The 144,179-nt window shown below is 41.3% G+C and overlaps 2 protein-coding genes across 3 annotated transcripts; one reads left to right on the forward strand and one right to left on the reverse strand.

The window, feature by feature from the left end:
- Positions 1-46,542: 46,542 nt before the first annotated feature.
- On the reverse strand, positions 46,543-112,904 carry CA8 (carbonic anhydrase 8; the record flags this gene model as incomplete). 2 transcript variants are annotated; one of them, XM_079722798.1, is made up of 8 exons in its annotated part: positions 46,543-46,677; positions 55,104-55,216; positions 56,841-56,889; positions 58,896-58,958; positions 65,461-65,556; positions 98,351-98,475; positions 111,340-111,531; positions 112,805-112,904. In XM_079722798.1, the coding sequence occupies 8 exons, from the start codon at positions 112,902-112,904 to the stop codon at positions 46,543-46,545; spliced, it is 873 nt and encodes a 290-aa protein (XP_079578924.1). The 2 variants fall into 2 exon arrangements, with proteins under 2 accessions (XP_079578924.1, XP_079578925.1); XM_079722799.1 differs by lacking the exon at positions 65,461-65,556.
- Positions 68,252-69,187, forward strand: LOC307065722 (developmental pluripotency-associated protein 2-like; the record flags this gene model as incomplete). The annotated part of the gene is made up of 1 exon (XM_079722631.1): positions 68,252-69,187. The coding sequence occupies one exon, from the start codon at positions 68,252-68,254 to the stop codon at positions 69,185-69,187; it is 936 nt and encodes a 311-aa protein (XP_079578757.1).
- Positions 112,905-144,179: the final 31,275 nt, after the last annotated feature.

Consider the following 144,179-nt stretch of genomic DNA (forward strand, 5'->3'; position numbering starts at 1 on the left):
TCTTTTATCTACCGCATTCTGTAATATCAGGCATGTAGCTATTGGATATAGTCTCCAGGGGACCATATCACTGTGATCAAAATCTCATAGATTCTGTAAGAAGCCATCAATATAATCAGGACAAATTACAGTGTAATATTGGTATGGCTGTTCTTGTGCAAAAGTAATGTGACCATTATTTGAATCTCATATTTTAAGGTAGTAGGAACAAAAAGATATCATGTATAGAAATTTATTTTTTTTAAAACATGATTTTTAAATTTAGGCAATATAAATACATTTATTAATCAATTAAAAGTCTAAAAGTCATGTGACTCAGAATGTTATATCTGGAATAATTTTTTTAATGTTCACAGTATACAACAAAAAGCTTAAAAGGGAAACAAGAACATCAATCAAATCAGTTCTAATGAAATATGCAAAAATCAGGAATACAAATGCCTGGTCCAGAGTTAGCTATTAGATCAAGTTAGATTCCTCAAATTAAAGCATTTAATGACATAAATAGATAGATTAAGGTAGAGATACACATACATTTTTAACAACACAATGGAATCTCATTCATTTGAAGCTCACAAATTTTGTAGATAGATACCACAATATTTTACAATTTATAGATACCCTAAAGATATTCAAAAGAAGTTTATATCATCTGGGACCTCAGATTATTCTTAAAATTTCAGGTGTCCAAAAAGGTCAGAGATGACTAAACATCTAGAAAAAATAAGACCCTAGGAATAAGAATCAGCAGAAATAACAGAAAACTGAAATAGACCCACAGGAACTCTAGACAGTGGAATTATCAGACAACAGACTACAAAACAACTATATTGTTATAAGCCAAGCTTAAAATTATCAGCAGTAAAGTGGAAACTATTACACAGTGACATAGATGATTTGGAGAAAAACCAAGTACAAAGTTCAAAACTAAAAAATACAGTAACTGAATGGAAGAGTTTATCAGATTACCCAGCTGAACAGTTAATGAAACAGAAGATAAGTTAGAAGAAATTAGCTGAATGAAACCTGAAGTAACAAAAAGATTTAAAACATTTTTTAAGTGTAGGAGATATAGCAGATACAGTAAGAAGAAGGTCTACCACATCCCTAATTGGAGACCCAGACAGAAGAAACAAAAAGAATGAAGTAGAAGGAATATTTGAAGAAACAGTGACTAAATATTCTCCAGAAATGATGAAGAAATGATAAATTTCCAGAAATGAAACAATCCACATATTCGTGAAACCTGATGAATACCAAAGAGAAAAATGAAGAAAAACACACAGGTACTTGTCATTGTGAAACTGCAAAAAATCCAAAAACAAATATACAATTTTAAAAGAAACCAGTGAATAAAGAGTGGGTGTCTTTAAATGACACATACAAAGAAACAAAGAATTACTCTCAGCTTTTGTTGGTCTGAAAAAGTCTTTATTTTGCCTCCATTTTTGAAAAATATTTTGCTGGGTATAGAATTCTGGCAATGATTCTCAAGGGGAAGATGAACCCATCAGGGACACAACAGTGGTGTCACTAAAACGTCTACCTGCCATTTGGGGCTCCTTACACCATTGAACCAATAGGTTAGAAAGGTCTTAGTTTCCTGACTGGAGTGACTGTTCCCAATCACCAAAGGGAAATTGGATTGCTACTGTACAGAGGGGGCAAGGAGGACTGCCTAGAGAGCCCAGGGCATCCTCAGGGATGCTTCTTGCCACTTCCATGCCCAATAGTAGAAGTAATTTAAAAACCACAACAAGTAGAATGATTGAGGACTCAGATCTTTCGGGAAAGAATGTTTGGGTCGCTCCACCCAAAGAACCTAGAGCAGCTGAGATTGTGCCTAGTTCTGGTTTGGCAGTATCCTGCAGCACGTGTGGCCAGGAGCACGTCATGGCTAGCAACTCCCCTTAGGACCCCCTCAGGTGGTTTTGTAGCACTATCTTCAGTGAAACACCTCCCAAAAAACAGCTTTCCCCAGCACGCTAGAGTGTGGGATTTTAGCAAGTACCAGAGGGTATATTTACAGCAAGGTCCAGGCATGACACCACGGTGATTTCTCTGCCATCAGTGTGCCCTCTTCAATGGGCTCTGGATCTCAGCCCTGAAGGGTGTCATCCTTGAGGGCTCTTCCTCAGCCCTAGGGGTACTGACTGTACATTACAGCTGCCATTCCTGTGTTCTTTAGAGTTCTCTTTACTTCTTACTAGCCAGCCTCTTATTACTCCAACCCCCTGCTACAGTTAATAAACCTTCATATTAAACTTTCCCCATCCAAATGACTGTGTCGTGTTTCTCTTCTAATTGGAACTTGACACACTGTGGTTTTGTTTTGGTTTTTTGTTTGTTTGTTTGTTTTTGTTTTCAGGGGTTGTGGATATTCTTAGATCCTAAAATATTCTTTCTGTACCACCCATTCTTTCTCCTCTTATCTGGGACTCTAATTAAATATGTTAGACTGCTTGATATTGTAGCATAGGTCACAGAGATGGTGTTCATTTTTTTTCAGTCTTTTTCTCTCTCTCACTTTGTTTTAGATCATTTCTGTTGCTTTGTCAAGTTCACTGATCTTCTGCCGTGTCTAATCTGATGTTAATCTCATTCAGTCTATTTGTATGTGTATATATATTGTATTTTTCACCCCTCAAAATTTCCTTTGGTTCTTTATCATGTCTATCCTTTCTTTCCTGATCTTTTTCATGTTTTCTTTACATCCTTGAGCATATTTAAGATTTATAAATGTTGTCTTAAGATTCTTGTCTCCTAATGTCTTTATCTCTATCATTTTTGGTTTTCATACTGTTGATTTTCCCTTGGGTATTGGTCTTCATTACCTGCTTATTTGCAAGCAGAGTGATTTCTTTATCATTTACTAATGACTGTGAGTTTTACGTCATTGAGTGTTGGATTTTGTTGTTTTCTTTTCATGAGTATTTGGCTTCTCTGGCACCTTTACTTGCATATCATTTTGACCCCTTCAAGGCTTGGTGCTAAGCTTTATCAGGGTAATCCCAGAGCAGATGACTCCAGGGCTAATTTAGCCCCAAGACGATGGTGTGACTCCTTGGAGAATTTTGCCGATACACCACGTCATACCAGATTTCTTCATGCAGACTGGGGAGAATGTAAACTCTACTTAGTCCTGTGTGAGCTCTGGAAATCCTTTGGTGTACATACTGCTTTCTGGTGGCTCTTTTCTTGGCTTATGAAGATTCACACACTGTACGTGCAGATCAGCATTTAGCCAAAGACTCAGAAGGTAATCTCTGCAGGTCTCCAAGCTCTCTCCCTCTCCCTGGTGCTCTGCCCATGAAGTGTGACTGCTTCAGCCTCCCCAGACTAGAATTTCTGTCTCCTCAAGTCAGCAAGCTGCCTGCTCCATGTGTGTCTTCTGTTCTATGCCACAGTCTGGAAACTGCCTCTAAGCAGTAAACTGGCCAACTGTAGGGCTCAGTCCATTGTTTTCCTTCCCTTGGGATCACAATCCAGTTTTCTAGGTTTTATAGGAGAAGAGAAGGTTCCAAAGTATTTAATTCTTCCCGGGCAGAAGTGGAAGTCCTGCAGTAGCTAATATTTTATACTTTCTTAGTAATTAATAGTGCTAATGCAGCCTACATCTAAACCTAGTTAAACAGTATACACCAACAGGTATTTATTTCCAGGATTATCATAATAATCACAAATTAATTTTCCATCTAGCAAAGCATCTCTAAAAGAGATATTAGAAGTACCCTGTTATTTGTATGAATGTATACTTTGTAATGATTACATCTGAATTTCTTTTGAACTATCTTATAAGGCTTTTCATTCATTCACCCAACCATTGTTTTTCTAAGTAGCACTAATTTTTATGTCTGAAACTTCCATGAGCACATTTGCTACTTGTTGGAGGTCCAAAGGGAAAAAAGCCAGAAGAAAGGAAACTGATATTTGACAATGGTGAGATCTGAGGATTTCATATGTGTATAATATACTAGCTCCCTTTACTGACAGGGATAGAGGGACACTTGACCAGCCCACAGTCACAAAGCTAATAAGAGGCCACTGTGATTCTGACTGCAAGTTCAAACTCCTTCCAAACCATTACACTGTCTACACTGAGTGCCCCTGTTCATTGCAACGTTTGCAATAACATTGAGCACTTACCCAGAAGTGAAGCATTAATTTTCTGAGACAACTGTGTCATTGTCTGAACTATGATACCCATAATCATACAATGGGGAAGCACTGAACTCAGCTACCATGCATTCAAATACCATCTTGCCACTGGTAAGATCTATGTGGACTTCACCCAAGCCTGTTTCCTCTTCACAAAGCACATATAAACAGAGTAGTGAAATTTAAATATTCTTCATATGTAAAAACTACAATATGTTGTCTATTTGCGTCTGAGAGTTTTTAATCCGATCAAATTCTAGGACAAAAACTGTTGGCATCTAAGGTTTTCTTCCTCCTCCTTACCCTGTCACTTGACACTATTATCCCCTTTTGCTCCTTCAAATATTTGCTTAGATACCTGGCTCCCATTATAAAATATTCTGTAATGAGACCTGACATATAAAGGAATGGATATGCATTGTTTTGGGTAGGCTGCCTGCTGTCCTCACTTAGGCAGTACCAAGAAAATCTTATCTGCGATGATCTGGCTGGTCATGGGTTAAAGATTAGCAATTTCTGTTTCCAAAATGACAACACATTACTTGTCACTTCCTGAATCTGAGTCATTCATATCAGCCTGATAGCTGGCATTATAAAGAATAGGTCTTTCTCTGTGATTTTTTTCCATCAGATTTATTTGTGCTATTTCTGAAGCAAGTGTCACAGGAAAGCAATATGTATGTACATCCTCTGAGCAACTACACCGGGTAAAACATTAATAGGATGGGAGGCTGGCTTATGAGTACATCTACGAAGAGGGGCAGGGGACATGTGGAAGGGTGGGGGGAATCAAGGGGAAAGATGGAGAAAGGAATTTTGAACACTTGGCAAAACAAAACACTACTACGGATGCTGAAAACTTGAAGAGAATTTTAGCATCGTGACTCTACCACCAGAAGGATTCTAAGGTCTTAACACTATATCATAGCCTTTCCTACAGTACCAAGGGTTTAAATGTTATATGTTAGGAAAGTTCTCCCACTGATACAAAGATGGATATTGATGACATCTTTGGATGGCAGCAATGACCACTGAATCAGGAACAAATAAACAAAATAAAGCCATAAAGTAGGATATTCTACATTGAGAGACAGTAAAAACAAAAGGTTGGGTGAGAAAAAGCAAGATAAAAAAGATACTTATATAATAATAAACGAATGAATAAAAACATGCAAAAGCAATACTACGTAGTCAATATATGTGCATTTAGATGAACTGGGAAGCTACTCACTAATTAATTATACTGATTGCCTCTGAAAAATGGGTAGCAGGGTAGGACAAGTGATGGTGGTTAAAGGGGGTTTCTGCTTCGTGTTGTTTTGCATTTTTGACAAACAGGCTGAGCTAATATGACAAATTTTCTTTATAGTTAATTCTTGGTGGTGAGAAAATACATTCTTAATTTTATTACCATTATTTTAACTTTCTCTAAAATTTAAACTTACAAATTTATTGTTCAAAATTGAAGAAAAGTAAAAAGATACTCAAAGTCTGCGAATTTAGCAACGATTTTGGTAGTTTGGCTTGGTGTTGGAGAGAAGATACTGGGACCATGAGTGGATGAGAGCTGAGGAAGTGTGACTTTATGTGATCTCTTTCTCAAGCTGCGGCCAGAGTGTTGTGGCCAGTGTGTCGTGTGCCCTGGAATCCATGGAGGTGAAGCGGGTGTACACCTAGATGTATACATAACAAAACTGGTATACTGAGACATGCACTGTAAACCCCTAAGGAGAACCTTGGTTGACAGGATAAAAAGCCATTAAAAAATGTATTTCGGTAGCATGGGATGAAAAATGCTTGCACAATTTGTATACTTCGGCAAGGCTCTTTGAAAGCAACTCCAAGAGAAAAAGCAACAGCCAACTGTGGGGAGAGGGGGCTAGTTTTAACGTGTTAACCCACAGTGGGTTTGGACATAGAGATTAGAGAACCGTAGCTGGAGAGAAAGAAGGGCGGGGAAGAAGGGAGATAAGGATGGAACTGGAAGGAGGTCAAAATAGAACAAAACAAACAGGGACAAATATTTTTTAAATATTGATAACTTTTGAGAGATCTTCTTTTGAAGGTAAAAAAAATCCAGTGTGTCATATCTGATGTTATTTACACATTTATAATCCACTGATTGAAAAAATAAATCATTGCAAAAAGTCATTTTGAATTAGGTAGTATTTCTAAATAAGGTTTATTTAGTTACTAATTCAAGATTATCTTTGCATACTTGGAAAATAGGTAAGTGCAAATGCTAAGTGGCAGAGCCAGGACTCACATTAATCCATTTGATTCCAAAGCTGGCACTCCTTTCACTGGACACCCCACATTGCTTTTTGCACACTGCAATTTGTTCACAAGGCTAGAATGACGAAAACACAGTGAAAGCCTAGCTCAACACAAGCCCCAGAGTGAAAATTTAAACTTTAGATGCATTTAAAACAGTTGATGCCTTATATGGGTCAAGTGTTATTTTCCATTATTCTAAGCAAGATCACTCCTCATAGTATGAGGCTGAGCAAATACTCCTCGTACTTGTGATGAGGCAGTGGGGTGAGCATCACCAAATGAGCAAACTTCAGAGCTGTCTTACTGTCTCGGCATCACTGGTGCCTCGTTCACGGACCCTGAGACCATCTGCAAATCTGTCTTCCCATTTTGCCAATTTTCATGAAAAGAAAATCAGGGCAGATCTGGATCAGAAGTACATGTAAGTAACTGAAGAAAGGAAAGGAATCAAATAACCTGGGGCTTAACCTCCTCATGCCCCAAGAGGAGGTTAGGAACCTGAGAGCTGAGCGATAGAACTGGAATTCTTAGTCATATTTCCAGGACCCAAGGGCTGACCCGAATCCCATTTGGAGTACATTTCTGTGCACAGTCCTGCATCTATACTGAAATGAAGCACCACAGGAGCAGAAGCTGATTCACCTCATCCCTACCGCTTTAACTCCAGCATCCAGAAGAGTGCCTGATACACAGAGGCACCCACAGATATTTGTTGAATGAATGGATACTAGTGGTTGTGGAGGTTTTATTCCTTTCCTGTTAGTCAAAACATAATTTGCTTGGAATAATGATACCTTAGGACAGAAGACAAAGAATCCCTTATTTGTGGAATCTAAAATAATGATATGAATGAACTTATTTGCAAAATAGAATAGACTCACAGATATAGAAAACAAACTTACTGTTACCAAAGGGGATAGCTGGGGCAGGGGGAAGGGATAAACTAGGAGATTGGGATTAATATATGCACACTACTATATATAAAATAGATAATCAACAAGCTGTATAGCACAGAGAACTCTCCTCAGTATTCTGTAATAATCTCTATGGGAAAAGAATCTGAAAAAGAATGGATATATGTATATGTATAACTGAATCACTTTGCTGTACATCTGAAACTAACACAACATTGTAAATCAACTATATTTCAACCAAAAAATATTTTTTAAAAAAAGGTTACTGGGGTCCTAACCTTCCAAGTGCTTCCCCGTGGTGAGTGCATCCTGCAGGTAATCTGTGTATTTCCCTTTCACTCACATTATCTCATTCAGACATCACAACAAACCTTTTAGGAAAAAGCATTACTATTCCAGTTTCACCAATGAAGAACTAAAATGTCCTTGTCAGGACTCGAACTGGTCTAAACAAAATGCAACAAAAAAAGGTAAAAGGAAAAAAAAATCTTGAAAAATTTTCCTCTACCCTTCCAGGTTCTTTTGGCTGATCTAATAATTAAATTGAACTGAAACAGATTAACAGGAGAAAAATAAATGTAATTCCCTGTGTATGGGAGGCTCACATAGACATGAAAGGGTCAAAGACAGTCAGGCTATTGAGGCTTATCTGCCATCCTGAGCTAAGGAGGCCGGGGTGGTGGTCTGGAACTTCAAAGGGGAGGAAGACAATTCACAGGACAGTGGAAAGAGCACATGTTTGGTAAACAAATGTCTGCTGAGCCAGGCAGAGACAATGGGACACAGAGACACACAATGGGACCCATATGCCATATACACACAATGGGACACAGGCCCTGCTGGCCCCTCCCAGCTCACCACACCTCACCCACACTCTTTGTAGTTATCTCTGGTGATAGTTCTCTTCTTAGACCAGGCCCTCTATCTAAATTCTTTTAGGCAGTTAAGGGGGAGGTAAAAAGCTCTTTCTGAGTCTTTTGGGCCTTGATTGTCTTCAGCTCAGAATAATCCACAAGCCAGAGTGGCACCCTGTGGGGATGCCCATTTGGAACCCCTTTAATTCCATGCAACTGAAATGTCCAGAACTGGATCCAGGTGAGTTTAGATGCAGTGGCTCAAAACACGTTATCAGAGCTCTCCTGTGCAGACTCTTTACAGCTCCGTAGGCCTCCTCCTCTGTGGGTTAAAATCCATTCACAGATAAGCTCTTATCTGGAAACAAAGTTAACACCGTCCTTATAACTTGTGATCCTAGAGCTCACTCACTCCTCTGTCCAGGAAGCTCCAGTAAAATTCTCAGATTGGCTCAGTTCGGGCCATGGGTCCACCCCAAGCTAATCATGGTGGCCATTAGGGTTGAGTGTTTCAGACTGTCCCATCTGAGTCACTTTACAGAGGAGGTAAGATCTTGGCAACCTTGTTAGGTAGAAAGGTGGTAGTTCCTGAAAGAAAACTGCTGAGCAGACAAGATGCGATAGATTTCTACAAGCCCAGAAAAACTAAGTCCCGTACACAAAATTCCATAGCCCTACGAGGATGAGCACTGGAGTGCACAGCACGTAAGTATTTACTAAGTAAACCTGAGTCTGTGTTCTGAGTGCCAAACCCATGCCCTTTCCACGAAATGGGCAGCCTCTTATTTTTTGAGCAAGATACTGAACTACTCCTAAATTCTCAAAGTGGACAGGATTCACCATGTGGATTGACATAGAAACCTGAAACATAAAATGGTAATTCTTAGAACAGTGCTACACGATACTGCTCTACTGCTGAATGCTTTTTACTCCTCTTGGTTGTGAGGATTTGCTAATTGATCTTGCTAATACTTTGAAAATGAGGCATATTCAGTGCCCTCAGCCCTCCAATATCAGAGGTGGTTTAGCTTAAGAAGAATGATAGTATATGCTCCCTTAAGAGCTGAAGAACAGGACCATTATGCTGCCACTATTTTTATCGGTGTCTTTCATCTATTGTGTTTTATCTCCTCTCTTTTTCTCAGATTCTATCAATAAGAAGGCTTGATTTGAATTAATGGGGAAATGAGTAGCTAGTGTCTGTTAAATGTTTTTAAAAATCTGTTTGATCTTTTAAAAACCAAAATGATTTTTCTTTTCCCTTCAAAGTGAAAAAGAGAGTGAGAAACCTGAAAAGTATGAAACACGGAGGGAGACATTTGCATTTATGCTCCAACACTGAGGTATTTTTCTAGTGTCAACAGAGAGCTTGATTTTAAATGTTGCCAGCTTCTGCCTAAGCTCTATTATTCCATTCTGCTCCACGACAAAAAAAAAAAAAAAAAAAAATGCAGTTACAGATACTCTTCCTTTATAATCTAGGATTCCTGGGGAAAGACTGAGGCATCCTTTCTGTCTTTGAGAGAAAATGTGTGACTTTCATTAACATTACTGAGAGTGCTTTGCACTGGAAGAACAGACTCCGTGTTTTAAATGCTTGAGCGATGATTCACACAAAGCTGGAAAAAGCCTTTTTGTCTTAGGCAGCTATGCCTACTGTTGCAGTACCAGGATTACAAATCACAGCAGGCTGTCCTTTTAAGACAGGTTATCTATCCATCCACAGTGATTTCAGAACGCTTGTGCAGAAAAAGATGTCACTGCAAGCAATGCCATGTGCCAGGCATGCTTCATCATTCCGGCACTACGGGAGAAGGCTTCCGGGCAGCACACTTGTTACCAGTGGAGAAAGAAAGACTAAACTAATTGAAAAACTACTGAGAGCTGACAGCTCTCCTTTTCTCTGGTAGGTTTCAAGTAAAGTAACTGTATTGCTTTTGTAGTTGCAAAGGCTGAAGAAAACCCACTGAAATATGCGGACACAAAAAACAAATCCTGGTATTTTTTATCCTGTACTTACTACGTAAACAGAAGGACACTTTTTTTTTGTTACATTCATGTCTGAATAAAGCAACTATACTCCAATAAAAAATAAATAAATATAGAGAGAGGAAATAATAAAAAAAGAAAAAAGTATAACTTTATAAACCTTTAAGTAAAATAATTATGGAAGAGAAGAGATAGTAATGGTTTTCTAAAGATCCAATAAATCATATAAACTGGTCTTTCCAAGAAATGTTTGTGAGTTGATAAAGATACAAAGAGAAGAAGAAAAGACTGAAATTAATTTTGAAGACAAATCCCCATCGAAAGGAGAAAGAGCACCAGCTTACACCAAATGAAAAAGCACTCGTGTGGCATAAAGTAGATAGAATAAATCAACTTCTAAAGGAATACGAATATTCAAAAGGAAGGCTGTTTGAAAACAAACAAAAAAGAGGTTAGAAGATGGTGACACTGACAAGGTGAAGAATGGGCCGGGCCAGAGCCCTGGGTGGGTTTACCAGTTCTCCCAGGGCTGCTCTGAGTCTACTGAGCTGGAATCCTGCTCAGCCTGGGGACCTGCCCAATCAACCAGCTGGTACCCCCAACTCTCTATGCACTGGCAGAGGACCATCCAGCTCCTCAACTTTGCCTGGTAGATGCCCAGCTCCAAAGTCCTTGTAGATTTGTCTTATGCCTCATGGACCTGGAGAAAATGGAGACTGGCAGGGGTCCAGGATGCTGAGAAAGAGCTGAAAGCCCTGGGTGTGTCAGAGCTGACCCAGGCATCCTCTTAGAGAACACATAGAAAATAGACACAAGGTCAGAAGCTGCTAGGACAACCACGTGTCCATTATTTTTTATCAAGAAGCACCCATCCTGAGTGTCTGACCCCCAACAACTGTGTTGTCAGCAAGTTGGAAAGAAAAAGATGCTCTGCCTTTAGGAGAATATTAAAAACCAAGAAGTTTCTAGTTGTTTTCCAGGTTACAGCTATTTTTACCATGAAATCCTGGATCTAGCAATGACAGCTGAGAAAAGATGGTGGAAAATACACACACACACAGAGGTATATTTTACATTTCCCAAAAGATAAGAAAATTTGTATGTAGTTGTTACTGATGTTTGTTTGTGTCTGGTAATAAGTTCAGAATCTTTTGTCTCACTGGGAAATCTGTCAGGCGACAAGGGTGTAGGGGAGAAAGATAAGCTGTGGGAACCTGTCAAAGAGTCCTTACCTTCAAGGTGCTTCAATGCTACCTGCAAGGATCAGACATGAGCACAATAGTTTTTTAGGGACCATTTACAAGCAAGACATTTAAAAAGAGAGTGAGCTAGTTTATACTTCTTGGAGCTGGGGAGTCACGTAAAAAACTTGCAAATGACTCTCCTCAAAGAGTCAACTGAGGGGCAGCTGCTCACTCACATCTGGACTCGTCTATTCATTGGATGAAGAGGAGAAGAGCTTGTGACGTGGGAAAGGATGCAGCCTCGGACACAAGCTCTCAAGCCAGCAGGTAGAGCAGGTACCTGTCCTGCCTCGTCTGCTTCTCCGTTTTGCTTCTTGGCCCCGATCTTCTCCCCCACCTGCCTGCACCTCTGGGTGACAGGCTTGCCAACCCCCCGTTTTACCTCATTCCAGTCCACCATGAATAACACATGGGGCTAATCTCCAGAAGACATCAATCTCGTGTTCAAAACTCTTCTGGGCCTTGTTGCTGCCTCTAGTGGAGGGATGTGGTTGTGCATCACTTATTCTCCAACCTTCTCGGGATCTATTCCAGCGCCTGCTACTCAAGCGCTCCATAATTAACTTGCATGATGGATCCGTTATCTCCTATAAATAAAGGTCTGATTTCATCATCTAGCTCTCAAAGTCTTCAGTCTGGTTCCTTCATCCTGCCTTTTATCATAACATCTCTCCACTCTCGTGTATATATTTTAATTCAGCTAAAATGCTTCAGGCACCAACTCTGTCTAAGGCCTCCTGCTTCACTCTCCTCACACCTTTTCTCCTGCTGGTCTGCATACGTGGACCCCTTCTTCTCACCTGCTTCTCCAACTTTTAAGTCCTCTGACACCTTCTCCATGAATATGCCCTGTTCACCTCAGGATACTTTTTTTTCTTTTTTGAACATATAATTTATGCCACTCATAAGGCTTTTAGAAGATGCTCTGAATTATAATTAGGTGCGTTCTGGGTAAGGATTGAGTTTTCTTTGCACCAGCACAGTAACTGACACACGGGAAGAAATCAATAAGCACCTGCTGAATAAACAAATGACAGATTTGTATCCTGTCCCCCTCGCCGTCAAGGGAGAAACGTCAGACGTTAGCAACCAAGTTTAATTTACAGCAATAGAAGAGGAAGAAAAGAAGCAAGTCAGAGGGAGGAGCTTAATTACTGCCCTTGACTTTGCCCAGTTTCCCACATCATCCACAGCCATCTTCCATGTACCCTTCCTACTGTCCAGCAGCCCCTGTATTTGTGGATATGGATACCCACTCCCCAAAACAAAAAATCTGCATCAGGACAGGCATTGTATTACAGACAACTACAGACTAGATGACAAGCATTAAGCAAAATCATCGTAATGGGCTTTTCTGACCCCAACAGCACATAAACCTCATTTTATTCTATTTTCTGCTTCAAAGTGAGCCAGGCCATCATTCCAGGAGGCATCTCAGTGAGTTACAACACTCCCCTCCATCACTTAGAGACCCCTGTCAGTGGACTGCTTTCTAGAAACCTGTACATCTCCAAAAAAAGACAATACATCAATTAGATGCATCTCTGAAAGGACTTTGCTTCAGGAATAGTTTTATAGTAATGGGTGGGGACATTTGTTAAATATTTCTGATGGATGGAAGTTGGAAGGCAATTAATAATATGTTGCTACATACATTTCACTGGTCCTAAGTGGGCGTGAAAATAAATGGACTGTGTATATTGAAAAAACTTATCAATGGTGATACCATAAATCGAGGTTTTGTGATCTAAATTTATAAAGGAACAAAATAAAGCAGTGATCCAATAGGGTGGGATTAATGAGGAATGTGGGGAATAGAATTAAAGGGACTTCTATTAACTCACACTTATACACAGATCACCTCCCGCAAACCAACATCCTGTCTAAGAAGGGACTTGTCCAATGTAAGGAATGAGAGTTTTAGTCCCAGGGGTCCTCAAGCCTCCTGGTCACTTCATTTCCGTAGTCAGCGTGCTGCTGAGAAAAGCCCTGCCCATTGCCTACCTTTGCGATTCAGCAATTCAGTAACTGCTGACTTTTTTAGAGTCTCAACTAAAAGCCAGTTAAGACAAAACTATTACGATTTTAATGTACCAGAACTAGATCAAATTCTGCAGCTTATGATTCATATGAATCAAATGACCATCTATTTCATCTGCTTCAGATTCTCTTGCTAGAGTGTTTTCAGGCAGAAACTTTGGAAAGTTCTGCTAGTGTCATCCATTTGGTTGGTGGCTGAGGGGCAACTGAAAATCTACCTCTGTGCGGGTTTAAGCGGTCTTTGCACACACCAGGATGAAGCGAAGTGTCCACGCATTGCATTTGTTTGCTTTGGATGCTCTGTCATTATGACAAAGTCGGATTTATCAGTGGAGACGGGAAATTGAGGAGCTTACTTTCACTCACCCATCTGGCCCTCAGAGACGCCTCCTTAATGTGGGCAATAAACAGACCACAGGCAAGGTCCAAATGCCGACTCTCCATAGGAAGCAGAAGCAACGAGTGTCCATAGTTAGTGAACACAGGAAGTCCTCCAGTTTCCAGCAATTCCACTTACCTTCACGGTGTTTTCAACTTTTTCTTATCTAAGTGGCTCCTGGAAACTAAATATTGTCTTTCTACTCAAGATAAGAAAAACTGGGAATTCTTAGCCTAATCATAATCTAGCACACACAAAGCTGGGAGTTAACTGATTAAAAAATAAAGCCCCATGAAACTCAGATTTCACATTAGTGCATAAGAAGTCTGGTGTGTTATGAGGGAATGTGGAAGATTTTTCCACTCAGATCCCAAGCAGAAAGTGACTTTTTCCAACCAGATTGGGTATGAGTGTGTTAGCAAACTGAGCTTGGGTCTGCTCACCCACCGCACAGCAACGCCAATCCACTGACACAGGGTCGCAGTGAAGGAAACTACAGCATTTATTGCAGGGCCCCAAGCAAGGAGAACAGGCAGCTCAGAACTCCCTGATGTCTTTCAGGGAAAGGTTTTTAAAGGCAACATTTGGGATAAGGGTTGCAGCTCGTGGACTTTCTTCTGATTGGTTGGTGGTGAGGTAACAGGGTGATGTTTCAGGAAACTTAATCCTTTACCTTCTGGTTCCAACTAGTCTGGGGTCTAAGTGCTTGTGGCCAGCATGTAGTCACTGCCCTCCAAGGGGTTGGGGTCGGGGGGAGAATCTTAGTTTCTGCAGGACAGCTCAAAGATATGCATCAGATTATTATGTATGCCCCTTGAGGAGGAACTAGGTCTCTGTTTTATCACTGAACTGTAATCTAAGCTGTTATTACTTTTCTTGCTTAACCGCTTTTCCTTTGTTTCTGCATGCCCTCACTTCCCTAATTAGTAACTGCTTGAGTCTGCTCTTTGGAACTCAGAAGGCCTAGGAGACCAAAGCCTTTTTTTCCTACAAACAAGAAACAGGGGTCACAGAGGGGCTTCTGTACCTGGGAAGGCCTCACAGGGTCCTGCTCAGTTTCAAGCGTGACATCTACCATTACACAGTGGGGGACGCTGTTATCACCAGAGAGAAGGAAGCTGCTCTAGAGGACACGGACTCACCTGATGGGACAAAAGCAGAGTTGTGGCCTCAGGTGAGCCATCACCTCACAGAACGTCACAGAGGAAAGGAAAGCTTCTGAAGGAAGCTGCCGAAGAAAACTCAGGACTTCAAGAGTGCACTTGGAGCAAGTCCATAAGCAAAAAACTAAGAATTATCAGTGCTGAGGAAAAATAATAATAATGAGGGAAAAGGTAGCTGGCTTGGAAGAGAACAATCTGCAACACGAGGAAAAGATCCAGAGAGAACCACATTCGTTCCACTTTGCTTAAAGGCTCATAATGCTTCTTAGTGAGGGGGAGCTATAGATTTGTATCAAATCCAGCAGATGTTCTTTAGAGTGTGTTGTGTGTAAATAATGGATATGACTTCCCTTACCAGCTTGGGTATCAAAAATGGCCATACAGCTCTTATTTTTTTCGATGGGGCTTGTTTCTCCACACGTCCTTATCAGTAGGAAGTCTAAGCCCCGTCGAGGGCGGGGGGGTTCTCTCTCTCTGGAGCTCTCCAAGCATCCAGTGTTGTCTTTCAAAGGAAGCCAGTCCAGTGGTCCCAGCGTTATTGCTCCCATGGCCCTGAGGGGCATTCACGTTCAGCAGTGTTATCCAAAGCTGTGAGGGTCAAGTGTGAGGCTGACAAGATTCCACAATGCTAGAACCAGTACGAACCCGCAACCCTTAGGCTCAGCACTGGTCAGATGGCACCAGGTCGGCCTGCCCATCCCCGTGTGGTGCCTCGCTTTTCTGCCCTTCCCAAGCAGTGAACTCCCATGAGTTTCCCTAATTTTAAAACTCGCTTAAGACCCTCAGCTCCCTCACTCCCGGAAGGACTCTAACTCCTTATGCAAATAGCTTCACCTCCACCCCAGAGGTCTCCTTTTCCAGAGGACCTTTGTCAAGGTCAAAATGTCCCTCTGTGCCCTTCCCCCAAGCAATGGGTGTCTAGTTGCCTACCTTCGCATCTCTCAGAGGGGGTCCCTCAGCCACTCTGAAGCCCTAGGAAGTTGCACCCTTGGAAGACTGTCTCTACCTATTGAAGAGGCAGGCAGAGTTAACTTCTTCAATTATTTGTCTGCATCAACAGACAGAGCCTGCAAAATTACACATGGCGACCACATATTTGCTCCTTATTTCAGAGTATGGCTTCACTCACCCTTCACAAATTATTTCATCATCTTCCTTCAAATATTTCAGCATTCAGGTGCCTATTTGAGGTTGATCCTTCCTAAGGAATACAGCTACTCTGGGGGTCTAGTATGGGGGAAGAAAAAATGGCTGTGAAGCATCTCGGGAGATTCTGCCTCAGAAAGAGATGTTCCCCTCTTGGTACCTTAGCACATACTAATACAGGCATGTGCTGCAGAGAGAAGTCCATGGCTGTACAGAGGGCCCTTGGTGGAGCCAATGGGCACAGGAATGACTGTCCTTGAAAAAGGGGGAAAGTGAGGGAGAAAAAAGAGAAGCAAGATGACCATATGGGGCAGCCCTGCTCCAACAGCCCGGGCCTCTTGGCCACTGTGGTGCAAAGAGCCTATAAGGGATAGAGGAATAATAGCAAACCCTTATCCAGATAATCCGATGAGTGCTAAAATAATATAAACAGACATCTCAAGATTTAAGTAGTAAATCTTAAATAAAGACAAAGAAACTGAGGCCAATGAGGTTAAGTATACGGACCAAGGTCACGCATCTCCAGCAGGACTCAGATCCAACATTTAAGTCAAGGAGTTTGGTTTCTGTATGTGTCTTGAACCGCTATTACCTCTACCCATCTGATCGCATGACAGGATGTGACCACATAACCTGCAGTCACAGAAATTTGCCCAGAGAACAGCGTTACGAACACCACTTTGAATCATCCAAGGTATTGACCTGTATCAGCTACAGCTATTACTCTACAGCGGGTCTGGCTTCATTGAAATTCTCTGCTCCTTTTGGGAAGTCTTCACAGCTTCTTTCATGTCTGCACCCACCCCAGGTACATTCTCTCCTCACATACCGCATTCTGCTGGGAAGCACCGTTTGTCTCCACTGGCTGAGTTGTTCTCTGGCCACAGTTCACCTGGAGGGGCTACTGCTACTCATCTTCCTGCTTCCCAGGGTGATGGTGGAAATGAATACTGTTGGGGAAAGTTGGAAGTATTCTAAAACAGTTCAAAATAAAAATAATTCTTCAGAAGATGCATAGGTTTGACCACACATATACTTGACACATTTTTCTTTCTGGTCAAAAAAAAGGAAGTTTACCCTCAGCTAAATCAGAGGACAGAATTAAGAAACCCCAGAAATCAATTACATCATCCTATGTGACCAGTTTTTAAAAGGTGATTGATTGAGAAAGAAAGAAAGAAAAAAAAGCTTCTTCTGGCTTAAATGTTGTCTGCCTCCTTTGAGCCAATTCCCACAATAGAGTGATTATGATGATTCAAATATATTTAATACAAATGCATGAGATGATAAAAAACAATACAGACCAATTGTCAGTAATCCAGAAATAAGAAAAGGCCTCCAAGGATAGTAGTGAAAATATGTGTTCTCTTGCCAAAGATGTAGAAGTTAGCAACAATGGACCCTCTAGTCTTTGTGGGGGGGGAGGGATTGGGGTGTTGAGAACAGAGAAATGCAAGGCTGGAGCCCAAGGGTCGGAACTTCATTGAGAAATAATAGGTGTAATCAATGTCCACAAAGTGTTTTCAAATACATAGTTTCGTGCAAGGACTAGCAGTAATAATGGCCCTGGCCTCTGTGAGATGCACAGTTCCTTGGAGTTAACTGCTCACCTGTACTTCTCTCGCATAAGAGAGAACCACTTAGGACATTTCTCACACTTACATAAATGAGAAAATCACCTCCTTGGTGCTCTAGAAGCATTAATTCCTCTTCCTGGGAAAACCAATTTCTGTACCAGAAGAACTGTATTCACATTTCTTTTCTGTGGACTTAGAAAATAAAGATCTGTGGAATTGTAGGTTTTTCTTAGCTGGTCCCAGTTCTTCCTAAACTGCTTCAAGTTTCTGGTTAGGTATGAAGGCTGAGCTCGACCATTGTAACTACTGAGACTAAGAGCAAAGGCAAAATCCTCATAAACGACTTCATTAGATGTGCATCTGAATTTTTTAATAGGGCCCCAAACATATTTCTTGAATATTTGGAACTATGTCATTTGAAGATAATTTCTGAGCAGAAAAAAAAAGAGGGAAAGAAGTCATGTTAATTATAAAGATTTTTTTAAGGTTATTTTATTCAAATGAGATTTCCTGAAAACAGCATTTATTAGGAAATTTATTTAATATGACTGAAATTTCAAGGAGTTAATTTTCATCCCAGTCTTGTGCTGTAAGAACACTGTAGATTTCTTTCATGCCATAAAGATGCATCTTTATGTTATAAAAGATAAAATGTTTTTCATGCAATGTATAGACTTTATTATGCTTTTTTTAAAAATCCCTTTGGGCCAGATTCTAATATAATTTCACAGGAAAATTCCTATTGAGTTTGACTAAATTCCAATGTAATTTGAAAGCAATTAAAGTTTATCAAAGGAAGTGTGCAGTAGAGTTATTCTGGAAATGAATCAGGACCAAAAGGGAGTAAAACAAGCATATCTAGGTCTCTGGAGCAGCTCTAAGAAATTTCTTAAATTTTATTGATTCACTAAACTACAGTGTCCCATTGGGTGGTGGAGGTGTAGAAGCGTTACAAGTCAGTCGTTTATGCAGATTCACTGAAGTTTCAGAAATTGAAAAGTTTCTCAAAACTCAATAGTGTCATTTCCAAGCAGGGATTCCTGTACAACCTGAAGTATAAAACTTCTAGTATACTTTATTAAATGTAATCTAAGTCTGACACAACACAATTTCCAATAAAAGCCTTTCTTCTATGTTGTTTTTATCTTTCTTAAAAAAAAAAAACTCGTCTGAAGGGTCACGTGTCACCACCTCACTACCTGAGTGTCAGTTAAGAGCTTCACACAGAAGCAGCACAAGAAATACCTCTAAACAAAGGAAGGGAACATAGAAAAAAAGGAACAAAGGTTTCTGTGAGCTTATCTTTAGGAACTGCATTACATCATCGGTGTATAAAGCCTCATCTTTTACATAATACTCTATACTATGACCCAAATAATATTCTGTATTAAATAAAATATAGGTTGCTTTTTATCATATCAATATTTGCTATACGAGTATATTCTAATAGAAGTGAATAGATTCTAAGGAAAATGAGGTTTATTGGGTGTCTATTCACACACATGCCATCTTGAGTCTCAGTTTGTAGAGGTCAGACTTGAAAATCATTAATCAGCATACACTAATTGTTTTTAATTAATTAAATAGAAAAATAAAATGGAGAAGTTTCAGAGCAATTAACTCAATAAGTTAACTACTATCATTGTTATGTCAACTTAATTTTCATTTTAAGAAACTTTAAGTTATCCAAAAGCATGAGTTTACCCTTAATCACAATGATGATATTTGACACACAATTTTGAAAAATATGCTTACTCAAGTGAAAATTCCAAAAGGAATCTGATAGCCTGACATTTTGAGTAATGTGCCATCTTAGATGACAGAGCATTACACCCAGAATGGACATGTGAGAAGCTCCACAGACCTGCTTCCCAGTGCAACTACCATACCTGATAGAATAAAAAGAAGAAGAAGAAGAAATTTAAAGTGTCTGGAAATTTTCCCAAGGACATACAGCAAATGGAGAAAAAATATATTCAAGAAAAATCTCCTAAATCTCAATAAGATTATTTAGAATTTGAGCCATAAACACACTCACTCCAGTTTAGCATGATTAACTATCCATTCTAAGTGGGTAAGGCCAGGAAGATGGGGCTCCCTCTTCCCTCAAATATCAACCAAGGGATACATAAAAGGTTTACAGAGGCTAAATTCCAAGAGCTCATAAGCTCCCTTCTTCCACCCAGCCCCCACTCACAGAGCAGAGGTTCTACACCAGGTGCAGCAGGTTGAGAATACTGGGACCTTGATCATCTTCACCCTGGCTTATTCATAGAGTGGAAGTTTCAGTCTGGGAGAGGCAAGCCACAAAAACCAGAGGCTTCTGCCCCTACCCAGAACCCTGTCTGCAAAGCAGGAGTGTCACTCCACAAAGAGCAAACCACTGTCCCTACCCATAGCTCCTGAGCTGTGACTCAAAGATTTTGCCTAGGGCAAGAGGCAGTTGACAAGAACAAAGAACACCAACTGTAATCACATTAACATAAATCTGAAGAAGATTCTAATAAATTAACATGTATCAATATATGGTAAGCCCTAGAGCAACCACTAAGAAAATAAACTCCAAAGAAAATTTTTAAAAAATCATTAAAGCAATTGAAATAGTACACTGGAGAATAATAAAAGAAAAAAAAAGAAATAGTACACTGGAAAATAGTCACTTAATGCAAAAGAGAGCAATGAAGGAGGGACAGAGAAACAAACAAAAAAAGACATGAGACAGGTAGAAAACAAAAAGTAGAATGGCAGACATAAACCTAAATATATCGACAATAACATTAAATATAAATGGGTTAAACAATCCAATCAAAAGGCAGAGATTGTCAGGCTAGATGGAAAAACAAGATCCAACTTTAAGCTGTCTACAGGAGACACACTTTAGATTTAAAGATCAAATAGGTTGAAAGTAAAATGATGGAAAAACACATATCATGCAAACAGCAGCCATAAGAAAGCTGGAGTGCTATACTAATGTCTTAGAAAGTCTATTATAAAACAAAAATGTTGCTGGAGATAAAGAGAGACAATTTATAATGATAAAAGGATAACTCCATCAGAAAGATATAAAAATGATAAATGTATATATACCTAATAACAGAGTCCCAAGGTACATGAAAAAAAAAAAAACCTGACAGAATTGAAGCAAGAAATAGGTAATTCAACAATAATCGCTGGAGACTTCAATATTCTGTTGTCAATGATAGACAGAAATATGCAGAAGATCAACTAGACCTAATAGACATAGAACATAACACCAACAACAGCAGAATACACATTCTTCTTAAATACACATGGAACATTCTCCAGAATAAACCATATCTAGGCCATAAAACATGCCTCAGTAAGTTTAAAGGAATTCAAACCACACAAAGTGTGTTACAATGAAAATTATAACTCAATAACAGAAATTTGGGAATTCATAAATATGTAGAAATTAAGCAACACACTCCTAAAAAGCCATTGGGTCAAAGAAGAAATCACAAGGCAAATTAGAAAATACTTTGAGATGAAAGAAAACATAGCAAACAAAATTTATAGGATGCAGCTAAAGCAATGCTTAGAGGAAATTTTATACCTATAAATGCCTTTATTAAAAAGATCTCAAACCAATACCCTAAACTTCCACCTTAAGATAATGGAAAAAGCACAAAATAAACCCAAAGCAAGTAGAAGGAAGGAAATAATAAACATTATATAAAAACACAGTACAGAAAACCGATAGAATCAAATGTTGGTTCTTTGAAAGGATCAAGAATCAACAAAATCAGCAAGTCTTTCAGCTAGACTGACCAACAAAATGACTCAAATTACCTGAACTGACAAACTTTCTGAGATCATATTACATTACATACCATCAGCTACATTAATTACCTTGAATAAGAGGTGCTTATGTATGTATAAACCATATGAGAAGAAAACCCTCAGTTTGCCATTTTTTCAGGTAAACAAAATCCACCCTAAATTAAATTTCAACATCTGTGAAATTTGTCCCTTTTCCCTACTTAACTACCCCATACAAACACTTCTGCTTTGGGAGGCTTCTTCCCCAATTTCCAGGTCCATCCCATACTTTTCTTTCCCATGCCACCATCAAAACTAGATGGATTTCTGACCAGTCATTTACACTTTTGTTATTGACCAATTACTCTTTCAACTTCATTCCCACAAAAGCATCACTACAACCAGCATTCCTAATCTGAGTCTGAGGTACCTAATGGTGGAATGAAGGGGTTTCCAACATTAAAGAATATAAGCTTCCACACAGTCTCACCAATGAACACCACAAGTTGAACCAAATAGTTCATTTCAGTCTTTTGAATCAGAAAATATCCAGTAAATAAATTTGATTCTTTCAATTAAAAAAGATATTTTGGAGGGGAAATATGGGAAACAAGATATTACCCTGAAAGTCATTTGAATTAGTTTTTGTTGTTATGCTTATTTTGTATTTTTCAGGGACAAGTGATTGGAGACTGCAGGAAGCATCAGAAGTTAAGTCCAAGAACGGTCCCCAGCTGCTCAGTACCGAACACATCAGGATCAGTGACACTGGGTGCCCATGTACTGTTTAGCCCCAGGGCCTGAACGCAGGGTCTACCAGAGGAGTGCCAGCAGCCCTGTTGGCCTCTCACTCACGAGAGGGTTTTGATTTTGTCTTTTGATGTTAACTGCAAATGAGGCCACACCTGCAGCCAATGTCTGGCAAGTACGTGGTATCTACAAGATACGTATTTAAATATGCCAAGTTTTTGTAGCCATGATTTGCCATTCCTTCATTTTTGTATACAAGAAACTAAAGAAGGGAAAATCCTGGGACTGCCTTTGCCTCTCAGAGGCTCTGCCTGATGCCGCCCTCATGTGGTCCAGGGCTTTGTTAGATGCTGACCCTTCATCCGCCTCCGCTTCCTCTCTCTGGGGCAGCTCTGGTCCTTTCTCTCCCTGCCCAAAGTCTCCACCGTGAACCTTCTTGGCTTCTGTTTTCAGGGATACTTGGTATGACTTTTTTATTTGCATTTAATGCTTTTCATTATTACAACCTTTACCCAACACATCTAAAATCTCTCAACACATAATTATTCCATCTGTATTATTTTCTAACTTAGATATTCTGCATCACAAAATCCCTCAAAATTGAGTGTATGTTATTGAAGTCATTAGTTTTACAACAATAATTATAACAACAACTAATAACATTTATTAAGTACTTGCTTTGTGCCAGGCACTCTACTGCTTTACATAAATTATCTCATTCTATCACATCTAACTGCATCTAAGCATATGCTTAAATTTGCCAGTAACACTTAAAATTAATTAAAATAAGGATATGATTCATCTTCAAAACAAAGATCTCAATATGCCAAAGTGAAACCTATAAAATAAAATATTTTAAAGTCTTACAAAATGTACAACACTAAATTATTATAGGATACTATTAAATTTATGTTTCTATCATGGAAAATAAAGCTATAAAATAAAGTATCCACTTTCCCTTTAGCCTATTTATTTCTTATACCTTTCTCAAATTCCTAGAAACCTCAGCTTCTAATATGTCAAATAAGTATGATTAGATTCGTATATTCAATTAAATCCTTTAACTAAGAAAGTAATATATAAAGTGAGTATTATATTCTTACATTAACTCCCAAATCGTGTTTTATAACAAATCACCCTGACATTAACCGTGGTATGAGGGTTGCAAAGTAACATGAGATATGTTTTTTACTAATCCTTCACATTCCATTTTGGAGCTGTATGCTGTTCTTGATCAAAACTCTCATTTTATTATCAAGAATTACGTTATTTTCTGAATGAGTGAATTTTCTGTTCGAGACAGGAAATGAAGGACTGCGAACGCTGGAAATGTATTTTTCCTGTCTCAGTATTAATACATGATATATATTCATAATAACTCTGAAAACTAGTTTCATTTCTTCTACACATAAGCAATAAACAGTATGTGCAAAAATATGAATACTAGCAGCAGTGATGCAGATACATAATATGGGGTTTCTTTTGAATTTACAGCCATTTCTAATATTTCATTTAGAGCATGTGTACAGGCAGCTGTCACAGATGTCCATCAAAGCTCGATTAGATGAAGACAAACAATGCAGGCTTTGAGGATAAACCGAAGCTGCAGCTCAAAGTTTCCGTTTCTCACCCATGGGCACTATAGGACCATTGTCTTCCTCCTTTAAGGCAAAAAGAAGGAATCGATTATGTTACTGACATTCCTCCAAGGCAGACTGGAAAGTCTTTCTACAGTCCAAGGAGACAGCAAAAACGAGAAGTTTCATAAGAAAATGTGGAAATTTCAAAAATATCTTCGTGCTCAAGTTTGTCATCTCTGCAATTTTTCCACAAAGTCTACCATAATTTTATTTCTCTGGCTGAATCTATTAATGCAAAATTTCATAGAGACATGTATTTTCAGCCAAAATAAATAAACAAACGCTTGAACTGTTTTCTAAACAAAAAATTTACACGTCATGCATAATAATAAATAAAACTAAAGCTTTTAGTTATTGCCATTAATTTCCTGTGTAATAACTGCAGATGGTAACTGTTTGAGCACAAAGACCACTGTTTCCTAGTCCCCAAATAATGTGACATTTCTATTAAATAAATCAGGAAATAATATAGAACAACACATGAAACATACATTTTGAGAGAACTAATAGTCTTCCCATTTAGAAAACAACATCAGCTAAGATTTCAGTTCAATACATCTACTCGTGTTGCCAGAGATGGGACTGGGGGAACACACTTTAATACAGTTGCTAAAAATAAACAAGTCCAATCTTTTGGACAACAAATATCTATTAAAATTTAGAGTGCATATACTTTTCACCCAGAATTCTACTTCTTGGAACTTATCATAGAGATATAACCACCTAATCATACAAAGATTTTATGTATAAGGATATTCACTGAAGCAAAAAAAAACTAGAAAAAGCTAAATAATTTCCTTCCTTAATAAATTATGATACATAGCACAGGGAGATCAGCTCAGTGCTTTGTGACGACCTAGAGGGATGGGATAGGGAGGGAGGCTCAAAAGGGAGGGGATGCAGGGATATATATGTACATATAGCTGATTCTGTTGTACAGTAGAAATGAACACAACACTGTAAAGCATTTATATTCCAATAAAGATGTGAAAAAAAATAAAAAGTAAATTATGATACAATGGAATACTTTAAAATTGTTCATACATGGTATGTGGGTGGATATGCTTGTACATATGTACATATACATGTCCACACATGTATGCATATGTTCATATACATATAATTTCTGGAACAATTTATTAGAAAACATTAATAATGCTGGGGTATATATTTCCAAACTAAAATTTCAAATAAGATAGTGAGTCATGACCAAATCTTTAAGATTATGCCTCACAGAAGTGATTTCAAAGGTAAAGTAGGACATTGTTTGTGTATACATTTGACAACTATAATCCAACACATTTATAAATCAAAGTGACTGACATAAAACAGACAGACGATCCAAATTGTAAAGCCTCAGCACTTTAGAGCTTTTTAAAAGGAGCCTAAAAGTCAGCATGGATGAATTTTTTGCAAAAGGAAAATAACTGGAGTCCCCCATTTCCTTAGATGTGTTCCACATAACTCTAGAAGTTGGGTGGAAAAAGTGAATCTGTATTCAAAAAATACTGTGGAAACTCTGATTACATAGAGTAAAATATGATTCTTTCAAACAAAACCATGTCAGTCTCTAATATGCTAATGTGCACTGTAAATCTGCAAAAGAAAAATATTATATTCAGGATTCTCCAAATGTATGGGACAGTCACGTCTTGATTTAACAAACATCTTGATGGACCAAATGCTCTGCAGAACACATTTGGGAAAGGTTGGTCTAGAGGCAGAGATGCCAAGTTTATGAAAGTAATTCAATTACGCTTTACCCAACTACTCTAAAAATTAAGCTACCATGGTCTAAAACGTCAATTAGACAAAAGACAGGTAAGTAAATATGCAGTCACTCTAATGACATGAGGTCAGGTCTTACCCAAAGCATTATAGCATTGAACATACAACCAGAGTGCAACAGGTGCACAAGCTCTCAGGTGTCTTGTTCATTTTAAAGCTCTAATGGCTTGATTTACAGGGTTCTCAATACATGTAGAATGAATTCTAATTCACCTGAGTGTGGACTCTGCTGGTGAATTTAGGTGCTCACTCTGTTAAAATCTCCCTCACAGGAAAACTAAAGTTAATGCCCTATGCTTATTGAATTTTTCTCCTTTACATTGTTCAAACAAAGAAAATGTCACCTCCCAAAGCCAAGGCACTCTGAGGATGATCTATTAGCTTCCCCACAGAGATGGATGCTTGATCTCATTCACTGCATGATACCAGATTAGCTGGAAAAATTACCAAAAAAATTTATGTCCCTGAGTTCAATTGATCACACTCTGGGGTGTGGATGTGGAATCGGAAAGACTCAAGTTCAAATCCCAGCTCTGCCACCAACTGTCTGGAAGATTTTAGGCAATCTACTTGCCCCTTCTGAGCCCCAGATAGCAATACCTACTTTGTAGGGTTTGTGTGAGAATGGAATACGACAACAGATATAATGTGACAACAGTGCCTCCTGGGCACATAACTGAGTGACTGGTGACTATTTCGTTGATTTAACAGACATCTCACTAAATGAAAACTGAACTACAGTATGGCCTATTATTTTCTATAGCATGTGTTTGACATTTACTTTTCAGCATTTCAGAGAAATTTTTCATGGGATAGAATCATACTTGATCTCATCTGCACTGTGTTCCCAAGGCCCAACACAACATCTGGCTCAAAGCAAACACTCCAAGAAAATGCACGTATGTATGTCTGTGTACGTGCGTGTGTGTCCAGGCATGTGTGCGTACATACATTAAAAAGTATAACAAAATGACAGTAGCAATTGCTCCTGTCATTTACTTAACGTTTTTATTTAACATTTTTACTTGTATAAAAAGTTAAATTTTTAACATTTTTATTAACGTTTTTATTTGTATCAATATTATACATGCACATAGTTGAAAAAGTTAAGTAGTTCTAAAGGGTGTGTTACAAAAACTATCAGTTTCCTGTCCCATATGCCACCACTTTGCTCCTCCTCAACTCTTTGAGCTGATTATTTTATTAATATTGTAGAGCTAATCGATATGACTGCATTACTCCTTTTCAGTTTTCTGTTTTAGCATTGTCTGTCAACTTTCCCTACGGAGAATGTCATTTAACCCTCTTTCCTCCTATCAGCCCCTACCTCTCTACACACACACACACACACACACACACACACACACACACACACCACTCACACACTGTAAACCCTTCCCTTCACTCCACCCTCCCAATACAGTTATATAATAATTTGGGTTGGATCAATATTTGATTTCTATCATTGTGATGATGTAAATATTATTCAGAACTGAAGTACATGTATTAATATATCATTAATTTTCCTTTCTTGCACAACTTGTTTTCTCTGGAGTGAATCATTATCTTGAGTTTTTTCCACCTACATCCTCAATCCAAAACTACCTACAGTTGTCTGACTCTCCTCTCAAGAAGTTAAGACACATCATGCAGTCTATCAACTTCGTCTTCCTGAAGCTCTTCTAGAACCTTCTCAACTGCTCACATCTGGACTCACACCCTCTATGCTGGCTACCTCACTTCACCATCATTCTGGGAATCTCCTTTGCCTTTCTTCTTTGTCGGCTCTCCTGTTTCCTGGATTCCACATCTGTTTTCTTGGTTTATGCCATTTTGGTGAAGCACATCTTCCAGTAGCTTCCTGGGAAATAAATTCTTAATGACCTTGATATCTGAACATGACTATTGAAAGTTTGCGTGAGGAATTGTAGGTGGGCTGCAACTTTCTCTCAGAATTCTGAAGGTCATTCTTCCCTGGCTTTTAGCTTCCAGTATTGCTGTTGAGAAGACTGATATTTAAACTCCAGGTTCTTTGAGTCTGACTTGTTTTTTCCTCCCTGTAACTTCTCCCTCCATGTTCAGAAACTTCACGATGGTAGTGCCTTGGTGTGGATGCATTTTGATCTACTGCCCTGGAAATTCAGTGGGTCTTTCCAATTTGTAGATTTATGTCCCTGAGTTCTGAAAAAGTGTTTTGAATGATTTTGTTGCTGGTCCTCTCCTAAAATTTCTCTGCTCTCTCTCCAGAATTCCTATTATTTGGATAAAGAAATGACACTCGGAATACACAAAGGTAATCAGGCTGACTTTCTCCCCTTTGGGACCTCCTCCCAAATACCCATTTATCTATATATAAATAATAAGAAAGCTTAACTATAAAAGGAAATGTTCTATTATCCAGTGATCATTGTTCATAATGAGACCTTGAAGTAAGGCCATAATCCTAAGAAGTCTTCTAAATCAAAAGCTATTTCAAATATAATTATAACAGATGCCATCTTTCATGTGACTATTTCTGAACCTTAAATGATCTTCTGTGAAGAGACCCCTGGGGATGAGCACAAATCAAATCACTATTGGAGAATTTCCTACAAAGCTATCAAAAATTTAAAAAAGAACATGTGCCCACGTGTCCTTCACAAAGGCTGCTGCAGGTCACAGGGCTGACCTCAGTTCCAGTGACTTTGGCTCAGCTAATTGATAACCCACTGCCACGTCACTCTTTAAATAATTCAGTGTAAAATCTCCAGAAGAAGAGTCTTTTAAGAAATAGCGAGATGGTAGACGTGAGAACTCTTTTCGAATGCTCTCGGGGCAGTTTTTTCTCATGCTGCTTGGATTTGGAGTTAGCTGGGTTACCTGATTTGCTCCCAACACCAGGCTATAAGCTCCTCAGGGGAGTCTATGCTGATAATGTGTATATTTGCACACAGTCCCTAGAATACTGCCATACACTGAACAGAAGGTTAAAAATAAATGTCCTTCCATTACAAGCAAGGGCAAGATAGGAACCTTCTTTTTCAACACACCCACTAATACCAGTATCAGGTCAGGAGGAAGGAAAATAAACAGAAAAAGGAGAAAGAGAAAGGAGAAGGTCAAGAGTGTCAACTGCTTTTGAAGATTTAAAGGACACAGGGTGGGAAAGATAACACAGGATTTGGAAATAGAAATCCAGGCATATCCAAAATATGAAAGGGAAACCAGGTATCACTGTTAATTATTTAACATTATTCTGGGAGTTCTAGAGGGTGCAATAAAATAAGAACTAGTAAAATTAGAAAGGAGAAGATGAAATTGTCATTATTTACAGATATGACCAGGGTCTATTTAGAAAATACAAACAATCAACTAAAATGTCATTGGAAACTATATGAAAGGTCAATAAGAAAGCCAAGGACAAAGCCAAGCAATTATTTTTTCAGTGAATAAATATTAACCAATATAAAAACGTAGTGAAAATGACACTAATCAAAATTGATAATGAATACAAAAACAATAATAATAGTAATGCTCACATTTATTGAATGCTAGCCCCCTGCTAAGCACCATGCTATGCACTTTACCATATTTTGTTTAATCCTCACAACACCTCTAGGAGGTATGACTCTTAGTATTCCTATTTCAGATGAGGAAACTGAGGCTGAAAGAATATCAAAAATTTGCCCAAACCATGGAGCAGGAGATGAAAGTGCTATATTCCCAATCAAGCCACACCCCAGGCTGACTCCAGACTCCAAATGCACATCCTGTAGCAAATTCAGTCAGAGGAGAGAACTATACAACACCTAAAGAAAATTTTAAAAATTTTTAATAAGCATAGACCTATGCATTGTTCCTTGATAGAAAGATTCAACATTGTAAAGATATCAATTCTCCTTAAATTACTCTAAGTACTCAATGCAATCCAAATCAAAAACTCTAGCAAGATTCTTTTTCTTCCTTTTTCTCTTTCTTTCATTCTCTATTTCTCACCCTCTCTTTTATTCTTTACTTCAATCCTTCTGGTAAAATGATCCTATCGCTTATCTGGAAGAACTAAACACACGGAAATAAGAAAATTCTGCAGAAGAGATTAGTAAAGGATCTTGTCCTACCAAACACTGAAATACACACCAATGTCACAAACACAATGGTTGGTGCTCATGAACAGATAGATTAATGGAACAGAACAGAAAATTCAAGGATAAAACCGAGTATTCAAAGAAAGACTTAATATAATGTAACAGAATCATTTTTAATCAGATTGGCAAGGATAAGAAATTTGAAAATACTTAATGTCAGTGAAGGTGAAGAAAAATGTGTAGTTGGACACATGGTCAGTGGAAACATAAAGGGATACAACTCTTAGAGCAATTTGCACATATACAGTATTACAATTAAAACTCTCTGACCCAGTAATCTCACTACTAAGAAGTTTTTAAGGAAATAAATGCATATGTTAACCACAGTACTATTGATTATAGCGAAGCCTGAAAATGACCTAAAATGTACAATAGAGGAACACTCGATAAATTTTGGTACATAATTAAAGGCAACTTATGTACAATCATTAAAATGTACACATGTATCTATTGAATAACGTGAAAAGATATATCAAACAAGCAGATAGAAAAATATCCGGCATAATATAATCCCATGAGGAACATTATATGTCTAGATGTGCTTATGAGAGATATGCAAAAAGAGAGATCAAAAGAACAAAAATAATGATAAAGTAACATTTATTAAATACTTAACACTGTGGACCAAAAACATGGTAAGCACTTTAATTGCATTACTTCACTGTATCTTCACAACCACCCTGTGAGGTAGGTACTACTATGGCCTTCTTTTAAGTGATGAAAAAAGAGACTTAGAGATATTAGGAACTTGGTCAAGGTCACACAACTACCTACCAGTGGAGTCAGAATGGAACCCAAGCCATCCCCCACTGAGCTATGGGGGGAACCTCCACGTTCACCGCAGTGCTCATGGTGACTGTCACCGAGAGGAGTGTCTGAGAGATCCTTGTTGCTTCATTTTGTTCTGTACTGTTTGAATTTTCCGCCATGAATATGTATCATATTCAGAGAAATCCAAGGGGTTACTCTTGCCACAGAAATTTCAATAGGTAAACGGAGATGAACACATTTCGAGAAAGTGAGGAGTAAAAAGGAGATGAGAAAGAGGTGGAAAGCATACAGAGTGATTGATTTTAAAAAGGGCAAAAGCACCTTCAATCCATGGTGCAAGCATAGATTAGCGTTAACCCTTAGGGAGACTATTAGCAATGTGATACCAAAAATGAAAACACGGGAGTCCTTTTTCCCTAGAAATCTCATTCCCAGGAACTTACCTAAAGAGATAAGGAGGCAAAGATATACAAGGACTTCATAATTACCTGCCCTTTGTTATTTGAAAGGCGTAGTGAAAAGAGCTCAGGGTTTGCAGTGAAACCTACCTGGGTGTGAACCCTGGCTTTGCCCTGTACTGGCTGTGACCCTGAGCAAGTTACTCAGCCTCAGGGTCTCCATCTCTAAAATGGAAATAAAAGCACATGCCTCACAAGATCGTTGTGAGGATTAAATGAGATAAAATATAGCAGAGGGTCGGAAACATAAAAAAGCAGCTGCTGTTTCCCCTTCATCACTCACTAGTATGTGTCACTTAGAATGAATGTGTAAACTTTAACTGAAACTCAAGGACACATCAGATTGTTTGGTATATTCTATACAACTCTGCATCAAAGTATCATAAAACACTAAACTTAGCTTTTAAAGTTCTTCACAAGCAAACCTATGTTATACTATTCTGACACTTTCTCAATCTCAATTAGCACTACACTAATTAACAAAACTGTGTTATACACTACAGCGCATCACATTTTTCTTCCTCCTTCCCTAATCCCTAGGGTGCTGTAAGGGTGATTGAATATCTAATTACTTCTTAATTGAATGCACATATTATACATTTTTCACTAGGTTCAAGCTTAATGCTTTCAGTCCAGAAATCAAAGTCAATGAAATTAAGTTGAAGTGGGATTTGGGCAACTATTATAATGAGAGAAGGTTTGTATTATGTCTAATTATAAGTAAATGTGGATTTTAGTATTATTTCCTATGGAAATATTTCAGGTCCAGGAATGTGCCATAAGTGACTAATTTAGATGATTAATAACATTGTTATTCTTATTTACAATCTTTTATTTCTCATTATAGTGATTTAATTGCTGGGACCCACTAAATATAATCATTCTTGAAAGAAATGGTACCATTAGAGAACCACTGGTTGTACTCATACTAAAATCAGAATGAACACTCATATTTGTGAAAAATTACATGAGTTTCTCTGCACTGTAAAGGTTATAGGAACCCTCACATGCTGCAAACACAAGAAAAACATAAATCTTGGAATACTTGGAATATAACTGGTTACATTCATCAAAAATATTCATTTATGGCAAACCATAAAAAATATTACTATCAAAATGGTGTTCCAATTCAGTTCATACTTTACCAGGAGAGTATTTCATGAGGTTCTTTTTTTTCCCCTTTTGCATTATGCAGGAGTAGGAGAACCTCTGAAGTGGGTATCTCATACAATGAAGGTTTGTTTGCTTGTTTGTTTCTAGATGTGGGGACTAATCATCTATAATAATTTAGCTGAAGACCTTTTCAGGCAGAAGACTAGATTAAATAACTTTTTGAGATCCAGTTCGACTCCATGCTTCTAAGATGTGTCTGAAAATATTTTCTGCAGACGAGCCCTAAAGACCTTTATATATAAAGTATAAGAATTCAGAAATTTTGCAGGCATTTAAAGAAGTACTGTGATAGAAAATAGACCCATCTAAAACCAATGTGGTTTTATTGTTTTAACAATTAATTTACTTTGAGAATGGTGTTACATAGTGGCAAATTTCTTGACTGGAGAAACCTCCATATTATCCAACAAATATTTCAGATTCTGTCCAAGATATTGGGCATTGTCTAGACTATTTTAACTTTGTATGCTACCAAAACAAGTTTTCACTGGCATGTTTGTTTACTTAAAACTGAAGTATCGGGCCTCCCTGGTGGCGCAGTGGTTGAGAGTCCGCCTGCCGATGCCAGGGGATACGGGTTCGTGCCCCGGTCCGGGAGGGTCCCATGTGCCGCAGAGCGGCTGGGCCCGTGGGCCATGGCCGCTGAGCCTGCGCGTCCGGAGCCTGTGCTCCGCAACGGGAGAGGCCACAACAGTGAGAGGCCCGCGTACCGCAAAAAAAAAAAAAAACTGAAGTATCACACCAGTCAAAATGGCCATCATCAAAAAGTCTACAAATAACAAATGCTGGAGAGGGTGTGGAGAAAAAGGAACCCTCCTACGCTGTTGGTGGGAATGTAAACTGGTATAGCCACTACGAACAACAGTATGGAGGTTCCTTAAAAGAATAAAAATAGAGTTACCATACGATTCAGGGATCCCACTCCTAGGCATATATCCAGAGAAAACTATAATTCGAAAAGATACATGCACCCGAATGTTCTTTGCAGCACTCTTTACAATAGGCAGGACATGGAGGCAACCTAAATGTCCATCATCAGAGGAATGCATAAAGAAGATGTGGTCTATGTATACAATGGAATATTACTCAGCCATAAAAAGGGAGGAAATAATGCCATTTACAGCAATATGGATGGACAGAGATTATCATACTAAGTAAAGTCAGTCAGAAAGAGAAAGACAAATATCATATGATATCACTTATATGTAGAATCTAAAAAAATGATACAAATAACTTATTTACAAAACAGACGTAGACCCACAGACATAGAAAACAAATTTATGGTTACCGAAGGGGAAAGGGGGGGAATAAATTAGAAGTTTGGGATTAAGATATACACACTATTATATATAAAATACATAACCAACAGGACCTGCTGTATAGCACAGGGAACTATACTCAAAGTTTTGTAATGACCTATAAGTGAAAAGAATCTGAAAAAGAACAGATATACGTATAACTGAATCACTTTGCTGTACACCTGAAACTAACACAACATTGTAAATCAACTATACTTCAATTTTTAAAAAATGAAGTAGTCGAAAGAATAAGGCAGATCTATTTGTACTAACATATAAATATCTCTAAGACCTATATAGTTAAATTGACAATTTTTTGGTATGGCTTTTTTTTTTTAATACTTTAAAATACATTGTTTCTCACCCTTGTGGGTGGCATGTCAGTATCTACTTTTCCCTTACCTGGTTTCTTCTTTAACAAAACCCTTTTCCCTTCTTCAGGAGATGGCTTCCATCCCTAACAAAGGGCCTGGAGCAGGTAAGTTCCTCCACTCTCAGGGCATGATCCTTCCATCACCCCATGCCATTTCATTTCTATGCTGAGATTTCAGATCTCCTAGGTTTTGCTATATGTAAGCTATTTTCTATGTTTAGTAACTAATACAAAAGAAAATGAAAATATTAAAAAGAAGGTTGATCAGGGGACTTCAGTCTTTTCATCATGTTTCTGTATTTCCTCAATAACTGCTAACATCCAGCTACGTATCAGTAGATGTAACGCAGGTCAATTTTCCAAAACCCATTCAAGACTCTGCAACTTCACAACTGAGACATTTAAGTCAGATGCCAATCACCCAACCTTCCACTGCGGATGGGAATAACAAACTACAATACCGCCACCAGCCCCCAGCGACAGATGTCGCGAGTCCTGTCACCTTTTCGCACTGCGCTCAGCCGTGGATGCAGAATCCTTCTCAACACTCTAGACAGCTTATATCAGTCAATCAGAGTTGACGCACAAGTTTGAGGGCTGTCACCCGTGTCTTTTATTTTTACAAATCTTTCTTCAACAATCCTATGTCGAAGAGAGGGGGGTGTTCCTGCAACAGCCCAGGTGAGAGCTGATGCGAACTTTATGGGTTGTGATGATCACAGAGGTGGATTTGGGAGCTATTCAAAGGCGAATCTGTGAACTGGACGATAAATTGGAAATGTGTGAGGTGAGGTGAGGTGAGAAGTGTCAAGTGTGACTTGAATTCCTAAGAAAACTAGAAGAAGGCCAAGTCTGCGAAGGACTTCAATCTTTTATATATTGAGTGTGAGATGCCTTTGATGCATCCAAAAGAAAAGTGAGGTAAACGGTTGGGCATCCAATTCTAGAACTTAACAGAGAGACCTGGTGTCGGCAGATAAATGAGAGGGTCATCTGCATTTGGTGGTAACAGAGGCTGTGGGTGTAGATGATCCACCTACAAAGAGAGGAAGCGCCACAGGCTGAGCCATGGGGACTCCAACAGCAAGTGGCCTCCAAGAAGGTCCCTTTGTGTGCTGGGCTTTCACAGTTCCCTGAGTCTATGATGAATCCGCTTTCCTAAGTCTCTATGAACTTCATCACGGAAAAGAGGAACTGGAAAGGACAGACAGTAAATGAGGAAGAAACTGAAATGAACGCTTCTTTGTGAACAATGTTTTCTTAATAAGTCTCAAACTGGAAAAATAAAATTTAAAAATTGGTTTGAGGAAATTACCAAAAATGAGCATCCATGAGGAAAAAGACATAATACAACATGTTTAGAGGAGATAACCTGGTCTCGGTGATTTTCTTATGGAAAATATATGAAGTTTAAAATCATGAAATCTACTATATTTAGGGTATCATAATATATTAATGTTCAACATAAAAGCTGACCCATGACTGCAAGATGTTCTCTTTCCTTCCTCCCAAACACAATTTTGTTTACATTCATGGGTGGGGAGGGGAATAAATAATTCAGGAATTTTTACCCACAGTAAATTAACCTTTCTAATACTGAAAAAGGAAAAAAAGGACAGATATGGAAGCAGGGATTATTTTCCTTCTTTACTAATCTTGAAGAAATGTCTATACCACTTTGATACTTTTCATTCTTGGGTTAAGAACAATTTTTGTATCACAGAATCAAAACATAATAGATGGGTTGACCACCCTTGGTATTTTGGCCTTTGCCTGAAATCATATTGAGATTCTTTAGGAAATCCACTCATTTTTGGGCAATTCTATAGGATACAGTAAACAGAAAATAGCTCTACCATCAAGCTTTCATTTCTCACCCTAATACTGTGCATCATATTAAATTATTGGAGTGAAGTCAGTCCAAGTTCTATTGACTGAAAATATGGCTCTGAGCTTTCCATTTATCCTGAAAGGATAATAGCTTTTACCTACTTGGTCATTCAGAGTTGACATTATGCCTTTCCCACAAATCCTCTCCTTTTCCATAATGGCTTAGTCTTTTCTAACCTCCAACTCTGTCAGATTATAAAAGAAAGCTGCTATGAAATTGATGCTAGCTATAGCATTTATTAAAGCTAAGAAGACATTATTAATTGCAAAAATATACATGGGGAAGAGCTCAGTACAGTCTGAATGTGACTTCAAAGACCCAAAATGGGTCTTTGCCCAAATATGAGGGTAAGTTTGACACATGGATCAGAGATACTTGTTTAATAACCCTCTTTTTTCTTCTTCCTTTTTTCTGTTTTCCTTTTTCCTCATCTATTTGGAGCACACATATTTTCCCCTTTTAAGGGGGGTAAGGGAGGTTACTTTCTTTTCTGGAGAAAACATTTTTTATTCATAATTATATTAATTCTATGGCTAAAATATATGTTGTTTAATCATATTGTTTTGTTCTAAAGCTAAATCAACTCAAGAAACATGGTTTTATGTAAATAACAGATCTCACAAATAGATAAACTGTTAATGTAATTGGAAATAATGTTGCCAAGAAATGTAGGATATTTATTTACCTGTTTACAGGGAGGTATTTAAAGAGCTCTGTGGCATTGGTTTTTATAGAAAATAATTATAATTAACTATAGCCACTGCAAACGTGTGCAGTTTAACAATATTTGAGTCACAGGGGAAGCAGGCAAATCTTCGAACAGTCAGAATAGCTTTCTAAAAATTGGTTAATATTTAATGAAACAAACAAGCAAATAATCATTTCACTGGAAGGGTAGTACCAATATCATCATGCCAAGGGCAGCAAGGAAACTGGACATAAAGGTTGGTCTTATTTTGGTTTGTTATTAAGATTTGGTTCTCCTGCATCGTAAAGAAAGTTCAGTGGGTAAATTGGCTCCTAGAAATCTGAACAGGCCCTGCACCTGGGTGACTTATATGCTAACTCTTTAAAGAAGTACAAAACCATAGTTCATGCTTCCTAAATGGTAATACAAAAAGTCACAGATAATTCATGGGAGTAATAAGTCTTGGTTATCAAAACCCTCCAGATGTCTAGACATGTCATGCAAAAATAAATGTCATTTTAAGTCCAAAAACTAAAGTTATTTTAGTAAAGCACATAGCTAAAATAAATCTGAATTATTTTTCACATTTTTTAGAGAACTATCAGAAAAAAAGTTTTTTTTTCCTTTTCAGTTCCAAGAGCTTAAATGAAACATTCATGCATTAAATTCAAAGTCTGACTGTCAAGTCATTTCACTTTAATAAAAATTTGAATTACCTGCCTTAGGGCATTATTAAATATCAAATAAAAAGCACACATCCATAAGTCTGATTTCCCAATATAATTTTTATGTAGCAGTATGACTAGATTTGTATTACACATTTCAAGATAAAAGGATCAAAAATGTATTCATAAAAGGATACGGTCAGAAGTGAAGTCGCCTTTGAAAGAATTTCTGCACCATTCTTAGGAATTTGGGGGAAAATGACCTCCTTTAAGTAATCTCAGCCACCAAGACAAGGACATAAATCCATCCTCTCTCTTAAAATATCTAAACTGCAATTAATCGAAGACTGAAAATTACACACTGTCCTCCTATCATACCATGAATATGAAGTATCTGAAATATATGTAATCTTCTCATAAACATTTAAAATTGTGTGTGTGTGTGTGTGTGCAAGAGAGAGATAAAGTAGTGATGGTTATTTAGATATTTAGAGACAGGCAATTCTGGTGTAGGACCAGATATGGATCAAAAATTAAAGCCAATAATCTTATTTCATAAAAAGCGTCATTTATAGTTACCAACATTCACAGAGTGTATACCAAACCTACACTGGGGAAATTCATAAATTCACGTTCACCAACCTCACCGCCCCTCTCTGCCTGCCCCTCCAACCGGGTCGTGCCCGTAAGCCCTCCGGACCCTCACTCTGCACCCATCTCCCAGCTGTCTGGCAGCGCTCACCTCTTCTAGCTTCTACCCAACCATCCTTAAACAGTAAAGCAAGTCGTGAAACGCTGTCTATAAACCGCCAGCTCCTTCCTTCCTGTGATAGCACACAAAGTGTCCGTTCCCATAACAAAAGTCGGTCTCCATGTGTGCCGAGGGCCCCATCCCCTGGCAACTTTTCAGGGACTTCACTGCTAGGACCAGCCCCTCGAGAAACAGCACCTTCAGCCCTGCCCGTCCACTGGCTCATCCCTCACACACACACACACATACAGAAAAGTATTACTACTTCTTTTGTTTTAAAAAAAAAAGTCTCATTCCCACCACAAAAAGGAAATGATATATATGGGACATGACAGAGGTGTTAGCCAACGCTAAGGTGGGCATCATATTGTAATATAAAAATGGATCAAATCGAAGCACACATCGTACACCTTAAACTCACACACGCTTGTCTGAAGCTGCCACCACAAGGTATCTCCACCCCCTCCCTTCACGCTGCCCACTGCAACCGCCTCCCTCGTCCTCCTGCCACCCTGAGCACCAGCGTGGGGACGCTCCCTGACCTCTGTCCTGCAGTGCTTACAACAAGAGGCTCTGCCAGGCAGGTTGCTTGGGTCCAACTTCCAGGCCCCCTGCCCAGTGGCTTTGAGCAGATGACCTAACTTCTCTGAGCTTTGGTTAACTGGCCATAAAGCATCCCGTAAGATTTTATGAACATCCGAGGTCATCCCCATGTAGCATGAGAACATTATACGTACACACTTGTATGTATAAAACCTCTATGCCCACGACTCCCGCATTCTGTTCAAACCTCTTTTCTGATCTCCGCTCTCGAAATTCCAGCTTCCTTCATGCCAGGCCCACTGTTGTGACTGACAAGCCTCTCTCAGTCCCCTCCCGCTCTCCATCTCAGACAGAGCCTCTTCCGGCTTCCCTCTTGTCACTCAATGGCACTCTAGCCACACAGTTTCTAAAGCCCCAAACCCCGGGTGTTATCTTTGATATTTCCATCTCCCCCCACCCTCGTCCAATTTATCCCTAGATATCACTTTCCAAGACCCTTTCACATATGTCAGCTTCTCTCCATATGCACTGCTCCTAGGATGGTACCCATGCCTGCATGCCTTTCACCTTGGCTACCCAGTGGACCTCTAAAATATCCTTCCACCACCACAGCTTGGCCCACAATAATCTGATCCATTCGTCCTCCAGCCACTGTGATCTCCTGAGAAGGCCACTCCCCTGAGAATGCCTAGATCTCAGCACACTGACAATGAAATAAAGATGTCTTAACACGGCTGCCGAGGCCCTCTAAGTCATGGGCCCTGCCTGACCTTCCCTTTTCATTTCCATACCCCAGACTCTCAAGGCTTCTTTCAGGTGCATCAATGCATCAAATTCTTATCACTTCTACAGAGACTGGGCCCTCGGGGTCTCTGCAAAAGATATTCCCTCTATCTGAAATCTCCTTCACTCCATTTCTTGGTTCTTTTCATTCATGGAATTTATTAACTGTGTATTTGTTTTAACATCTTTATTGGCACATAATTGCTTTACAGTGTTGTGTTACTTTCTGCTGTATAACAAAGTGAATCAGCTATATGCATACATATATCCCCATATCCCCTCCCTCTTGCATCTCCCTCCCACCCTCCTTATCCCACCCCTCTACGTGGTCGCAAAGCACGGAGCTGATCTCCCTGTGCCAGAAGTGTTTGTTTCTCCATTGTCAGGTTCCCCATCTCAGACTCTAGCTTTTATGAGGGCAGAGACCACATCTGTTCTTCTCATCTCTGTATACACAGAAGCAATCACATAGTAGGTTCTCAATAATGACCTCTGACTGAATATTATTTTAATTCTTTAGCTCATCCATTATAAGGCTCAGCTTAAAGCCCTCTGGGATGTTCTCCATTGTTATCATATATGAATTACTGAAAGCTCCTTCTCATTCCTACCACAGGTGACTTTGCCTGGCCTCATCATCAAGCTACAGTGCTGGTCACCCTATGCCAAGCAACTAGCAAGACAGCCCCCGAATCAGTGGCTCCTTTAAACCCGTCCTGTCTGAGCGAAGAACAGATGCCCTCCGGCGACCCACACGCAGAGGCGGGGCCAAATCCAAAGTTGAGACCCGGGAGCTGTGAGAACAAAGAAGAGAAAGGGAAATCTCTCTGTGCAGCCTCAGAAGCAGCGGATTAAAGCTCCACAATCAATTTGACGTACCCTGCATCTGTGGAATACATGAATAGACAACGAATCATCCCAAATTGAGGAGGTGGACTTTGAGGACAAGATTTAAGATTTTTTCCCCTTTTCCTCTTTTTACAACGATTTATCCCAAATTGAGGAGGTGGACTTTGAGAGCAAGATTTAAGACTTTTTCCCCTTTTCCTCTTTTTACAACGAATTATCCCAAATTGAGGAGGTGGCCTTTGAGAGCAAGATTTGCGACTTCTTCCCCCTGTTTTTTTTTTGTGAATGTGTGTGTGTATGCTTCTGTGTGACATTTTCTCTGTATAGCTTTGCTTCCACCATTTGTCCCAGGGTTCTATCCGTCCGTTTTTTTTAAATTACTTTTTTATTTTAATAACGTTACTATATTTTATCATACTTTATTCTATTTTACTTTATCTTCTCTCTTTTTTCCAACCTCCCCTTCCTCCTTCCCTCCCTCCTTTCTTTCTTTCTTTCCTTCCTCCCTCCTGTCTTTCTTTTTCTTTCCTTCCTCCCTCCCTCCCTCCCTTTTCTTTCCTTCCTTCCTCCCTCCCTCCTTTCTTTCTTTCTTCCTTCCTTCCTTCCTTTCTTTCCTTCTTCCTTTCTTTCTTTCTCTTTTTCTTTCTTCTACTAATTCTTTCTTTCTACTTTTTCCCCCTTTTATTCTGAGCCGGGTAGATGAAAGGCTCCTGGTGCTGCAGCCAGGAGTCAGTGCTGTGCCTCTGAAGTGGGAGAGCCAACTTCAGGACACGGGTCCACAAGAGACCTCCCAGCTCCACATAATATCAAGCAGCGAAAATCTCCCAGAGATCTCCATCTCAACACCAGCACTCAGCTTCAGTCAACAACCAGCAAGCTACAGTGCTGGTCACCCTATGCCAAGCAACTAGCAAGACAGGAACACAACCCCACCCATTAGCAGAGAGGCTGCCTAAAAACATAATAAGGCCACAGGCACCCCAAAACACACCACCAGACGTGGACCTGTCCACCAGAAAGACAAGATCGAGCCTCAACCACCAGAACACAGGCACTAGTCCCCCCCACCAGGAAGCCTACACAACCTACTGAAACAACCTTAGCCACTGGGGACAGACACCAAAAACAACGGGAACTACGAATCTGCAGCCTGCAAAAAGGAGACCCCAAACACAGTAAGATAAGCAAAATGAGAAGACAGAAAAACACACAGCAGGTGAAGGAGCAAGATAAAAACCTACCAGACCTAACAAATGAAGAGGTAATAGGCAGTCTACCTGAAAAAGAATTCAGAATAATGATGGTAAAAATGATCCAAGATTCTATTTCCCAGATCCAAAATCTTGGAAATAGAATAGACAAAATGCAAGAAACAGTTAACAAGGACCTAGAAGAACTAAAGATGAATCAAGCATCGGTTATAAACACAATAGATGAAATGAAAAATACTCTAGATGGGATCAATAGCAGAATAACAGAGGCAGAAGAACGGATAAGTGACGTGGAAGGTAAAATAGAGGAAATAACTGCTGCAGAGCAGAATAAAGAAAAAAGAATTAAAAGAACAGAGGACAGTCTCAGAGACCTCTGGGACAACATTAAACGCACCAACATTCGAATTATAGGGGTTCCAGAAGAAGAAGAGAAAAAGAAAGGGACTGAGAAAATATTTGAAGAGATTATAGTTGAAAACTTCCCTAATATGTGAAAGGAAATAGTTAATCAAGTCCAGGAGGCACAGAGAGTCCCATACAGCATAAATCCAAGGAGAAATATGCCAAGACACATATTAATCAAACTGTCAAAAATTAAACACAAAGAACTCATATTAAAAGCAGCAAAAGAAAAACAATAACACAGAAGGGAATCCCCATCAGGATAACAGCTGATCTCTCAGCAGAAGCTCTACAAGCCAGAAGGGAGTGGCAGGACATATTTAAAGTGATGAAGGAGAAAAACCTGCAACCAAGATTACTCTACCCAGCAAGGATCTCATTCAGATTTCATGGAGAAATTAAAACCTTTACAGACAAGCAAAAGCTGAGAGAGTTCAGCACCACCAAATCAGCTTTACAACAAATGCTAAAGGGACTTCTCTAGGCAAGAAACACAACAGAAGGAAAATACCTACAAAAACGAACCCAAAACAATTAAGGAAATGGGAATAGGAACATACATATCAATAATTACCTTAAATGTAAATGGACTAAATGCTCCCACCAAAAGACACAGATTGGCTGAATGGATACAAAAACAAGACCCATATATATGCTATCTACAAGAGACCCACTTCAGACCTAGAGACACATACAGATTTAAAGTAAGGGGATGGAAAAAGATATGCCATGAAAATGGAAATCAAAAGAAAGCTGGAGTAGCAATTCTTATATCAGACAAAATAGACTTTAAAATAAAGACTATTAGAAGAGACAAAGAAGGACACTACATAATGATAAAGGGATCGATCCAAGAAGATATAACAATCATAAATATGTATGCACCCAACATAGGAGCACCTCAATACATAAGGCAAATACTAACAGCCATAAAAGGGGAAATCGACAGTAACACACTCATAGTAGGGGACTTCAACACCCCACTTTCACCAATGGACAGATCATCCAAAATGAAAATAAATAAGGAAACACAAGCTTTAAATGATACATTAAACAAGATGGACTTAATTGATATTTATAGGACATTCCATCCAAAAACAACAGAATACACATTTTTCTCAAGTGCTCATGGAACATTCTCCAGGATAGATCATATCTTGGGTCACAAATCAAGCCTTGGTAAATTTAAGAAAATTGAAATTGTATCAAGTATCTTTTCCCACCACAATGCTATGAGACTAGACATCAATTACAGGAAAAGAGCTGTAAAAAATACAAACACATGGAGGCTAAACAATACACTACTTAATAACGAAGTGATCACTGAAGAAATCAAAGAGGAAATTAAAAAATACCTAGAAACAAATGACAATGGAGACACGATGACCCAAAACCTATGGGACGCAGCAAAAGCAGTTCTAAGGGGGAAGTTTATAGCAATACAATCCCACCTTAAGAAACAGGAAACATCTGGAGTAAACAACCTGACCCTGCACCTAAAGCAATTAGAGAAAGAAGAACAAAAAACCCCCAAAGTTAACAGAAGGAAAGAAATCATAAAGATCAGATCAGAAATAAATTAAAAAGAAATGAAGGAAACGATAGCAAAGATCAATAAAACTAAAAGCTGGTTCTTTGAGAAAATAAACAAAATTGATAAACCATTAGCCAGACTCATCAAGAAAAAGGGAGAAGACTCAAATCAATAGAATTAAAAATGAAAAAGGAGAAGTAACAACTGACACTGCAGAAATACAAAGGATCATGAGAGGTTACTACAAGCAACTCTATGCCAATAAAATGGACAACCCGGAAGAAATGGACAAATTCTTAGAAATGCACAACCTGCCAAGACTGACTCAGGAAGAAATAGAAAATATGAATAGACCAATCACAAGCACTGAAATTGAAACTGTGATTAAAAATCTTCCAACAAACAAAAGCCCAGGACCAGATGGCTTCACAGGCGAATTCTATCAAACATTTAGAGAAGAGCTAACACCTATCCTTCTCAAACTCCTCCAAAATATAGCAGAGGGAGGAGCACTCCCAAACTCATTCTACGAGGCCACCATCACCTTGATACCAAAACTAGGCAAGGATGTCACAAAGAAAGAAAACTACAGGCCAATATCACTGATGAACATAGATGCAAAAATCCTCAACAAAATACTAGCAAACAGAATCCAACAGCACATTAAAAGGATCATACACCATAATCAAGTGGGGTTTATTCCAGGAATGCAAGGATTCTTCAATACGCAAATCAATCAATGTGATACACCATATTAAGAAATTGAAGGAGAAAAACCATATGATCATCTCAATAGATGCAGAGAAAGCTTTAGACAAAATTCAACACCCATTTGTGATAAAAACCCTGCAGAAAGTAGGCATAGAGGGAACTTTCCTCAATATAATAAAGGCCATATATGACAAACCCACAGCAAACATCGTCATCAATGGTGAAAATCTGAAACCATTTCCACTAAGATCAGGAAAAAGACAAGGCTGCCCACTCTCACCACTCTTATTCAACTTAGTTTTGGAAGTTTTAGCCACAGCAATCAGAGAAGAAAAGGAAATAAAAGGAATCCAAATTGGAAAAGAAGAAGTAAAGCTGTCACTATTTGCAGATGACACGATACTATACATAGAGAATCCTAAAGATGCTACCAGAAAACTACTAGAGCTAATCAATGAATTCGGTAAAGTAGCAGGATACAAAATTAATGCACAGAAATCTGTGGCATTCCTGTACACTAATGATGAAAAATCTGAAAGTGAAATCAAGAAAACACTCCCATTTACCATTGCAACAAAAAGAATAAAATATCTAGGAATAAACCTACCTAAGGAGACAAAAGACCTGTATGCAGAAAATTATAAGACACTGATGAAAAAAATTAAAGATGATACAAATAGATGGAGAGACATACCATGTTCCTGGATTGGAAGAATCAATATTGTGAAAATGACTCTACTACCCAAAGCAATCTACAGATTCAATGCAATCCCTATCAAACTACCAATGGCATTTTTCACAGAACTAGAACAAAAGATTTCAAAATTCGTTTGGAAAAACAAAAGACCCTGAATAGCCAAAGCAATCTTGAGAACGAAAAACGGAGCTGGAGGAATCAGGCTCCCTGACTTCAGACTATACTACAAAGCTATAGTAATCAAGACAGTGTGGTACTGGCACAAAAACAGAAAGATAGATCAATGGAACAGGATAGAAAGCCCAGAGATAAACCCACGCACATATGGTCACCTTATCTTTGATAAAGGAGGCAGGAATGTACAGTGGAGAAAGGACAGCCTCTTCAATAAGTGGTGCTGGGAAAGCTGGACAGGGACATGTAAAAGTATGAGATTAGATCATTCTCTAACACCATACACAAAAATAAGCTCAAAATGGATTAAAGACCTAAATGTAAGGCCAGAAACTATCAAACTCTTAGAGGAAAACATAGGCAGAACACTCTATGACATAAATCACAGCAAGATCCTTTTTGACCCACCTCCTAGAGAAATGGAAATAAAAACAAAGATAAACAAATGGGACCTAATGAAACTCCAAAGCTTTTGCACAGCAAAGGAAACCATAAACAAGACCAAAAGACAACCCTCAGAATGGGAGAAAATATTTGCAAATGAAGCAACTGACAAAGGATTAATCTCCAAAATTTATAAGCAGCTCATGCAGTTCAATAGCAAAAAAACAAACAACCCAATCCAAAAATGGGCAGAAGACTTAAATAGGCATTTCTCCAAAGAAGATATACAGATTGCCAACAAACATGAAAGAATGCTCAACATCATTAATCATTAGAGAAATACAAATCAAAACTACAATGAGATATCATCTCACACCAGTCAGAATGGCCATCATCAAAAAATCTAGAAACAATAAATGCTGGAGAGGGTGTGGATAAAAGGGAACACTCTTGCACTGCTGGTGGGAATGTGAATTGGGACAGCCACTATGGAGAACAGTACGGAGGTTCCTTAAAAAACTACAAATAGAACTACCATATGACCCAGGAATCCCACTACTGGGCATATACCCTGAGAAAACCATAATTCAAAAAGAGTCATGTACCAAAATGTTCATTGCAGGTCTATTTACAAGAGCCAGGACATGGAATCAACCTAAGTGTCCATCATCAGATGAATGGATAAAGAAGATGTGGCACATATATACAATGGAATATATTACTCAGCCATAAAAAGAAACGAAATTGAGCTATTTGTAATGAGGTGGATAGACCTAGAGTCTGTCATACAGAGTGAAGTAAGTCAGAAAGAGAAAGACAAATACCGTATGCTAACACATATATATGGAATCTAAGAAAAAAAAATGTCATGAAGAACCTAGGGGTAAAACAGGAATAAAGACACAGACCTACTTGAGAATGGACTTGAGGATATGGGGAGGGGGAAGGGTAAGCTGTGACAAAGCGAGAGAGAGGCATGGACATATATACAGTACCAAACGTAAGGTAGATAGACAGTGGGAAGCAGCCGCATAGCACAGGGAGATCAGCTCGGTGCTTGGTGACCGCCTGGAGGGGTGGGATAGGGAGGGTGGGAGGGAGGGAGACGCAAGAGGGAAGGCATGTGGGAACAGATGTATATGTATGACTGATTCACTTTGTTATAAAGCAGAAACTAATAAAAATAAATAAATAAATAAAATTAATTGCAAAAAAAAAATGAAGTGCGCTGACATTGCAAAATTATGAGGATCATCATGAGAGTGGCTTTGGTGTGACAGGCTCAGCTGTGTGTGCCTCGCTTTCCTTGCTTAATCCAAACGTACCCAGATGAAGACGCACCGGCTTCTGCTCTCTTCAGCTACTGAAACGCGGCTCTAATGACTCTGTCACTGAGTGGCTGAGTGGGTCTAAAATTGTCTCCCAAAATCCCATCACAGCCTTCCACAAGCTCTGCCCCTTTTGCGTGTGTCCTCAGCCTTCGAAATTCTTCAATCTGAAAATAAAGGCAGGACAAAACAGATTAATCACTTACCGGCCATGAACAAGACTGCAGTTTCATCAATGGCTTAAAATATGCATAAATTATAAGAATTTAGAAAGAGACAAATTAAACTTCAAAGAGAGAAAAAGAACTTCATCCTTCCAGACCTAAGACATTAGACGCAACCCCTGCAAGAAGAATGAAGACCGCAGAAGTAGGGATATGAAGGTCTGCAGACAACCCAAACTGCCATGGAAACCTGCTGGCTCTGTTTGTACAAAAATGATACACCCTTCTCTCAAGAAGCTCTTATGGCCACCTGTGACATAATGAGAAAAAGTGAACAAATGAAGCAGTGTTCTGAAATGCTTCCCAAGTATCTCTTTAAGTAACGAATTCTGGTGTTACTGTATGCTAACACTGACCAGATGTTAAATGTATCAGATGGAGGTTTTTTCATCAAAAGACTCTCTTTGATATTCGTCTAGCCCTCTGGAAAGCACAGGTCCAAAGAGTGCCTCTGATTTTCCAAAAGTTTAAGCCCATCTTCCTCCCCTGGCAAGAGCGATTTTCAACTTCATCTCCCTTTTCAGGAGGCCTCCCGAGATACCGTGGTGTCCTGTTACACACAAAGAGGTTCCCATAGTCCCACGGGACCGTTCCCATCAAGTGCACTGCAGTTTCCCTGACTTGCCGGGTCTGCACCTCCTAAGAATCCATAGTGTGCCAGACACAACCCTCTGGGAAGTGTCTGAACACCAAGTAAGCACGTGATAAGTGTTCGCCAGCCTCACTGCCATCTAGCAGTTGACTTACCTCTGTTAAGTCACGGTCTGTTATTTCATTTAAATGCCCCATGAAATCACATGCCACAGATATTCTTCATTCCTTACACAAAAGGAGAAACTGAGGCCACATGGGTTAAGGAAGTTTCCAGATTAGCCGGGTCTGACAATGCCAAGTCCAGCTGCTCCTTTCCCAGCTTCACAGCCACCTCTTCAGAAATTCTAGTCATCAGTAGACCCTACATCTGGCACTTACCCCAGAATGTTGAGCAAGTGTGATCTGAACAGCATCAATCCACCAAAAGTTCACCATCTGTGAACCAGAGGCTTCTGCCTACAAAGGTTCATACAGCACACCCACAGACTTCTCCCAATCATAAGGTGAAAAAAATGCGAGAGATTAACTAATTCAGGGTTCGAATAAAAGTCTAAAAACACCTAGGCTTTAGAGGATCCATGAAACTCCTGAATGACTTGTAAAAATTTCCCTGTGTAGTAGTTTCTTAAGAAGAGGTTCCTGACTCCAAAAGAGTTGAACCTCACAAGATTCAAACCATTCATATATGTGTTGGAAAACAAGAGTTGGGGAAAATTAAATGGCTTGTTAGATCAGAACCCAGGTTAGAAATTTGACTTCTAACGTTCCATTTTTCCATGTCTTCAAATACTGTTTGATTTCACTAAATGGGATAAGCCTGATCCAACTAGAATTGTCCTGTTTTTTAAAATAACTTCCACATGCTGTATTTATATAGAAGTGCCAGTCAGCTAAGCCATTAGCTGTTTAATCTACATAATGGTCTTCCACTAGACCGTCACACGGTCTTAGAGGGGGGACTATGGCAGCACCCATATTGCTTGCTGCATCTGAAAAATGTCTAGAGCCACAGCGGCACGAGAATCCCCTGTAAAACACATCTCTCTGAAATGCCAATTTTTTGGAAGTAACCACCACTCGGAACCTTTTAGTCACTTCAAGTGGTTTCAAGTACACACTGCATTATCTCACGTTGAAATGAGACAGAGTGAGAAGGGAACAGAATAATAGTCCAGGATAAAAGTCTTCAGCAAAACTCAGATGTCATGGCTGTACAGAGACTATCGTCATCACATATATCAGGATGTACGATTTCATCGATTTTTAATGCTACTCTACTTAAACACGGTATTTGTTTTTAGCCAATTTGAAGGAGACAGATGGAGAGGACAGAGCTCCGACACTTCAGAGACAAGTCCTCACCTGCTGAAGGTAGCAGAGCTGAGTGGCTGCTCTCCTCTGAGCCCGGGTGGCACGCCAGTGGGTCTAAGGCATTTACTGCGACCTCCTTATTGCAGGACCCCAATGATTCACTCAAAGTTCAGCTTTCAAACTCCTTTCTTCATGAGTGCATTTAAAGGGCTAATGTCTAGGGTCTGAGGTTTGGCACTCATTAATTTTAGTAGTTTCCGAGGTCCTGTGCACATCCTATAATAGACTTATTTTGACTTACAGTTCATATGTCATCATGTTAAAAGAGAAAAATAACACATAAAAGTCGGTGTTCTCATCTTATTCTCTTTCATCACCAGGCGATGATGATCCATGAATTAGAGGAAAAGAATTCCTTGTGGTAGTCAAATAGAGGGAACAAAGCAAATTGTACTTAAATAGTCCGTATATGTGTATATATAATGAGATTTCATATATATATATATATATATATATATATATATATATACATATCTCTCCACCTTTCACGTCCTGAACCTTGTTGTTTTGGTTTCATTTTCTTCTAGCCCATTATCTAACTTTCTTTCTAGAATCATTGCTCTCTCTTCCTGAACTTTCATCCCTAAAACAACCCTCATTCTGTCATTAATCAGTCCTTAATCTGATCTTTTGGGGGGTTTTTTTGTTTGTTTTTTTGTGGTTTTTTTTGAGGAAGAGCTTAGAGAAAAGAACTTTCTTGCCCCAGGAACACTGATGTAAACTTTCCTATCATCCCAATCCCTGGCTCTGGGCTCGGCCACTGTCGTCCCATCATTAGGACAGTTACTAATGAGCCACACAGATGGAAACTTACTCCAGACGTAGAGATTACAGAGCTCGTGACTCCACGGGAAGCGCTCTGTATCATGGAAGATGCTGAATAAATACAAACTTTCTCACAAGTCCCTAAAAATAACGCATATTAAGAAAGGAAAGAGGGAGTCTCCCAGGAGCAAGTGAAAGTCCTAGAGTTACACTGCTTAAGGACAGTAGCCACCAGCCAGCCCCACGGGGCCACCAAGCATTCGAAATGTTGTTAGTCTGAACTGAGATGTACTGGAAATGGAGGATTCATACACACAAAGTCAGACTTCGTATGAAAATAAGGATGTGAAAAATCTCATCAATGGTCTGTTATACGGATTACACGTTAAAATGATCTTTTTGATTCACTGGATTGAAACAGACTACCTGAATTAACTTCACCTGTTTATTTTGACTTTTTTTACTGTGGCTACTAGACAATTTTCTCTCACATAGGCGGCTCACATGGTGTTTCCATTGGATAGGACTGGTCTAGTGCCGCCCAGCACACCGGCCTTCAGGCACTCAGCATCCTGGTGGTAAGACTGCTGACCTCAATTAGCTGAGGACATAAATGCGGGTAGATGAGAAACAGTGGTTCTCAAAGTGTGCTTCCTGGAATAAGTGCCCCAGTCCCACCAAATCAGCAACTCTGGGGTGCGGCCCAGCAGTCTGTGTTTTAAGATGCCCTCCCGGGGGGGATTCTGTTGCACACTCAAATTAGAGGAACACGGACACAGAAGAAAATGCACAACAAATGTTCCAAATCACTTGGAATCATTTTCAAACACAACCGTGCTGGGGTCCTGCAGCATCCTGGTCTTCAGGGTTCATGGCCACTCAGATCCCACATGGAGCATAGAAAAAGCCTGCCCCTCAGAGGTCCAAGACCAGACGGGCTCCCAGACCCCCCAGGCCACAAGCATCTGTGCCAGAAATCGGGCTAGGAAGAGTCCCACTTTTCAATCCACAGGAAGTCTGAAATGGGGAAGGAGGAAGAAGAGGCAAGATTGGGAGGAAACAAAATTTAAGATGGTTTTCCGAGTTCTAACAGGCGTATAGCCACACGGTGAAAACCAATAACAACATCCATATTCTTTTGTTTCACTGGTGTTACTTGAAGTTGAAAGAGAAAGGAATAAACAAAGACAGACACATCTAATTTGGGAAAAGTAGGTAAGTTAAGACATAGAAACAGATGAGTAAGAGGACCATGGAGAAAAAAGACAGGAAAATGAGAGTAAAACGGAAGAATCAATTATTTGTGTGTGTGTATGCGCATGCTCACATATCTGCACATGTGCCATTATATCAAAATACCACGTGTGATCAATTCTGAATATTGTTCACATTTTAATGTCACTGTGAAATCAGAATGTCTTACAATTTCCGTTGTCAGATCTGATTAAATTTGGTATTTTTATTCTGCCCTCAGAGTCCCATTTCCAAACATAACAATCCAGCTGAGGGAATTCCCTGGTGGGCCAGTGGTTAGGACTCTGTGCTTTCACTGCCATGGCCTGGGTTCAATCCCTGGTCGGGGAACTAAGCCTCACAGTGCAGCCAAAAAAAACCAAAAACAAACAAAAACAAAAAACAATCCAGCTGAAAAAAAATATTTTTTTTTCACTTCGGCTTCCTAATGTTTTACACCACTGTTTATCTTACAGTAATTTAATGGTTACAGATCACTTTTTTAAATGTTTTAAATTACACTCATCCAAATCCATCCAATTGTGTGGGTTTCTTCCCCTAGCATAGGGTGTGCTAACCAGGAATAACATGAAAAAGTCAACCAATCAGGAGCTTCCAGTCCCAGATGCTAGAATTCTTAGTGCCCAGGAAGATGCAAATGGTCCACGACAGGCTTAGCTGTCAACACCACACTTCAGCCGCTGACTCCTTCTCCCCGCCACCCGCACCTCCAGCAGCTGTGCATTTCCTAGGAAAGCATTATGATCTAGAGCTTCTCCCTTAATTACGTTGCAAGTGCAGACACTATTATCCTGTGACAGATGACGCATTTCAAGATACAATTGTTTCTACAATATCCAGCTGCTTAATTACATGTTACGCCTATAAGAGGACACATTATTTTTTCAATACAAAGTTTTCTATTTCTCGATATAATCAACTTATTGGCCACTTCACCTGCCATTTGCTATTTCTTTTGTTATTTTCTATATCAATCCTCTGTCTCTCTCTTTCTGCCTCCATCTCTATATCTCTCTGCTCCTCTTTAAGCACATAGGGTGAGGCTTCTCAATGTTTCTTGGTTTTGATTCTAGAATCACATCCTCTCTCTTGGGTTCTTCTTGTTTGTACTGACCTCTCTGGACCTTCTCTATTTGGGGCTCTGCTTTCTATGAAATTATATGAGCAGCAACAGTGAAACATTCAAGCCAAGGACAGACTGATTTATATTCTCCTAAAATTATAATTTTTTCCTAAATCACTCTAAATTCCATTTTAATTTACACGCGAGTGTGTGTGTGTGTGTGTTTGTGTGTGTGTGTGTGTGTGTCCATTTCAACATTCCTGCCCTCTGAACAGATGCTATAATGGAGCTCTGTGCTAACAGAACCTACATCTTTTTTCTTGAAAAGCCACAGCTAACTGGAAAGTCATCTATTTCCAAGAGCAGTTGGGATTATTCCTTCCAATGTACATTCCTTTGGCTCTGGCTCCCTTTGAGGAAGATACAGCTTATTTCCCAATAATTGAGGAGCATCACTTAGTGAGTTAGGGCTAGACTTTGTCACTGGCCTCACTCAAAGGGACAATACAAAGCAAGGCTCCCTTTGAAGACAGAGAGACTGGAAGGCATGATGATTTGTCTCTGGATTTTCGCATAGCATACCGGTCGACGTGGAAGTAAAACATCCGCGTTCACATTTACAGACTGTCCGTTAACATTCCCCATACCGTGCTAGCAAGGGATCCTTAATGGAATTCTAAATGGAACTGAGAATTTTCTTTTCTGTGGCTCAGCAAGGTTAATTCGAACTGACTTGCAATAAATAGACATTTATTGTGGTTATGGAGGAAAATTTTATTTTTCACTAAACGATTTGACCTATTTTTAGAAAATTACCTTTAAACTGCTGAACAAATGTGACTGTAGACCCCGCGCTGCTTCTACTACTTCTGCCAGTCTCCCCTCCTCGTGACTAATGCCAGTTAAAACTTTTACCCTTGGTCCCCTTCTCCTTTCAGCTCAACACTCCATGGAAACATCTCACTTCCGTTAACAATTCAGTTAATTGGCAATGATGGTCCTTGTTCATGAATCTTGTTTGCATGATGGCAACTCTGAAAAGAAATGAAGGCTTTCTCCATGGTAGAGGCTCAAGGCAAACTGGTTGGATGGGCTGGGGTGTTGACCTGGAACACTGACTGAGCATAACGGAAGGGATGGTGGAGGAATAATACTGGAGGAGAGAAGCCAAAGCTCAGCAACAGAGAAGTGTCAATACCAGGATCCACCAGTGAACACACAAGACCAAGGAACAGGAGTCAAGGGTGAGAACCCAGCAGTGGCATCTGGGCACATGTTTATACAGTGTAGTTATTTTCTACCTGGGTGGGCAGCATGCATCCTATTTAAATTCTCTGTAGCATTTGTCACTATGAACCTTTCTTCTCCACATCTTGCAGATACTCTCTCCTGTCCTGGACTCACGCCCTGCTGGCTGTTCCCAAGGCCCTTGGGCAAGTCCGTAGTTCCCTATGTGGTGCCATCTCCTCTACCTACACTGGGGTTTTGCACTCAGCTGGGCTATCTTGTCTCTTCCTCAACTTGAGCTAATCTGATCATCAAATCCATTTCTTCTTCTTGGACGTGAAGCTAGAATTCACTTCTCAGCCTCCCCTGCAATCAGGTATGTCCATGTGGTTGAGTTCCAGCCAACAGAATGTAAGCATAAATGGTGTTCGCCATTTCTAGGTCTGGCCCTTTAAAAGCAATCCCCCTTTGAGAGCCTCCATGCTCTTTCCCTTCCTGCTGGCTACATGACCACACCTAAGGACCTAGAAGTGAGGTATTAAAGATGGCAGAGTGTCTTTCAACCCGGTTCCCTGAATGCACAAAGAAAAGCCTTCACTGTGAATCAAAAACACATTTGTTGTATTTGTAAAATGTAAAAACACATTTTACGTGTGTAAAAAATAAATTCTTACTGTGATAAGTCACTGAAGTTTTGAGTTATATCTGTTACAGCAGTTACCACCTTTGCTATTAAATTCCAAATCTATATGTCATTAGTCCAAACCTCTACTCTTAACATTAGACTCAAACTCCTAATTTCTTCCCTCTCCTTTACTAGACTAACTCCTAATATTTTTCAGGAGTTATTCCCTGGACCTCCCAGTCCAGGTTGGGTTTCTGTCCTATGTGTTTCCAGAGCACCTTACTTATGACACAACATAGCTGTCTAATAATCATCTGCCTCCACAACTCCATGGTGAACTTTTTCAGAGTAAACACTGTGTCTGAATCTCTGCATCCTCTGTACCTGGTTGGCAGTCAGGAACAGTTTCTTGTAAGAAAAAAACAGATGAATGAATAAATAAAGGAATTGGGGTTTGTCATATTAAAAATACAAAGGCCCAAAGGTGGTGTGATCAAAGTTTCTAAAATAATGAAACAATGAAGATGCTGAATAGGGCACTTTTAAAATTAATCCTTAGAAAAAAAGAGAAATCAGAAATTGTTAAAGGTTGAAAGAAGGATTTTAAAGATTTAAGGACAAACAAAAGAAGGCTTTCCTGAGTAGTGAGTCAACTTGAACTTCTTATAAAATGATACGGGATATAATAAAAGTTTGTAAAAAGTTTCTAAAGGAATCTTGGTTTATTGAGAGGACGGCCCAAGTCTTTTGAGACCGATCATGAAGAACAAGTATAGCCTTCCAGAACACATCCTTAGACAGATAGGAGACATTTAAAGCTTTTTTTGTAATAATATCAAAACCATTGTTTAAACACCTTGTAGTGATGTTGCCTCCTGCTCTGCCAGCTAACATCCTAGTGACAGCTCACCTTGGAGCCACACACATTGTGCATTAGCATTTAGAGCACCTATGCTGTACCCAAGGTGGGAGGCAGGTGAACAAAAATGAGGCTAGAGAACAATCCAGAACTTTCCGGGGTGTTCTTTTTAGCGCCCTCACCCTCTGCATACAGGATTTTCCTGTGCAAGCCAAGAAAGAGCTATTACAAAGCCTGCATGTGACTTACAGAAATAACTGGCATTCTCACTTTACTTCCAAGACCTTTTTTCTCTCCAATGCCTGGGAAAACCCACTTGAAGGAATAACTATAATAATCAAAAGTTTGGCTATTTCACTGACTTCTATTTACTCTATAAAAACTGACTTTTAAAATACAGATCATAAAAGAGAGCTGGGTTTTCTTCATCCTTGACCTTTCCATTGCTTTCACTGGTTCAAGACATTTAACTTTATCTGAAAAGATGTGACTGATCTAACTGATCCAAAGGGAGCCAAAACGTAAAACAGACATGTTTCCCTTTTGTAGAGACAACATTTAACCTTTAACTCAGAACTTCATTCTGGAAGATTTAAAAGCACTGCACTCACCTGTAGCTGGGATATTGTTAGAGGGTATCGGAATAATATCCAGGTAACGCCTTCACTGCAGGGCGGAATAGTGAGAGAGCCTTCGTAGACCCAGTAATCGCGCAGCAGAGGGTCTGTGCCATCACGTGGACGTATCACAGAAAGGCAAGTTAATGAAAAATAATTTGGAAGATTCCAACAATAATTTTCAAAATTACAAACTGTCCAAATAACACTTCTCAGACTGATGTCATTTTTAAACTAGAGCCTCACGTCTGTGTTTTTAATCTAATCATCATGGAGAAAACAATCAATAAAAAACATGATGAATCCTCTTTCTATTATTTATAGCAGTTTCTCTCAATGGGTTACTATACATATTTAAATATGGCTATATAAACTGGATGTATATAAACTTGATATACTATATTATATATATACATACTTGATATATATACTATCTATATACTATATATCAAGTTTACTCACTTGAGGAGAAGTGTATCCATTTTTTTTTCTTTTTACTTTATTGGATGATTTACCTGACTGATTATACCCAATATCTATTGAATGTTTACTACATGTGAAGTGCTCTTCTAAGCGTTTTACATTAACTTATTTAACTCTTACAACAAACCAGTGAGATAGGTCCCATTATTACCCACACGTTGCAGATGGGGAAACTGAATCACAGAGGGTATGTAATATGCCCACAGTCACTGGGCTAACAACTGCCAGAGCCAGGATGAGAACGAAAGCAGTCTGGTTTCAAAGTCTGTGTGTTTAAATTATCTTTTTAAAAATTCAGTTAAAATAAATTTTTGTAAAATACAAAAAAAAAGTCAACAATTTGTAGCTATTGGGATTTAAAGGGAGAGACTGCTTAAGTTGTTCCCAGGTGTGATTATTTAGAGCTTTTGATTCTTTTAAGAATGTTAAATCATATATCTGATTTTTTTTAATAAAAATGAGAGACAAGAAAACAGTCTGTGCATTTAACCATGCTGTTCTAGCTACCTCTATATTGCTTCTTCAATAGCAAAATACTGAAATCATATTATGATAGAATAAAAAAAAAATTCTTATAAAATCTTGTAGCCTGCATTAGAAGAATTTGTGATTAAATGTGATGGGTGAGTATTCAACATATGGAAAAAACTGGTTTGTAGCAGTGCAATTAAACGTAGAAAGTAGAAGATACAATGCATTTGGTTTTGTTTGGAATACCAAAAAATTTCACATAATTTAGGCAGAGAAATGTGAAGACCAAAATTTTGTACAAAACAACCTTTATCTACAAATGATATTTTGAGTATTTTATATACAATTCTTACCTGTTCAGGCATACCTAGATATTTAGAAATAATAGCTAAATAATAATATCATTGCAAAGAGGTTATCTTTTAAAATTAGATATAAAGTTTATTTCACACCAGAGATTAATAAGAACTGCACTGACCAATCTTACATGTATATCAAGGTTATGTTATTACAGTCGTGCTTTACACAGAGGTAGCAATTTGTATGAATGAAAATCCAAAAAAAAACCTCTTCATGGATTAATGGAACTAGTGGTAAAGTGTTTATTTCAAAAGGTTTACTCCCAGGTTTAGAGCAATCTGAAACGGGTACCAACTACAGAGAATATAAATTGTAAAGAAACTTTATTAACTAATAAGATATAGTTGTGTATGTTCTGAGGAAAACAATGCAGTCATATCCACAGTTAAAATTCATCTTATGCAGATGAATGCTTACCTGGTAATAAAGTGTTAGGATTAAAGCAAGGTATTGTTTTGGACTTCCCCTGAAACAGAAAACAATGTACCCCATGTTAACATAAAATTTCTAAATTTTAGAATAAGAACATTTATTAGCACTAAAAATCCAGGTTGAAGTCTTTTCTGAATGGCATTATCAGACCCCACAGATTTGTGTCAATCTGTCTTCTCATTGGAGCGACAGGGGTTGATTCCAACAAGATACTCTGGCTCTGAGTCTGTAGCTATTTTCTCTGCTGCTGCAGCTCAATTTTCCCTATAATTCCAGGTATGAAATTTAAAATCGTCCAGTGTCCATCTGCCCCATGTCAGCTACCTTTCCGGCTCCTGGCACATCCAGACCAGAGACTTAGGCCTTGGCTCAGGGAATTCTTTAGAAATGACTTTCTTCCTGGTACTATGATCTCAATTCCTAACCTTCTTGGCAGGACGGGCTGCCTCCAAATTCTCGTTTTGCCCCCTTTGGATTTGGTAGCTCAGCTCTAGGACCTATTCTGGATGCTCTCCTCCTCCAGAGACGCAGAACTGACACTCAGATGAAAATATTAAATTTCAATACACGTTTATCAAAACTAGATTTAAATTTCGATAAACTATTTGTACCATCACCAATTCACATTTCTAATCACTATTTTAAATAGTCCCATTTAAAATGTCGGTCCTTAGACAGACACACCTGTCACTCCAGTTGGATGTCTCTTATAAGATTACTCCACTAATGCAGACATTAACAGGGAATGTTAGTGCATGACCTCTTGGTCTCTTCCTTACTTCTGGGGACTGCTGGACACATTAAAGAATCCAGCTTACTTACCTCCCACCAATCTCCTGTATTCCATAACGACTGATGTCACATTAGCTGAAGCAATAAAGGAAAATTTCTCAACCCATTTCTATTCAACACATGCCAATGAAAATGTGTCCTTGTCCCCTTTTCATCAGCTTCTGTGACCAGTCTGTGCTTTCCCTTGGCAGCTGGATTCACTCTGAGCCTGCGCTCAGGAGACCTTCTGTAGAGGTTCTTGCCTGGTTCCAGATGCTCTGGGCTTGAGCTAGTGAGTCTAGAGCTAGCGAGACTTTGTTTCCAGACAGATTTTAGGGTTGGCCTTGGGTCTTTGGACCCCTGTGCAGTATCTCCAGCACCCACATGGGACTGAACTTCTCCCCCACAAGGCCACTCAGATTCTACTGACTCAACGTGAGCATAGAAGGTACTGTTTATAAGAGAACTGGGCTTCCCGGTAATGCTAGGCCGAATCGCTACAGGCTGAAATCAACCTAAATCACCTTCTATGGGATATATCATCTTATGGCTTATATGTACTTGTCTCTTTTTGCCTTTTTACTTAAATACTTTGAAGTGTGGTTGCCACAACTTTTATTTGTTTCATTTACACTACCTTCCTGTAACCAGCGGGCAGAAAGGGGTAACTCAGCTGGCCTGGGTTGCTCGAATCCTACACAATCCAAAAAAAATTTAAAAGGCCTGTCTTCAAGACTGGCCCCTGGCTGGCTCCTGGGAGATCATCTCTGAGCCCTTGGAATATGCTGCCTGAGAAGAGTGGCTCTGTGTGCCTGAGGCCTTGGGTCAGGCTGCACCAGTTGGACCAGATAAGTATATCCCAACACTGTGATTTATGGTGAAAGCCCGGTTTTGCTCAGGGTGGGGGAGGGCTAGAGTCAGAGTAGCTGAGGTCAGTCCCTCAGGCATTGCCGGCTGGCATGCCTGACCCCCAATAAAATCCCTGGACACCAAGGCCCAGGAAAGCTTCCCTGGTTGGCAATGCTTCACACCTGTTGTGACATCACCGCTAGGAGAATCAGGTGTGTCCCTGTGCAACTCCATGGGGCGGGGCTGTCTGGAAGCTTGTGGCTCACTTCTCTGGGACTGTAGCCTTCCGCTGGAAGAAACCACAACCAGGAGGATAAGAACTTGGCTGTGAGTCCTTTTAGGGAATGTCCCAGCCTGAAGGTGGGCTTGGAAGCCTCTGACACAGCCAGTAGTTTTATTTTCCTTTAAAGAATGACTTACCTTATACTGAATATCCTGGAGGATTTCAGTTACAGCCTTCAGGCCTACGTGTTCTTTTCCGATCTGCAATGTGTAAAGCATAAACCATAACCATAAAGCTTTTAAATATGTAGTTTCTACTTAAGATAACCAACAGACGTGAAGTTCAAGTTCACCTGAATGTCCTTCCCGGGGAACAAATGACCTTTTTAATAATAGCCAGGTCAACATCTACTGAAGGCAATTAAAGGTGTAACAGAAGCCAGTACAAGAAAGTATTAGATATGTTCCTAGACATTTCCAAGAATCCATTCTAAATTCACCTTGCTAAGTACAGGTTTACCCAGTGTGCCATATATATATATATATATATATATATATAAAGTAATAATACTGCAATATAGAAATTTCAAGGATATTTCTGAATTAAAATTATTCATCACATGCCCAAAGCCTTCCGTTTTCACCCTGGGCATTTCTAGGTCATTACTATAAAGATTTTATCCGTGTTGAAAAAATTTTATTAACTCAGAAAAATGAGTACATGATTTCATACGTAATCATTGTCCTGTCACTGAAATCAGGACAACATTTTTGATTACCACAGAACATAGTTATATAATCCCCTTTTTATTCTTAAATAAATAAGAATATGCTGTTCATAGCTTTCTATGTTTTTTTTCCGGGCCCCGTTGAGTGGCTTGCGCAGTCTTAGTTCTCTGACCAGGGACTGAACTCAGGCCATGTCAGTGAAAGCTCTGAGTCCTAACCATTGGACCACCATGGAATTCCCAGTAGCTTTCTCTTTTAAAGCATTATGTATCATTACATTTTTTCAGTGTATAAAATGTTCCAAAGAATTTGAGACTTTAAAAAGAATATGATGTTAACTATTCTTGACTCTAACTTTAAAAATTATAAGTGCAATCTGATTTCCATTTTTCAGCCAAGTTTCAACAGTCCATGATAATGGAGGGCAGTGACAGCAGAGACAATTTATAACCTCAGACAAACAATCCTTGTTATGGTTCGCTTTTTCTCTTCCACATAAATTTTGGACATATATGCACTACCAAACGTAAAATAGATAGCTAGTGGGAAGCAGCCGCATGGCACAGGGAGATCAGCTCGGTGCTTTGTGTCCACCTAGAGGGGTGGGATAGGGAGGGTGGGAGGGAGGGAGACACAAGAGGGAAGAGATATGAGAACATATGTATATGTATAACTGAGTTACTTTGTTATAAAGCAGAAACTAACACACCATTGTAAAGCAATTATACTCCAATAAAGATGTTAAAAAAAAATTTTTGGAGAATGACCTACAAGGAGCTAGAAGAGCTGTCACCATGTTTATATTCCCTGTTTCTCTCCATGTGATCCAACTGGGAAACAGGCTAGGTGAAAGGGCATCAGAGGAAAGAGGTGAGACAAGAAACTTACATAACCTAAGATAGGCCAATCAGTTCAAAATAATTGGGACATCATTTTCCAGGTGTTTGCAATTCCTGAGATAGGCACTAAAAACAGAAAATGAATTCTCTTAAGTTAAAAAAATGTATATATATATATATATATATATAATATGTGCATATGTGTATATATATATATATATACACACACACATATACACACACACACACACACATATATATCTTAGGAAAATTTACTCCTGGATGCAAAAGCCTGGACCTGTAGGCAGACGTCTTCACCCCATCTTCAGGGGAAACAGACCCCTCTGTTGTACTGGTTTAACCACAATGTAGCATTAGGATGATTACACCCACAGGTCGGCTCTGTCTTTACTTCATGCATCTCTTGTCAGAGCTTAACTCTTCGAAGAGTCCACATCTGAACGTTGTAAGGCCACACAATGTAGTGGTCCAGGAGCAAGGTCACTTGCGTTGGATACTGGGCTCTGAGCCTGACTCCCTTTTTAGTCTTGAGCAAGTTTACCTAACCTCTGTGTCCTTCAGCTTCCTCCTCTATACAGTGAGGCGGACAAAAGTGATGGGATTGAAGATAAGACTCAATCAAACAAAAACCTTAGAACAGGGACTTCCCTGGTGGTCCAGTGGCTAAGACTCTGCACTCCCAATGCAGGGGGCTGGGCCGGGGTTCAATCCCTGGTCAGGGAACTAGATCCCACGGGCCGCCACCAAGAGTCCATATGCCGCAACTAAAATTCCCACGTGCCACAACTAAGACCCAACGTAGTCAAATCAATCAATCAATCAATAAATATTAAATTTAAAAAAACCTTAGAACAGGGCCGGGGAATTGTAATTCAGTGACTATCACTCAGACTACTCTTAATCAGAATACTACACAGCATCGAATACAGTTCTTACATAAAGTAGCACTTAATAACTCTTACTGGCTCCTTCTGTCTATAAAGGTTCTTTACCTTATGGGCAAAACTTTGTATTTTGCAACCAACTTCAGCTATTGCTCGATCTCTTTCCTTCTTTGTCAAAGTTTTCTCTGAAGGGGTTACAGCCACCAAAAAGAAAATATAGATGGATCCCCTGCACACCTCAGCCCCTAAAATCCTACAGCAGTCCAGGTGGCAACGCAACATGGGACCAAGAGTCTTCCAGGAACCCAGTAACTCCTGACCCTCCCCTTGGCCGTCTTTCACCGCCGCCCCAAATGCCAGCCCTCTGGTGAGTTTCCTCTCGACAACCTCAGCCCTGCACAGCCCTGTGCTTTTCTGCTTCTAACGCTAATCCCCCCTCATTTTCCACCGCAGCCTCTGAAACTGGATGACTCCACAGCTTTGACAAGCTCTCCCACCACCTCCTCCAGGGGGTCTCTGTGAACCCCTCGGGTCTGCTCAAGGCCACCACCCTCCCAAGACTTTGGCGTGGACACTGCGCAGTCTCCCTCAAGACAGGAGTGAGAGCTGTGGCCAGCTGTTACTTTCAGATGGGTCTTCTACCCCACAAGCCCAAAGCCATCCTCCTCCTCTGAGCGGACTGCCCTCCTCCGATGCTATCCTGCTCTACTTGTCACGTACTGACCCACCGGTCGTTCCCAGTGCTCATCCCCTCCTGCCGTCACTCCGGAGGACTTCAGCATCCCTGTGCGCGACCTGTACCCTCCCTGGCCTGTCTCTTTACCCCTCAGTCCATGCCCATCAGCTCCCTCCCTCCTCAGCAAACCAATCCTGAGAACACACCCTGGATTTGTCTTCACTCTGAAAACTGCAACTCCAAACGAAGACCATTGCCTCTGACCGTAAGTGCCCATCTGTCCAGCTCTCTCTTCTTTTCTCTCTCTTCCTATTCACTGATCACAAGGCATCACGCCCCGCAGGTCTCTCTTGGCTTCATCTCTTTGCCTTCCTGCGTATGCTCAATGACACCTCTTCAACCATTCCCCGTTCTCTAATCCCTTTGTCCTCCTAAACCTTATGCTCTGTAACGGATCAATACAACAATTAATTTGTTAGAGGGACTTTCCTGGCGGTCCAGTGGTTAAGACTCCATGCTTCCACTGCAGGGGGCATGGGTTCGATCCCTGCTCGGGGAACTAAGATCCCACATGCCGCGGGGCACGGCCAGAAAAAAAGAAAATTGCTAGAATTCTCCGCTCCTCTCCCTGGATGGAGAACAGCCCACGGTCCGTTGTCCTGTACCACCTGTGATGTCCAATCTCAAGTGGGTCTCCCACAAGGACTGTCAAGTCTATTGTCCTTCCCCTCCTGAGCTATCTCAAAACCCAATCCCACACCCATATTTCCTCTGCTCTATAAATAATTTTGCTTTGCATGTCTCAGAGATAATACAGGTCATCAGGCATAAACTCCCCCTAAATTCCTGGCTTTTTTCACCTAAACATGTGGGCCGTTTGTGCCCACCCTTTCCTCCTGGCCCTCTATTTCGGAGAAGGGGTGGGACCCGTCCTGTCCAGGGTCAGTCCATCCCATGCCTAAGCTCTCATCCCATGCCTTTCCACCTCCTCTGAGGCTTTTCTACATCAATTATCCCCTTTCTTGCTGGTAGTTTTAAACAACATCTGCACTAGCCCTTTTTGCTCAGAATGAAAACACAGGCCCATCTCGGGTCTCAATGTGAAACAATCTGAACCTTGCTGAGCACGTGACCACCAGTTATCACGCCGTCTGTCTTTGAGTCAAGCTTCCTGAAGGGAAGTCTATCCTCACCGCCTGGACTTCCTCCCTCCGCTTCTCCCAGCCTCTGACCTAAGCACAAGACCCCCGCATGCGGTCCTTTCCTCTCTGCCTCGGCTGACACTCCCATCAGCGCTTCTTTCCTCCGTGAATGTTTGCTCTATAGTTTCTGGGACTCTGTTCTCTCCCGAGAAAGGCATTTTCACGTAGATAACCTGGATTTTCCCTCCTACGGAAAGTTAGGGCCAGAGTACAAGCTCCCAAGCTTTGCCTGCCTCCAGTAACGAGCTGGTTCCAGGGAATGGCGATGTTTGGTCCCAAGAGACTCGGCTTCCAATCTAGTGCACTATTACTGCATGTCAGGTGTTCTACACTGAGAAGCAGTAAGTGAAAACATCAGCGATCATACTGAATTCCATTCACAAGTATGTATTGAGTACCGTCTCCAAAGATGAAACTAACATGTTCCCTCCGCTCCTACAGATGACTATTTGGTTATCTGTGTTCTTATTTTTATTTTATTCTTATTTTTTTTAATAATGAGACATTGCCTTCTACTTCTACTGCCTCATGCTGCCAAATCTGGATGCTCTGTTAACTTTCTCAGCTTACAAAAGATGGACTTTAACAGTTATTATTTTCAATATACTAAAGAATATCAAAATATATTTGTAGTATAATTTAAAACACTTTTCCATCAACATTTTGTGATTCCATTCTCCTTATACAATGCAGATATAAAACAGAAGGAATATAGGGCCCTGCCTGTGAAAAAGGCATGAAATAAATAGTGAGAAGAAGATTTATTTTAAAATGTAAGGATTTGTTTTAAATTCCATGACATGCGTTATACTTTAAAAACATGGATTTCGGGCTTCCCTGGTGGCGCCGTGGTTCAGAGTCTGCCTGCCGCTGCAGGGGACGTGGGTTTGTGCCCCGGTCCAGGAGGATCCCACGTGCCGCGGAGCAGCTGGGCCCGTGAGCCATGGCCGCTGAGCCTGCGCGTCCGGAGCCTGTGCTCCGCAACGGGAAAGGCCACAACAGTGAGAGGCCCGCATGCCACCAAAAAAAAAAAAAAAAAAAACGCAAAACATGGATTTCAAAAGGCTAAATAAAACTGGAAGGCTACTTGTAAACATCAATAAAGAAATATCTTAGAGGTATTTATAACAGGAAATTGTTGGAATTAATACTATTGAAATATATGCCACCCCCAAAAAAAAGAGGTTTCAAAAGGCCCCTTCCTCAGCTCTCTTTGGAAAATTAAGTTATTAAGGACCACTAGGTTATCCAAAGGCAGCCTGGAACCACACAGAGTGGACAATGGTTTCTGGTCCTGACTGGTGACATCAAATCCCTGTGTGACTATAAACAATGACTTGGCCTCTTTTGCCCTTGGTTTCTCTTCTATAAGAGGTGGAAGGGGGAAGCCTCCAATTTCCAGGGTCTCCTTCACCTCTAAATCTTTTATTACATCAAGTAATGACATCAAGACAAAGTTTAAAAGATTCACCTTAGGAACTAAATTAAAATTTTACCTTTGAAAGCATATGGTCTGCTTCTGTACATTTCATTAAATGTATATAATATTCTTTCCCCACCAAAGAGCTCAAATCTAAACTTTACATTGACTATATCCACCAAGGTCTTTGCCGCTCTCATTTTATCAGTGTTTTCTACAAGGCACTTCAAATCATCCTAGAGTGAAAATTATTAATAACAAATAGCTAAAGGAATCTACTACATGATTATAGTATTGATTTCTCTTAGATTTTGCAGGAAGGCGAGGTCCAAACATATTTTCTGAAATTCTTTTTCAATAATAAAATGAACTCTGCCTTCAGGAGACATTTTCTAACTCCTTTCTCCAAAGACCCTGAATGACACTCTGAAGAAACTTTCTAATAAGCCAATGAACTGAACCATTTTCTACCAGTGAACATGGCTGCTCATCCTTGACCCAGAGAGATCAAGTTTTCTATTTTTTTTTTAAGAAGATGTTGGGGGTAGGAGTTTATTAATTAATTTATTTATTTTTACTGTGTTGGGTCTTCATTTCTGTGCAAGGGCTTTCTCTAGTTGTGGCAAGCGGGGGCCAGTCTTCAACGCGGTGCACGGGCCTCTCACTTTCGTGGCTTCTCTTGCTGCGGAGCACAAGCTCCAGACGCACAGGCTCAGTAGTTGTGGCTCACGGGCCTAATTGCTCCGTGGCATGTGGGATCTTCCCGGACCAGGGCTCAAACCTGTGTACCCTGCATCGGCAGGCGGACTCAACCACTGCGCCACCAGGGAAGCCCCCAAGTTTTCCATTTTTAAAGTATCAGTGCTCTCTGTATAGGTGTTTAATGTCACCTCTAAGTAGTAAAAATGAGAGAGAACAAAAAACCTTTTGCAAAATGAATTAGAAATAAGCATCTCTGAACAATATAGCAATCATAGCAGGAGACCATTTACCTGAACAAACAAGGCAATGATGGCGATTCCATGGGGCTTCCCCACAGCCTCATCAATACTGCCAAACAAGGTGGAGTTCCAGTGTATCAGGTGGAGCTGGGTGAGCAACAACAGACAGGTAACCTCGTTACTAAGTGTACTTCCACTCAGGAAAACAAAGACGTATCAACTGCTCCTTGACCGTATCTGTATGGTGTCATACGCAACGAAAGTATCACAAATAGATGACTGGTTTAATACTGGTTCTCTGTGTGAATTCCTCCCTTCTCATTTCTGAACAGAAGCAGTGCTGAATGCCATTCAGGTTCTGCTTTTGTCCTAATCAGGAGCACATCTAAGAAGACTTGCAGATTTCACACTGATTTAGCTGCCTTTCCTTAGACGCCATCCCCTCTGGCTCTCAATAAAACAGCACTCCAGTCTGGGCACAAACACCAGAACTCATTCAAAGGATTACCACCTACATACTCAAGTATTGTGTCACCCAGTATTTCCATCAAGGATAATACAAAACCAGTCTCCAATTCTGTAAATTCTTTCCACTCTCTAAGAATACGCAGACAGATAGCATCCTATAAAAAGCACTGCATCTTTTTAAAGCATGGTAAAATAATGGATGCTGATGTAGAACTCTAAACAAAAGCCATTTCCTGTCCTGGAGATAAAATTTTACCTGTGAAGGAATGACGAACAATACTGCAGAGGATTCTCTCGCTACTAGCCCCATAAAGCTCTGTAGTCTTCAGGTTTATCTAGAAGGTGCACTTGCCCCTACAGTGCTGATAAAACACTTGCAAGAAGCCAGATTCAATTCCCTGGTTAAAATCAAATGGCCGCTGAGGTTCTCAGTAGAACAGTAGCAAGGTAAACCTTCCGCCTAGAATACTAATCTTCATCACTTTAGCTTTTAATCAAGTTACCATTACTTGCTGCCTGAAAACACTGACCCATCTAAAAATTAGTTTTAATCCAAAAAGACATACTAAAATTCAATCACCATGTCATTTTAGCATCCATATTAAAATATTAAGGAAAATTATCATGAGGATTGCCATTAACTTTGAAGTTTCTCCTGCTAAATTTGTCCAACTAGAATTCAAGATTATAAAGCTGACCACTAGGGGGAAGTAATGAGGTCCTCTGCCTATAATAGAAACGGTCACCCAGGACAGGTCAGGCTATGAAAAGCCCACATGAACTTGGATTGTCCAGTAAATGTAACTGTCAAGGCACTGCCTTTAAGAAAGCGATGTTCTATATAACCTTTCAGTTAGCAATGAAAGACAGACCAATTTAATCTTTCCTTTTCTGGCTGCAACAATAGCTTTGGAGCCCCAGTGGTACAGATAAGTGTACAGTGGTACAGATAAGAATTGATTGCCTTAATTAAATCAACAAAAAAAGCCCAAGGTTGAAATCTATTTTTATTCCACAAATTTCAAAGTTCAAATCGACATTTTTCTTCCTTCTCATAGCGACAGTATGGAGCTTTTTTTTTTTTTCTGAAACAAAACAAACCAAAAAAAGTACGTTTTGGGGTTTTGTTTTGTTTTGTTTTTTTTGCCACTCCTCCATAATTCAGCAACATCATCACTCACACCTGTTCCTCAAAAACTACTTCACATGTTTTTGTGTTTAAAAAATTGAGGGTCTCCACTCCTTAAGTGTGTGCTGTACATGACAATCTCATTTTAAAGAGTATAGTATGGGGGAATTCCCTGGCAGTCCAGTGGTTAGGACTCAGTGCTTTCACTGCTGGGGCCCGGGTTCAATCCCTGGTCAGGAAACTAAGATCCACAAGCCTCGCAGCACACCACCGCACCCCCCCAAAAAAAAGAGTACAGTATGGAATACCTGATGGTGGAGAAATATGGCCAACACCACCTGAGCCAGGTGACCAAGGCCAACATCAGCAGTCATCAGACATGTTGATATAGGCACCCTGGACATGATGTGATGAAAATGACATTTTTCCTCCCAATAACCCATAACCCCAGTATAACCCAGAGGGAAACATCAGACAAATCTCAAGAGAGGGACATTCTACAAAATACCTGACCACTATTTCTCAAAACTGTCAAGGTCGTCAAAGAACAAAGAAAGCCTGAGACAAGGTCACAGCCAAGAGGAGTCTAGGGAAACATGAGAACTAAATGTAAAGTGGTGTCCGAGGTGAGATCTTGGAACAGAAAAAGGACATTAGGTGAAAATGAAGGAAACTGAGAAAAATACTTAGTGTATTGAGATTGGTCCACTAATTATAACCAATGTACCATACTAATGTAAGATGTTAATAACAGGGGAAACGGGGTGTAGGTCAGGTGGGAATTTTCTGTACTATATTCATAATTTTCCTGTAAATCTAAAACTGTTCTTAAAATATACAGTCTATTAAAGAAAAAAAAGAAAGAAAGAAAAGAAAAATTAAGGGACATCCTGGCACTTCCACTAACTCAAGCTAAAAAGGATAACAGAAGATCGCTATGACCTTTGTGTGACCAGTACAATAACACAGAACAAAAATAGCAGGAGAATCTCTACCACCGTTGTCTGCTCTACCATCTGGGTCTTATAGTCAGTTGATACTCCATTAAGGAGCAAAAGAGATTCTTCCCTCACAGTCCACAAGGAACCCAAACTTCAGAAACAAAGCTCCAGCCTGGTATTTACTGAGAAACGCCCCACTCTTGGAGGTGCTTTCTCTCATTAAGACCAAACAAGAGGTTAAGAGGATTAAATTGCAGATGTCCTTAACATTGCCGGCTCTGCCTTTCTCTGAGAGTTTCTTGGAATGGCACACCCGAATTATGAGAAGAATTTCTTTGAAGAGGCCTTAGGTGAAGAAAATATGGTTCTTACATTGCTTCCAGTTAATGAGGAAATTGTTGAAGACCATCAAACCAAACCAAGTGTTTCTTCAACTTCAGAAGTCAAAGTGGAGTCACTGAGTCCAGATGATCAAGTTCATCCTCCTCAGACAGATGCACAGGTCAAAGCTTGCCCAAAATCTAGTCGTAGTAAACCAATTTATCCCTTGCCAACCATACTGCCTCCAATTAACAACGTGAGTCGGGACACTTTGCGGAAATGGTGCCAACAACTTAATTTGAGTACCGATGGTCAGAAAATAGAGGTTTATCTGAGACTCCAGAAACATGCTTATCCTGAAAAAGATCAGTATATTCCTGAATCATCATGGGAGGCCAGATTGCAGTCATGTCCAGGGAAACACAAGACGGTGACCAAGAGAGCAGGTGTTCAGAAAAGGAAGATGAGTGAGAATGAGGAAAGGACTAACATGGTTGAAGTGATAACTTCAGCTCAGGCAGCCATGTTGGCAGCATGGTCAAGAATTGCTGCAAGAGCTGTTCAACCTAAGGCTATAAATTCACGTCCCCTGCCTACCTCTGTTGAGTCCTTTCTGCCGCAAGCTTCCGCTGTCCGGTGGTGTGTGGTCCATGGCAGACCACTCTCGGCAGACACAGAAGGTTGGGTTCGCCTGCAGTTCCATGCAGGTCAGACCTGGGTGCCTAACACTCCCAGGAGGATGATCTCTCTCTTCAAGTTACCTGCCTGCACTTTCCCATCCCCAGACCTAGAAGATAATATGTTATGTCCTGAATGTGCTAAGAGGAATAAGAAAATTATGAAAAGATTAATTGCAATGGGGAAGAGGAAGAAACCTGGTTTGGACATACCAACATCATTGCTTTTAGATGGGCCATGACTTAATACAAAATAAATGGTTAGCAGAGGGGAAGGGGTGGGGTGTGGGTGAAATGTGTGAAGGGGGATAAATGTATGGTAATGATGGTAACTAGACTTATATCAGTTTTGTAGTGTACACAAATATCAAATTACTATGTTGTACACCCGTAACATAACATTATATACCAATTTTACCTCAATATAAAAAATGTTTGTTAGAATACACCAGTGGAAAAAAAAAAAAAAAAAGACCAAACAAAACATCATCAGAAATCCCCTTTCCAAGCCACTAGAGGATGGTTAATTCAAGGACCAGGCAAATTTCCAACACATTCTGGAAACCAGCTGTAACCGGTAGTAGTCACATAGGTGAGCAGTCCACACCCATCGCACACTCTACATTTTTGCTGCCTCTCGGCTTTAGCTCACTCTGTGCTCCCTGAGCCCTGCCTCACTCCACCCATATTAGTTGGCTGCCATAACAAAGTGCCACAGACTAGGTGGCTTAAACCACAGAAGTGTATTTTCTGAAAGTTCTGGAGGCGTGAAGTCCGAGATCAAGGTGTGGGCAGGGTTGGTTTCTCCCGAAGCCTCTCTCCTTGGCTTGCGGACGCCCACCGTCTCCCTTGACCTCACATGGTCTTTCCTCTGTGCATGTCTATGTCCAAATTTCCTCTTCTTATAAGGACACCAGTCATACTGGACAAGGCCCCCCCCTAATGACCTCATTTTCACCTAATAACCTCTGTAAAGATCCTGTCCCCAAACACAGTCACATTCTGCTGTATTAGGAGCTAAGACTTCAAGATATGAATTGGTTGGTGGGGGGGAGGGGCAGGGGGGAAAAATTCAGCCCCTAACACCGTCTATCTCCCCCTTTCCTTTCTCCCCAGCTTAATGAAGTTTTTTCAGGTCTGAGAAGCCTGAATTATTCACATCACCTCCCCATCTCCCTCAGCCCCATCTTTATTCCTATCATCTTATATTTTGCCTTATATTAGTGTTGGTTCTGTTTCATAGAGCAAAGCCATAGAGACAGGAAAATCATCAGTGCCTGTGAAGAACTGAGTACTTTGGGGGTAACCAGAGGGCACCTAAGACCAGCAGTGACAGGAGAGATGGGGCTGGAAAGTTAGAGGGGTTCGGATGGCACAGAGGTTTAAATTTTATCATAACTGTGCTTTGGGAAACACTAAAGCAATATATTATTGCAGTGAATATTATTATTACTTATGCTGCTTAGAATCAATCAGAATCCCCCTTCAAAGGTTCTTCTGGGGCTTCCCTGGTGGCGCAGTGGTTGAGAATCTGCCTGCCAATGCAGGGGACACGGGTTCGAGCCCTGGTCTGGGAAGATCCCACATGCCGCGGAGCAACTAGCCCCATGAACCACAATTACTGAGCCTGCGCATCTGGAGCCTGTGCTCTGCAACAAGAGAGGCTGTGATAGTGAGAGGCCCGCGCACCGCGATGAGGAGTGGCCCCCGCTTGCCGCAACTAGAGAAAGCCCTCGCGCAGAAACGAAGAGCCAACACAGCCATAAATAAATAAATAAATAACTTTAAAAAAAAAAAAGGTTCTTCTGACAGAACGGGGATGGATGGAAGTATTTGGCATGGGAGGTGGGAAGGTAAGCTAGGTGGCTACCACGAAAGTTCCAACAGAAGATTATGATACGGGTGTGTGATGATTAACTTTGTGTGTCAACATGTCTAGGCTATGGTGCCCAGTTGTTTGGTCAAACATCAGTCTAGATGTTGCTTTGAAGGTATTTTTTAGCTGTGATAACATTTAAATCAGTCGACTGAGCAAAGCAGATTACCCTCCATTATGTGGGTGGGCCTCATCCAACCAGCTGAAGGAGAAGGAATTCTACCTCTGGAGTGAAAAAAATCCTACCTGCATTTCCAGCCTCTGGCCTGCCCTGCATACTTCAGATTTGCCAGTTCCTTAAAATAAATCTTAACTCTCCTCTCTCTGTCTCAGAATATACATATACCGTTTCTCCTGAGAACTCTAATACAGGTTGTACAAACAAACAAAAACTGTGTGACGAGAAAAAAAATGTGGAGATGAATGGAGGCTTAAATCTGAACAAGATTAGAAGCAACAGGAATAAAGACAAAGGGCTGTAACAATTAATGTGACAGTGTTTGCAATTTGTTCTACTAAGACTAGACATGGCTCCTCTGGCAAAGGGTCGGGGACAAAATGATCTACTGACGCTCAAAAAGAACATATTAGAACGTCTGCTTACATTTATTTTTATCCAATGTCTTTTCATTTCAATTTTCCTATGCTACACAAAATAGATTATATATTATATATATAATATACAAAATAGATTATATATTATATATATAATATACATATCAGTACATCTATAATACATATTAGTGCATGAACTAATTTAGTAATAAATATGCACATACTGAGGACATGTGCTCTGAAATTTGTCTGGGGACAAGTGGATCTGAACGGAAAGGCATTTGATACTAAGGATATGGTTTAGATAATGATGACGCAGCCCATGGAGTCCAAGGGAGGCTTAGCAGAGGTCCAAGCAGACAGTTATCTGCTGAGGGCACCTGGAAGACTCATTTCCAAGTCTAACAGTGCAGACACGCTCCGGGGCGGGGCAGGTCTACGGCAGAGGGCAGAACGGCACAGGGCAACCCTGCACTTGTGCGACTCTAGTGCTAACTTCTTAGAGGCAGCAGCTCTCATAAAAGACTTCTGAGCTGGGAGTCACCAGCCTTAGATGCTTGTTTCAGCTCTGTGAACTTCACAAGCCACCACCTCTTGGAGCATGTCTCCCTATGCCGTAAGGAGAGCTACGTCTTAGAGCTCGGCTTCTTCACACCTCCTCTGTCCTCCCGTTGGGCTCTCTTTACCCCCATATTCCTATCACATGTCGCCCTCCTTAGCTTTAGTTATACGTAACCCACAAAGGCAGAGAAGCGGGGTGATGCCGTGGAGGACGGCAAGCAGCTTTCCAGCTTGCAGTGCAGCCCAAGGTCATCAACACTGCTCGTTTCTAAGGAGGACAAGGGTTGGAGGATGTGCTGACGCCGTCCGCTGCCTCGACGCAGAGGGCCCCCCCTGCTCTGCCAGCTCACTCCTCCGATGACACAGGCAGGACTTGGCCTCACGAAGGTCTCTGTAGCCTAGACCTTCTTTGCCTGTAAACACACGGGACAGCAGGTGGCAGAGGGGTTGCCTCTTGCAGTTTGAACCCAAACTCCTGCCAAGCTTGCCAACAACAGCAGCCGAACAACAGATGATTCTTCCTCAGCGGAAACGAGGGGCAGTTCCCCACCCCCCTCAGGGACTCTTCCTCGAGAAGCAAAATGTTCTGTCTTTCTCCCAAACTGGGATATCAGAGCAGGAAGCCCACAGTTAAAGCTGAGTCTTTCCTCACCTCTTACCGTTCCTCCTCCACCCCGCCCACCAAGGCCTCCGTGCATGTGGCCTTGTGTGTCAACAATGTACGTTACTACAAAGCCATAAAAGAGCAAAGACCCATTATTACTCTGTCAGCCATCATGACCCTCATTCCTCTCTATTAAAAAAAATCTGACCCTAGGATAACAACGGTAAAGCACCCTTTTACAGTTTTAGAGAAAATCTTTGCTCTTTGGCTGAAGGGCTCACAAATTCCAATTTCCGGCCATTGATTACGCCGCTATGCCATTAGTACCTGCGAAACGTTCATCTTAATGTACTTAACTCACAGCGATAGATAAATGTGTCCAAAGTTATGAAACTGTGACAAGCCGTAGCCTTATAATCATTTATTTGTCACCGAGAAAAAATAAGTTTGAATGGTTTGTAGCAGCCTAACAGAAAGCTATCGTCAAGATAAATGAGGTTTATTATTAACATAAATAACACAACAGCATTAGAGTACAAAAGAATGAATCATGAGGAATGGAAAAAGCAGTAAAAACTGAAAAGGTAATTATGACTCACACGTTTCTCTCCCCAGCCCTGTACTCACACAGGTTCTGTGTCTTCTATCTTCAAATGCTTAATGGACATTTCCTTTCAAGTGGCTTCGAGCCACTTCAAGCTGAGTATTTCCAGAACTGACATCCATTCCCTTCAAAGGCACCGTCTCACTGTTTTCTTCCTGGAGCCCCCAACCCCCCGGAGACCCCCACCCCTTTATCTCCAACTCACCAAGGCTTTGCTGACCCCTAATCATTTGCATTTCAAAGCTCAACCAATCTCCCTCTAACACTGCTCTCACCTTATTTCTCTGTTCAAAATCTCTAACTTCTTTTATTGCCTGCCCATACAGGGCTTAAGTTTCTCCAACCCCATCCTTCCCCATCCTAACTATCCCCAAATACTCAAATCAGGTGGGACCCCTGACTCCTCACAACACCCTTCCCATTCTGTTTCTGTTCCACTCACTTGGAATGCTGTTCCCCCCGTCTTGCCACTTACCCAAATTCTACCCATCCTCCGAGGCCTCGACAGGCATCTGATAGACAGATAGATTGGAGCTGGAGATAGAGATAACATGAAATGACAGATACGAAGGGAAAGGGATAACAGGTCTCCGTCCTAAATCACTAACCAAAAGTAGGATGAGTCCAGTTTTAGGTGTTGAAAGTTACATCAATACAGTCAAACTGGGTCCCATCAGTCAGAGATGCAGAACCAGAACTGCCTGGAGAAGCAGGGGCTCGAGGTGCAGACTGCAGACATCCCTAGACACCCAGAGAGACGGCCTTATAAGGTCAGGTCACCCAGGGATCAAGTCACAGAAGAGACCAACGGAAGGGTAAGAACTGAGCTTTGGGTAAGGGTGAGGTGAAGGAAAGGGGACTATCAAATACGCAGGAGGAAACCCAGACAATTCCAAAGTCCTGTTAGGACCAACGAGAAAAGACTTTCTGGAAGAAAGTGTGGTTAGCAGGGTCAAGGCTCTGCCACAACAAAGAGACAATAGCTACAAAAAAAAAAGAAAAGAAAGAAAACGAGGACAGAAAGAGACTTTGGATTGATGTCTTTAAGTTTATGGAGAAGACGGCTGCAATACAATGAAAGGATCAGAGGCAGAGTGTAAAGACCTCAGGATGAACAAGTGAAGCAGGGCCAGCTCAGCCTAGAGGTGGGCAGTGAGGATCAGAAAACCAATCGGAAGGCAGCTGTAGGGAGGGCTAAGGGATTTGTTTTTTAAATAAGAAGAATCAGTTTGCCTGAGTTTAAGAAAAATTCACCTTTCACTTGAAGTATTCTTTTTTTTTAATTGAAGTATAGTTGATTTACAACGTTAATTTCTACTGTACAGCAAAACTGATTCAGTTATACACATATATATACATTCTTTTTCATATTCTTTTCCATTATGGTTTATCACAGGATATTGAATACAGTTCCCTGTGCTCTACAGTAGGACCGTGTTGTTTATCCATCCTATATACAATAGTTTGCATCCGCTAATCCCAAACTCCCACTGGATCCCTCTCCACCTCCCCTTTGGCAACCACAGGTCTGTTCTCTCTGTGAGTCTGTTTCTGTTTCGTGAATAAGTTCATTTGTGTCATCTTTTAGATTCCACATGTGTCACCTTTAACTTGTAACATTCTTTTAATCTACCCTTTTAATGGGCAAAAGTAAAACCTGAAAGAATCACAGGCTGCTATAAACGTTGAAAAATCAGAAGTATTCGATGCACCTATGACAACAGATGTAACTGAACCTGAAAACCATTTTTCTGAAAACTACAGTCATCAAGACCCTTCCTCTGAGCTAGGCCACAATTCAACACAGAGTCACAGAAGAAAAGGAGTCGCCAAGAGCACGTCCTGGTTTTTGTGCCGACTTGACTTAACTGCTTTCCTTGGTCCCAAAGAGTCAACCGTGAGAGTTGTAGCAGATCTCCCGCTAGATTTTGAGTTTCCGGAGCCGAGTTTCTCACCCGTGCCCTATCACACCCAAAATATCCATTCTCAGCGCACTGGGAAAGAGCTACAAAATTAGAAAAGGAAAAAGAAAGGTTCATGTCTCGACTACACTTATGATACTGAGGGTTGAAAGAAGATGTTAAGTATTGGCATTTTTAAAAAGACAAGAAGACTGGAAGTGAAATGTCTGAGTAACAAAATGGGAGCTTTGAAAAACTGAAAAACAGCAGAGAAAGCACCCCTCTCTCCATATCCACTCCTAATTGTACGGAGCAGCCATCCATCTGCAGATAAATTGAGATTTAGTGTATATTATTTTCAGGTGCTGTGGCATTTAAGATGTCATCGTCAATATATTATGCCGCTATTATTCAGAAAAGGACATTCAACGTGTAGACATAGAATAGTGACAAAGCGCTGTAAAGCAAGGAATGGAAAATAAATTATTTGAAACTCTACCTCTAACTGTCGCCTACTTGTTACATTTGCCTAAACTTAATTATGTACTTTCTGGTATCGGAAAAAGAGAAATAGGAGGCTGTGTTGGAGCATTTCAGGGCAACTTCATCTATTAACAGATTAATATCAAAAGCTACTTATATGTTCTTAGGGTTCAGAATCCTCAATTTGAAAAGGCACTAGTAAATCAACTATACTTCAATTTTTTTATTTTAAAAAAAGAAAAGGTACTAGTTTCATGTAATTTATGAAAACACTTTTTCCAAAGCAGAATGATTTCCTCTTTGAATGCTAATTTCCTTTTGTTTACTTCGATTTTGCTGCCTTCTTAGAAGCAGGACATCACAGTGTGGTTAGGGTTCTTTTCCCAAAAAACAAAGCTGCCTTTAGGAAGTTCACTATGGAAGGTTGGAAGAGGCTCATTGGAGCGAATCGAAGAAAAAATACATCATTTTGAAATATTTAATATTTAATGAAAGATCAGAAGCAGTTAAAACTGATTCATTGACATTGGTTTCTTGGTTTGCCAAGAAATATCCTCTGTCTTATTTGTGGGTTATGGCTGCAATTAAGTCACTATAACTTAAATCCTCTATATTTCATGTGTCATTCTATAAAATAAAGAAGGTAAAGAGACTGTCAAAGGGTCTTGGTGTTATAGAGTGTAAGTCATCTAGAGACTGCATCTGTTATTCGATCCCCCTCTGCCCCCCAAATGAGAACCACATTTGACAACAGAGCTCTAAAATAATCAAGGCATTCATCAAAACATTTACTGAGCACCGATAACATCTAGGGTTTTAGTGTGCACTGCTTTCAACACTGGAAATACAAAGACCTCCAATAGTTTTATAAAAGAATCCAGGGCGTGCATAAATAAAAACATGAAATTGATAGTTCAACAGAAGAAAAAGATGAGCACAAAGGGTCTGCGTGCCCTGTAAATGACAGAGGATGCTCTGAGTATGTGTATTTATTTAACGAGCACTGGTACTACCTGCTCTGCCAGGCGCTGTGCCTAAAAAACATCACCTCGCTCAGCCCTCACTATCATCTTTACGATGGTAGATGCCATGACTGCCGCCAACCCTGCATCTTTTTTTTAATATATAAATTTATTTTATTTTTATTTATTTTTGGCTGCATTGGGTCTTTGTTGCTGCATGCAGGCTTTCTCTAGTTGTGGCGAGCAGGGGCTACTCTTCGTTGTGGTGCACAGGCTTCTCATTGCGGTGGCTTCTCTTGTTGCGGAGCACGGGCTCTAGACACACAGGCTTCAGTAGTTGTGGCACGCGGGCTCAGTCGTTGTGGCTCGCGGGTTTAGTTGCTCCGCAGCATGTGGGATCTTCCCAGACCAGGGCTCGAACCTGTGTCCCCTGCACTGGCTGGTGGATGCTTAACCACTGCGCCACCAGGGAAACCCCAGTCCCGCATCTTAATGAGAAGGGAACGGAGGCACAGAGGGGGAAGTAGCCAGCCCAGGGTTGCACAGCTGACAAGGGATAGAGCCAGACCTGGTCCCAGGTGGCTTGGCTCCATCGCCTCTAGGCCGGTTCTCTCCTCCAAAGAGGGAGGGTAGAAGACTGATCAGGTTAGAACCCTCAGCGTGATTGTTCACAGAACACGTGGAGGGACGACAAACAACGTCCTCTGTAGAGACAAGAAAAACCAGGGAAGAGGAACGGAGAATGTACGACCCAAGAAACGGCTAGAATCCAGCCAGGCTGTGCCCAAGGCCAAGAGCACACGCAGTGTGAATGAATGCTCTTTTCTCACTACAAGCTCCTGGGAAAATTATCTGAGCCCCCGGGGTCTCAGCTGTAAAAGGGAGATCAGACCACCTAACGTGTAAAAAGTTCCTGGTAAATAGCAAGTAAGCGCTGGCTAGAGCCAATTACGGTCAAGAGAAGCAGGAGGTGCCATGGGAAGGTGGGCAGGGTTGTATTTAAACAGCTCGATCTCTGAAAACGAAGGTGTGCTCATCTACCTTCTGTCTGGTTATTTTCTCATTATGATGCCTGAACTCGCTGTTTATTTTCTTTCTTTTTTTTTTAACATCTTTATTGGAGTATAATTGCTTTACAATGGTGTGTTCATTGCTGCTGTATAACAAAGTGAATCAGCTATACATGTACATATATCCCCACATCCCCTCCCCCTTGCGTCTCCCTCCCACCCTCCCTATCCTACCCTTCTAGGTTTATTTTCTTAAGGTTTAACGATAATTAATAATGTTTCCGTTATAGAAAGCCAGATCACGAAAGTCAGTCAGCCGTTCAAAGGCCTCCAGGAAGTAGGCTGATAAATGGGGGAAATGTGGGATGGGGCGGGAGGGAGGGGCTGTGAAACAGGGGAATCGGTGCCCTGCCCGCGGTGCTTAAACTCCCAAATTTAAAGAGCACAGTACCGGGCTTCCCTGGTGGCGCAGTGGTTGAGAGTCCGCCTGCCGATGCAGGGGACGCGGGTTCGTGCCCTGGTCCGGGAAGATCCCACATGCCGGGGAGCGGCTGGGCCCGTGAGCCATGGCCGCTGAGCCTGCGCGTCTGGAGCCTGTGCTCCGCAACAGGAGAGGACACAACACTGAGAGGCCCGCGTACCGCAAAAAAATAAATAAATAAAAGCACAGTGCCAACGGGATCCAGCCGTAAATCCAGCCCCAAAGGCGACCGGTTTGCAGCCCCTCGGGAACATCGTTAATATCCCAACAGCAAGGTCTCCTGCCTGGAAGTGAAAATAAAACCATCGGAAAGGGAACTGTCTCTGCTTCCTGCCAGGACATCCTGCCATCCTCCCCTCCTTCCTCCCAAGGCAACGCTTGAGTCAACACCTGCCTCTGCTCTGTTCTTCCCTGTCCCCGCCAGGGGCCTTGCTCCATCAGGTCTGCGGCCAGACGCCTCCCTCTCTAATTAGCTCCTTGTCATCATCATTTAAATATGTGCAGATTTTTCTCATCTTTAAAAAACACTTCCCTGACCTCAAACCCTTCCTACTACCCTTCACAGCAGACTTCTTCAAACACTTCTCTATGCTCCCCATGGACCCTTCCTCCCTGCCCATTTCCTCCACGATCCACTGAAATCCATCTATCATCCTATCACTGTAGTGAAACTGCTCTCGCCAAGTTCACCAGAACCTTCTTCTAACTCACATCTCTGGCTTGGGCTGACTTGACGGCTCTACAGCATCTGAGACCCGCCTGTTCTCGAACCGCCCCTCCCCGTGCGTGCCTTGCACCACACTCTGTGGGTTTCCACCTCCTCGATACCAGTTTCATCTCAGGCTTCTCTACTGGTTTCCTTCCCCTGACACCCCCCGAGGGGTGGTGCCATTGGGGCTCCATCCTCTCACCTCTTCTCTTCTCATTAAGCATATTCTTGCTGGGTGACCCCATGTCTTCAGTTGTCACCTAGATGCCCATGATTCCAAAGTCAACATCTTTAACCAAATCTCTGTCCCGAGTCTAGATCCCTCTACTAAACTGCCTTCTGAAATATTTTATAGTTAGCATTTCAAAATTGAAGTCCCTCCACCATCCCCCAGACCTCTGTCTCCCTCTTTGTCCCCAGCTCTGTTAATGGACCCAAGCCAAAAACCTCTTCTGTTCTCTTCTTCCCTTACAAAGAGCCAAGAACTATGTCCTGCAACTTCTACAACTAAGAAATATAGCCACGTGAATGTGATGAAAAAATTTTTTAATATTTCTTTATTAGAGAACTTTGAGAGCTTGTTCTAATATCACTGCTCAAAGTGCTTGACCCTCGCTAGAGCATTAATTTAGAGGTGTGTTCAGAACAGAACCAGACCAAGGAGTTGAAAAGGCATTAGTGAAAGCTAGTGTTCACACTAAAATATAAGAGCGACAACCAGGCAAAGAACATTCTACTAATTCTCAGAAATCTACAAAATTGAAGAAATGATAGGCAACTTTAACAGAAAAGAAATTTTGTAAGTGTATTTATAGAAATTCATATGTAAAGTGGATTCATACAAAGAGTTTTACAAAATCAAAAAGAAAGAAGAAAGAACTATGTGCTGACATTTTCTACCTCCTTACCATCTCCCAAATCCATGCACTCGGCTTCCTCCCACGAGCAATTCCTTACTTTAGATATCCACAATCTATTGCTAGAATTATGGCCCAGGTCTCTTAACTAGCCTCCATGCCTCCAGGATTGGCTTTTCAAATTCATTGAAGACTCCACCTTGCAGTTATTCCACCTGGGAAAGTTCATCAGAGGCTTCTCCCTGTCCATAGGGCACAGTCCTCGCAATGCACTAAAAGAATACGTCTTTCTATAACCTTTGAAAGTGTGGCAAATTTGGCTTATTATGTATTAACTGTTTCAGGTGAGTTGGTGATAAAAATTATAGTAATAACCTCTTTTTAGTAGTAAGAACACATAGAAAGCAATCTTAATTGTATTTAAAATTCAGAACTATTTCATTTCTCTGTGAAATACCACTGTCGATTTTCACCCTCCAACTTTATTATATACCTAGTACATTGGCTAACAACTTAATTTTCAGAAACAATACTTTTTTAATCCAATTACAATATTCAAAAGATTACGATTTATAATAAAAATGCGTTGATCTGAAAATGTTGAAGAAAATCCATTTTAATCCTCACTGTACCTGGAAAGGTACTTGTCTGTGAACAAAGCATACTCAGAGGCTTTCACTTTTTGAATGGCAATTATCTAGAGCAAAAATGAGGACCATTTTATTAGAAATATGAGAAGGCACATATTGTAGAGGGAAAACAATGGTAGTTGGTCTGGGTCTCAGCCATTTCCAGTGTAACCTTGGGCAACTTATTTAATGCCTCTTGACCTGATTATTCACCTGAAAAACAGATATAACATCTATCTCTTAGGGATGTTGTAATGATTAAATAAGATATGGCATGTGCCTGGCACACGGATGGCCTTCAAAAGTGTTAACACTGTCCCCACAACTCCCTGAGAACTGCAGTAAAATGAATCTTGCATTAACTCCGTGGCTATGAGAAAATGCAAGGGACAGAAAACTTTCCAACAGTATAAACATCTTGCATCTTCGAATTATTGTGAGAAGAGTGAACTTTGACAGGCTACACAACTAGATGAGAACACAGGAAGGCTGCCCTAATCTTATGGACAAAAAGTTCTGTAAAGATTGACATCTATGCTTCTTCCCACAAAGTGCTTCCTTATTTATATAAGTTTTGTTATTAACTTTAAAATCATAATGAATTAATCCAACTCACTTGTTGCTCAAGACGGTTGCACAAAGAACCATTCTTTAGCAAACTCACCATAAACCACGTCACTTCTCAGTGCTAATTAAAGGGGATCGTGCTTCCCAGAGCTTTGTGTAAAACTTTCCTGCCAACACATGAGCAGGGCTCTAGGGAACCAAGTATGAATCAAATTATTTTAAAGGACATTCTAGAAAATTGGATTTTGACTTATTACTGACCTAAAACACAGAGTCCAAGTTTCTTTTCAATGCTGTGATAAGGTTAAGTATCAATTTCCTTGACTGATGTAGAACTTGTACCAAAACAGCTCAGGTCAAAAAAGGTCAGCTAGGAACAGGAAAGACATCAGTGGGTGTGCACCAGAAAAGCACAATTCAGATAGGAAACTTCACCTACATTTACATGGCAATACACTGTGATTCTGTACAGCTCATTCTGACATAGGGGGAAAAGCATTTCTAAAACAAGATGATTACGTATTGCACATAATCCAAAATGTATAATCAGCAATGCTGAAGTGCTTCAGATGCTCAGAGGGCAGATATGGGAACACCAATTAGGAAATGAGGACTTCGCTTATGCTCGATCTTGCCTACCCCTGGGCCTGCCTCTCCAGGACTTGGGGGAGTCTCTGTTTTACAACACTCCTGATTCCCCTGGTCCATGTAGTCACTGTTGTCTAACCAGTACATACGCTCCACTGCTCAAAGCCTTTATCATCCTGGCCATCCAAAACTGTCCTCCAAAACCCTATGCAAATTCAAATAATAGAAACAAAATCATTGTTTTCTAGAAGTTTTAATTACTGATAGCATACGTGTTTTAGAGAAATGAAGTATATTAAAGAACAAAACTCTATTTTCATGAGTATATACTCATTGAGATGGGTCCCTTAGAAAAGCAAGAGCCTTTCTTGATCTAAAGCAACATAGCTGGACTCCCCTGGTGGTGCAGTGGTTAAGAATCTGCCTGCCAATGCAGGGGACACGGGTTTGAGCCCTGGTCCAGGAAGACTCCACAGGCCATGAAGCAACTAAGCCCGTGCGCCACAACTACTGAGCCTGCGCTCTAGAGCCCACGAGCCACAACTACTGAAGCCCGCGTGTCACAACTACTGAAGCCTGTGCACCTAGAACCAAGAGAAGCCACCACAGTGAGAAGCCCGCGCACCACAATGAAGAGTAGCCCCCGTTCACCGCAACTAGAGAAAGCCCACGCACAGCAACAAAGACCCAACACAGCCAAAAATAAATACAATTAAATCTTAAAATAAATAAATAAACAAATAAAGCAACATAACTCGGAAGATAATTTTGCATCTAAAATTATTACAGAGGTATACAGTTGTTTTATTATCTTTGCTTTTATATAACATAGTACTAGATATTTTTTAATGAATTTGCTATTAAGCCTTTAAGAGGAATAAAAGTTCAATAAAAATGTGTTTCTCTGGGAAAATGGGAAAGCTTTATAAATGAACACTTCATAGCCCATTTTCAATAAGGCATTGTGATGGAGATACATGTAAGCACATAAGGACTAGCGACATTGTATCAACGCGGACATTCAATTCATAATGTCAGCCCTACTGAAAACATATGGGTATAAAAATGTAAATTAAAACGAGAAAAATATAATCACTATAGAAAATAGTTATTGAGCACTTACTAATTTAGCTACCCTGAAACTAAAAAGCCTGGTAAATTTTCAAAATAATTCCAGAAGAGTTATCTTGTAGAGCAAAAAGCCACTTTTTCAGGTAGGCATCTAACTGGTTTAACTGGATGTTCCTTCTCTCAGGAGACACAGCTGACTTCCCCTCAACATCCTTTCTTCCAGGCAAACAGAAACCCAACTGCATTTACACAGCAGCAGGTCAAGTGCTAGTGGGAAGGTTGGACCCCTCCCCAGCCCCATGGGGTGAATCTTGACCAAGCCAAGACCATTCCAGCCTCGTCTTTTCCCTTGAAATGACTGTTTCAGGAACCTGTGTGCACAGAAGTTCTGGCCAAAGATATGTGAGGGAATTCCGCTTGAGGGTGGAGGTGAGGAAGACTTCTGGGAAAACGTTTGCTAGTTCCTAAAAAGAGATTCAAAAACTGGTAAGAGCGTGGATTACTACAGCCACTTTGGTGAACTACTTGACAGAGTCCGCTAGAACTGAACTCTGACCGTCCTGTAACCCCAGATACACTCCTAAGTATATGTTCACCAAAAGGCTAGAATATTCACAGAAACTCCATTCTAACAGATCAGATCTGAATGCAATCCAAACATCTATCAACATTTGAAAAAATATACTATAGAAAATTCACATAATGAAATACCATACATGAGAACAAGTAAACAAAAAGTACACACTGCAATGCCCATGAATCTCTAAACATAATGGTGAATAAAAAAAGAGCTGGACACAAAATAACCCATACTGTATGACTCAATTTATATAAAATCCCAAAACAGGTAAAACTTATCTATGGTGTCAGAAGTCAAGATCATGGGTAAACCTGGAGGGGCCATGAAGGGAGAGTGGTTACTTTGTTTATTAATCTGAATACTGGTTTCATAGGTTTGTGAAAATGCAACAAATTGTACACTTGTGATTTGGTTACTTTTCTGTCTATATGTTATTTAGCTATAAAATTTTTACTTTAATTAATAGAGATGGTATGAAAAACACAACTGATAAGAAAATTGATAAATTAGCCTTCATCCAAATCAAAAACTTTGGGACATCAAGCAACACCATTAAGAAAGTGAAAAGGCAACCCACAGAATGAGAAAAAATATTTGCAAACCATATGTCTGAAAAGTACTTGTATCAAGAATAGATAAGGAGCTCATACAATTCAATAATAAGACAACCCAATTTTTCAAATGAGCAAAGCATTTGAATAGAAAGATATATGAATCATCAATAAGCACATAAAAAGATGTGCAATATGATTAACATTAGGGAAATGCACATCAAAACCACAATGAGCTACCACTTCAAACTCACTAGAATCGCTACAGTCACTGATGATGTGACATTTGAATAGAGACCCAAAGGTGCTGAAGAAGCAGCCATGTGGCTACCGGGGGGGAGAACATTCTAGACACAGAGATGGCGAGGCCGAAGTCCCTCAGCGAGGACTTTCTGTCTTACTTACATCCCCAGCACCTGGTATTATGCCTCGAACTTCCCGATCTCTGCTTTCACCCACTTGTTTATATTTAAGGCCCCCTACATGCCAGGAACTGAAAGAAGTCAAACCAAACTTCCAAACATGAAAATTCCTACAATTTATCTTTCAGCTGAATTATATACAAATCTCAAGCAATCTCCAATTCAGCATGACTAAGCTGACCTTGACATCTTCCCCCCAATTCCCTCTCCCTCTTGGCATCCCCAAGTCATTTAACAATAGCCAATGCTCCCAAGCCTCCCAGTCAAAATCTCCATTCATTTCTGACACGCATAATACAATGTACCAGCTCACTGAATATTATTCCCCCCAAAAATTATAGTAGCTGGTCAGCCCACTTTTGCACCTACTATCTTTCCCAAGCCACCAAAAAAGAAGGTCAGAGAGAGAAAGGCAGAATCACCTCCATTCTCTCTAATCTTTGTCCCCACCGGACTCACTATTTATTCAATAAGAGATGCCACCTAAATGGTTCTGACATTAGACTCAAACAACTAAGGATAATTCTTCCTACAAAGAGGGCTCAAACTTAACTAGAATCAAGGAGCAAAAAGTCTAGTTCTCCAGAGGCTTTTCACTCACCCGGATCAGTAATGCCAATAAGACAAATTCTAATCATCCAAAGTAAAGTTCCACCAACTTCAAAATAAAGTCTCCATTAAAATTGAGATGGATGTAAATGTGAATATCCAGGTAATCTTAAGCACCTTCAGTTGCTGCTTTCCTATCAATATCTTTTTTTATTTCTGCCACTTTCTTTAATTTTTAAAATACAGAAACTTATGCGAGCCATCAGGTGCACTGACAGGTCATGGACATCTATGTTGAAAAAAAACACCACGTGAAGGGTGTGACAGAGGAAGAGAGAGACTCTGGAACAAGCAACTGACCACATCAACGTGTAGCAATTCCAAGGAGCACAGACATCAAGAAAAAGTCCCTCGAAAAACACCAAAATGGAGAGGTTCTGCTGGGTGTTGCCCAGGAAACCCAGGCAGAAATACGTATTACCCTGTAAAGATCAATAAATTCAGACCATTAGACTAAAGAGAGGGAATGGAGATTACAAAGCTGAAAATGTTTTCCCTTGAGAACACAAATCACCTCCAATTAACAACAAGTAAAAACTAAAATCTAGTCATCTTTACTTTAACTCACTCTTCCTCTGTGTGGAGAAATATTAGCTCTAATTAAGACTCAAATGATATAAGGCTTAGTATAGCTTCAAACAGTTTCCTCTTCACCTACAATGAAGGGCTTTTTTTCAATTTTTCAAAGAACTGTGACCCCAACTACTATTATTCTTTACCTAATTTGAAAGTGTGCTGGGAGGAAAAGCACTGTAGGTAGTAATAGGATAAAATGGCACCTGTTAAAATAGTATCATTTATTAATCCAAATTAATTAGCTTCTCCCCAGCATGGTCCCTCACTGTCTGACTCTCTCTTTTTCCTATTAATTGTGCCATCACTATTTCAATTACTCGCGTTCCACTTCTCAGCATCACATTGGTCTTTTCTAATCACTCATCAAGCCCTATCCCCATGTCTTCTCCTACATCTTTATATCCACCTCTTCTCTTTCCATCCGTGTCATTCTTATCCAGCAAACTCCTACCCAGCCATCAAAGCCCAGCTCCAATATCCACCCCTTCCCACAGTTTTTCCTCTGAGCCCAGGAGAAATCCATTATTCCATGATGTATGTCCTCCTTTATATTTCATCCCTTAAAGCTATTTTCATATATAACAGCCATTTTTAATAGGGAATGGGAACTTCTTCTAGACCTAGATTATTTCTTATTTACTGCCCTATATCAGCACCAACCACAGCAGCAAACACATAGGAGTTGCTTCCTACGGATGTTGTGAATTGTTTCCATTGTCATGTAACCTTTCGATTGTTATCATTTCATACGTTTCTATCTTAATTCTGCCTCTTCCAACCAGACAACAGAATCATTAAAAACAAATGCTGTCTAGGAAAACATAGGCAGAACACTCTGACAAAAGTCGCAGCAATGTCTTTTTTGAAAAGGTAGCAGGCATCACTACAGCCTTTATCCCACTAAGACCCAAGCCACTGACGAAACACACGAAACACAGTCGAGCTCTAGATCAGTTAGAAAACAGCAAGATTGGGAACCCAGTTAAAGCATGTCAGGGCTGCTAAGATAATTAGGAACAATGCCCACTGATAAAAATCTGTAATATTTGTTCTCCATCACAAGGTGAATAAGTGATATTTGTGTTTTAAAATTATTGTAAAATATTTCCAGAGCCGTACAACCCAAATTTGGAACAGGATTAATGATGTCAGCCCTGGACCTGGGTCACAAGTCTTGAAAAGAGAAACATCCATAAACTGCCCTCAGTTATATCTTGGGTTTAAACAACAGCTGAGATGGTGAACCGGGCAAAAACCCACCCAAGTGAATCAGAAAGAAAAAAAAATTAAATCCTACACATGCTTCAAAATCCTGGCTCACTCCAAGCCCCAGCTCCTTCTAGAAAGTGGAAAACTGTGCGACTATGTTAGGTACAGTGGAGCTGCAGGCAGAAAGGGATGTGGTCCCAGGTGGTTAAAAGGGACAAACCTGCAGTAAAAGGAAACAGGACCTCCTTCACTGATGCCCAGATGCGGTTGGTCTCATGCTACTGTCCAGTGCCATAGAACTTTAAAGGGTGCTTGGGAGAATTCTGAAGAGTTAGTCTTATTAACAGGAAATACCTCTTCTCTGTTCCTTGTTCCCATAAAGAGGGATTTTTCCCTAAAGAAAGTTAGCCTTCCTCTCCACTCCTTCAACCAACTCCACCCTCCTCTCTATTCCTCTTTTGAAATTTGAGCTAGGCTTGGAGAGCTGGCTAATAAACCCAACCTGGAACCTCTCACCGCCCCCCACCTCCTCACCTCCCTTCCTTCCCTCCTATCTCGCCTCCCTCCACCCACTGCCTGTAACTGAGCAGGTTGACTCCCTCATACTAAGCTATGTCTCCAGTGTCCTTAATCCATAATAAAGGTGATGCTTTGTTCTCCATTATCTGAGGACTCTAACAATGTCTACTTCCTATTTGCTCAGAGCTCAGGCTGGGGAGAAGCAATCTCTTTATGGGATCTCCCCGGAGAACTCACCAATTTATAGACCCACCAAGGAATATGCATGGGAACTACATGAACTCTGAAGCCAAATAAATTGGTTTCCATTGAATAAACTCTCTCATCCAGAGCGCTAAGTGATTCATTGAGCCAGGTTTAGAGAATGCACCTGCCCTAGGGTGCCCAAGTGAAAACATTAATTCAGGGGTCCCCGACCCCCAGGCCACGGACCGGTACCGGTCCATGGCCTGTTAGGAACCGGGCCGCACAGCAGGAGGTGAGCAGCGGGCGAGTGAGTGAAGCTTCATCTGTATTTACAGCCGCTCCCCATCGCTCGCGTTACCGCCTGAGCTCCGCCTCCTGTCAGCATTATGGTGAGCTGTATAATTATTTCATTAAATAGTACAGTGTAATAATCATAGAAATAAAGTGCACAATAAATGTAATGCCCTTGAATCATCCTGAAACCATCCCCCCGCCCCGCCACCATCATCCGTGGAAAAATTGTCTTCCACGAAACCTGTCCCTGGTGCCGAAAAGGTTGGGGACCACTGCATGAATTGATTAAAAAAAAAAAAAGTCCATCTTTCATTTATCAGGTCTTATCATTACAAATGTCTTTCTTTTATACTTAATGTTTATAGTCAACAGTTTAAAATCTGGATTTCTTTGTTTCTACTCATTTCAAGGCTTCTTAAAAAAATACAAAACAATTGTACTGTCCCATGTTACAACATTTGCATCCAACACTAATTATGCCCTTAAAATGCTTTTAGGAAACACTTTAATACCAGATTTTGTAATTAATAACACTATTTTCCACCACTATATTCAGTGCACGGTGCTTCCAACGGTATACCATTAACTTTTACAGCCTCTCCCTAAGTTTCACAAGGGTGGGAACAATTGTATTATCCTTATGCACCAATAAAGGAATTGAGGTTAAACAACCACACAGAAGTCCAACAGCAAACACCATGGTGAATTGGAGTCAGAGTGTAGCCCTCCCTGACTGATAATCTATGCCACCAGAGCAGGCTGCCTCCTAGGGGACCATGGCACCAAAAAGTCCAGTTTCCCATAGGCTTCATGCTACTTTGCTCTAGGATTCCATAGTGAGTTTTTGTTGTGTGTAGCCTTAAGAAGCTGAAAGGAAAAATGTATTCAAGCACAGCAAAGCAGTGGCCAGGGCAAAATTATCTTACTAATAACTTCACTGTGCCATTTTAACCTATCATTCTTAAATCCAAAACGAAAAAGAAAAATGAAAAACAGCCAGAAAAACATATGCAGTTTTTATACTGGTTAAGATCTTATGAAGTTAAAAATCTCTTAACATCCTTCTATTCAATTGGAAGTTTAATCACACTGTTTACACAGGAAATGTTTACTTGATTTTCACTACAAAATAAGCTGATAACATAAATTTTACTGCATATGCACGCATAGCAATCATAAAGAGATGTGTCAGGAAAAATGACCAGGAAATGACATACTGACTAGACTTGTAGAAGATAATGTATTCAGGGGAGTGGGGCTTTCAAAAAAAAACACAACAACTTTTTTCTCCATTCATAGTGTCTGCATTTCTTACCTGTATGAACAAAAAACGCTTTTGGTTTCCCCCTCACGATATTTTCACTAGATTTTTATCATCACAACCACAATGACGTCCCCAATCTCTTCCTAATAACAGGAAGTACATACTGACGGGTTTACTCTTTGCCAGCCTCTGAGCTAGTTTCAAGCCCCTTTTACAGACAGAAACATCGAGGCTGGAAGAGGTTTACTAGCTTGCCCAAGGTTGCAGAGCTTGGATTTCAATTCTGGTTTTCTGAGTTCCAAGCCCAAACTCTTTCCAGCTACACCATCCTGACTCCCTCCCACAAGGTTCCACTGTTAATCAAGGCAGCAGTACTGGTGCCATGTTCTCCGGCTGCTTCCCAGAACCTAGACCTTTCCCGACTCTTCCTCACCATCAACACTCTCCTATCCTGTCTCTCACCAATCCTAATGCTGTTAGGTTATCCTAGTTACTCTAGCTTACAACTACCTATAACAGGGTTGTACCTAGCACAGTGCCTTGTGCAAACTAGTTGATAAATATTTCATTTAGCTGACAATAATTTATACCTCAAATAACATATTGGCTTTCTAATAAATGTCTTCAGAAGTCTTCCTCTAGATATATCCAGAGAAAACCATAATTCAAAAGGATACATGCACCCCAGTGTTCACTGCAGCACGATTTACAATAGCCAGGACATGGAAGCAACCCAAATGTCCGTCAATAGATGAATGGATAAAGAAGACGTGGTGCATATATACAATGGAATATTACTCAGCCATAAAAAAGAAGGAAAGAATGCCATTTGCAGCAACATGGATGACCTAGAGATTGGCATACTGAGTGAAGCAAGTCAGACAAAGACAAATATCATATGATATCGCTTATATGTGGAATCTAAAAAAAATGGTACAGATGAACCTATTTACAAAAGAGAGTCACAGATGTAGAAAACAACCTTATGGTGACTAAGGGGGAAAGGGGTGGGAGAGGTTGGAATTGACATAGACACTCTACTATATATAAAACAGATAACTAATAAGAACCTACCGTATAGCACAGGGAACTTTACTCAACACTCTGTAATGACCTATATGGGAATAGAATCTAAAAAGGAGTGGATATATGTATATGTATAGCTGATTCATTTTGCTGTACAGCAGAAAACTAACATAACACTGTAAATCAACTATACTCCAATAAAAACTAATTTTAAAAAAATCTTCCTCTAATTAGCTTTAAATAGCTGGAATTTGTATACTATATAGACAGGATAGAGGGGATGAGGCCCTTTACATGGCACAGAAGCACTCATTTAAGTCTTCTAAACACTCATCGATTTAGAGGAAAGAGGGGAGGAGACAAATCTGAACACTGCATTTGGACTCCCCCAGTGTAACAAAAATGCCATGAGTGGTCTATTGCCCTCAATATATGTCTATCACTCAGCCCACAGCCTGAACAGCTGGTTCCCAAGAAATACCTGTTGATTGAATGAATGAATAGATGGATAAACAGACGATGGACAAATGGAAGAATGGATGGAGATGAGTTAAAGATGACCATTTGGTTATGAAGTACATATTTAAACCAGAGTCTATTTTTATTGGAAGGCCTATTAAGAGAAGATGTATTTTACTGGAGGATTTCGATCTGTAAGAACCCAAATTAAAATATTTTCTACATGCAGCAAGTCTACAACCACCTAAAAATTCATTATATATCATATTCGTTTATAGAAACTAATTTTTCATTTTGCACAAATTTACCTTACATAGTAAAGTCAGCTACCATACTAATGTTTCTTTCAGTTAGTTGGCCAAAAAATCTCTCATACATCCTCAAACAATGACAATGAATAATCTACTACAAGAAATCCTTACAAAGATAAAATTGAAGGTAGCTTCAAAGTGACTACTTAAATGTCAAGTTGGTCTCATACCATTCTATTTCTAAGCAGAAACGGCAGACTGCCATATCATGTGGTACCACTAAAAGAACATTTCTGTGCGTTCAACACTATAACTTATTTTCTACTCGGTAAACTGTGAGGTTTCTGCTCCAAATACATTTTAATAAATGAAAAATAAATAAATATGCTGAATCAAAGCAGGAGCCATGATTTTTATGGAATAAAAAGGCAAGTGTTCATTAGAATTCAGGAAACGTAAAATTTGTTTTTATTTTTCTTTACCCAGATGGGAGAGGGAGTTCCCACAATTACGACCACTGAAGGGGCCACAGCACGGGGATCTAATTCCTTCATCTGCTTACCCGTGAGGCTAGTGCTGTGGACAATCCCAGGACACCCAAATGATAATAACCATTACAGTCAGAGTCCTGCTTCTGGTCAAAATGATAACACTTCCCTGAGAAGCTGAACATTCAAATGTGAAATTGTTTCCTTTAGTGTCAGTCTTAACTCCTCTTAACAGCAAGATTCCCTTTTTTTTCCCATTAAAGCAATCTCAATCCAAAGTCGTAACTACCATGGCAAATAAAATCTCAAAGTAGAGCTGCTTTTCCTAGTAAGAATTGGCTTTGGGAGGTGGAAAAAGCATCCCTCAGAGCAGAAGTCAGTTCACAGGTCTCATGTGTCCTCTGTCATTTCCTGAACCAGTCACTTCCCCCCAGGACCCTGCGGAGCATCTCAGCCGAGTGGGTTTGGGGGGGCGGGAGGCAGGGGGGAGGGCAGACCTAGATGGTCCATTAAATCCACCCCAATTCTCAGGGGGCAGCAAGCTTCTGCCTTCGAGATCACATACCCCTGTACCTTCACAAAGCCCATCTGAGCTTTGTCTTCATAGCCTGTAAGACCCAGGCACAAGGCCACAGCTTCACTAGAACCCTTCCGGGCAAGGTTAAAACACGCTCACCTCTAAATGGGCTGCATGCAGACATAAAAGCCCCCCCAGGGGCGGCGGAGAGGGGTACAAAGACTGTGGTGTTGTCTCCTTCCATCTACACCACCAGAGACAAGGCCAGTAGTAAAGGATAATCCTTAAATGGAATATTTATTTAAACAAAAGACACTCTTCTTCATCCAGGCCATACATCATGGTTTCCTATAAGATGCTCTGAGACTCTTAACCTTTTGGGGCCCCAGATTTCTCCGGGGTTAAACAGGAGTTTGGAAGGTTAGCTTGATACACCTTTTTGAGGTGATCTCTAAAGTTCTTTTTACAAACAAATTATCTATATGCCTTATATGTCTAATCCTCATGATGCTTTTGTTTTGGGGGGTTTTCTTGGCCGTGCTGCGCGGCATGCAGGATCCTAGCTCCCTGACCAGGGACCAAACCCGTGCCCCCTGCGGTGGAAGCGTGGAGTCCTAACCACTGGGCCGCCAGGGAAGCCCCCTCATGACAGTTTAACTCACTGAAGTCACCCTATGACATTTCCTTGGAAAGGCAATGGAAGTCTCTGTTTTGGAAGAGGTTCACAAACTCGAAGCTCAACTTGGGATGCCTGTGGAAACCAAATAACTTGAAAAGATCATCAATTCACTCTTCACCGGGCAAACTCTTCCTGGTATCTCCTCGGAGTAGTAAAACAAATAACTCAAAATAAGTATCTTTCTGTCAAATGAATATGCAAATCACTTGGAGAGGCAGCAGCCCAAGAGCCGGGTCTTTTTCACTAAAAGAACACTTAAATAGCAGACACTACTATCTCCCTGAAAAGAAAAGAAGAAATGCAGGGTTATCTGGAAACCCAGGACATTGCGGGGGTGGGGGGTAAGGTACAATGTTCAGGATTGGCACTTTATTATGAGATGCATTCTTCATAATGTTTTGTTGGCCTCTTTTGCAGCCAAGATCTGGACTCTTCACAATTAAAGACTCCTGCTCTGTACAGTGGAACTCTATCTAATGCACTCAGCCTTCCATAAACAGCTGGTATGTGGCTCAATTATCACCGAGCCCTTCAGAGTACACAGAGCAAGACCGGCACTTTAAATACAATGTAAATAAAGATAAGAGTCTGCCCTACAATATGCTGTGCTCTGTCTTGATAATTCACTCTCAAATTGTAAACTTTTAGGCCCAAAGGGCAAGAAAGTCAAACCTCCCGAAAGCGATCTCCAGCTGGTCTGTGGGTAGGATCAGTGCCCATCCTAATAAAACTATCATTCATCTGGGGTGAAATGAGACAAACAGAAATAACGTAGGGAGTTTGTTAAAAGCTCAATCTATTTAATGCATAGGCCTAGGGACTTCCCTGGTGGCGCAGTGGTTAAGAATCCGCCTGCCAATGCAGGGGACACGGGTTCGAGCCCTAGATGGGGAAGATCCCACATGCCACGGAGCAACTAAGCCTGTGAGCCACAACTGCTGAGCCCGCGAGCCACAACTACTGAAGCCCATGAGCCTAGAACCCGTGCTCTGCAACAACAGAAGCCACCACAGTGAGGAGCCCGCGCACCGCAACGAAGAGTAGCCCCCGCTCACCACAACTAGAGAAAAGCCCACACGCAGCTATGAAGACCCAATGCAGCCAAAAATAAATTAATTAATTAAAAATAAATAAATTGTTTAAAAATGTATAGGCCTGTGTTTATTCTGAGACCATATCCTTCCTACATCTAGCTATTAAATTAGAGATCTTCTCTTTACAAACTGATGGGGACAGCAGAGAGTTATAATGTTACTTGAAAAAAATAAAACTTGGCCACTCTGTTGGTCTCCCCAACCCCAAATTATTTTTTTAAATTTTGCTGCTCCAGCATAAAATCTAAATGCCTGGGATGTACTTTCCCATAGCAGTATGAAAGTAGCGATTCATGTGCAAAGATTAATCATAATTTACCAGGAGTTATATATACAGTTAGGCTACCTCGAAGTAGCAAAGAACATGACGGTCTCCACATACAAAATGACGAAAACACCATACATAGCCTGAAAGTTAAATCTGAACCTAAATACCTGGAAGTTCCTCCATTAGTTAGATTTGTAACAAAATTAACATGAATAGAATAAATAATTCTAGTGATACGGTGGATGCAGAAAGGATACTGCTATTGGCGAAATCACAAAATTCACACAGCATTAAAGTTGTACTTCAAGAGCTAAGACTCTAATGCCGTCCAAAGAAAACATGCAACTACCACAACTGCCAGGACAAACATACAGGAATTAATTTGACTGGATCCCATCCTTGTTTTAAATCAACAACATTCTACTCACATTTGCTGTCTTGATTAAATATCTCGATGCAAAATACCCACACGTTAAGAATTCCAGCTGGTAGACATCACCCAGACATTTATAAGAATACAGTTAACACATGCAAACCCATTATGTTTTCAGGTAACAGGAAGAAAAATGCAGCACAATTCTCTTTTCTCCTGTTAAGGTGCTGTCATTTAAGCAGAAACCTGGAGTATTCGTAATAGAATTCAGTTACAAGATGAAAGCATGGCGAAAAATGTCAGGTAGCTGTGGAAGCATGTATGTTTCTGAAAACTACAAACCTCAAGAAGGAAAAGCAGAAAGGACATGCTTTATCTATTTTGCTGAGTACAAGAGCTGCAGTTTAAATTGTTAGTGACTTCCCTGGTGGTCCAGTGGTAAAGAATCCACCTTACAATGCAGGGGACGCGGGTTTGCTCCCTGGTCAGGGAACTAAGATCCCACATGCCGTGGGGCAACTAAGCCAACACACCACAACTCCTGAGCTCACGTGCCTCAACTAGAGCTTGCTTGACACAAACTATAGAGCCCACATGCTCTGGACTCCACGTGCCACAACTAGAGAGAGAAAACCCACACGCCACAACTAGAGAGGAGCCCATACGCCACAACAAAAGATTCCACGTGCCTCAGCGAAGATCCCGTGTGCCACAACTAAGACCGACACAGCCAGAAAAATAAATAAATAAATCTTTTGAAAAATAAATAAATTCTTTACTGTCACAAACTCTGTTAATATTTGAAGTGATGTGGGTGCTGACTACTCGTAGCATCAAAAATATATTCAGGATTGCGTTTATACCTGTATTTACAATTTTAAAAAGTCAAGAGGGGAGCTTGATGAGCTTCTGTTAAAAGCCATTCCCGGGCTTCCCTGGTGGCGCAGTGGTTGAGAATCTGCCTGCCAATGCAGGGGACACGGGTTCGAGCCCTGGTCCGGGAAGATTTCACATGCCGCGGAGCAACTAAGCCCGTGCGCCGCAACTACTGAGCCTGCGCTCTAGAGCCCGCGAGCCACAACTACTGAGCCCACATGCCACAACTACTGAAGCCCATGTGCCTAGAGCCCGTGCTCCACAACAAGAGAAGCCACCGCAGTGAGAAGCCCGTGCACCTCAACGAAGAGTAGCCCCTGCTCGCCACAACTAGAGAAAGCCCGCGCACAGCAACGAAGACCCAACAAAGCCAAAAATAAATAAATAAAATAAATAAATTTATTTTTTAAAAAAGCCATTCCCACGTTATATGTAACAGACAAAGTAATTATTTGTTTACAGATGGCTGCTGAATAAACCATCCATTTAAGTTTAAGTGAAATCAGCAAAAAGGAAATACGTATTGATGTGTCTTTTGGAGATTAAAGTTAGTCTTAAAATGTAAATAAGATATGGAAACTGTCCTAAAAAATTATTTTTTTAAATCACATACCAGGTAAACAGTGCCCTCACTCTCCACTGTCCTGTTGGCTATGTCCTTGGGTTCCTAGCGGCCCTGATGGCAGTACAGAACAGGGGGATGGTGGGGAGTTACCTACTTATCCCCACGTTAGGCATCTCATTCCCTCCCAGACTATTCCACGTGGAGTCCCTCTCTCCTCTCCTTCACCAGCTCAGCCCTCTCTGCCTGAAAACCCAGCTCACTCTTCACAGCCTCCATTAAAACAAAACAAAAAGCACCTGACTCACAGCTATGCCCCTCAAACTCTGTGCACCCAAAACACTGATGCACTCCACAGGATCCAGCACTAAACGAATGTCAGATGACTGACAGAAGTATTTTCTCTAGGGCTGGATCAGAGATAATCTGAGATAACAAAGAATTCAAGTATTATTCATCACCTATTTTGGAAAAATTAGTCAGAAATTCCATCATCATAAGTATAAATACTTCTGCAGAAACAAAGCCTCACCACCAGAATTTAATCTCCACTCAACCCAAACCATTACCTGTGCTTAATGGACCAGGGCAGTTAAAACTTCACCAAGTAGCAGGACCAGTCTGCACATTGGGTCCAAAATTCTATTCGACCGTGGGGCGAAGTGCACACATCACCAACTAGCCTAATCTCATGAAACTTCCCAAGGCTGTAAATTCTGTGTGTCACAGGCAAAGTCACTGAATCCCCTCCAGAAGCTGGAGCCTACCCAAGGACTCCCATCTCTCCCAAAATTTTTGATTATGAGACTGTATCTTTGAAGGCTGACTGAGATGAAAAAGCTTCTCAAACCCAAAGAAGAGGGCACGGCCGAGGCCCTGACAGCCCAGTGTTTTCCTGGCCATCCTCGGCCCTCCACTTCCCTGCAGGTTTAATTGTTTGGGATTGTCTTGTGTCCTCCCTCTTCTTTGATATGTTCTGGTGTGAACTCTTCCCTTTCACATTGGGTGAGGACAGGGCAACAGCCAGAGGTGACACAGAGACAGGGCTGAATTGTTTCAAGGCACTAGAGGTGATAGGATGTCTGTGGGAACTGAGAAAAAAGCCCCTAGAAAGGTAACGTTTGAAGACCCAGCATCGCCCATCAAGGCCTTAAAGAAGCTGTCTCCTCTTACTGTCCTCGGCATCACATACCACATATATTATTCAACACACTGCAACTGTTTTTCCCTCCATCCTCAAAACATTTAATATTTCACTTTTTTTTTTTTTTTTTTTGGCTGCATTGGGTCTTTGTTGCTACGCGCGGGCTTCCTCTAGCTGTGTCGAGCAGGCGCTACTCTTCGTTGAGGTGTGTGGGCTTCTCATTGCAGTGGCTTCTCTTTGTGGCAGAGCATGGGCTCTAGGTGCGTGGGCCTCAGTAGTTGTGGCACACAGCCTCAGTAGTTGTGGCTCACGGGCTCTAGAGCGCAGGCTCAGTAGCTGTGGCCCAGGGGCTTAGTTGCTCTGCGGCATGTGGGATCTTCCCGGACCAGAGCTTGAACCTGTGTCCCCTGCATTGACAGGCGGATTCTTAACCACTGTGTCACCAGGGAAGTCCTAATATTTCACTTTTAAGACCTGAGTTTTTTTTAATGAAAGGGATATTTTGGGCTTTCAAAAGAAATGTTTTAATGATTATTAAAGTAACATTGAGAAATACTTTCTCTAACTTCATTCTTTAAGGCACATATATCATTTATATAAGTTAAACAGTAGTGACTTCCAGGCAATGAGGCAGGTATGGATGTGGTGTCTGGCCAGGAGCAATTCCATTCTTAAGTATGTGCAGTTGGGAAAGAGACAAGGAAAACTGGTGTTTCGGCCGCCCCTGAAATGTACTATTACTTGACACTGATGGGCTATTTCCCAGGAGAGAACAGCTGTCCTTATAGAAATAAATATGAACAACAGAGACATCCTGTCAATTTCACCAATGTGGGTTGTCTCTAATGTACCCGGCACTGCACTAAATGTTGGGAGTAACACAGAGAGTGAAAGGGAGACTTTTTCTTCAGCAGCTGTCTTAGCTCGGGCTGCAATAACAAATTATCATAGACTGGAGGCTTAAACAACAGAATTTATTTCTCTCACTTCTGGAGGCTGGGAAGTCCAAGATCAAGGTGCCGATAGATCTGGTGTCTGGTGAGGGCACACTTCCTGGCTTGGAGATGGCGGTCTTCCTGTGTCCTCACCCGGCAAAAAGCAGGGAGAAGGAAACTGTCTCTGGACTCTTATCAGGGCACTAATTCCACTCATGAGGCCCCCACCTTCATGACTTCTTCTAATCCTAATCATCTCCCAAAGGCTCCACCTCCTAATACCATCACATCAGGGGGCAGAGTTTCAACATATGAATTTCACTGGGGGGGCGGGGATCACAAACACTTCAGTCCATAACAGGAGCCCACACTCAGTGAGAAAGACTCTTTAAACACTAAAGGTTACAATGCATGAGATCAGTGTCACAGCAGCAATCCATCAAGGACACTGGGAGCACAGAAGAGAAAAAAATTAGTTCTGCTTAGGGAAGGAACTCAGAAAAAGTCCCATGGAAGAAGTAATACTCTAACTAGATACTGAAGAAAGAGCTGGAGTTGGCTAAGAAGATAAGCAGGGGAGAGAATTCTTCAGACAAAAGAATGACTGCCTAAAACTCTTTCTCTTGCTCTCTAACTGCTTGAGGCGAATAAAACCAACTTGCCAATTTTAACCAGAGTTAAACCAGACTTTTAATTACTGTTGAGGTTTCTCCAAAAGTTATTTGTTTTCAGCTTATCATCTATTCATAGCATCCACAAAAGTGACCTCCTGAATTTGCAGAGGCAGCAGAATTTTTACAACAGTGATAATACTAAGATGAAACTTAATAGCATAGATTGCCTTTATAACCAACAGCCCATGCGCATTCTCCAAGCCCACTAAGGCTGATGGGAAGCCTCATTTGCTTCCCCAAGCTTATATTTCATGGAGCACTTTTTTATTTCAATATAAATTGATTACATTCAAGAGCTACACATCTACTTTTAAACTAAACCATTTTCAGTAAATCGCTGAATGCTTTACATGAACAACAAAAGTCTTACAAGCTGATTTGTTCTTCTTACCTCCATGGGAAAAGCTTTGAAATTAACTGTGTGCTCAGAACCACGCTGGTTTTCTCTTCCCCAATGAAATCTGACTTCATACAGCTCAAATTCATGCCCTTGAGGCAATGGACCTCCAGACAGAACTGAAAAAAGAAAATAAATTCTATTTAATTACATCTCAAACACATTCATCAGCACATCACTATAAACACTGGGGACATTTTTTTGCCAAAAAGGTCTCATGAGCTCTATAGAATAAATTCACATAACCAAAATGAAGAGTGAATCACAACTGTAAGATGAATTTATACTGTCATCTTAATACAGTAAAAGTTCAAAAACTCTGAAATACTTGGGAATGATATGTATATGTTAACTTCTTGTGTATTTTAGGCATAGGATTTGACAGAAAATAAACACAGTAGCTATTTATACTCCCCGACACTTAAACTTATCATTGATCAGGGGACAAGAATATGGTCTGAGTCTCAGGCTGACCAATAATTCGCTATAGACCTATCAATAAATTGAACCTTGTTTACAGATAATCCATTTACATGAGCAGGCTTTCAACTGAGACAACAGATGTCAGCCAACAAAATTATCCATGCAGTGAATTATTATTAAGCCAATTTGATTTTTCAACAATGAAATCACATTTTTTAAAAAGCAACCTATCATCCAGTGTCACATAAATGTAAACAAAATTGTAATAAAATATTAACAATACTTAAAAGCCCTGTCTCTATGTCTCATTTCTGGAGATAACCCAGAACTTTGTCCCAAACAAGAGCACTCTAAAGGATGATTAAAAAATACATCTTGTCTTGAAGCAACAAAATACTTTGATTAGTTAACACTCCTTGATAACATATGGAAAAACCTGACATAAAGTTTATTACAAAGGGCCAATTTTAACACAAATAAAGGTTGTTTGCATTCTTCCTGGTAACAAAACTGTTCATTCTAAATGGTAGCAGCTAAGAATTACTGGTTATTTTCAGCCAAGGAGCTGACAAAATTCACCCTCTCCCCCAGATGTGGTCTCTTTGAAAGAAGTTAGTGTTCACACGTGGATTGTCATTGTGCAGCAAGCAATGGTGGCCAAACTGAGTGCCCCACTGCAGACCAGCTTTGTTCTCCAAACTTCCTCTAAACTCAAAGCAGAAGAAGGGGAGTTGGTGCAGCCATATTTGTTTGGTTCGTTCTTCATCTAATAACTTTTCCCCAAAAAGAATTTAAAGCTGCTTCCATCAAAGTTCCTATCCTGGGCTTCTCTGGTGGCGCAGTGGTTGAGAGTCCGCCTGCCGATGCAGGGGACATGGGTTTGTGCCCCGGTCTGGGAAGATCCCACATGCTGCGGAGCGGCTGGGCCCATGAGCCATGGCTGCTGAGCCTGCGCGTCCGGAGCCTGTGCTCCGCAACGGGAGAGGCCACAACAGTGAGAGGCCCGCGTACCGCAAAAAAAAAAAAAAAAAAAAGCTAAAAAGAATGCTGATTTGTCTGTGGCTTTTGCTGTTACCTTCTCCTTTGGACTTATTCTCCTCTATACAATGAATTCAATCAAAAGTTACAATGAAGGGCTTCCCTGATGGCACAGAGGTTGAGAGTCCACCTGCCAGTGCAGGTGACGTGGGTTCGTGCCCCGGTCCGGGAAGATCCCACATGCTGCGGAGTGGCTGGGCCCGTGAACCATGGCTGCTGAGCCTGTTCTCTGCAACGGGAGAGGCCACAAAAGTGAGAGGCCCACGTACCGCAAAAAAAAAAAAAAAAAAAAAGTTCCTATCCTGCAGCCAGACGGCATAAATCAGAAGGAAGAGCAAAGGGCAAACAAAGACAGAGGCAGAAAAGAGACGGAGCGACGAGGCCGTGGCACAAACGAACGTCTCGCAGACTTCGCTGAAAGCGCCCTACAGGTTTGGTGCTAAGCCTCCCTCCAGCTCCAACAAAGAAGAAAACCAGCAGCAGCACAAAGGGACTTTAATTTTTCACGGGCTTAACCCTCACGTCTGGAGGAAAGGGAAGTGCAGTGATGGCCTTTAGGATGACACCATGTCACAGGATTGTAACGCGTTCCTCACGCTTGGTGTTTTTTTTAAGTTTCGACGCAACTCTGAGGGGTCGGTGTTATCATCCCATCGACGTGGCTGAAACGGGCTGAGCGTGAACAGCCCCAGTCATCCAGCGAGCCAGCTCCAGGAGCCTGGGACTCGAGCTTGTGACCCACAGCCCGCAGTGAGACGGGGAGACCAAGCGTTCGGTGCCTGTGAGCATGACCCAGAAAACAGTGGTCTTTAAGCCTAGATTTCTAAACTGCAGCCCCTCCTTTGAGGATTACACCTCATCCTATTTCCTGAACAATCCAAGAAAAATGTAAATACGTGGCTAAAAAGGGATTACTGAATCCAGAACCACAATGCAGGCTCACTGCGTCTTCTTCAATAACCATCATGCTGTGGACTGAAGAAGGCCTAAAGTGTTTGTTTGTTTTGCGGTACGCAGGCCTCTCACTGTTGTAGCCTCTCCCATTGCGGAGCACAGGCTCCGGACGCGCAGGCTCAGCGGCCATGGCTCACGGGCCCAGCCGCTCCGCGGCACGTGGGATCTTCCCGGACCGGGGCACGAACCCGCGTCCCCTGCATCGGCAGGCAGACTCCCAACCACTGCGCCACCAGGGAAGCCCCGGTCTAAAGTGTTTTGATCTCAACCAGCGTGCCGCAGCTTCTGAATACCCTCCAAACTCATTCCCTTACCATGGCTGTCCGAACCGGGTCTTAAGAAAAACTGGGAAAGAGGCCTGGAGTCCACCCACTGGGTACCCCACCTCCCAACCAAAAAGAATAAATGGGAAAGGCTTCTTGGGAGTCCTGAGGTAGCAGTAGATGGGGCCCCGGACTGGACAGCTGGAGTTTGTCAAGTGGAATAAACTGGAGCTTTGTTTTCCCAGACACTCCAAGGACCAAGTTAATAGCGGGAGCTGAGCTCTGCTGGTATAGAGATAAGATGACCCCTCCTGAGGTCAAGGAGAACTCCCCAGCTGCAAGTGCACAGAAAGGCTCCTCGGGAGTCAGAAAGGGAGGGGGCGTTACCCCATTCCACACTGGAATCGATCTTGGCAAAAAGATGCGCACACGTATCAGGGAAGACCCTAGGACAGGTCAGGTGTGGGAAGAGAAAAAAGATAATCGGCCAAAGGTAGACAAAGAGCCGAAAGAACTGCCCTGTATAAATGATTCAACCACCTCTTTACTGTGCTTCTCCTTAGGGAGGACACCCACACCCTTTCTCTCCAGGTGTGTATCTCTGCCTTGCTTCTGTCTTAAATAAATAGGCTCTCTGTGTGCTCTCCCACATGTTTTGCTGTGTCTCTGATAATAAACTCTGTATCTGCTTTTGCAGTTTTTGCCTCCTTGAGAAATTCATTTTTCAAACAGGGCAAGAGCCAGGGCAACTTTGCCTCTAGCCTCTAGCCCGTGGTAGACTAGCAGCTAGGATTCCTGGTTTTCACTCAGGCTACCTAGGCTCAATTCCCGGGCAGGGAACTAAGATCTCGCTTCAAGCCACTGCTCACTGCTATCTCCCCGAGAGCAGCCTCATGCTTGCTCCACCCCAGCCTGCACCACTTGAAATGGAAACACCCTTCACCTTGTGGGTCTACGACCCGACTTGAGGCTTTTGTCTTGGACGAGACTTAGCTCCACACGGCCAAGGGAAAAGAAACGGGAGTACTGTGGGATGAAGCATATGTGAGATCAGAAAGAGGATTAAAAATATCTTTTCCCAAAACATTTTCATCAGGTACACACACACACATACACACAGAGTTTCTGAAACTGTTACAGAGCAGTCCACCCGTAATTTCTTATAGCAAAGGATGGAGCTGATTCTGTCAGTGATTTCAGGGGCCAAAAAGAGATCTGTGCTTCACACGTATACCCCTCACCTGACCGATGGCCAATATTTCTTTAGATTAAACCTTGGGAATAGAACTGATATTTTAAATGCCCTGGAAATTCAAACTGCACAGATGTATGTCTTACTGGGGAGAAGTTCCAGGCCCACAGGGGTTCCACTGAAAAATATTTCAACCAATATTTTTTGATCATCTACACTGTAGCAGGCACCATATTCAGTGTTTAACATACATTGATGTTGGGCTTCCCTGGTGGCGCAGTGGTTAAGAATCTGCCTGCCAATGCAAGGGTCACGGGTTTGAGCCCTGGTCCGGGAAGATCCCACATGCCGCGGAGCAACTAAGCCCGTGCGCCACAACTACTGAGCCTGTGCTCTAGAGCCTGCGAGCCACAACTACTGAGCCCGCGTGCTACAACTACTGAAGCCCACGCGCCTAGGGCTCGTGCTCCACAACAAGAGAAGCCACTGCAATGAGAAGCCCACACACTGCAACGAAGAGTAGTCCCCGCTTGCCGCAACTAGAGAAAGCCCAGGCACAGCAACGAAGACCCAACACAGCCAAAAATAAATAAATAACATTTTTACAAAAGATACACTGATGTTGACAAAACAGACAAAATTCACCGGCTTCATGGATCTTACATCCTATTGGGATGAAATGCGAATTTATATATTTGTGAAGATCAGACTTTTACTGTGATGTTTGGTCATTACATGGTCATTATTTCAAGAAAATTATAATGAAACCAGATCCTCAGGGTCTTACACTCTATTGGGTTGAAAATGAACACAAAGAAGAGAAGCGTTTTGCCCAAGCCTGGTCCCCAGGGAGAGGCGACAAAGGGGCAGCTTTCAGCCAGGAATTGGCTCTGGTACCTTTCACTTTTGCTGCAGAAGAAGAATCCAAAGTTAAACCACGCTAAAATCACAAGGCGCTGCAAAGCCATAAAAAATGACAAAATCCTGAATTCAGAATTTTATGAGGTGCCAGGTAAAAGCATTACCTGTTCATCCCCCAAGAATGATTGTGTTTACAGACTACAAATAAATAGCAGGTCTCTTTTATCCATTTGGAAACATCCTCTCAAGGCATTACTCTTCCTTTGGACCATTTACTTGTTTTATAAGGAAACTAGTCATACCAAAAGAAGAGCACTTTTCCTACATTTATGAAGATCAAACTTTGCTTAGTGATATTTTGTCACTATATGGCAAGTTTATTAGTTGTGGTGCCATTATGTCCAATAAAATTACAGGGAAACATGAAACTCACACTGATGACATGCTACATTTCCTGAGAATAGCAAACTTGTGAAAAGAATACAGTATACACCGATGCCATTGCCACCACCTCCGTTGTCTTTCATGCTTTTTCTTTGATAGGCACAGCCATTACGCTTATAGACATAAAAGAGCTCCTTTCAGAAGCTTCTGCAAAATATGGGAATCCCATAGAGACATGACATATATACATTTACCTAAATCCATTTAAGCTTCTATACTCCTTTGCTGAAAAGAGGTTTGCCAGATAGTTCAAAAGCTGTTTGCCCCTCATTTCATTTGAGTTCAACACACACGTTTTGAGATGGTCTCCATGCCTGGCCCTGTGCTGACCACTGAGTGTATAAAGGGAAGATTATAGTCTCAGCACTGAAAAGGCATTCTCTGTGCTTAAGGAACCAAACGTGATTGCATCGGGCAGTAGGGGAAAATGCACAAGGCACTCAGAGGGCGCCCAGCAGGGTCCAAGCCAAAACCACGGGGTGGGGGGAGGGGCGGTCAGAAAGCCAGGGAAGACTTTCTGGAAGAGATGACATCCAAGCAGAGTCGTGAAGGGCAAGCTAACAGCAGAAGTGAGAAAGTACATTCCGCGCAGAGAGAAGAGGCTCAGAAAGGCTCAGAGATGGGAAACGGCCTGAGGGTACTCCAAGACAATAAAGTCAAAGGTACCCAATGGCCAAAGGCAGGCCTCAAGGTGTGAACATCAGGACAGGATGGCAGCTCATGTGAAGGGGCTGGAGTTTATCGTGGAGGGAATCATCGTTAGCTTTTAAGCAGGGGGCTAATATTTTTGCATTTTAAAATATTACTCCCAGGTCCCAGGTCTGGGACTTCCCTGGCGGTCCAGTGGTTAAGACTCCACACTTCCACTGCAGGGGGCATGGGTTCGATCCCTGGTTGGGGAACTAAGATCCTGCATGCTGTGTGGCATGGCCAAAAAAAAAAATGGATTAAAATATTACTCCCAAGGGGACTGCTCTGGTGGTGCTATCAGATTGCTATCATCTGTACCAATTTGAGGAACCTGGGATTAGAAGAATTCTAGAGGTTTCCTTCCAATCATGTCCCTCTCTCAATTTGATTTCCCTAAATCCAGGAATGCTGTGTTTCGCCACTATTTATGTTCAGAATGTGAAGCTTTTACTCTTGAGTTAGTTTCTCCCACACAGTTGTAAGGCCAAGCCTGTAGGTGCTATTACCTAAGATTTTGTAACTTGTTGAAACCAGTATCATCTGTAGAGCCTCCAAGTTTCCAGAATTTGGAGTCCTCTGGCCTTCAGAGTTACTTGTTCATATGTGTATAGCTATGTATAAAAGCTTCATTTTAAAGAAAAAAAAAAAAACAATCCACGTGCCCATGCAGGGGACACGGGTTCAAGCCCTGGTCCAGGAAGATCCCACATGCCGCGTAGCAACTAAGCTTGTGAGCCACAACTACTGAGCCCGCATACCACAACTACTGACCCTGCACTCTAGAGCCCGTGCTCCACAACAAGAGAAGCCACCGCAATGAGAAGCCCACGCACCACAACAAAGAGTAGCCCCCACTCGTCACGACCAGAGAAAGCCCGCACGCAGCAACGAAGACCCATCACAGCCAAAAATAAGTAAATAAATAAATTTATTTTTAAAAAAACAAAAACAAACAAACAAAAAATATATATATATATATATATATATATATATATATATATATATTACTTCCAGGTCTGCATGGACTGGGTACCAGCAAAGAGCAAGAACAGCAGTTGAGAAAGGTGCTGTCACAGCCGGCCGAAGACGGTGAGGCCAGGAGACAGAGGCTGCTGAAGCTACAACTCCTACGTGCAGGGACACCAACACCAATGGTTCCTGATGTGTCCCCCGAAGGATCAGAGGTCCCCAAAGTTCATTCTCAATAGGTTTAAAGATTTTATAACCTCAGTTTAACTTTTAAGGAATCCCAAATGTATTCAGAAAGCATTCCAAAAATAGTATTAATTAGTTCTTTTTTAACATTTGAAGTCTTAAAACAATCAATATTTTTTAAACAGTCCTTAGCTTTTAACCTACAGCTTTACTTCATATTAAAGAATAAATATCATCAGCTCATCAGTGTAGCACTAACGTAACAGTAGGGAGAGGAGACCAGTGAAGCTGGGTCTGTATAAGCAAAGTGAAGGAGATGAAGGCAACTGCCTAGGTAATTCAAGTCCCCCAAAGTCAGCTAATAATACATATAATCATAAATGAATGCAAGTTTTGCTCTCCTGGTTGCCCTCATTTATAGGCACTTCTCTGAGAAGAGACAAGTGAATCTCTAATTCTGGTAGTAAATGATCAATAAGTATGTATTAATGAATGGAGGGCTATCATATGAGGACCAGTGGAAGGAAATAATTATGCCTGAAAGGAAAAATGGCAACTCCGTGGTATGATGATGGTAGTCAATATTTTAAAGAATGTCATGTGAAAGTACAATTTTATGTGTTCCGTGTCAGTCCAGCATCCCAAAATAGAAACAATGAGGGCAATCCCAGAAACTTTTCGATCTGGGGAATTACTCAAAAGCAAAATGGATTTCCTCAGTGAGGAATGAATTTCCTTTCCTGAGCTGTTCAAGCTGAAGCCACCCAGCCACTTGCCAGAAGGTCTGAGATATGGGGGCTGGACTGGGGGCCTCCAGGGGCCCATCCCACTCAGTGAATCTATGATTCAGCCCCTTTCCAAAACTCACGGGCTGCCTTAGTGGAAATCAGAACACTGAAGAAAGTAGCATACAGTCTGTGTGAGTGAGCTGCTGAAAGGTGACTGTATCACAAGAGAAAAGGGTGGAAGAAGAAACTTTGAGAAATCCCATCATTTAAGGTTAATGGGGCATGAAGAACTGGCAAAGGAAAGGCAGTCAAAATTAAGAAGAAACATCTATGACGTGTCATAGAGACCAACAGGAGAAAGAGTTTCCAAAAATTCCATTGCAAATGCAGCAGAATTAAAGTATTTTGACAATTTTAAAGTGGCCATTCGAGGGCTTCCCTGGTGGCGCAGTGGTTGAGAGTCCACCTGTCGATGCAGGGGACACGGGTCGTGCCCTGGTCCGGGAAGATCCCACATGCCGTGGAGCGGCTGGGCCCATGAGCCATGGCTGCTGAGCCTGCGCGTCCGGAGCCTGTGCTCCGCAACGGGAGAGGCCACAGCAGTGAGAGGCCCACGTACCGCAAAAAAATAAAAATAAAGTGGCCATTCGATCGTAGAATGAGATTATCAGTGACATTCGTTTGGGAACTTTCAGCAGGGGATTGGGGGTGAAAGGCTCCTGTTCGTGACATGCCTCAAATTTAAAACCCCAGGTAGGGTTATTATATATGGGAACTATACCATTAGGATTATTTTAAAAGTTTTAATTTAGTAAGTGGAAGCATTTAAATTATGCTACAATTGTTGTCATTCTTTTTGGTAATTCTGTATTCTTCTTTAATATAAACAAAGCAAAAAAATTTTTTTAATTGTGCTTATTCTACAGATATTTTTATTTTAAAAAAAGCAGCATCCAAGGAAACTTCAATGCATTATTACCAAGTGAAAGAAGCCAAAGAAAGGCTATACAATGTATGATTCCAACTATATGACACTGTGAAAAATGCAAAGCTATGGAGACAGTATAAAGATTAGTGATCGGGCTTCCCTGGTGGCGCAGTGGTTGAGAGTCCGCCTGCCGATGCAGGGGACACGGGTTCGTGCCCCGGTCCGGGAGGATCCCACATGCCGCGGAGCGGCTGGGCCCGTGGGCCATGGCCGCTGAGCCTGCGCGTCCGGAGCCTGTGCTCCGCAGCGGGAGAGGCCACAGCAGTGAGAGGCCCGCGTACCGCAAAAAAAAAAAAAAAAAAAAAAAAAAAAAAAAAAAAAAGATTAGTGATCGCCAAGGGCTGGGGAGAGGAAAGGAAGAACAGGAGCGCAGAGGATTTTTAGGGCACTGAAACCATTCTATACGATGCTACAGTGGTGGATACGTGTCATTAAACATTTGTTCAAGCTCATGGGATGTAAAACACCAAGAGTGAACCCTAGTGTAAACTATGGACTTGGGCGCTGAGGGTTCAGCTGTCAATGCAGGTTCATTAACCGTAACAGATGTACCCTCTGGTTACACTGTTTTGCCTGCGGTCAACAACCAGATGCTGCCAGCCAGGTGTGAGCCATCATACCCCTTCCCTCAGAGAAATCCATAAACCTACAAAGGCTGCTCCAACAACACAGCCTGGTCCTATGTAATCGTGTTACTGTGACATCCACCAGACCTCAATCCCTGCCCACGTGCAGAGCCTCTGATTCAATTTTTAGACCCATTCCTAAATATGAACAAAGAGCCAAAGATTGCTGGACATTTGAGGAGAATCTCCAACATAAAACAGGACACCAAAACAAACAGAAGAAGGATCCCAGAATAAAACAGAGACATACGGGAAACAGAAAAGAAAGCAATACAGAAAAGAATGAAGAAAGATCCTATAATCATGAAATAAATAGTGGTAGCCATATTTTCTTTAATTCATAGAACACATTTTTTTAGAAATTAAAAATATCAGAGCAGAGATTAGAAGTTTAATAGAAAGATAGAAGTTGAGGAAATCTATCAGAAAGTAGAAGAAAAAGAGTTTTAAAAAAAACTTATCAATGAAATAATATAAGAAAATTTCTAAGAAATAAAAGACAATTATCCTGACTGAAAGGGCCCACCAAGGACCCAGCAGAGAGACACACAAGGTATGCAAACAATTACTCTCACAAGCCCTCCTTCTCAGCAAGTTATTGGGAGATGAACTGTAGGAGGGAATAAACCAACAAATCCCTGAAATGAGGGAACAACCTCAAAAAGAGGATGTCTCATCCTCCAGGAAACATGGAAATGGACACAGAGACAAGCCAAGGGACTTCCTAGGCCTGAGGTCCAGGGAGCTGTGGGCGATGGCAGTCCGGACGGGCTGAAGAGGGGAAGGATGGACGAGAGGACTGGAAGGACTTTTTGAGTGTCCTGGGAGAAGCTGTGCCTGCTAGACATCAGAGACTTTGGAAATGAAATCATGATGGATAAACAAAACACCAAAGAAACAAAAATATACCAACTCCGGGCAGGGGCCGGGGGGAACCCCACATTATTCAATAAAGGAAACAGAATATAGTCTCAGCTGGAAATGATAATTACACAGTCATAATAATAAAAACACTGAGCTAATTTAAATAACAACTGTAATCTAAGTCCACAGGGACGATGCGGGGGCAACCCCACAATGCGGGAGGGTAATAAGAGAGCTAGCCTCCTCATCCATCATAGGGAGTTCACAGGTATCTTAAACATCAAAGCACGACAGTATAAATATGCTATTAACAAATGTGGCAGTGACAGCAGGAAAAACAGCTAAGAGATGAAAGTGGTCGTAATCAAGGCAAACAATTTTAAGTGGGGAGGGATGGGTTATAACCAGAAGCAGAGACAAATATAGTACTAGCCAACTATTTAAATTATGTTTACATTCTATCTTGATAAAGATAAAGCTTGAATTAAATAAATGAAATACAGGGTGTTCAGGGCTTGCAGACCATTCCTTTGAAAAACTTATATATGCTAGGAAGCAAATAAATAAACTGGTCCAGACATGGGATTTTTTTGGTTACTTTTTTTTAAAGTTTGGAGAAACACTGAAAGGGAAGAAACAATGAAGAAATGATTATACTGGCAGAAAGGAGTCAGAAGTAAGGGGTCTGGAGCGTGCACGTCAAATCAGACCCAGACAAAAATACAGACAGCTCTTCCTCGGCGGTCGGGGTGGACGCTGTGGGCGGAGAGTCGAAACACTGCTTGATCGGCTGTGTTTTGGGAGGGGATAAGGGGCCAAGGAAAAGGTTGAGAAGGCTTGAGAAGTTACCAGAAGAAAATGGTCAACTCAGTGTGATGGAGTAAATTTGATCTTTGAGCAGGAATGGACACACAGTCTTAATTGACATCCTTTGGACTCAGTCATTCCTCTACGCTCCCGTGATACTTTATAACACTTACCATGTCGTATTTACACTGATGCTCTAAACGACTGTGTTTTCATTAATAGGAATCCTCAAGAACCTTCTTATCCATTTGTATACAAACCAACATTCAATCACCATGGTGCTTGATGTGAAATGCAAGTTAGTTGTATAGATATATAAACGTTTATTTCCAGAAGTGAAAAAGCATGTCAACATACCAATAAACCTTAAAACGTAAACCAACATTACCTTAAAATGTTTTTTATGTCAGGACAGTCAGCATACAATAATTTTACTATATATTTTATAAATAATACATAATGTCCCATCATAGATAACCCCCCCAAAAAAAATCTGATTTAAGTTCAAATTTACATCTGAAGCTGTCTCTTTGACTACATCCAACACCTAGATTCTGTTTTGGGTGATGCCCATACCTTGACTACACTCAGGGCAGCTGGGAAGACTCTAAATTAAAGCCCAGGAACATTCACAATGAATAAAATATCCATAGTTGGTAATCAATAACTGCCCTGCCTAATAATAAACCCAAAGATTTTATGGCTTGAAATATCGAATTTATCGATTCAGAATTAATTTGAGTACAGTTGATCTCTGTTTATCAAATGCTTCCTAGTATTTCAACATACTCCTAATTTTACATCCTTTCCAAGAGGGAAATAGAGTTATTATTCACTATGAAAAGCAAGATATTAATGCTAATTTTAAAATATTCCACTCTCCTCTCTCCTACATTTAAGCCAAAAGCCAATTTCCTTGGTAATTACCCAACAGCTTTTCTAAAAAACATTTCAGATCCATCTCAAATAGGTTCAGAGGTGAGGAAGAGAGTTAAAAAATAAATGAGTAAAAGAGCTTTGTTTGCCATTTAAATCTTCTGCTGAGTTTACAGGCTGTTTTTGATTGCTATTAATTAAAATTCTTCTTGTCATTTTAATTTAGCAGAGAAAATTAATTTGGAAAGTCTATCCTGAATGTCAGATTATGTCAATAAATCCGAATCTTTAGTTTTACAAGTTAATAAAACAGAGAATTATAATTATCTACATGATTTATTTTTTTGTTTGTTTAAAATTGAAAGTTTATTTGCTCAGTACACCAAATAGACTGCAAGCACTGTCATGACAAATATACAGAAATATGCAGATCAACATAAAATAGTAATTTAGTTTAAATGAAGGGAAATCTCTTTAAATGTTATGACAATGTACTCCCAAGAATCTTTTTTTCAGTTAATTATACATTTCAATAAAACAAATGGTAATGAATTAAGTGGAAGTTAGCTTGTGAATTTTTCTTAAAAATAAAAATCCAACCCTATTAATTCATGCCACTTAAACACTCTAACTAAAATTTCCAAGTAAGTGTAAAAGGAGATGGAGTTAGTTACCTTTTTTGCTTGAACAGTCCCAAGGAAAATGGTTAATACAAATACAGCAGGCAAACTGTTAAGACTGACCAATCTAGAACATACTGTTAAGCTAATCAACACTTTAGGACAAAATGCAGATTGGTACGCTTGTGTATACTTTTGCTCAAATTCCACAGGGTTGGAATTTGACCAACTAAAGTTGTTCCAGTAACATCACACAACATGGAACAACCAACTGACACCTTCATAATTTCATCCTTTCATCCTTCCAAAAATGTTTCAGAAAATTATCCCCCCGAAATGCATTTTATAGTCTATAAAGGTATCCTGACAACAGAGTTAGGTTAGTTCTACCTTTAAGGTTACACAAGCTATATAAACTTCTAATTTAAGAAGCATGCAGAAACATCTAAAATACCTGATTTTGACTTCAGGATAACCTGAATGGCGTGCCCATCGTTGGCGACCTCACAGTCCCGGCAGACGACATAATTCGGGGAGAGACGGACATCCAGCAGTGAGGGGTCGTATCGAGCTTCTCTTGAGTTTAAGTTAATGGGAGACTGGTACTCCCCATTAGCATCCGGAAACACCAAGCCCCACTCAACACCTGAGGACAAAAGGAAGCAAACTTAGAACAGACTGAAAAAATAAGTTACAGCAAAATGTAACATGGGGAAAACTAGTTTAAACACTGCTTATGATCCTTGCCATTATTAAGAAGGTTATGACTACTGTCCCTTTACAGATAAAATATGGTAATGTGTGTGAATTTTTGCATTCATATTTTGAATGATCTAATGTTATCAAAGAACACATTCAAAGTCCTAGACTAATAAGATATTCTATTTGCCTACATAGAGGTACTAATTTATGGCTCTAGAAAATTTAGGTCATCTTTAAGTGATTAGAAAAAAAATACCACAAAAATTTCCTCTGCTCATTAGTTCAATTATGTGCAGTACTTGGGAAATTCCTGTAACACTCAGCATTCTTGGTGAGAGCCAAAAACCATAAATCTGTTGCTAGTGAATAAACACTCCTTATCAGAAATGCGAACACAGTATTCTGAAGTGTGCATATGCGTATATACGCATACCTGTATATACGTAATATATACATAATACTATTTTCGTATTTTTATAATTCAAGTTGTAAACTCTACATTTGTTTCAACATATGTAGCGAACATCAGCACCAGTAGTCAGCTCTGTTAGGAGTCCTACATCTTCAGGGATACATTTAGGAAACTAAATTTTTATTAAAAGGTCAGCCCCCGTCTTGCCAGGTCCACTGATTCAGCACAAAACTTAGGAAGCCTTGAGCGGTGTCAGCATCCTCAGCGAAAAGATCAGTGGCTCAAATATTTTCTCCCCGCAGGCAAGCAAGAAACGAATAGTTTCACTAACGCTATATGAGAAAAGAATCTGAAAAAGGATGAATATATGTAGATGCATAACTGAATCACCTGGCTGTACATCTGAAACTAACACAACGCTCTAAATCAGCTATACGCCAATAAAAATTTTTTTAAAAAGAAACTAATAGTTTCACTAACGCTGTATTCTCAAGGTGTTGAGTACAGCACAGCGCGGCTCTTCTCGCTACTCGCAAGACGGAAATGTCACCGCCGCAGCCTTCAGGCTCGCCCTCCGGACCGCGGCAGGTGCCAACCGCTGCCCGGCAGCAAGGCCGGGCTCCCCGACGCGAATGCAGGCGGCTGGCACCCCCGCTCTCCCCGGAGCGCCTGGTGCCCCGAAACGGGCCGGGGCCGTGCGCAAGCGTCGGGGACGCAGGTGGGAACGAGCGGGCGCGGGGCGCGGCGAGCGCGCCAGAGCAGCGGGACACCAGCGGCGGCAGCCTCCCGACGCGCGGCCGGTTACCTTCCTCGTAGCCCCACTCCACACCCTCCTCCTCTTCCTCCTCATCGTCCTCCTTCTCCGGGAAGGCCACGGAATCTTCGATGAAGCTCAGGTCAGCCATGGGGAGGCCGTGGGTCCCCTCGGCGCTCTCGCCTGCGGTGCCTGCGCCTCTGCGAGGCTAGCGCTCCGGAGCGCGAGGGGGAGCGCGCGAGGGGGCGCACGGGGCGGTGGGACCGCGCGTGTGTGCGTGAGGCAAGCGCGCGAGAATGAGTGTGAGCGCGTGCGGTGAAGGGCAACGTGGGTGTGAGCGCGCGTACGAGCGCGAGCGGTGTGAGGCGGGAGTTGTCGGGCGGCCAGCCCTGAGGGCGTGCCCGAGTCCGGCCGGAGCGCGAGGGAAGCCGCGGCTCCGGGAGCGTGATCAGGCGAGTTATAAACCCGGCCGGGGCGTGGCTGGCAGGAGAGGGACCGCCCCCTGCGCTCAGGCGGGGGCCCGGGATGGACCGCACGAAAAGGCCCCGGGGCTCCGGGCCGAATGCGCGGAAGCAGGAGAACACTTTTCCCTTAACACAGAGACCAGAAAGTCCACCATTCAGAGGACTGATACCCAGTTTGAGAGAGACTAAATTCATTCTTCACTCACTGCCTTTTGGTGTTCTTTAGTGGAGACCCTCCCTCCTCTGCAGCCCAATAAGCCTGGGATTGACAGAAGCAGAGGTCTACCCTAAAGATATAGCCTTTAAAAATAATAAGCACTGCCCAAAATATTAACCACTTTCCACTGAAGTTCTTCTAAAAGGAACATTTTATTTCTTTTTCCGTTTTTGAAAACTTTTTCACAGTCTTGAAAATTTCAATCGACTTTCTTTTTAGAAGTAGGTTCACACGTTCATCAAATGCTGCAACTCATGGAACCCAGGCAGGATCTTGAGAACAAGATAGATCACTTTGTGACCTTGAGCTCGTCAGCAGTGTCCATTCCCCTTTGCCCCCAAACCTGCATAGATGCTAGATTGCAACCACTGTGTGACCACCAATTTCATTTAAAGGATCACATGAATTATAGAGATGTTTACCAAACCAGAGGACAGCAAAATCTTGTCGGAAAAGCTCAGTTTTCCATGAGTAAATGGTGCGCCGTATCTACAACAGATAGGCTGAAAGATTGAATTGTTAATGCTGAATTTTGCAACTCATAGACAATTTTGCATATAGCCCACGATGTATCACCATTCATAAATACAGTTAGCTACTAGACAAATGTATGTTTACCCATATTTGTTCTTTGTGAATTTTTCAACATCATGTGTGTAATGTAACTCCTCTCTGCAAGCCTAGGATACCTGCCCAGCAAGCAACATATGAGCTATTCCACCATGCGTCCAAATATTCAATTAACAGGCTTAATTGCTTTGAGACTGTGTGCTTCAGAATTCTGCTAATTAACAGCACCTTAAGACCTTCTCTTCTCAGATCGCTGTACTATATATCACTAAAGATGGAGTTTCTATTTCTAGTTATTATAAGATATCTGTCGCCATAAAACCTAAACACACAGATCAAAGATATAGGCCATTGCTTTGATTTACAAGATAGAACAAGCACACCTAAATCCAATATCAGAGAGTCTAAAAATATTCATGCTCTATATTATGAATATTAGTATTACACATATCCCTCTGTATAATTTTAATGCATTTCAACCTAATATCATTTTTATTGATAATTCCTTAAATTAACTGTATATTGCTCGCTTTTAGCGTTTGCATAACTGAGGTCAAACCACATCCTAAAACAATTTATTAAAACTAAGATATATGTAACTAATTACTATCCGATACTAAGAAAAGAGAAATAGAAATACCTAACAGGAGCAAACTAATCTAGATATCACAGCACCGCACACTTACACAGCCCACTGCTCCCAGCCTTTTCTCACCCTTTATCTACCTTCCCAAGGCTTTCTTACTCTTCTGGTGAGTTTGGGCCCTAGAGTCGTCATAAATGATCATTACCTTCATCTTGTGCTCACCTCGTGCTCTAGGAACACCTCAAGGATGGAGCTAATATTTGCATGTCAAGTAGCTTTGAACCAGATCAATTTCTGAACGTCACCAACAATGAATTGTGTTCCTTTGTGTGCACTGCTCTGCTGTGGGAGACCCCAGAATGAATAAAATCCTGTTTGTGCCCTTAAAGAATTTACAGTTGTCTTGGGAGTGAGGAGGTGAGAAGAGATAATTAAGTGTAATAAAGGCAGTATGTTAAATAGAGAGGCAAGTACCATCACCATCTAAGGAAGACACAATTCACACACAAGGGAATGATCCAGGAAGGTTTCTGGGAAAAGATAGCATTTGAGGTCCACCATAAAAGAAGAGTAGGATATTTTGGTGCGCAGTGAGGGAGGGAGTACGATTACTGGCATGACCAATGATGCTGAATCATGAAGGTGCTTGTCATCGATCCATTTTCTTCTCTGAGAGCCTTCTGTGACCTGCCAAAACCCATCCATGATGCTCAAAAAATGTGTGCTTCAGTGGGCTCACGTCTGAAGTAAGACGCTTCTCTGGTTGTTACGTTCGCTAATCTGATTTTTGTTTTGTCAGTATAGATGTCAAAATTTTCCTCACTCTATACATTTTGATTTCTGAAGGTTTCAAGCTTTGTTTAGTACGCAAGTTCTGATTCTTTCATATTTCTTTCTGCAACAGAGTAATCTCGTATTTTGCCTGCTTCGAGTAGCATTTATCAACCTAATTTGTTTGACCTCTTCTTGGTCTCTTGTCTTCAGAATCATCAACTTTTAGTCTTTGGGTTCAGTGTAGCTGTGGAAGATTGTACAGTAAGTCCCCTACATGTGAATGAGTTCCGTTCTGAGAGCACGTTCCTAAGTCCAGTTTGTTCGTTGGTCCAACAAAGTTAGCCTAGGTAGCCAACTAACACAATCGGCTATATAGTACTATACTGCAATAGGTTTATAATACTTTTCACACAAATAATACATAAAAAAACAAACACAAAAAATAAGGAAAAAATTTTTAATCTTACAGTACAGTACCTTGGAAAGTACAGTAGTACAGTAAAACAGCTGGCACACAGGGGCTGGCATCGAGTGAACGGGCAGGAAGAGTTACTGGCTGGAGGAGGGAGAGGAGGTGGGGGATGATAAAACTGAAGGATTGTCAGCAACAGGAGACAGTGGGCAAGCTGCAATGTCACTCATGCCTGATATTGATGGAACGTACATTTACATCTTTGAAAGTTCACCACTTGAAGGTTCGTATGTATCTTTTCTGTCATTCTCTGGCCCTTTCTGTGAGATTGTACCTCACAGCTTTGACCAATTAAATATCAGTAGACGTGCATGCACCGCTTCCCAGTAGAAGCTTTAGGAGTTATTATGTGGTTCCACCACCATATTTGTCTCTCTGCCCCAAAATGAACCAGTCCAAGAAAGGCACTGCTCCTTCAGTCAGTCTGGATCCTGGAATAAAAAACATGCAGAGAGCAGAACCACAGACACCCCAAAGTCAACCTATTATGTCAGTGAGAAATAAACCTTTGATAAGGCACTGAGGTTTCAGGGCTGTTTGTTACAACAGCATAACCTAGCAAAAGCTGATTGTTATAGTAGCCATTCAGGTAAAGATGAGTTCAAGGGTAATCTTCATTGGCTCAAATGCTTTTTTGCACCTGTCTTTTTTTCAAAGTAAAAGTACCTCTCTGACCTGTAAGGAAACTAAACAGCCTAAAACAGTGCACTTATCTCTGCCTTGCAAACTTCTTAGAAGCCCTGGCCCTAACTGGGATCCTCACGACCTCACCACACCATGAGAAAGCCCTTATCCATGGAAAAACCCCCATCTCCTCCAGTAGACATGGGCCATAGCTCTCTTCACTTCTCTGAGATCACACCAATTATGTCTGGGGCCCAGTGCCCCCTTCAGCACCAAAATGACAGAGGCTGAATCTGGGATGTCTGAGACCATTATATTGATGGCTCCACAATCTATCTTTATAACAAGCAAAACCTTATGCAGGGAGCCTTCCTAGTGTTTGCCAAAGGAAATCGCCCACTCAAGTGGTTCAAGTGCATTCATAATAAATCTGTGTAGATCTCTAGCCCTGAAATGAAGATTGTGTTTGAAGTACGTGTTGTATAACCTCCTCCAATAGACAGTGAGCTCCTCTAGGGCAAGAAGTTCATCTCATTTCTCTTTGCATCCCCTCATGGTAGGACTTAGGACTTAGCTTCCACGTGCCACCTGATCAGCCTTTACCAATATATTAGTGCAATAAAAGTTACAATTGCTAAGGTGGAAGCTTTCAGGGTACAGTGGGACCACAGAAAAGGGAGTGATCAAGTTCACTTGGTGGCAGGTGTGTCAATAGGGGCTTTCGTAAAGGAAGTGACATGTGAGCTGGGTCTTAAAGGATAAATAAGTGTTCTTTTGCCCACAGAAGGGAGAAGGATGCGAGGTAAGAAGGACATTCCAGTGAAAAGGAAAACCAAACAGCAAAAACTCGAATATAGAAGCCAGCCGGGGTTCACTTTGTGATCAAGTTTTTCTTTTTCTGTGGTGTTAATAGAAGGCTTTCTGTGGTGTTAGTAAAAGGGCAAAAGGACACCTTTAAATAGTGTGTCTCTGTTTTAGTGATTTTTTTTTAAGTCTCAAAATAATCTCATGATGTGAAATAAAGTACAAAGTAAATGATAGGCAGGTACATACTGTTGACAGAACAACAATACTAAAAATGTATTGAGGGAATTCCCTGGCGGTCCAGTGGTTAGGACGCTGTGCTTTCACTGACGAGGGCCGGGGTTCAATCCCTGGTCAGGGAACTAAGATCCCACAAGCCAAGTGGTATGGCTAAAAAAATAAAAAAATATCCTCAAGGATACAGAGACTTTTACGCCAAAAAAAAATAGGTTTAAAAAAAAATGTTTTGAGCCCTCTTGACATGAAGAAACGATGCAACGGCCAAGTTAGAGTAGGCTGTTGGCCTGACTCATACTTCAGTTCCCACAGCAACTGGGATGCCTCACTCCTCCCTACAACATGCTGTTGGCAGTAGGAGATGTGCTATGCCTGTTGTGCAAAATGGCAAAGCCAATTCATAAGAAAATAATATTCGGGCACTACAGTTGTCTCCAAAGATGGCTGCTGTAATTCTTGTCCTGGAGGCACATGAGAGGGGAGGCTGGTTCCCCTTCCCTTGAATCAGGGCTGGCTTTGTGACTTGCTTTGTCCAGTAGACGGCGGTAGAGTGACCCTGGGCCAGTTTGGGGCTTCGCCTCTAAGAGGGCTGGCCGATTCCTCTTTTGCTCTTAGGGACCAGTCATCCTGGAAGAAGCTCTACCACCCCAAGCCCGCCATGCTGTGAGGAAGCCCAAGCCAGCCACGTGACAACACCTGGAGCAGCCCAGAGGCACAGGTGACTGAGACCTTCCAGCCCAGCTTAGCCACCAGCCGAATGCAGCCAGGTGAGTGGCTCCACCTGACAGTGTGTGGGGCAGAAAAATTGCCCGTCTGAGACCTGCCTGAATTCCTGGCCCACAGAATTGTGAGAAATCATAAATCATTGTTTTGAGCCACTAAGCTTTGGGGTGGTTAATTGTGCAGCATAAAGAACTGAAACAGCACTAACAGTGTCCCAGGCACTATGTCAAGCATCCGCCATAGATTGTCTCCTTTAAGTCTCATAAGAGCTTTAGTAATATCATTCCATGTTCAGATGAGATCGTCGGTGGCCATAGACAGAGGTGGTGGGTGACCTGAGATCCGCCTCTCTTAGAACCTGTGCTCGGAGCTGCCAAACTGACTGCCTGCAGAGTTGGTGACCTCAGCCAGTGTGCTCTGTCTCCACAACCAGGAGAATGTGGGTTGTAAAACAGTTAAGAACCAGACAGCAATTTAAATGCATACTCCAGCTCTAATGCATCCTGCCTCTGGGCAAACAGGGAGGTATGCTGCACCAGTCTTGGCAGCTGGAGTCAAGAGGGTCAAAAATAGAAGGGTCAGGGCTTCCCTGGTGGCGCAGTGGTTAAGAGTCCGCCTGCCGATGCAGGGGACAAGGGTTCGTGCCCCGGTCTGGGAAGATCCCACATGCTGCAGAGCGGCTAGGCCCGTGAGCCATGGCGCTGAGCCTGCGCATCTGGAGCCTGTGCTCCGCAAGGGGAGAGGTCACAACAGTGAGAGGCCCGCCTACCGCAAAAAAAAAAAAAAAAAAAGGGTCAAGGAAGCTAAGAAAGGAAGCTTGGAGGGCTTCCCTGGTGGCACAGTGGTTGAGAGTCTGCCTGCCGATGCAGGGGACATGGGTTCGTGCCCCGGTCTGGGAGGATCCCACACGCCGTGGAGCGGCTGGGTCCGTGAGCCATGGCCGCAGGGCCTGTGTGTCTGGAGCCTGTGCTCTGCAACGGGAGAGGCCACAAAAGTGAGAGGCCCACGTACTGCAAAAAAAAAAAAAAAAGAAAAGAAAAGAAAGGAAGCTTGGAAAAAGAGCCATACAAAACTGAAACTTTTTTTTAATTAATAGACTTTATTTTTTGAGCAGTTTTTGGTCCAAAACAATTAAGCAGAAAGTACAGACAGTTGCCACCTACCCCCTCATGTCAGCCCAGTTTCCCCTATTATTAGCATCTTGCATTCGTGTGGTACATTTGTTACAATTGATGAGCCAATATTAATGATACATGATTACTAACTAAAGTCCATAGATTACATTGGGGTTCACCCTTTATGTTGTACATTCTGTGTATAACTTTAAGACTCTGCTTTGGGGATTTGATGAAATTTGGTATTTTTATTCTGCTCTTGGAATCCCATTTCCAAACATAACAATCCAGCTGTGGGAATTCCCTGGCGGTCCAGTGGTTAGCACACCACGCTTTTACTTCCGTGGCCCTGGTTCAGTCCCTGATTGGGGAACTAAGATCCCATCAGCCGTGTGGAGTGGCAAAAAAAAGAAAGACTTTGCTTAGGTATAGAAAAGGGAATCTGTGGCTGGAATCCCATGATGAAGAGATTTGCTCCCAAATTAACCCTACTTTGCAGCCATGCATCAGTCCATCTCTGTTGCTCCTCTGACCTCTCCCCTCTCTGTCCTCCTGTTTGTCTTAGCCTCTGCTTCAACCTCAGGCTTGCCCTGCTCAGACTAACAACTCAGGATTTGATCTCTCTCTCTCTTTTTTTTTTTTTAGTATTGGCTGTGCCAGTTCTTAGTTGCAGCATGCAGGATCCTTTTTTTCAGTTGTGGCATGCGGACTTGTAGTTGCAGCATGCATGCAGGATCTAGTTCCCCAACCAGGGATTGAACCCAGGCCCCCTGCATTGGGAGTGCAGAGTTTTACCCACTGGACCACCAGGGAAGTCCCAGGATTTGATGTCTCTTGACGGACTGCAGGGTCCCTCTCACTGGTTGATTTGCTAATCAAAACTTGCTATTATGTATTATGTGTGTAATGTGATTTCACTCATTAATTCATAATAATATGATAAAAGGTATTTTTTTATAGATGAGGAAACTGAAACTCAAAGAATTAAGTGCTTTGCCCATGTTCACACAGCTAACAAGTACGGGAGTTAACCAGGTCTACCCAGCTCTACAGCCAACACTTACTCCATGCCCCTTTCACACCTCTCACCTTAGAGTCAGGTTTTAGCCACTATTGTAATAAAATCCCATTCAAAGTGTCATTAGTTATTCATCCATTCACATTTGCAACCAGCACTCAATGGGATATAAATTAAGTACCTCCTTAGCCATATAATACACTACTCCTCAAAAAACAGAAAGCCTTCAGGGTGTTTTATATTAAATATTTCTATTTCATAAAGAGTTTGTGTAATGAGGAGGAACCAGGGACACTAATGAAATACACAAAGCAATAAACGTTCCGAATGCTATTGGAGCACACATGTTGACATTATGGTAGGAACCCCATTGATTGGGCTTCACTAACCATCACTTTTAGCATAATTTTCAATGATGGAAGAAAGAGGGTAGTGTGGTGCTCAGTACCCACAAGGTACTAAACCAGACTGACTGCACTAGTTTCCACTGGGCCTTAATTATTTAAGGGGCAGCAACACACAACATTATAGCTTGATAGTCCCCAACTTGAAAGGAGATAACAGAAATAGACTAAAACTACAACATGAGAGATTTAGGTGAGACACAATAATGATCAGATATAAAGAATTATCAAACATCTGATGGAAATACGTATCTTATTAAATGGATTATTATCTTTAGCATAATACACTATGTTGGAAGGTGGTATAGTATAATGGCTTTGTTGCTTAATAAGTTTGATCTTGATGAAGTCATTTAAGTTCTCTTTGCCTCGATTTCCTCATCAATAAAATGAGGACAATAATGGTACCAGACCAAAAGCGGTGTTGAGAAGATTACCTAAGTTCATATAGATAATGCATCTGAACTAGAAGAGCTACTTCTACTAGGATGCTTGTTGTGAAAATGCAGATTTGTTCCAATGCAATTGATATATCAGGGAACAATTTGAGCACACCAAGACTTCCCTGTTTGCTCAGGCCACTTTCTTTTCTGTGAGAAACATGAGACGGAAGCAGAAAAAACTTCACCCAGTTGACCTGAGTCGTGCAGGGACTACACATGTGCGCACATGCACACACTCAGACGTCGGCCAGCTACTTCTGACGTGACAATTCTCCATCAGACTTCAGGTGACCCTCCTTCCACCCCTCCACAGTCAGTCACAAGCTGCAAACACTTCTACAAGCAAACATCAGGTCTTTTCCAAGTTAAAATGCTGCACTCATTTTAGCATTTATGCATTTCTTAACCTTTGAAGTGTGTAAAAGCTGCTACCATTTTATTCCATTCCTTTGGGTTTTTTTAAAATGTGTCACTGATGAAGGGTTTGAGTGCTGTGCCCCTATCCCATTTTCCCCAGAAGCCCTGTGGCTGTTTTTGCCAATTTTTCATAGCACAGTGTTTTTTAGGAACACATGTATCACATTATAGCACAACGGACTGTATCTGCCACTAATAAGCACTCAAATAGTGTAATTATTATTGTTGTAATATAAGAAACTGACATTTGGTGTCTATGACCTGGCTATTTTCTTAGATCATTTTATCTTTGAGTTAATTTGATTATTGTCATCATTTAGTTTGAATACTGTCCATCTTTCCATTATTAATGTTATTTTTGTTGTATTTGTATTCAGGAATGTCTTTATGATTTGCACATTTGTGAGATTGCTCAAAGTATGTGAACCATAGATGCCAAATATTCTAAATGTTATTTAAATAAATCCAATCAATGTTAATCCTGTAAGCAGACACGGGAAAACCACACTTCACACCAAAGCAGGGGAAGGAGTTAGGGCTGGAAATGAGCACAGTTTGGGCAACAAGTATGAATCAAATACTACTGGACTTATTTACTCATTTAATCCTTGTGACAACTCTGTGATGTAAGTTTTATTACCACTATTTGACAGACGAGGAAACCGAGGCCCAGAGAGTTTATATAACTTCCCCAAAATGAAAGAAACAATGAGTGATGAAATTAGGATATGCACACAATCTGCTCGCTTGAAAGATAGTATGGCTTCCATTACTCCAATAATCGAATGTTGTGACTCAAGGAGCATGTTGGAAAACCAGCAAATACCTGCTGACAGATCACTGACAAGCTAAAATCTGCCTTTCAGAAAGGCATTTGACATTCAAAAGGTATTAGATCCCTACCGATGTACACAGTATAGTACCAAGATGTTAGCTAATTAGACCATACCGTCTCTCACTGACTGTTGCCGATTCCCTATTAGCTGTTACCCCTCCTAGATTCTTTCAATCTTGACTCTTCTATGCTCTCAAAATTCCCATGCATGCGCTGCACACAGAATTGGTCTCAGCTGGGTTGAATCAACCTCTTCCGTACCTACAACACCAGATACTTTCTGGTCCCCAGATACACCGTGTATTTCACATTGCAGGTGGTGTTTTCTCCACACAAATGGAGAACTCCTCTTGTTCATCTTCCTGTTCCCCCTCCTCAGCCCTTCTCAGCCCCTGACTATCTACAAAACTCTGCTCAAGTTCCTCCTCCCTATGTAGGTATCCCCACCTCCCACAGTTTGCCAAAGCAGGTGCTATTCTGGAAGCATTTGCACCATAATCATTGCTTCCGTATCTTTCTCCAGCGCTTGAGTATAAGCTCTCAAGAAACAGTGACTACATAGTATTCGTCTTGGAATCCCCAAGACCTAGTAAGAGGCAGGTACTTAAAATAATGCTTGTTGACTAGTGCACATGACCAGATTTTAATCATTTTAAAAATAACCTAGAACAAATGCTTTGGAAAGTCCATATTTTTACTCTAAAATGAACATTCTGGGTCTGCAAAAAGTGATTCAGAACACTTCCAGGCAAAAATAACTGAACTGTATTGTTTCATATACTGCACACTTTGAAGGTCAAAGTCCTATTCTTACACAGAGTTTCTAAGCCACAATACATCTGAATCAGTTCTTTTTTATGGAACGCTTCATAAAATTTTATTACATTTTGAAAGTCTCTACATTTCATCTTTTAAAACCATTGATTTTTGTCCTCCTTGGGAATTGCCCCAGCTTGGATAAGCTTCCCTCTGTAACAGAAGCCTGATGAGAACCTGCTGTTCCTGACCAGTGAGCACATCCAAGCCCATTTGTATTTGGAGTTGATGGAAACCATGTGCATTTGTGATGACAGTGAGAAAGTGGTCCCTGCTGTATTCCAGAGCTTCCTAAGGAGAAGAAACTTTTGTTTCTCTGTAAGGATCTGTGTTTCTTTGTATCTACTAAGAAGAAACTTTTGTCTTCTTGGCTACCAAGACTACCCAGACCTGTCTCCTTTTCCAGTACATGGAAATATAACTCCTCCTCCCTTTTTTTTCCTTTTCATAACTGCTTTGGCACTAACTGATGATCTTTGAGGGGCCAAACCAAAAAACTTGTGCAAGAAATATGAGTTTTGATAGCATAAGTTGAAAAAGGAATACCTGATGGATATTGAGGGATAAAACCATTGGATAAGCACCAATGGGCAAAACCCTAACTGAAGTTCCCAAGGAGATAACTAGATACATTCTAGTTGGGAGATGATGTGGCATCAGTAAATTAGTTATAGATGTATTTGCCAATTTCTGGAATAATAAAATTAAGAAAGTTCCTTTTGGAGATTAGAAGATGTAATTTTAGGAAAAATTAAAAGAAAGTCTATTTTGTACAATTAATAAGTTTTGAAAACTTATGCTATAGTTTTAAAAATCTATAGTTTTCTGAAAGATTTAGATAAATTCATGGGTTCAATAGCCAATGGGTATGTTACAAAAGAAAAACAGGGCTATTGATGCCTCTGGGGTCTAACACATTGGAAAATCATGTCCCAGCACTGAATGCCCTTTATAAGAATACAACAATCTGAAACTCCACCTTTGACTTATTCTTATGTTAATGTTTACATATTCTCAAAATCTATAACCTTCTGTTGGAAGTCAAAAGCAAATAAAACACTAGGCGCTCAAGAATGAGATAAAGATATAATAGAGGAAACTTTAACAAAGACTGAGAAAGGCAGAATCCTTTGGAGTCCACCCTGAAAGTCTTAATTTCCCTGAACAAACACCATCATCTCACAAAAACACGAAACAAATATCCAACATGCATACCCATTATCAAGAGAAGCATTTTTCGTCTTATGTGTAAAGATCTTAGGTTTGTCTAAACCAGTGGTTTTTATTTTTCTTTTTCAGAATAAACTGGATTTAATCAATTTTATCAGATTCTTTCATGAGTCTCAGATATTCTTGTACCCTGTACTTTTTTTCTTTCAATTTTCATATATATATATATATTTTTTTAACATCTTTATTGGAGTATAATTGCTTTACAATTGTGTGTTAGTTTTTGCTTTATAACAAAGGAAATCAGCTATACATATATCCCCATATCTCCTCCCTCTTGCATCTCCCTCCCACCCTCCCTATCCCACCCCTCTAGGTGGTCACAAAGCACCGAGCTGATCTCCCTGTGCAATGCGGCTGCTTCCCACTAGCTATCTATTTTACATTTGGTAGTGTATATATGTCCATGCCACTCTCTCACTTCGTCCCAGCTAACCCTTCCCCCTTCCCGTGTCCTCAAGTCCATTCTCTATGTCTGTGTCTTTATTCCTGCCCTGCCCCTAGGTTCTTCAGAACCATTTTTTTTTAGATTCTATATATATGTGTTAGCATATGGTATTTGTTTTTCTCTTTCTGACTTACTTCACTCTGTATGACAGACTCTAGGTCCATCCACCTCACTACAAATAACTCAATTTCGTTTCTTTTTATGGCTGAGTAATATTCCATTGTATATATATGCCACATCTTCTTTATCCATTCATCTGTCGACGGACACTCAGGTTGCTTCCATGTCCTGGCTATTGTAAATAGAGCTGCAGTGAACATTGTGTAAACCAGTGGTTTTTAAAGTGTGGTCCTGGACCAGCAGTATGACATCACCTGAGAAATTGTTAGGAATGCAAATTTCTGGGCTCCACTCCAGACTCACCGAATCAGAACCTCTGAGGCGAGAGCTAGCGATCGTGTTTTAACAAGTCCTCCAGGCTAAAGTTTGAGAACCAGTGGTCTTAGACCTGTGCTGTCCAGTAAGGTAATTACAAGTTGCTACCAAGCATTTGAAACATGGCTAGTCCAAACTGAGATGTGTATGTAAGTGTAAAATTCACAGTGAATTTCAGAAACATAGTACAAAAAAAAAATTAAAAGATTTCACTAATGTTTTTATATTGATTACATGGTGAAATAATAATGAATTGGAATATTAGGTTAAACAAAGTGTACTGTTAAATCAATTTAATCGGTTTTTAAAAAATTTTTAATCCACCTATAAGACAATTTACAATTACGTATGAGCTGCATTATATTTCTATAGGACAAGACTGCTCTAGACCAAGCTTCTTAAAAATGTAAAAATTCACTCCACGGAATTCCTATAGAAAATTATATAACCTCTGCTTAAATATTTTCAATGGCGGGAAATCCACAAATGAGCACCTTCTGAACAGGTCTTTCATATATATTGAATAAAGATCTGCCTTGCTGTAACTTCCTGTTTGTTTTTGGTTGTTTTGTTTGTTTGTTTGTTGTTTTGTTTTTTTCCTTTACCTAGTTCTGACCTCCAGAACTACACAGAATAAGGATAACCTTTTGCTTCATGACAATTCTTCAGTATTTTATAACTTGAACCACTGTCAACAATGTGTCTTTGTGTTTGCTAGGCTGAAAATATCCCCTGTACCATCATTTGTCCACATAATGCATGACTTCAAGAGCTTCTGCTTTCACGGTTACTCTCTGTCAAGCATCCTCCTCTTTGGAAATATCCCTCATATAGGAAAAATGGTCCACGTATTGGAAAAGGGCTAAAGTGATTTCTGGAGCTCAGGGCATTGTTACCAGACCCTCTGGGCTTATCTAGTTCCAAAGGGCTGAGCACTTTCACTTGATTGACAAGGCCATTTTCCAAATCTGCAGGGATAGAGTTTAAGTTATAGAAAATAGATAACAACACAAATGTTGTATGCCCATAGCAGTGCAAATGGTTCCTGTTCATGGCAATGCAAATGAAGTTTGTCTGGCAGAGAATATAAATCTCTATAAGTCAAAAACACATTTAAGTGGATTTTAATTAATGAGTTAAATAAAATATTTGACACATATTCATTTTATTTTTGTGATTTTACCTTTCTGAAAATTATGCTTTGACACTCCTGAAATAGGATTCCTGGCACATAGGATAATGCAGTGGATGTGCGCTGAGCACCGTGGGCTCCTCTCTGCTTGCCTGGCTACTCCACATCTCCTAACTCCAGAATTTTCTAATGAGCTCATTAGCACTACAGAAGCAAAACATTCATTCTTTTCTTCACAGGTGATACTCTAGCTAAGTTTCCCCTACCGAATACCTTTTATTTTATAACTCAGATGCTAGATTTTTTTCTTACATTTATGCCTTTTAAATTTAATGTTGAGAATTTGAGTACATTATTCCAACCTGAAGAAGTGACTATTGTATCATTTCTGTCTTTATCAAAATGCAAACTGGATGCCAAAAATCACTCAGAACTCAGGGAGGCTTTTGGTAAGCAAACTCTGCTTCCACAGGAGGGATGAGAGAGAGGAAGAGCGAGAAGACCCTCTACAGAAGCAAGGGCAAGCAGAGGCTGACACGGGTGTGGTAGGACTAAGACTTATACAGTCTGAGGGCGGGGCCTGCTCTTCTGGAAGAATAATTCACAGTTGTCCACTCTTCCTTATGTTACGTTATACATCAATAAAAGGACTCTCCTAAATCTTTCTCCTGAATTTTAAAAATCCATCTTAGAAGTCAGAGTACACTTTTTTTCATGGAAGAAGGTGGTCAGAGGGAACAGTTTTACTCCTTTTGGTGACGTTTGCAATTTGTCTTTCACAACTGTTAGCGACTCGATGGTTAGCCATGATTCCTCCTTTGTTTGGATTGTCGGTTGGAAGCAGTTTGTATCTGGTTGGTTATTTGTGAGAAGAGAAGGGAAAAGAAACAGCATCAAAATACAACCTGGAAGTGAGTACACTTTATAAGTGCGGCTGTTGCTAAATGCGACGACTGTCCTTCGTGAAATACAAAATTATACCTGATTGATGGTAATGGTTGAAATTTTCCTCATTGTTTTTCTATAAAAATCATTAGCCAAAAACAACTCTCTAATCTTGTAATGCCAATACTGTACAGATTTAGGAGTACTTTTAGTACTAAGCATATAATAAATCATCCAGAAATATTTTTTGATTGTCTTTGGATGTTAACTATAACATGTCCTGTGAGTATAAGTTCCTGAACATTATTTTTAAATAAACACGCGTTTGTAGCCCAAAAAAAAGAATAAAAATTTTACATTCATAATGAAAAATAATAATAATATAAAATTAAGAATATTAAATTGCCAGAGCGCCTTCAAGGGTCTTGCAAGTGACCCCATGAAAGTAAGGGACCCTGACCTGAGCTTCTTTGGCTTCCCTGTGAATCTGTTCTGCATCAGCTAACTAGCTGGCAGTACCTGGGCTGATTTATGCACGGTCACAATTTTTATGTCATTGTTTCTGTGACTCCTTACCTTTTATGAAAGATATGTACAATGGACTTCCCTTGTGGCAGAGTGGTTAAGAATCCGCCTGCCAATGCAGGGGACACAGGTTCAAGCCCTGGTCCAGGAAGATCCCACATTCCACGCAGCAACTAAACCCGTGCGCCACAACTACTGAGCCTGCGCTCTAAAGCCTGCGAGCCACAACGACTGAAGCCCACGCGCCTAGAGCCCGTGCTCCACAACAAGAGATGCCACCACAATGAGAAGCCCGCACACTGCAACGAAGACCCAACGCAGCCAAAACTAACTAACTAAATAAATTCATTAAAAAAAAAAGATACATACAAGCCTCCATGCACCTATTTTTTATTAGGTTTATTTAAAAGTTGTCCTGAGCTTATTCTGTTTTCTCTTTTAGATGTCTCTTAAATAGCTATTTTCAAGCACCTGAAGTTAACGTGGGTTTTTCCCAGAGTGAAACAATGGGGAGACGGCTCTGAAAGCAACAGGTAAGTGAAATTGAGGATCAAATTTATAAAAACAAGTTGTCTTACTTTTGCAATTATAGTACACTAATGGGAACTTTCAAAAGAAACTGATTCAGGGCCCTCGGGGGCCAGTAGTAAGTCCTAGCTCCCTCGCCAGTCATGTCCCCACGTATCACTGTGGGTGGTGATGAGCCCAGCAAACTCAGATTTCTCACCCTGTCCTACGTATTTTCACCTTCTAATTCAATATTTTTAAACACATTAAAAGAAATGCCCAGGTTGAGAGTCTGCCTGCTGATGCAGGGGACACGGGTTCGTGCCCCGGTCCGGGAAGATCCCACATGCCATGGAGTGGCTGGGCCCGTGAGCCATGGCTGCTGAGCCTGCGCGTCCGGAGCCTGTGCTCCGCAACGGGAGAGGCCACCACAGTGAGAGGCCTGCGTACCACAAAAAAAAAAACAAAACAGAAACGCCCAACAGCCCTGAAAGTCAAGACACATCACAAAAGGGAAGCCAGAGAGAGTACATGAGGGTGAAAGAGTTCCCCTTGGCCTCTGTGGAAGAAGCGAACAGAAGAACCATGTGCTTTAGCGCTCACCGAGTGTCCCGTCTTTTTAGTAACATGAGGGAAAACCTCCTTCCGTGGTCCCCTTCACCTGCTAGCGCTCCATCCCTTCTCCTCAAACGCTCACTCTTCATGGGCTAGGCTGCCTTGTAAGTGGTAGAAGGCCATGCTGCTCATCCACCTCTGTGCTGTCTCCCCAGGAGCTGAAGGAAGAGAAAGATCCTACTGCCCTGCATGCGTGTGTTGCTGATAATTTGGGTGGATTTTGTTCTCATTGCTGTAGGGTGAACGAAAGGGTGTGTGATCCCCCATGCGTGAATTTGAGTTTCAGCTGAGCCCACTTCTGGAACGGTTTATGACTCACACGAGCCCCCTTTTGCGAGTCCAGGCCCCAACTTCATACCAAGGGAAGTGGTCTGTATAAGTCCACAGAATTGTAATGGCATAAATATTTAATGACCAGAGCACGTGTTCAATAACAGTAGAGTTTGGAAGATTCTTCCCTTTTTTTTTTTTTTTTTTTTGCGGTACGCGGGCCTCTCACTGCTGTGGCCTCTCCCGTTGCGGAGCACAGCCTCAGGACACGCAGGCTCAGCGGCCATGGCTCACGGGCCCAGCCGCTCCGCGGCATGTGGGATCTTCCTGGACCGGGGCACGAACCCGTGTCCCCTACATCGGCAGGTGGACTCTCAACCACTGCACCACCAGGGAAGCCCAGATTCTTCCCTTTTAATCTCACTGTACAGTGTAGCCTGGTAGTATTTAGGACAAAATTCCAGCTCCCCGGATTGCCAGCTGTGTAACCTCAGCAGATCACTTAAAACTTTCTAAGCCTCACCTTCCCTACCTGTAAAATGCAGTAAGATGTAATAGCAACATTTACCTCTCATGTGATTTTGGAGATAATGTATTTAAATAGTTGCCTGCACTGCCCAGGATACCTTCAGTGGTTAGGAAAAGGTTAGCTGCTGTTACAACATTTGTCATTTGTCAGTATGTATTGTAATGACTTTTTAACCCTTATATTCAAGTATACGTAACGTAAAGTTTACCTGTTGAAAGTGTATAGTTCAATGGTTTTTACGTTTTGGGTTTTATTTTTGTTTTTTTTTTGCGGTACGCAGGCCTCTCACCGTTGTGGCCTCTCCCGCTGCGGAGCACAGGCTCCGGACGCACAGGCTCAGCAGCCATGGCTCACGGGCCCAGCTGCTCCGTGGCATGTGGGGTCTTCCCAGACCGGGGCACAAACCCGTGTCCCCTGCATCGGCAGGCGGACTCTCAACCACTGCGCCACCAGGGAAGCCCGTTTTTACTGTATTTACAGAGATGTACAGCCATCACCATAATCTGAGTTGAGAACATTTTTATCATCTCAGAAAGAAACCTTAGGGACTCCCCTGGAGGTCCAGTGGTTAGGACTCTGCGCTTCCACTGCAGGGAGCACGGGTTCGTTCGATCCCTGGTCGGGGAACTAAGATCCCGCATGCCGCACGGCGCAGCCGGAAGAACCCTTACGCCCATTAGCATCACTTCCATTCCCCCATCTCAACAACCCTACACTGTGAACTTGAAAAGAAGTGGTGACAGTGCACATCCTTGCCTTAGTCCCAGTCTTAAGGGTAAAGCATTCAGTCTTTCATCATTTAGTATGATCCTTGTTGATAGTTTTTGGCATATTTATCAGTTTAAGGAATTTCCCTTCGGTTCCTAATTTGGTAAGTGTTTTTATCATGAAGGAGCAGCAGATTTTGTCAAGTATTTTTCTGTGTCTGTTGAGGTGATCACGTAGTTTTTGTCTTTTATTCTATTAATATGGTGTATTTCATTCATTGATTTTCTGATGTTAAACCAACCTTGCACTCCTGGAATAAATCCCAAGTTCTCATGGTGTCTAATCCTTGTTATATATTGCTGTATTTGGTTTGCTAGTATCTTAAGTATTCAAAGATAGGATTGTATGCCTTAATTAGGCCTAAATAACTAGGTGCGTGATACAGGCTATACTATGCGTACAAAGGGGCTAAGGCTGGATGAAGTCACATCCTGCTGTTTGCGAAGGATACAGGGGCCAAACTTAGAGCAGAAAATCTTCCCTGCTCTAATCATGTCATAGAAATCATGTTATAGAAATCTGCGGGGTTTTGCATTATTAGGACTACCAGGCACCACTTTCAAATATAAATAATGCAAAAATGTATTTAGTAAACCAAGAAATATATACAGCTACATATAATGGGTTCTCCACAAATATCAACTGATGGTGTTAAAATGATATGAAGAGAAAAATGCATGAGAAAAACAAATGTCTGGGCCTTGAGAAAGATGACAAAAAAGTGACCAAACATCTATTCATTCACTTTAAAAGCATTTGTTGATGCTTGTGCCAGACTCTGACCAAAAAGACTAAGATACAGTCCTTGTTCCCAAGGGCTCCTAGTTAGTGTAGAGTGCAGAGTGATAAACAGATAGCCACATTTCAGAGCACTAAGCACAGAGTAGAAATATGTGTGAGGCTCAGAGGAAGCCCAGAGGGGGAGTAGGAAGTAAGTCAACCCTCCGTTGACTCACAGATGCAGAACTCGAGGGTATGGAGGGCTGACTGGATATTTATATAAGGGACCTGAGCATCCTCAGATTTTCGTGTCTGCAAGGGGTCCTGGAACCAATCCCCTGCAGATACTGAGGGACCACTGTAATGGTGAGAATGTGGAGAAATTGGTAGACCTTGGTAATCAGTCCATAAATTTACTGTGTAAAGAAGTTCTAGAACTTTTTGATTGTTATGTAGGTTTAGAAAAATGTGTTTAAACAATGCTTCTATGGCACTATATGCCAGTCTAAGCATTCTACAATTGTTAGTTCAATTAACAATCCAATAAGATAGTGCTGTTATCATTCCCATTTTACAGATGAGAAAACTGAGCCTCTGAGAGGTTAAGAAAGTTGTCTGATTCAGACTGTAAGTGGTGAAAGCAGGATTTAAACCTAGGCATGCTAGCTTCAGTTTCCATGCTTTTACCACTATGCCAGACCAACGTGAGAACTTGACTTTTAACCTGATATGTGTCTCAGGAAATGCTTCTAAAACTTTAATGGGCATACAGATCTTTGGGGATCTTGTTAAAAAGCAGATTCAGATTTAGTAGGTCTGATTTGGGGTCTGATATTCTGCATTTCTGACAAGCTCCCAGGGGATGCTAGTGCTGGCAGTCCAAGGACCACACTTTGAGTTTCAAGGGTGTAGGATCTGCTGTCATTTTTTAAAAATATAATATACTCAGGAGTTCCCTGGTGGCTTACTGGTTAGGATTCCAGGCTTTCACTGCCGTGGCCCAGGTTCAATCCCTGGTCAGGGAACTGAGATCCTGCAAGCTACACAGCACGGCCAAAATATATATATATAATATATTATCATAATATATTATCATATCATATATATCATATATTATCATATAATATATGTTATATATATAATATATATATTATAATTATATAATATATATTATCAAAACAGATAATCAATTTCCAGGCCTTATAAACCAAGCATTCTATACATACATGTCCTTAGTCCACTGAAAACTACTGCTATGAATAGCATGTATGACATGAGGTTATTGTGGATATCTCTGCATCGTCACTGGGTCCAGATTCATCTCCTCGATAAAAAATAGTGAAACTTAGCAGCCTTCCCTGGTGGCACAGTGGTTAAGAATCCACCTGCCAATGCAAGGGACGTGAGTTCAAGCCCTGGCCCAGGAAGATCCCACATGCTGCGGAGCAAGTAAGCCCGTGCGCCACAACTACTGAGGCCTGCGCTCCTAGAGCCCGTGCTCCGCAACAAGAGAGGCCACGACAATGAGAAGCTCGCGCACCGCAATGAAGAGTAGCACCCGCTCACCGCAACTAGAGAAAGCCCACGCACAGCAATGAAGACCCAACACAGCCAAAAATAATTAATTAATTAAATTTTTTTTTTAAATAGTGAAACTTAAATCACACTCTCCTTTGACTAACAGAGCTGACTTTTCCACAATGCCTCATTTATTTTACATATTTCAGTTCCTCAAAAGTTCCATAAGCGATTCTGTAGTGTTCTCTTCTCACCCATTAAATAGGCAATTTCTCTTTTCTTGAAAGAATTCAGGACTTATCCCCACTCTTTGAATACAAATGACTTCCAAAGGCTTTGCAGAGGGAGGGCTTATTTCTTTTGAGGAACCTGAGTCATGAACCACTCTCTAAGAATCCACTCTATGCCCATGGGTTATTTCACAATTCACGGCAACTTCCAAAAGTTTAAATTGGAGAAAGTAGTCAGAGCTCAAGAAAGTGTTTTGATTTTTAAATGATTTGTGCCAAATGATATTGTGATAATAATAGCTGAGGTTCACAGAGCATTCTCTGAAAGCCAGGCAGTCCTGTAAGCACAGGCTAACTTCCTCATGCTCGCGCCTGTTCTCATGTATTCCTGATTGTTCAGCATTGTAAAACAGCTAAACATTTCTTGGGACTTCCCTGGTGGTCCAGTAGATAAGACTCTGAGCTCCCAACGCAGGGGACCCGGGTTCAGTCCCTGGTCAGGGAACTAGATCCCACATGCTGCAACTAAGACCTGGCACAGCCTAATAAATAAATAAAAAGTCAAACTCAGTTTCTAGTTCTTCCCTAAAAAAAAAAAAAAAAAAAAAAAAGCTAACCATTTCTAGTGTTTATAAATAAGAGATACATGGGGCTTATAAATAAGAGAAACTTCTCTTATAAATAAGAGAAACTTAGGGGCCTTCCCGGTGGCGCAGTGGTTAAGAATCCACCTGCCAATGCAAGGGACGTGGGTTCGAGCCCTGGCCCGGGAAGATCCCATATGCCACGGAACAACTAAGCCCGTGCGCCACAACTACTGATGCTGCACTCTAGAGCCCACAAGCCACAACTATTGAGCCCACGCTCTGCAACTACTAAAACCCACGCGCCTAGAGCCCATGCTCCGCAACAAGAGAAGCCACCGCAATGAGAAGCCCACTCACCGCAACGAAGAGTAGCCCCCGCTCACCACAACTAGAGAAAGCCCATGCACAGGAATGAAGACCCAGTGCAGCCAAAAATAAATAAACTTTAAAAATAAATAAATAAATAAGAGATACATGGTCATCAGTGCTCAGTAACAGTTGTTATTACCCAGTGTTTGGTTGAGTACACGGGTACACAGAGCGGTGAAGCAGATTGCCCAAGGTCACACAGTTGGTAAACATGAGAGCAAAACCGGAAACCAGGAAGTCGAGATCCAGAGCCAAGCTCTGAACCACCAGGTTTTGTTGCTTCTCAAGAGTGAATGAAACCGGATAAGAGCCCTTATCAGAGAGAAATGGGGGCCTCATTTATCCATGACATCAGCTGTGCTTTCAAACCTACAAAGTAAAATGTGGAAGGAGTCAACCAAAAGTTTCGCTAGTCAGCAGCAGGAAGTGGAAACATCACTCTTCAAACAAAGTAAGAGAGAGAGCTCCATGCGCCTGGCCTCGGCCTCCGCCCCAAATGAAATGGACTAGAAGGGTCGGGGCCTCGGGTGGAGAACCTGAATGAGGACCCCATCGCTGAAGAGCAGCTCATAAGAAGGGGAAGTGGCTGCATGTGAGGGGTCTAGATGGCGTCTTCCCATAGACGGTACGAACTGTAACAGACTTTGGACGGGAGTAAGGCCAGGTCTGCCCTGGGCACGTTCTCCAGGATGACACCTCCCCTGCATATACACCCTCTCACTGTGGCCGCTTCCCTCCAAAACTCTTGACTCCCTGCCCTCCTACTAAGCAGCAGACATTCGATTAACCTTGTTCAGTGATAGCCCAGTTATAGGATTTGCTTTAATCGGGTGTGGTCGGTGGGAAGCTAATCCACGAACCCTGAAAGGGGACAAAAATGATGTTCATCTAAGTTATTGATTGCTGCATAATAAATTATTCCAAAATATGAGTTTAAAATACATCATCTCATGGTTTCTCTGGGTCAGGACTCTGGGCTTGGCTTGGGTGCCAGCCTCTGTCCCTCACGAGTCTGTAGTCAAGGTGTCACCTGGGGCTGCTGTCATCTTGGGGCTCTACTGGGGCAGGGTCTGCTTCCACGCTCACTCATGTGGCCATGGGCAGCCTCTGTCCCTGGTAACTGGTGGCCGGAGACATCAGTTCCTTTCCATGTGGGTCTCTCCACAAGGCAGCTCAGGACATGGCTGCCAGTTTGAGAGAGCGGGGAGGATGAATCCAGAGTCTTTTTATAACTTAACCTGGAAGAGGCATCCCATCACCCGTGCCCCATTCTATCTGCTAGAAGCAAGTTCCCAAATCCCAGCCTACGTTCAAGGGGAAGGGATAACACAAGGGTATGAGCACCACTGGGTCTGTCTTATCAGCAAAAGGCAGACAGAGACAGAGGGAGAGATTTGATGAGGGGAAAGTCTTATTGAACCTTAAGATTGTAATATTTGATACAAAAACACCTCTACACAGCCAAGCTGCTAAGCTGCCAGAAGCCTAGCAATCAAATCATAGAAATATACAGGAAAAATGCAGTGACACTTTCTCCCTTTTTGTCCGAGTTATCAGCGAATCCTCAGCAATTTTCCTTCCTTGGCTGTGTCGGTTGACCCTTTAGAGCCCCAGGACTGGTGACCTGTCATCAGTTATGCTACCGGCATTTGGGGCATGTATCTAGGGTAACAATTTGTCATCCATATTTGACACTTTTGGAGTGAAGGAACACTATTTCTAATTATATGAGGACAACAGGCAACCCAGGATGCCTGGTCGCCCTTCTCGGAGGCCACGTCGAGCTTCATGGAGAGACGTTCTCCCCTCCCTCATTTTCTCTCCCTCACCCTCCGTCTCACTGTCCTCTTCTCCCGTCACTCACTTTCCACACTCTCTCCGTATCACTGCTGTTAAAAGTGAGCTGGAGATAGAGGCATCATCCTTGAGCAGCAGCTGAGGATGCTCCCCAGTTCACACCCCGTGTTGCCCTTCCCCTCTCCTGGGTACCTTGTTCTGCAGCTGCCTTCGGAGATAAGGGAACAGTACCCACGGTGCTCCTGCGGTGCTCCTGCCGTGACTCGGGTTCCCAGCCCCACTCAGCACTGCCACTGCTGCCACCGCAGGGTGTGTCCTCCTTCCCCACCATCAACAACTCAAGAGGTGTGTGTGTACGTGCGCGCGCGTGTGCGTGCGTGCATGTGTGCCATGTTCCCAGAAAGGATATCAGAGATTGGAAAGTATTAAGAGAAGTACTATCAGCATAGATGGGTTGGTTTTTTGTTTTTTAAAAGCATCCCTTGGGCTTCCCTGGTGGCGCAGTGGTTGAGAGTCCGCCTGCCGATGCAGGGGACACGGGTTCGTGACCCGGTCCAGGAGGATCCCACATGCCGCGGAGCGGCTGGGCCCGTGAGCCATGGCCGCTGAGCCTGCGCGTCCAGAGCCTGTGCTCCGCAACGGGAGAGGCTACAACAGTGAGAAGCCCGCGTACCGAAAAAAAAAAAAAAAAAAGCCCTTAAGTATCTTTGTGTGCAGAATGTCTACTGGCTAAGGTACCATCACTTTGTGGTATTTTTTTACTTACGCATTTAGAAGTTAACACATCATTAAAAATATGTACTCTGGTGTTTGCCCCTAATCAGGAATAGGAGCTTTGTTACTAAAAGTGAATATAAAGATGAGGGGCCATTGACCTCGCTCACCCAGTATCTCCCAGCCTTGTCCCTCTCTAAGGAAACAGATTTTTACTATCTCTTTTAGCTATCACCAATGGTTAGACATTAGCCAGATTGCTGTTAGATAGATGAAATTTAGGAAACTACATTCGTGAACTGAGTTATTTATTAAAATAATGCTGCTTTCCATTATTCAGTTACTCTCCTGTCTTTCTTAGTAAACATCCTTTAATTCATCCTAAGAAAGCATGTATGTGAACAGAAGAATATTTTATTAAAACTGAAAAAGAAATTTCTTAATTATCTTAATAGCAGTCATTTCTGGATCATCAACACAAGAGCAATCCATGTTGAAATTAACAGCTATAGTTTCTAACGATCTGGAGAAACCATATGTCTTTTTAACTGTTCAGTCATTCAGGACAGATGAACATAAAAGTGAATTTTCTTCTTTTTCTCAACTCAAGCAAACTCAATTGGCGACAAATATGAAATCATTTTTCAGAGTTATTACAGCATGCATGTACAGTATTATCAAATATAGTCTAGACTGCTGTTAGTTTTGCAGCAAAGAAAGGTTTCTATCACGTGGTTCTTATCAAGAGAATTAACTAGAAGGATTGATAAACGCAGGGTAATATTCTCATGAGCTAGCTTTTAAATGTGTCACATTGTTCTCCATTTCAAAGGAAACTGAAAATAGATGCTATATCAGTAATGTTTGTGAAAAACAGCCCATTGTCTGGGATTGACTGGGGTACGGGGGTGTATATTTCTTTATAAATTAAGCCTCTGGAAGAACCATAAAGTTTTTAAATCTAACAGGGTCTTTATAGCTCATCTATTCTAAGCCCCTCATTTTTTTTATCTGAGGAAGCAGACATCCAGAAATATTAAGGGACCAAAGTAAAACAACTATTTAGTATCAGAATTATGATTTCAACTGTAAAAATCTGTTTCAACTTAAGCACATTGCATGTAATTTTTTTTCTGAATAAAGACAGAGTGGAGAAAAAGAAAAATAATCCTTAGATTACTTTCTGTTATAAATATCCTTTCAGATTCTATAGATTTTTACCCCTTGATGAGTCTTAACTAGAATAAAAGTCAACAAGTTGCAACAGAGCAAAACAAGGCAGAGGAACAATTTCCACCCCAAAAAACTGGAAGTAGCCTTTTTCTTTCCACTCTCAGCAAACAGGCCCTGGACCCTGCAGGTCTGAGCACTGACAGAGCTGAGTGTTGTGTTCCCACACTGCAATTGTCCTTTCAGTGCCTGGAGCCACTGGACCTGTGGCCTCAGCTACGGCCACTTCAGTCTGCCTAAAGTCAGACGTTAAGAGAAAGGAATCTGGAAAGGCTTTTCTGTCCCTGCTCCAGAGGGGCCATTGTTAACTTCCCTGTCCCTGCTTCCCAAGTCAGGAACCAAGTCAAGCACACCCGTCTTTTTTTTTTTTTTTTTTTTACTTATATTTATTTTTTGCTGCATTGGGTCTTCGTTGCTGCACACGGGCTTCTCATTGCGGTGGCTTCTCTTGTTGCGGAGCATGGGCTCTAGGCGCTCGGGCTTCAGTAGTTGTGGCGCACAGGCTCAGTAGTTGTGGCACGCAGGCTCTAGAGCGCAGACTCAGTAGTTGTGGAGCACGGGCTTAGTTGCCCCGGGGCATGTGGGATATTCCCGGACCAGGGCTCAAACCTGTTTCCCATGCATTGGCAGGTGGATTCTTAACCACTGCGCCACCAGGGAAGCCCAAGCACATCCGTCTTAAGCCAGCCTGAAGGAGCCACTTCTCAACAGGATCAGATTTCCCCTAATGCCTGATTCCCTTTGACCTCTAGGCCACTCACAGTGCACTGAATACACTGCAGGTTGTAGTTCATGTATTTCAGGCTTGACGGGGCTGAAAGTGAAAGTTTTGTGTCCAGAACACATTAAATCAAGTTCCAACTTAAAACAACCTTCTTCTTGTCTCCTGCTTGCTGCTAAGAGCCATTTTGAAAAACAAGAAGGTGAACAGCTGGCAGGCTAAGCAATTCATATCTGTTCCTCACTTACATACTTATCTTCTACATCTCAGCTCAAGGACACACAGGGAGACTCTGGGCTCTGCTAAATTAGTAGCTGATGGAAGTCCCTTGATAAATTAAAAAGAAATGAATTAATATCAGTGCTCGGTAAGGTGAGGCCTGAAGCACCTCTCTGGAAGAGATAACTTAGGATGACCCAGTTATGATTATAATGAAGGGCCAAATAAGATGATATTCCCAATAGAATTTGAAAAATTAGAAGATCGCACAGTAATGGTAACCCACATATAAACAATAGCTACCATTTTTTGAGCACTCACTGTCTAGCAGACACTGCTAAGCTATATACAAACATTATCTCATTTATTCTCATAACAACCCTGAGACAGAGGTTCAACTGTCATCTCCATTTTAGAGATGGTGCCCGGAAGCTTGGAGAGGCTCAGTAACTAGCCAGAGGTCACACAGCCAGCAAACAATGGGATCAGGTTTTAGATCTATGAAGTTTGACTCCAGAACCCACACTTAACTGCTATTCTACAACTATCATAAGGAAGACATTTATCAAGTTATGATGTATTTGAGCATTTTTAATAGACACAAAATTATTTAAAGATCAGAGCCAAAAAAGTTATCATGGCTCCAAAGTTGAAAAGGGGGAAGGTTTGCAAAAACAGACCCAGACATAGATATGGAAATAGAAAAGCCTGTGCAGGCCGGTGAGGAGGGTGTTTTCTCTTCCTCAGTGATAGCACAGAGTAGATTTTCCCCAAATGGCCCTAATGCCAAGTAAGTAAAACCAAATAAATTCACACAATCAGCTTTCACCACATTTCAACCTCATTGTTCTTCTCTTGGAAAATGTCAGAAGTGATTATGAAAGAATTGGAAGTAGAGTCTGTGGGACGCCCCCTGCAGAATTCAAAATACGGGCTTGGGCATAAAATCTCCACCCTGCATTTGTGTTTTCTTTTCACTAGAGTGAAGGAGTCTGGATCTTTGGTTTCTAAGAACATTCCAAAGATGTTATGCAGCTGGGAGAATGGTGAACAAATAGCAACGCTAAATTGAAATGAACCAAATTTTAACTCAGAAAAAAAAAATCACCTACTTTATTTCCATGAAAAGACCTATTTTAGAGAAGGGTAACAGCCTTTTCCCTGGTTTGTGTCACTCGTGTTGTTGTTTAATCTTGGGTTTGCACATCTGAGAAGTTCTAAGATTTAGCGTTATCTTATGTAAACAGTTTCTAAACTTGGGTAATAGGGTTTCACTGCGGTCAAGGAGTTGGAGCTCGGCATATTCATGCCATTCAGCTGAAGTTTTCCTAAGTTACATTTTCCCCTGCAGAACAGCCAGTTAGTTAATGTAACAGTGTTTAGACGAAAACATTTTGCCAACTCTCGTACCAAATCCTCACAGTTGTCTTACACATTACAAAATTAGAAAACCACAGGTATAAATCGTACGTATTTCTAATGTACTTAGTTTAGCACATGATAGTTTCCAGTTTGCTACAATTCCTTAGTGTTACCTGTTGAGAAGTCACAGGAATACATATAGGGTTACAGGTTGCTTCCAGAGATCCTTTTGTGAAAGGAAAAGTTACAACACTGGAAATGTACCCTGTGTTCATTTGTGTACCTTCCTTTTGATCCAACATTGTGGCTTTTGCTGATTTAAGAGAGGCCAAGTGCCTGCAGAAGTTCACTCTCGACTATATAAACAATCTGGTAATCTTCCAAAGCATTCAAATCATTAATAATAGTGCCTGGCCTCTGCTTTAGAGGAACCGAGCTGGGCTTAGACAACAATAATATTATTTCATTTCCAAAAGCACTTGACAGATTGGGAAGGCTTCTTAATTAATGCAGTTTGACCCAAATAAAAAATAATTATTAATTTTATCACACTATGAAAGGAAGTGCAGAGGGATAAAGCAGCGACAAATATATATTAAATGCCTCCTGTGGGTCATGCACTCTTCACATGATTTGAACACTGGGTACAATGACTCCCAAGATACCTCCAGAACAACCACCCTTCCTGAAGTTTACAGTCTTGCTGAAGGGTGGGGTGGGTGGGAGGCAGACAGTTCAGACCTCAGTGGCAGGAGTCTGTGTTAAGTGTTGACATCCAGGAAGTAGAGGCCTGCACAGGCTGTGTGCAAAGCAGGGGAGGGGAGGGGAGGAAAAGGGAGGCAAGTCCCCGTCTCAGCTTGTGTCTTCGGAGAAGGAGATACACTTGTACTAAATAGGTTTTGCATTAGCCGAAACCCTACGCCGACATCTCGGCCTCTGTGCACCGGTGCTGAATCGAATCTCAGAGACAGAGTTCTGGGTGAAGTAGAAAAGAATAGCTTTATTGCTTTGCCAGGCAAAGGGAGACACAGTGGACTTGTGCCCTCTAGAAACTATGTGTCCCAACCTAAGAGGATTTGGTGAGTTTTATAGCGATGGTTCAAGGGCAGGGTTGCTGATAAGATGCAGGGTGTGTGCAGGGCCTGCATTCCTTTAATCTGGCCCCGGTGGTCTCCTGATCTTCTCTGAAGAATGCTTCATCAAGTAGTTAGCATCTTGCATTGGTTCGGGGGTTTTAGTTCTGCAGAAGAGCTGAAAGATATTGTTATGTGTTTCCCTTATGGGGGGCCGGGACCCTGCCCCAAGGCGGCACTATTGTTTCTTTACTGTTCCTCTCTCATCTCTGTATCTCCTCCCTTCCCTGATTAGCAACTGTCTGAAAGGCTTCCATGCCCAGGAGCCCCACAGGGTCCTGCCCAGTTTCATTAACACAACTGAATGTGATGAATTCTGTGTGCTATGAGTGATCTTACCAGGGAGAGACTGATCCCTGTTGTACGGATCAGAGAAGGTTTCTTCAAGGAAGAGATATTTGAACTAGATCTTCAAGAATGGATAGGATACCAGGAGGCAGGGGTGGCAGGGGAGGATTTCCAACAGAGCAGAGGCTTGGGGGCATTAGGACAGGAGAGAATTCAGGGCACAGCACACAGCACAGTGAGAGAGCCGAGCGCTTGCTGAGAAGTAGAACTGGCGAGGCAGGTGTACAGGATTTTCCGAAGGGTGTCGGAACCCCAGGAAGAGCAAAGCTAAGTCTTCCCTAAAGCAAAGGTGTAAGTTCCTAATATGACTTCATTCAATTTTAAGCTATTAATTCGATAGGAGAAACACTGATTATTTTGCTTCCAAAATCTCTAAAAGCAGAGGCCTCCCAAAGGCACAGTCTTTGGAAAGATGCCTGAGGCAATTCCTATTCTCTTTCAAGTTCCATTTGCCATTGGATTATTTATCAGGCATTCAGAGAGTTAGGCTCTGCTGCCTAGTTGCCTGCGGTGAAGGAATGTAGACGCCTCTTCTGCCGACAGCTTACAGTATACACCGTGATCATTTCTATCACTGAAAACCAGAGAAGCTTTTGTCCTGTGCTGTAGTGACACCACACCTCCAGAGATCATTGTAAGATGCTGTCCATCTAGGGCAAAATCCTATAGAGACTTTTTTTTTTTTTGGCCAGTCACTTTGATAAAGTTCAAAATACAGGGCAGGGCAAAGTTTTACAAATTTGGAACCACAAAACAGGTTTATTCCAAATAAGCAGGCTTTATCTGGATGCTGAAATTCCAGATAATTCATTAACTGATTCAAGGATTACTTTTGCCACTTGAAATTGCTCTCCTGCCAAGAATAGATTTCTCAAAAGGTAGACTTTTGTATATTCACATCTTGACGGATTACGAACATTACAAATGAATGTTCTCATGTTTTCCGAGCTATGGAATTGGTCTTTTATATGACCAGTGGCTTCTGTGAAAGATCACTTTGGTTTTTTTCTCTCAAACACAATTGGTGTTTTAAAGTATATTCTATGAGATTTTCACCCGTTATTATGAGATACTGTGAACTGATGAAAGGTAATATTAATGCTTTTGAGTCTTCCTACAGTAATTGAGACACATTTGATTTAAAAGATGGGGGAAGTGGAGTTTTAAAGAAAATCAACTTCTCACCCATGGCCTTTGCATGAGGCCTCCACCTCTCCCAACATGAGAGTTCTGTGATGCTGTTTTAGTGCTATTAAAACTGACTTCTTCAATAAATGTCAATTTATTAACTGTCTAAAGACAACCTGAAGAATTTTAAGTCAAATCTTATTTCTACTAGGACTAAAACTGGATCTTACAGAAACAGACTCACAGACATAGAGAACAGACTTGTGGTTGCCAAGGGGGAAGGGGTGGGGTGGGGGAGGGATGGCTTGGGAGTTTGGGATTAGCAGATGCAAACTATTATATATAGGATGGATAAACAACACGGTCCTATTGTATAGCACAGGGAACTGTATTCAATATCCTGTAATAACCCACAAAGGAAAAGAAAAAATGAGAAGAAGAAAACTGGATCTGTCCAGTTTAGCAGCTCAGCAGGTGAAAAGTTTTAAGAATTCTAAGTATGATGGTAGTATTTCCAAAGTGAACAATCTCTCGGATTTTTCAAGAAGCTATTCTGAGGGTGAATCTGAAGCCCCTTTGGGATAAAATGGAAGTGATCCAGGGCAGGGCTCTGGAGAAGATAGAAGCTCTCATACTTCTTCTCCGAGCTGGCAGTTTAGACTTTCTATGGCAGCCATAGCCAGACGGGTCTTGGTGGGTGTAGGTCCATGCTGTTGGGCCCTTGCATAGTCACCATGGCCCCTGCATTCAGGGGCTCCTCACGCCAGTGCTAGGGTGCTTACCAATGAGGCTGGGGCGTTCTGTCTGCTCCGTTGTTTAGTGTCTCTTCAGAGGCTACTCTGTCTCGTGTTAACGTGTGACACAAAGGTCGTCAGGTCCCCTCCATGTGTCCATCCACACACAACCATGGTCTTCCAACCTTTTTCCTTCTAAACTCCTGCCCAGTTGGCCAGGCCGTTCACTATTTCCCAGGATTCTCATGATTTCTAACTCTGGGCCACTTCTCTTTCATTTTAAAGTGGGTGACCAGGTGCACTGCCCACTGGAAGAATTTTCTCTCACCACACTCTAGCAAGGCCACCTCTCAGGGAGCCTGCAACATGGTGGTCATCCGTTTGCAGTTTGCACCCACCTAACAAGCTCACCCTCTACAAGCAAGCATGGGTTTTTTCTCCCTGCAGTGGGAAGCTCTGTACAGCTATGGGGCTAAGCCACTGGGGGACGGAACAACAGACATGGCGCACTGGGGTCTGCACTGCTGTTCACGACATCTGCTTTGCCCACTCGTGCTGCTTGGCCTCAATCCTGGACTTTCCGTTTCATCTCGTGCTGGATTGTTGCTGGGCCAGCCTGACTTTATGAGTTACTAGGTCTGCCCTACTCATGATGGACGGATCCAGCTGCATGGTCACGGGGTGTTCCAAAGCCCAGGAACACCGCAGGAGATGCTTTTCAAAAGTGTATAATTCCATGCTGCTCTGAAATGG

This window comes from Hyperoodon ampullatus (assembly GCF_949752795.1).
Source record: "Hyperoodon ampullatus genome assembly, chromosome: 17".
NCBI classification, from domain to species: domain Eukaryota; kingdom Metazoa; phylum Chordata; class Mammalia; order Artiodactyla; family Ziphiidae; genus Hyperoodon; species Hyperoodon ampullatus.